Below are 144,179 nucleotides of genomic sequence, written 5' to 3'. Positions count from 1 at the left end.
ATCATGGACTCATATAGACATTGGATTTATGACACATTACAACCTACCTGACATCTGATTGACCAGGAACCTGCCTGACCTTACCATTTCCACTCTTCTCCCCCCTACCACCCACCCTTCCTCCCCCTGCCTCCTTTTCTACCCTGTGTCTTCCTAATTTCCAGCTATTCTACCTTGGAGAACTGAACCACAGTAGAACTCCCTTATTCACCTTTGGCATTATTTCCCCCTTGCTTCACCCCATCTCTTCCCTACCACTTGTTTTCCTAATTTCCACCTATTTACATTTTCACTGACATCCCATCACACTTTTAGTTTCTTTAATTCCTTGGAGATCTCAGAACAGCAGAGCCTCCCTATGCCTGAAGAATGGTTCTTGTGCCTGGAAGCTTTCAAAGATTTTTTTTTTCCAACTGCACAGTTGATCTAATAAAAGATATCACATCTATCCAAAGAAGCTTGCCTGCTATGTCCTTAGACGAACACAGCTACAACCAAAAACCCTGCAAATTTGTCTTCATAATTTTGGAAATCTTTGTCTAAAAAAAATTATGATGTCAACTGTCACATGTTTTTACACACTATGGGCCAGATCCTTGCCCTTACACCAATCTTTGTGTATCACTGGAAAAAAACAGAAAGGCTATAAAATCTGCCCCAAACAGGCACAATTATGATTCCACTGGCTAAACAAACATAATGGGTATATATTGAGAGTGGAATAGAACATGATTAGAATGGAGTTCAGTCTGGTGACTGATCAACAGCCAATAAAAGAGTCCATCTTGCATTATTTTCAGAAGTGTTGTGTTACAAGATACTATAAGGGAAAAGGTGCAAATCAGCTTCTCTAAGTTAAAAAGCATCTGGTCACTTTTTCAGATCCTATCTAATACAGTGAGAAGGAAGATTTCTCATCAGCAGTGTATGTCCAAGAAGTGGTATTGAATGAGATGGAAGGAAATTTCTGGGTGACATAACCTCTGCACTTCCTAGTACCTTCCTCCTGTTCATGACAGTCCTGGTTTTTCTTTCCTGTCATATTTTTTCTTTGCTTTCTCCATCTCTTACACCCAATGTCAATCTATGCAGGCTGATGAATTCTATGTTATATGGCTATACTTGGAAAATATACTATTCAGAGAGAAGGAGACATTAGCAACACAATAGGTGGAACAATCCAAATTTAAGGGTCTCAAAGAGTCTCATTGATATTAGTGCTGTTAAGGACTGGGGCTTAGGCAATCAGAAAAACTTTCTGGGTAACTAGAAGTCTAGAGGCTGAGTTCATGGGGAGTCAAGGGCACAAGAACAGAGTTTGGGTAAGCTGGGAGCCTAAGCTGAAGTCAAGGTAAGCCAGAAGTCAAAGCCAAAGCCAGGTCATATGTTCTTTGACTTAATAAATATAAGGGGATCCATCTTAGGCTTTTGAACCTGACAGAACTGAGTACTTGTGGGAAATCTAACTCATGAATGGTCCTCCTTGTTGCCCCAGAGTTAGTAGTAACTATAATAAACCCTGTGATATGTATACTGAGAGTCTCTAGGAATTGTCTAGGTATCCTTGATATTGTGGACTGACTGACATTTATGATCTGGAGTACAATATGTTGTATGGCTTCACACAGCAATGAGGCCCCACTGTGGCTCAGTATGTGGTCAGCACAGAATCCTTATAATGGCATTAGGCAGCAAGAATGTCTCTGTTCTCTGACCACTCTTTATAGATTCCACTTGCAAGATTATCACCCCAATCCATAGCCAGAACAACATCCCTTGCTGCCACCTTCAAAATCCCTCTTAGCTTCCTACCACTTTTTAGCTAAGTGCATCCTTTACACAAAAGGACTTATAGAAAACTTGTAGCGACTAATAAAGAAAAAACAATTTAAACAACATAATAGTGTGTCTTCAAATTATTTTTTTCATTGTTTTACTTCCAGTTCATACTTGCACTCACATAGGAATAGAAGTACTTAAGCCCAGAGTTATTGAAGTCCACCTTACAGTCTTTAAGATCTACATACTCTTTCTGCTGCAGGAAAGAAGGGACAAGAATAGTACTGTGAACTAATTCCATTATTTCAATGTTTGTAATAACCGCTAGGGAACTAAAATTTAATTTGGAGGAACACAACTTAGTTCCCTACTAAAAATTTGACCAAATTTTGGTCATTGAACAATATTTCCTTGGAATTGTTCAGAAGAATACAGATCTCTGTAACTTGATGTGCTCATTGTCTTTCTGCTACCTTTCTCAGTAAAACTGTTAGCTGGGAAAGAAATGGAGAAGGTCCCACTGGTTTGGGGTGGGGGGAGGGGCGTGCAGTGAACTGAATGTTACAGGTTTTGTTTCCTTTGAGGACATCCACAGTCCTTCTGGCTACTGTGGGATTTGTACATATATAAACAGAGTTCTTTTCCATTACTATTACTACTATAAGGACATTAAGGTTTTCCATACCAATTAAGATCTTTCCATAACACACTTAGAAATACAGCAATCTATTCTAGTAGTAAGGGCTGTAATACACAGGACACACTGAACTGTGAACTTTTCATTTCCTACCTGCCTGCCTGCCTGGCTGATTGCAAAAATATCCTGAGGTTGTTCTCTGGATATTAGCTCAGAAAACAGAAATAATATTACCACCTTAATATGTTGCCACACCCAGAGTAATAATTCGTGCTTCTTGGGAGGAGTTATACACCAAAGCATTCATAAGGTTTCAAGTTCTTAAGCTATGTGAAATAGAGCTAGCACAGGGAAATATTGCATGACACTGCCTGCCCCATACAGTCACATTTTGCAAAAAAATCAAGCTCTAGTCTTGGTTTGCCATTGACTTGTTGGATGGCTCTGGAAAAAATACTTTACTTCATAGATTTCATAGACATTTCAGCTGGAAAGGACCTCATGAGATGATCAGGTCCAACCCCTGATGCACACCCCTGAGATACTTACAGGCTGCCACCAAGTCTCTCCTAAGCCTACACTTTTCTAAGCTGAAGAGTTCCATGCCTCTCAGCCTCTCCACATAAGCCTGCTCTCTTGACTTCTGATCATGCACATGGCTCTGTTCTGGACTCTCAAGCTTTTTCACGTCCTTCCTAAAGTGTGGATCCCAGAACTGGACACAGTACTCCAGCTGCAGCCTCACCAAGGTTGAATAAAATGGGAGGTTGATATCTTGGGTCTTGCTTGAGAAGCATGGGTTTTATTTGCTTTTCCAGTTGGTGGCTTGTAATCATCTTGTGGTCAGTCATGACCCCCAAGTCTCCTAGTGCTAGTGAGTGTAGTAATGCCAAGTATGTAAGTATGATGAGGATTCTTTCTCCCAAGGTGAAGCATCTCACATTTCACTGTGTTGAAGGTCATCAGATTTTGATTCACCCATTTTGTGAGCCTATCCAAGTCAGCCTGAATCCCCAACCTATCCTCTAACGTGACCACGCTTCCCCATAATTTGGTGTCATCTAAAATCTTAGCCACTCTGTTTCTGACACCCAAATCCAGGTTGTTTATGAATATGTTAAAAAGTACTGTTCTAAGCAATAAACCCCGAGGAATGCCACCAGTCACCATGCACCATGTTAACTCAGTTCCATCAACTATCAGTCTCTGGATCTGAACATGGAGCCAGTTCCCCAGCCAGTGGACCATAAGGTTGTTAAGGCTGCAGTTCTCTAATTTTGTCATGAGGACATCATGGGAGACCAAATCAAAAGCTTTTCTGAAATCCAAATAAATGACATCAGCATCTCCTCCCCTGCCCAAATGATGTGTCACTTGGTCATAGAAGGAGATGAAGTTGGTCAGGCACAACCTACCCATGAAGTAGCCATTTGGCCATCTCTCAGAATGGTGCCTTCTGTTAGCCTATTGCTGATGGATTCTTTAATATTTTTTTCCATGATCTTTCCACAGATTGACATAAACTAATTGGCCCATAGTTCTCTGAATCTTCTGTCCTTCCTTCCTTGTAGATAGGCACCACACTGGCCCTCTTCTAATCTTCAGGAACCTCTCCAGAGCACCATGAGTTCTCAAATATCCTCGCCATTGGTAGTGCTATTGGTTAGCACTCTTGGGTACATTTCACCAGGGCCCACTGGCTTATGGATGTCCAGCCTCTCAAGGTGTTCCCTCACAAGGTCTTCACTGAATGTAGGCATGTGGTCACCTATATCCTCATAATCCTGTGTCCTGTCAGGTAGGGTGATCCCCTTGGGCTGGTGAAAAAACAATGCAAATGAATTATTAAGGAGATTAGCTTTCTCCTGGGTGTCAGATGTCAGCTGCCCCATTGGTTCAGAGGGTCCAATGTTGCTCTTATTTCTTTTTCAACTTCCCATGCATCTGAAGAAGGACTTTTAATTGTCCTTGATTTCTGTAGCCAGTTTGAGCTTGATTTCAGTCTTGGCTTTTCTGGTCTACTCCCTACTTCTGCACTGCCTCTCTTTTCCCTATGTGTAAAATGGATAATTATACTAATTTATTTCATATTAATATTATACAGAATGCATTATTATCATTATGATTATTATTATAAACAAATGTTAACTATATAAATATCTTTACCTTTTCAATTAAAAAGTTAAAGTGTGTGGGTGTAATTCATTAGTGGAGTAACTGTTCCTCAGCATACCTATAGAATACAATCCAGCTTACTGTCATAGGATTTTAGAAAACAGGTAAAAAAAAAGAAGTACTGAGCACTAAGTTACCATGTTCACTGTCGTGGGGCACTCCCGCCCACTGCTCCTGGAGACGCCACCCCGGGAAGGGGAGAGGTGTAGCAGGGCACCAGGGTGCCTGCTACTAGCAGGAGGAATAGGGCTGCTGAAGTGCCCTGGAGCAACACAGATGGGGGTTGCTAGGGCAACGAGGCAGGTCATGTGGCCAGGAGGGGGCAGGGCCAGGTCCTTATAAACAGTGAGGCCAAAGCCTAGCTAGCAGTTCCCTTCTGGCAGCTGCAGGAGCAGGAGCTCTGTGGCTGAGCGGAGCTGAGCTGAGCGGCGCGGAGCGGCCATAGTTGGTGGTTGCAGCCATACCTTGCTGACTGGCCGCAATGATATGAAGGAGGAGTGAACCCTGAAGAGAGGTGGGGTTGGGAGCCCTAGAGGGGGCTCAGAGTTTGTATTATGAGCGGGTAGGCTCTTTGTTGGTTTTGTTACAGCCGTTTGGGCTTGGCTTGTGTTACAGTTACACCGGAGGACCGGGTGAGGCTGTATGGGTGAGAGGAGGCCTCATGGGAGCTCCCTAGCAACCTGGGGGTTCCCGGTGCCCAGCAGGGGCACAGTGCCAGTGGGGCACAACTGTTAGCACTGGAGTGGCACGGTGTACGGGGTTTGGACCCCAGCCCATGAGGGCGGCAGTTTGCCCAGTGGGGCAAACGACCCAAGAAAGGGTCAAGGGGCCAGGCACGGCTACGGCCACCTGAGCCCCAGGCGCGGAAAACGAGAGGCGTGGGATAGGCCCCAGAGTGGGCGAGAGGGGCGGCGAGCGCGGCCAAAGAGCCCGAGAGGGGTGGAAAAGCCTAGAGGTGGGCAAAAGGCCCTGAGGGGGTGAGGTGTGGAAAGAGTACCTGGGCAAGGCAAGCCCAGGGGCGCCAGGCTAGGGGCGCTGGTGGGGAGACAGGCTCAGAGGCGCCAGGCAGGGCGCTGGGAGGCACAAGAACCAGATATCGTCCACAAACAGCTGCGAGTCTTGGGGCGTGCTAAAGGGGAGGTTTGGAGGCACACATTGGTCCATAAGGCTGGGGTGAGAGTACCCCACTTTGGAACGGAGGTGATCCCAGCAAGGTGTCATGGGGGAAAATAGGCAGCCTCCCATTCTGAACCTTAACATCAAAGATGTGGCGGGTGAGTAGAGGGTGCCGGATCACCCTAATTGGCACGGCAAAGGGGCACTAGCGAGCTCACGGCTGCTCACAGGCCCAACCCCATGACATTCACACACTGGCATTTTTACCTTGATCACACGGCAAATTATTTCAAATAGCTAAAGTAGCTTAATACTTCTCTAAGGTCTATATACAAATAAATATTAGGGTTGGCAAGCCAGTCAATTGACTGGTCAAATATTGTCAATTGACTGAATATTTTTTGACTGGTCAAAGATTAAAGCAATTTTATGGGCAGTGATTTTTTTTTTTTTTTTTTTTTTTTTTTGCAGATCTATCTATCTATAGTCTGTAGAGCAGATTGACATTACTGCACCATAAGTTGCCTGACACCAGCTAGAGATAATCCTTCCCTGAAGAGGTGTAACTTTCAGATGCTCAGAGGTTAGCTCATCTTTTCCTGCATTAATGCATGAATATTTCTGTCCTAAGAACACTCAACATGGGAAAGGTAACATCTACCAGCCTTAGAGTCCTGCCACTGCTGGGACACAAAACTGAAACTGTGCCTATTGTAACTAGAAGAGCTGGTTTGTTTGTTTTTTAAAGTAAACATTACAATTTACCACTGGCATATGTAATTATATCAAAATCAAAACATACCAAAAAAATAAATGTGATTAAATTCACAATATAAAAAGGTTAAATAATGTTTTCTCCTTTTTGTAGAACAATTGCATTTCAATAAACAATGAATTATTGTTTCAATTATTTCATTTTATTATCCTTTACCATTATATATCATAATTTTGAAGTTATTTCATATTATAAATACACAAAATAAATGCTACAGGTTGTTTTTTTCCTGTTAAATGACAAATTTTGAAATGACTTCCAACTTCAGTTTAGTTTGAAACAAAAGAATATCTTGTAACAGGATGTCCATTTTCTAATAAGTTTCTATTCCATTTTCTTGGAATAGAAGTTACATGTTAGAAGGCTGTTAACAGCAGTCTTTGACTCCACTGATTACTAACCTATTTATGATGTTGGTTAACAAGTGTTTTAACAATAAGCTTTTCTATTGTAAATAAACCCTAAAGGAAACTGCTGCCCTTTAAATTGTTGTATAATTTCTCGGGAATACAACTTTCCATACACTTTGAGATGACTTTGATCAAAAGTCCTATTGTAAATGAAATATACTTATTCCTCTATATAAACAAGATAACTCATTCAGACTCGTGCACATCTGAAGAAGGGAAACAGGGATAAAGAAGAGAGGGAAAACCATGCTGAGAATATCAACAGCATGACATATGAGTATGGCATGAGAGGGCAATCTCAAAAGACTAATATTTTGTCCAGTCAGCTGGAGAACACATCAGGTGAAAATATAGTTTTGTTCAAACCAGCATTTCCTTCTTGAAATGATGGATGATGTGAATGGGAAAAATTGGATGATCCTATCTTCTTTCTAACTTAATTTGTGGATCATGTATATGTACTTTTCACTATTTCATAATTAGTTCTCTGGTGCAAGGAATCTAGCTTGCCTTCTGATACTAAGTACTGATATGTTTTTATCACAAATGTATTTTTTTTCACTGCTATAGGAATGGGAGTGAGGGGACTTGAATTCCATTTCCAATGTTATTTTTATTTTTTTCCCTTGGAGAATTATACTATTTTGTCACCATTGTGCTTCAGTCACAACTAGGAGCTCATTGTATCATGCGCATATTTTGATAATAAGAACATTTTTTCCTCCAAAAATCTTATAGTACAGTTAAATGCATTATATCAATATTTAATTAAAAATGAAGTTATTAGTAAATGTTATAGAATTTCACCAATCCAAGAAGAAATGAATGCCACACAAGTACATTTTTTACTTCATATTCTGAGATTTTATTGTTTAAAAACAAAATTTCTTAAGTGATTTCCTGTGACCAAAGTGTGCTACAGCCCTGGAAATATACCTCCTGGCCTTTCTTAGACCTTCATCACTTAGATTTTCTTCTTCATCTCCTGTTTTTAGACTTTTTTGACTGAGCTAGAAACACTCTTATATAACCCAATCAGGCTGCCAGATGCTTTAGTCTCCTGACTGCTTCATAGCTGTATCCAAAAAAATCTTCCACCAACTCCAGATAATTGACCAGACTTGCTAATCCCAACACTCCTCTGAACAATGTAGGAAACAGACAAGTCAGAGATATCATAACATAAAATATAACGTTATGAAATCCACTTTGCTGGCATTTGATTGAACATCAAATATTCTTTGAGTACAATGAATAAAAGGGCTAGTGACTATGTGATACTGTAATCAATACAGAGAAGAAGAATAAAGGACTTTTCAACATCTTGGCATTTTAGAACATAATACTATTGGCAACATTACAATCTGAAAAGAAAATAATGTTGCAATACAAGTGGCTCTGACAAGTCCTGCACCATGCTTTGGCACTTCCTTTTGGAAGTAGTATAATGGAGGAGCATGCCACTATGGTGAAGTAGCTGCTGGTCAAGTGTAGACACCGTGGATGCTATATCACTATGGTGACATGTAGATGTGCCCCAAGATAAGAAAACACACCATATAAATCCAGCATAAAGGAAACTTTACACCCAAACACAGATTTTAGAGGACTTGGTTCACCTTGGTGTTGAGAAGTATTATAGGGAGTAGTAGTTATATAAACAGTCTTTAAGTTCCTCCAGCTCTTATCCACAATATTAGATTCTCTGAAGTTCTGAAACTGGTACTGCTTATAGAAAGAAAAAAATATGTAATTTATCTTTCTTTCAAAACCCAAAGATATTCCAATTCAGGCATCAATTATTGGAGAACTTCAGAAGCCGGCACATAAACCACAATAAAATGTGTCATAGAAGTTACCTTTTATATACTCTAGGGAATAGTCTTTGTATATTTCATAGTTTCATAGTTTCATAGTAGCTAGAGTCGGAAGGGACCTAGGTAGATCATCCAGTCCGACCCCCTGCCTTAGCAGGAAAGAGCACCGGAGTCAGATGACCCCGGCAAGGTGCTCATCTAACTTCCTTTTAAAAATCCCCAGGCTAGGAGCCTGCACCACTTCCCCTGGAAGCTGGTTCCAGGCCCTAGCCGCCCTGACTGTGAAGTAGCGCCTCCTAATATCTAATCTAAACTTACCCTCCGCCAGTTTGTGACCGTTATTCCTGGTCACTCCTGGCAGCGCACGGGGGAACAGGGACTCCCCCAATACCTGCTGATCCCCCCTGACCAGTTTGTAGCAGGCCACAAGGTCCCCCCTTAACCTTCTCTTGTGGAGGCTAAACAGGTTCAGGTCCCGTAGCCTCTCCTCATAAGGCCTGCCCTGCTGACCCCTGATCATACGAGTGGCCCTCCTCTGAACTCTTTCCATATTGTCCACGTCCCTCTTGAAGTGTGGCGCCCAGAACTGGACGCAGTACTCCAGCTGCGGCCTGACCAGTGCCGCATAGAGGGGGAGGATCACCTCCCTGGACCTGCTCGAGATGCATCTGTGGATGCATGACAGGGTACGATTGGCCTTCTTGACTGCCTCCCCACACTGCCGGCCCATGTTCATCGTGGAGTCAATGACGACTCCAAGATCCTTTTCCGTCTCCGTGCTGGCAAGAGGGGAGTTCCCCAACCTGTAAGTGTGGTGCCGGTTCTTCCTCCCCATGTGCAACACCTTGCACTTATCAGTGTTAAACCCCATCCTATTCTCATCCGCCCACTGTTGCAACCTGTCAAGGTCAGCTTGTAGCCTATTGCACCCTTCTAGTGCGCCCACATCCCCCCACATCTTAGTGTCATCAGCAAACTTGAACAGGGTGCTTTCTACCCCCTCATCCAAGTCACTGATGAAGATGTTGAACAGTGCGGGCCCGAGGACCGAGCCCTGCGGAACCCCACTGCCCACATCCTTCCAGGTCGAGAAGAACCCATCCACTACCACCCTCTGGGTGCGGCCCTCCAACCAGTTAGCGACCCATTTGACTGTGTGGGCATCGACACCACAGTCTCCCAGCTTTTTGATGAGGACAGGGTGAGAGACAGTGTCGAAAGCCTTCCGGAAGTCCAAAAAGACTACATCCACAGCAACCCCTGCGTCTAATGATTTGGTGACCTGATCGTAAAAGGCCACCAGGTTGGTCTGACAAGACCTGCCACTGATGAACCCATGTTGGTTGCCCCTGAGCATGCATTCCCCCGCAAGGCCCTCCTGGATGTGTGCCAGGATAATTTTTTCAAAGAGCTTACCCGGGATTGAGGTCAGACTAACTGGCCTGTAATTTCCCGGGTCCTCTTTTTTTCCCTTTTTGAAGATAGGGACCACATTGGCCCTCTTCCAGTCCTCCGGCACCTCGCCAGAGCACCACGAGTGCTCATAGAGCCGCGCCAGGGGTCCCGCAATGACCTCGGCCAGTTCCTGTAGAACCCTAGGGTGAAGATCGTCCGGACCAGCGGACTTGAACACGTCCAGCCTCTCCAGAAGTACCCTAACTATCTCCTCGCTAACCCTTGGCCCAGGCGTGTCTCTCTCGGGGCCCGAGGGGGGCCCAGCAGGGAGGTGGCTGAACTGGTCCCTACTTAGGAAGACAGAGGCAAAGAAATCGTTAAATATGTTAGCTTTGTCATCTGGCGTGATGACTAAGTTGCCCATCGTGTCCTGCAGGGGCCCCACATTACCCGGGACCCTCTTTTTACCCCCTATGTATTTGAAGAAGGACTTCTTATTGTCCTTAATCCGGGAAGCTAGTCCTATCTCCAACTCTGCCTTGGCCCTCCTGACTGCCCCCCTACATCCTCGGGCGACTGTAACATAGTCCTTCTTGGTGATGACCCCATCTCTCCATTGGGTATATGCCTCCCTTTTAGCAAGGAGACATTCCCGGATGCTCCTAGTGAGCCATGGGGGTTTATGTGCCCTCCTGCTCCCTTTGACCCTTGTTGGGATTACCTCCCTTTGGGCATGGAGGATCGTCTCCTTAAGGAGCAACCACTCACCTTTGACATCCGATTCCCTTCCCCTCTGGGTCCTCAGCGCTTCCTCAACGATCCTCCTTAGCTTGGTGAAGTCAGCCCTCCTAAAGTCTAGGGCTGTTGCCTTGCTGCAGCCCTTTGCCACCTTACGCTGGATGGTGAATTCCAGCAAGCGATGATCGCTGTCTCCCAGGTGGCCCATCACCCGCAGCCCCCTCACCAGGTCATCACCCGTGGCCAGCACCAGGTCCAACAAGGCGTCTCCCCTGGTGGGACTGTGCACCTCCTGGGTTAGATGGAGGTCCTGCACTCTGGCTAAGAACCGACGTGAGCGATCAGACTTGGCTGACTGCTCCTCCCAGCAGATGTCTGGGAAGTTCAGGTCCCCCATGATGACCACATCCTTAGCCCTCACTGCCTCTGTAAGCTGACCTAAGAATTCCTGGTCGAGCTCTTCTCCCTGGTTGGGGGGTCTATAGTAGACTCCCACCGTTAAGTCTCTCTCCCCTGGACTGCCTTTTACTCTAACCCAGAGCACCTCAGAGTGCCCCCCCTCTACCCCCTTGCTAATTAACGAGGAAGTATATTCCTCCTTGATGTAGAGTGCTACTCCTCCACCTTTCCTTCCTATCCTGTCCTTCCTGTATAGCCTATAGCCCTTGACACTCACCGCCCAGTCATGCGATGAGTCCCACCACGTTTCTGTGATCCCTACTATGTCAGGGCTGGTGACAGCTAGGAGGAGGGCGAGTTCCTCCTGCTTCTTCCCCATACTTCGAGCATTCGTGTAGAGGCATTTGAGGCCTTCAACGGTTGTGCCCACTGACCCCCTAGTCTCAGCAATGCCCCGTCCCCCATCGCTTACCTGTTTCTCCCTTTTGACCATTGGTCTGGGCTCGCTGGCTGTTGCTGGGCCTGGTAGTTCATCGTCTCCTCCGCCCTCATCTTCCCCCTCCCCCGATGAGCCTAGTTTAAAGCCCGCCGAAGGAGGTTCACCAACCTGGAAGAGAACACACGCTTACCTTTAGGGGAAAGGTGGAGCCCATCCCATCCCAGCATGTCTCTCATCACGATGTGCCGGTCATGGCTGAGGAAGCCAAAGCCCGCCTCGAAGCACCATTCCTGTAGCCTCCAGTTGGTCTCCGCAATGCACATCTCGTGACGTCTGCCGCGTCCGCTCACTGGCAGGATGGAAGAGAAGACCGCCTGTGCGCCCATCTCCCTCAGCACGCCTCCCAGAGCATGGTAGTCCTCCATCAGGCGATCAGGGGCTCTCCTGGCCGCATCGTTAGTACCCACATGGACAAGGACCATGGGGTAATAATCGGTGGGCTGGATGATGGACTGGAGCATCCCCTTCACATCCTGAATCTTCGCTCCGGGCAGGCAGTAGACCTCACGTGCTGAGGGATCCTGGCGACAGATGGGGCCCTCCGTACCTCTCAGGATGGAGTTAATTAATTAACTAAATAAGAAAAAAACAAAATACATGTAAACAAAGCAAATTAAAAGCAAGTAAAAAGTGGATTAATATCAATGCATTAAATTGATCTAATTATTAGGCTAATTAAATCACAATAAAAACCACCAGTCTTATAAGCTCCAGAAATAATATGAAAAGACAAAATTCTTGTAAAGCTATCACACCTCCAAAAAATAAAACTTATCAGTATCAATACTAAACAATATGTTTATTTTCCAACTAAGTAGCTGACACAAAGAAAAAAAACCCATCAAAATGAAATTAACAGTAATGCAAATTAAGGCGGCCTCCCTACTGAAGCCAATCTTTCTTCACTGTCCCTCCAATTAGTGTTACAATTATATAATACTTCTCATGATAAATATATATCAACAAATGAGGTACTTATGTCATCTTTGAGGTATTGTGGTTATTTATGCAATGACTTTCACATTATTGATGAACTATTCTAGAGGTGTGTTTTCAAATAACATATATAGGTTTTAACTGTTACCCGCAGGCAAACAACCATCTGCTAGAATTAAAAAAAAAAAAAAAAGTGCAAAAATATTGATGTAGAAGCATCCTGTATTAATAAAAAATGTAAAACAAGAATTTTTTGGTTAATGTTGGTTTTTATATACAAGGTTTGTTATAACTCTCATGATTTGAATACAGCTTCCAGAAATAAGTTCAAGCTGAATCTTATTTCTACAAAAATGTTGCATGATGTTGAATATTGCTGGACTCCTAACTCTATGCCTAGATGGAAGAGTTGAGAAGGATTTTTTCAAACATCATCACGTGGCTTCATGAGAGGCCAAGGATCTACAACCTCAGTAGCAGACAGTGCAATCGAGGAAGTCCAAAGTTAGCAATCCAGTATCAGCCGTTACTTTCTTCTTGCTGACCTGTCAGTTTCTCTTCCTCTTAGAAATCCTTTTCTTCTTAGAAGTCCTCAGAAATTTCTTGGCAAATCAGCAGGTAGCTGTGTTTTTTTAAAGCAAATATGGTGTATAATTGAGTTGCCTTCATACAAATAAAGAACTTACCTTGTCACTTACAAAGTTCATATAACCAATAGAAATGAATTCTGATTTGAGCCTAATTAGATGCTTATATATTGATTCCACCTTCAGTTGCTTTAGAAAAGCAACTGAAGACAATTCTCCAAAACAGAAAAGAGAAATGATGGAAACTGGAGAGAGAAAGGGAAAAAATATAGAGCACATGACCTTGCTGCTTAGTTCTTAGAATTTCTACAAGGATTTTGCATGGTGGAAGGACTGTATCCTTTGGTTTCTCTGTGGCTTCTCTGTATGAACCCCAAATACTAATTTCTGGGCTGAACACAACAACCATGAGCATGTTTGCCCCCTAAATTTTGCTACTAGAACTTCTGGTAGTGCACAGCAGCTGCTACTAAGCAAGCAGAGTGAGCTCACCCCATATGATCTAACATGACTTAGTCCTTCTTTTTCATAATGCATACCATTCTTATGTGTTTGAGGAATGAGAAGCACTGGTGCTAAAGAGATATAGAGGAAAAATTGCTAAGGGCTGAAGTATAGACCACACAGTTGAGCTCCATTTCTAAGCACAGGAGATTAATGCTGACCAGTGGAGTCATAGATAGATATGGGAGATATTGGATGATCAAAACTTTTGAAAGCCCAAGAGTGCTTTTCCTGATCTGTCTTCTACGGTTACCCTGTGCTGTAAGATCTGAAATGGAGAAAGAGATCACCCTGGCTAAACGGCAAACTCTTGAATGAATTTAATTTAAAAAAGGGAATATTAGGTCCTTGGCACACATTTATTTAATGGTGTCAAGGGACACCATCCCTGCTCCCAATAATCATGCCTCCTGCCATGCCATGTGTGAATGTCAGGAGGTGCAATTTTGGGGATAGGGATCAAATCCCAGTCCTGCCATAGGTGGAGCCCAGGATTAGAATTATAATCCTGGATTATTGTCCTGGGTTTCCCCTGCACTGGTTAATTCAAAGCCCTACACATGGAGCCAATGATCTGCTAACTGTCATCCCTAGCCACATAGTCCTGGGTCTGGTTTGAGACCTAGGGCTGTCTGAGGACTGGGGCAGATAATAAACTGGTTTTTGGCCCCAACATTAGACAGCCTCAGGTCCAGACTGTTGGGTATGGGATTTAAAGACCCTGGTTGGAGAAGCCCTTTGACTTCCCTCACTCAGGAGCCTATGGGGTTTAAAGCCCCTAGCGCAGGGAGCCCTTCAGCTGCCTCTACTCCCACCAGTTGGCCAGGGATGAAAATCAGCTCATTGTTGGCCCCAGCCACACATTCAATTTTAAGGTGACATACAAAACAGTCATAAAAATGTTCTTCATTTAATGTGTAACTTTTTTGGGCTCATTTCCCATTTTATAGCACCTTGAATTGGCTGTATGTGTAAACTCCTCTCCATTTATGAAGTGATTAATGTGTTAATTACAGCACAAATACAACACATCCTTAGAAAAAATAGACACTTGGCCAAATTACTAAGGAGAAGTAAAAGAGGTAATGTGGGTATGCAAGGAAAAACTTGGGAAAGCTAAGGCACAAATTGAACTACAAAGATATGAAAGGAAAGAAAAGGATTCTACATGGGAGTGAGGGTTATTAACATTCTTCAAAATGTAAAAGGTGATTGCAAAGAGGATGTTGATAAACCATTGTCTGTAGGCTCACGGGACAGGAAAAGTAGTAATAATTTAAATTTCAACAAGGGGAATTTAATTTTCCAACTACTAAGGCAATTAAGCATTTGAATAAATTACCTAGAGAGGTAGTGACATGTCCATCCTCAGAAGTTTTTACACCCAAGTGAGATAAACATTTCTCTGGAAATGATTCAGACATGCTGATCCTATGTGGAGCAGACAGTTGGACTAGATAACCATCCAACCCTAATTTTTCTATCATTGTTCAATACTGGGCTTACAACCTTCTGTTGCCAAAGACAGTTTTCCTGAGAAAACCTTGACGTTTTGATGAAGGTACATATGACTTAACCAGTAAGTTTCTGTCAACCAGGCCTTTTTTTCCCTATTGGAAGAAAGAGGACAATATATTGTGACTGAAGTTAGGGGTTTTGCTTTTTGATATCTGCTTGTTAAGTTACATAAATGCCCTTGAGAAGAAAGTACTCTTTTGGTGGCAGTGAATGTTTAACTTCCTTCATATCTTGAAAGCTCCAACTCTCTCCATCTCCCTTACACACAAAAGACCACTTCAGAAAGACCCTTATATGTATTCTTGTCATATATTGGAAAGAACAAAAGATACTTAATTGCTGGTGCTTTTTGGAAACATCAAGATTAAGGTAATTTATGTGTTTATAGTGCTTCTCACTTAAAAATAAATTAATTCTCAGAGTGAGAAAGATGTGAAATAAAGATGTCAGAAAGTAAAAGTGAGAACTAAACAGTGAATGAAACAGTGGAGGGATAACTAAAATGTAATAAGATTGCAAATATGCATATTTTAAAAAGTATTGAAAGTTGAAACACAAAAGAATCTTTAAAAAAGTCTTTCTTCTGCTTCTCCTCCACACCTCTACCATATCTACTTTAAACAATAATGCAGGATTCATAAAAATGTTTTCTTCACATCTCAGTAATAAATCTTTACTGATACCATGGGAGACACTTGATAGCTAATGTATAAACAATTGATTATATGCTGACCTATGAAGGACGGTCTTGCTCCTACTGCAGCTTACCTCTAATAATAATTCACATACTACTCTTGATCACAGAGATTTCTAGAGAGTTCATAATATATTCTGCTTGACATAAAATGAGTTTATGTTAAATCAAAATTAAAGCTGTATTTTCATTTATTTTAGTAAGCTCACATCTACTAGCTTCTTCATTACGTAGGGGGGCAACACATCGAGGAAATTCTTGTGTGCATTTTAGTTTAAGCATCAAACAAAACAGTTCAAGGATTCACTAACTATTAAGAAACATATTTAAGAGCGAGGGGAAAGTGCTTTCTTCTCAGCAGAGTCTGAATCACTTAACACCAAGCCCTTGTCAAGATTACTGTCCAGTTTTTTATAGTTAAAATTATGTTCAGGGTGTCTGATGACTTCTGACTTCCAAACTGTATGCATTTTGGATTTGAGTTCATATCAATGATGGAAAAGATGTGAAAAGTACTTTATATTACAGAGGGAGAGTGTGTCAGGGCTGGCATTGAGTAGCACTGTAGCACTCTCAGGGGGACGCAGGACTCTTGCCGTCTCCGGTCCCTTAAGACATTCCCACCTACTTGCCTCTCAGCCCAGATGTTGTTTCAGACAAGAAAAGGTTGCGAGGTTACCTGACTGTGAGAGGGAAGCCAGTCCACTGCCCAGCTGCTCTCTGTCCAATCTGCCATGGCCCTTTCTGGCTTTCTTTGTGTGCTTTTGAACACCAGGTGCCTTAAGGGCTGTATTCATGGCCTCCAAATACCCCTTAGAGCTACACCCACGTCTTGCAGATGTTACCAATTATCACCTCGGCATGGCCACTGCTTGCATTCCTGGGCAAGCATGGAGGTGGGGGTGCCCCCCTGATCTGTGCATGGGGTTGAGGGAGGGCTGCCACTGCGGGCTTTGCTCTGGGCATCAAACTTCATTGTTACAGCACTGGGCTTTAGTCCTCTTGGCTTCCATCTGCTTGCCTTGTGCCCAGCTCTGGCAGGGCTCAATAGAGTGCCTCGCAGGCACCCTGTGGCCTCCTCCTTACAGCTATACCTGGTCCACCAGTGTAAACTGGAACATAAAGTGTCACTTTGACAAAACATCCCTGTGCTGGGTAAACACATATTGGAGCAGCTGTCATCTCCTGGGTTCTCACCACTTTGCTGGAGTTCTTCAGTGCCTGCAAGGGGTTTTTGGGCAGCCACTCTCTGGAGAGCTTGGCTCCCTGGGAGACACTCCCTTGCCTCCAAAGCCTATGCACTTAGTATGCTGCTTCATCTGAGTCAGGTAACTCACTAGCCTGCACAAGTGTGCACCTTTAAGGCTGATGGTCAGCTTGATATTCCTGCTGCAGCTTAGATCTGGTGCCTGCAACTCTTGTCTCTGCTGCTTATCTGCCTACCCAGCAGGCTAGCAGACTGTCTTCCCCTTTTTGAGAAACAGGAGCCTCTGGCTGCCTGTTTCAGTAAGAATCCCTTTTCTCCCTGTATTTTAATATCGCCAATACTATTTATTCATAACACAGTTGAGAGTTAAGAAGACTTACAAAAAAGAAGGATTTAGGTGAAATGTGATGAACAAAGCTTTAATTTTATTTGCAAAATAGAAATTAGATCATTCAGGAAAAGCTAAATGAATAGAAGGTAGATAAAATACAATAATCCTGATTAACATGGATTCAAGTTTTCAAATTACAGTGACTTTATTGAACCACAGCCATTATTGGCAACAATGATAGACATCTTTTTTCATATGATAACTAAATAACGTCAAACAGAAAAAAAACATGTTCAAGAAAGAAAACCTACAAAAGGAAAAGTTACATAGATTAAAATATTATTGATACTAATTTTCTATGATTATCCAACTGGTTTGAAAAAATAATGCAACTTTTGTACTGGTTCTAATGACCAAGGGCATTAGAAAGACAGTTATTTAGTTACTGAAAATAACTGTTCTGTTCTTAGTTTTCTGCTATTCTTATTTGACTGGCTCTGGTGTTTTTGATTTTTTTATAACTACTTGTGTAACTGAAAGCAGGATCAGATTAATTTTGTTCAGTTAAAGAACACGCTGCATATAAACATATTTTTCCTTCCCTCAAAAACTAAAAGTCATTAAATGAAGGAAAATATGAATACTAAAAGAATAGGTATTCTGTTCTTTAAGATTTCCTTCTGACAGCCATTACAGATGTAATTGTCAGCAATGAATATAATTAAATTTGCCTAACTCTTTCCACTATAAGGCACACTTTCTAATGCATTTTTCAGTCATTTGAGCTGAACTTCTCCATTATGGGTATCTTTCTCAGTTTGATTCCTCTTCCGCCTGCCTCCACCAAAGCCTCAACAACAGTTTTGTTAAGATATTCTGTCACCCTGGTATAAGCATCATACTCTTTACACATATTAATAAAGTTTTTCAGCAAAGTTTTGAACCTTCTGTGGTTCCAGGCCTGTTCCATCCCATGTCAAATTCAGTGAGCACGATGAAATCTTGCAGTATATTCACTGAGCCTGATCTAACCCAAAGAGGAACAAAACAATTCCTGTATTTGCTCTTCCTGGCATAAGAGGAGAGATGCTGGCAACAAAACTGAAAGGTGAGAGACTTGGCAAAGCCCAGGACCATCCCTGAGAAACAAGCCCATCCTTTTTGCTTCTTCTTTACCTGCACCCAACCCCAGAAACTGGATAGAAGGGTTCTGAACACTCTCTCAGAAGGGCCTGATAGATACTTTCAGCTCAATACTGCTTGAAGACCTTTGCTCTGCTTCATTATCAGCAGGGCCCCTGGTTTTCTCTGATTTTAAAAAAATCCCCATTTTTTGCTTAAAAAACAGTAATCCCAAATCTACATTTTTCTGCGATTTAAATGAAACACTTCTATATCTATATCTATATCTATACCTACTTCCAGATCCCCATATATCCCCCCATATCTTCTCCCAGTTCAGTGATTGGCCCTGGGGAGACCCTGGGTGCCCACCCAGACACAGGAGGCACTAGTCACCAAGCCTGGGGGGGGTGGGGGGGAGCAGTGCACTCCCTGGTGGACCTGCAAGTGGACCAGAAGTGCTTCTTGTTAAAGTAGATTTATCCAGGCCCCTCTAACTTGACTATAAATTTATCCAGGCCTCTATCCGACTATAGATCAATCCAGGCCTCTAACTTAACTAAGAAAAAAGAGTGAAGAAAAAAAGATGGTCTTGCTTCGTATTTTAAATTTTTTAAAAAAAAGAAAAACTCTTCTGCTTATTATGACTCCATGCACAGTTCTTTTGGAACAAGTGTTCTTCCTTTCCTAAAAACAAAAAAGGTGATAGTTTTCAGATACATGTGCATGTGTGTGTGCGCGTGCGTGTGTGTGTGTGTATGGCTCAGAATGTTTATAGATTATTAATGGTGTTTACTGTATCTTTTCTCTTTTTGCCCAATAAACAGTTTATCTACAAACATAATACAATTATAATGATTGGGAAAATTGTGGGGGTTCACTTCATAAAGAAACAAATCAGCAATGGATATTTTTTTTCTTCAAAATATTTTTATTGATTAGGATTTGGAAATTGAAGAACTAATTTTAAGTTATTTTATTCATGTGTAGGCACCTGAACAAATGCTGTGGTTTACAAAAGTGCTGCACTGCCAGTAATTTTGAATTATTTACTGCCCCAAAATGTATTTTTAGTGGCTAAAATATTTTTATAATCTCATCATTAAGCAGTATATATAAACAATTTGTTTCAAAATACTCTTCTTTGTTTCAAATTTCATTGAGCTTTCCATAGGTTGATATAATGATATTTTAGAATTTTTGTTAAATGTATTATAAATTATAGAGAAATTGGATTTTTTATTAGCATACCTAAATTTAAATGAAGTTTAACTTATCTAATTGACTATTTCCATTTTCATATGCAGTAATGTACTCCATTAGTTGTTATAAAGATTTCATCTATCCACCTATCTATCCCTTCATTCTTTTGATTCTTGGTCCAGGCACGTCTTTCCTTTGAACTCAACACCACAACACAAATGAATGTGTGTTGTGCTGGGTCATCGGATGAAATATAGCCAGGTAGTCCAAGGAGTGTGACATGAAGGGCACTGGGAGAAGGATGAAGAATTTCAAACTCTAGTTATGATTTATATTTGATTGATGAATATTTTCACACCCAGGCATTGTGGGGCCAGGTATACAATCATAGAATCATAGAAAATTAGGGTTGGAATGGACCTTAAGAAGTCATCTAGTCCAACCCCCTCCTTAAAGCAGGACCACTCCCAACTAGATCATTCCATCTGGGGCTTTGTCAAGCCAGGCCTTAAAAACCTCCAAGGATGGAGATTCCACAATCTCTCTAGGTAACCTGTTCCAGTGTTTCACCACCCTCCTAGTGAGAAAGCTTTCCTAATATTCAACCTAAACCCCACCTTGCTGCAACTTGAGACCATTGTTCCTTATTCTGTCAATTTTCACTATTGAGAACAGCCTAGCTCCATCCTCTTTGGAACCACCCTTCAAGTAGTCAAAGGCTGCTGTCAAATCCTGCCTCAGTCTTCTCATTTCCAAACTAAATAAACCCAGTTCCCTCAACCTCTCCTCATAAGTCATGTGCCCCAGCCCCCAAACCATCTTTGTTACTTACTGCAGGACTCTCTCCAACTTGTCTATATCTTTCTTATAGTAGTGTGTGTGGGAGGGGGGGGGAGGGAGCAAAACTGGACCTAGTACTCCAGATGTGGCCTCACCAGTACTGAATAGAGGGGATTAATGACTTCCCACAATCTGCAGGCAATGCTTTTACAAGTGCAGCCCAATATTCTGCCAACCTTCTTGGCAACAAGGGCACACTGCTGACTCATATTCATCTTATTGTCCACTGTAACTCCAGGTCCTTTTTTGCAGACCTGCTGCTTAGCCAGTCAGTCACCGGGCTGTAGCAGTGCATGGAAGCCTTCCATCCTAAGGGCAGGGCATTGTCCTTCTTGAACCTTATGAGATTTCTTTTGGTCCAATTTATCTAGGTCACTCTGAATCCTAGCCCTATCCTCCAGTATATCTACCACACCCTCCAGCTTGGTGTCATCCTCAAACTTGCTGAGGGTGCAGTCTATCTCATCTTCCAGATCATTCATGAAGATATTGAACAAAATTGGTCCCAGGACTGACCTCTGGGGCACTCCACTTGATACTAGCTACCAGCAAGAAATTAAGCCATTGGTAACTACCAACTAAGCCCAACAATCCAGCCAGCATTCTGTCTACCTTACAGTCCATATCCTTTTTATCCTTTTTGTTTTGAACACTATTTGTATAAAAAGGTCTAAAAAAGTCTCTCTGTATGTCTGTCTCTCTGCCTAATAAGCATAATAATGGATAGTCATTAATACAGGAGGCATAGGGAGAGATTACAGAAGCACAATTATTATCTTGCAATCTGTTATTTGCTGCTTTTGATAGTACACCCCTTCCTTCACTTCATATGCAAGTTACACATATTTTGCATGATCACTGTACACCAAATTAATGCAAGTTACATAACATGGCCACTTGAACTAATACACCAACTTTCTGTCCAATTTCTACCTGATTCATATATTGCATCAGGTTTCTCATATTTTTCAGAAAAATTCCCAGGGCAGTTGCATTTGCTTCCTCTGAGCAGCAGCCTTTGGATAAGTACAAGTGCAAATATGCTTTGCAAATGATGAGACCCATTTTATGAGACAATAGGGGAAAAAGATCATAACAAAGCTGTATACAGAGAGATAAGTCTGCTAATGTAGGTGTACATTTGCTGTGCTAATACCGTACAGTGATTTAAGTGTCTAAAACAAATTCTCATATTCAGGGTTTTTTCTAGCTAGCTAATAGCAAAATTGTTTAGAGCAGTTCTGTAGCTATCAGGATGTAATGGTTGCTGGGACAAGTCTTTTATTTCCTTTTCTAGCTGAAGAATCCCAAGATGGAGCTTAGTTTTTGGATTTATTATTCAAGGCCTTTTTTGAGAATTTACTCAGCCCTGAGAGGAATCTTGCCATGTCAGATTTAATCTAAATGCTGCACTACAGCAAGATGTATTTTTGTTCTCATAATACTCATGGAAACATTACATTATACAAACATGGTTATCTTAGCAGCCAAGTTATATAATATATCTATATATTTTGAATGACTTTTAACTATATACTGAGGCAACGTCTACCATATTTCCCTTGATTTTTTCTTATGTTTGTTAAATAAATACATATATGAATAAGATGTTAAATAATAAAAAATTGTTTAGGGAAGCCTGATCAATAATTATATAATTTAAGCATAAAATAAAGACTAGAGCCTCATATCCTGGTTCACAGTGGTGATCAAAGATGGTCAGGAATATGAAATCACATTTCTCTATCAGCACATTGCCATATGGGATTTAGAGTTTAGCCTACTACTCCACAGCATATACTCTTCTATGGGCAAAACTCTATGGAGAGTTATATGATTCATAATGCAATGTGTTCTAAATATCTGACCAAACTTGCCTTGGAGTGTTATGGGAGCCAGACCACAGGGAAGAAAGTGGGCATTAGAAACTAGAACTGTATTTCTCATGAGGCAGTGCACCAAAATGAAATTAATTTAATGCTGGAAAGACTCAAAATGAAGCTTTCTAGGTCATTTCAACAAAGCAAAATTCAACATTTCAACATTTCCAGAACAACAACTTTTCCTGATTTGGGATAAAAAGAAATTTTGAACTATCAGAATTTTCTGGGTGGTAATAAATCAGATTATGCTCAGCTATAATAGTAATAAATGAACCTCAACAGTTATGAGTCAATTGCTTTGATTCCAAAATGCATTTAAGCCGTTTTCTAAATCATACTAAAGATTATAACAAGACACTCATTGACTTCAGTGGCTTTATGCTGGACACTTTATTTTAAAGGATTACACATTATACAAATAGATAAATGTATTTGATGTAATATAATGTAATATGAAGGATTAATAATGACTAATAGTTAAAACCATTTTGTCTTTGTGGTATGTGTATAGTATGCCATAAGCAGGAACTATGGCTAGGTACAGAAGTTATGCCTACTATGCTTTAATCACACAGAAAGCACTCTAAACAGGGGTGATGCATAGGGGTTGCATGCAGGTGCATGTGCACCCCCTGAGCATGGCGGTGCACCCCTTACAAAAAGGCGCTGCCGACACTATAAGCAGCACCTGCGGGCAGTCGCTGCTCACCACCCCAACAGTACCAGAAACATCTGTGGGTGCTCCACAATCCCTGCTGGCTGCCGCCGATGCTGCTGGCAGTGTCTGCGGGTGGTCGCTGACCCCGGTCAGTGCCTGCCACCCCCCCACCACCGACAGCGCCAGCAGCATCTGTGGGAGCTGCCCTGTTTACTGTTGGCACTACCACTGCTCTCCCATCACTGCTGTGCCCCTCCCAGCCACCAGTGATGGGGCATTCATCATTCATGCCCAGTGATGGGGCATTCATCATTCATGACTCTAAAGCTGTAAGTAAATAGACATTCATGGCTCTTAAAGCACTTTTAAAATGGCAGATCATACAATAAGTTAACCCTCGATGGATGTGGTATTAGATTAAAGTGTATTATGTTACAGAGCTTTATGAAATGTCTCTGCCAGATCCCATCGGGGTTTTACCTAGATCACACTTGCTGCCATTCCAGGCAAAATTGTGCAGAGGTGTGCTCTAGCCCTGGGGAGAGGTCATTTGCACTTCCAGAGAAGTCCTACCCCCTTGCCTATCACTGACCTGAGTCAGTGACAGTCCCTGATGCCACCCCACCTCTTCCCTCTGGCCAGCTGTGAGCTGGAACCTGGAGGGGTAAAGGCGGGTTTTGTCCCTGCAGCCCTCATGGCCCTGCAGCATGCTGCACCCTGGATGTGGGGTACCACAGAGGAAGGGGTCCACAGTCTTTCTCCCAGCAGCTGCTCCAGCCCTGTGGCATGTTACTGCCTGGCCAGGACTGCTTTGGGGACACAGAGTTGAGACCCTTTCCCCTATGACTCCCCTAACCAGGCAGCAGCATACTCTGGGGCCAGTGCTGCTGCAGAGACACACAGTCCAGATCCTTTTTTTCCCCCGAGGCTAGACAGAAGGACAGCCCAGCTTGGGAGGCCAAAAGGTAAAAAGTGGGGGCATGGGGATGGGGAGAAGGGGGAGGGCCTCCAGTGGCCAGTGCAGGCAGGCTCAAAGTTCTCAGTTCCTCTCCACCCCATCACTGAACAGCAATTGTCTGTTTGGTTTGCTTGTGCTCTAACTTATAGCACTTTAAGTAAAGTGTGATAGAAAGCTTCTGTCAGGGGCTTTTTGAATGTCTGTACTTAGCCATAATGATTAGATTGATTCTATATAACAACTGATTAGGCCTGTGTGAAATTTCACTGGCTGTTCTGTTTTGCTGCTGGTTTGACTCGTTTTGAGCTCGAAACAGAAAAATCAAACTGAAACAAAAGGCTTCAAAACAGACTTGAAATGAAATGAGGGCAGCTGAAATATTTCAAACATTTTGAAATGTTTCAAGTTTTGAAGTTGGGCTTGCCTGCAGGGAAGCAGAAAGTAAGGAGAGGGAGGGGGAAGAAGGGGAAGGACTGCTCTTACAGTGACTGTGTAGCTGGCCAGTGACTGTGTTCCTTCCCTGAGGTCCCTTCCAATCCCAGTGCTCGGGAGGAGGAATGGAAAAACAGCATAAAAAGCAGCATTGTTTAAACTGAGCTACTTTCTGCCTTGGGGTCAGTTATTGAGTTGTATCTTCCAGCAGTTCAGCAGCATCAGACAACAAAAGCTATAATTTCCTACTTGCTAGTCTGTTCGTAGCAAGTAGGATTCATCAATACATTTTGCATTTGAGACCCCTTTGTTTTATTATTCTATTCATTCATTCCTTTCAATTTATTTCACCCCCAAAATCTTCTTTTTGTGTTTGTTAGTTTATTTTGATTCTTTTCCTCCAGGAAAAAAAAAAAAATCTGTGCCTTCTCAGACAGTATGCATTCCATTCACTATGCAGGGGTACACCGTGTATATTACATATTGTAATATAGAATTTATTCAGAAACACATGCTACATACATTTATACATTTTATTTATTATGTAAATACATACATACATTACATAAATACACATACATATACAATTATCTACATATATTACATAAATCAGATTATATTACAGAAGAACACACAGATTTTCTAGCACACCAAGGCAAAGACACCATGAAACACACTATAAAGCATGCTGGAATGGCCACTGGCAAGCCTTCAGAGAGAGGTGGAAGAGGGGGTAGAGGGAGATCTATAAGTCCCCCTCCGCCTCGCCCCAAACTGAGACACCGCCTCTTCTTAACAACAAGCAGCCATGAGGATTCCAGTTCTACAGGCAGCAAGGAAAGGGAGGCAGTGCCATTGCCTATGCCTGAGTCTGCATCCCCTCCAGTTGTACCTGCCATAACACCCTCCACCATCACCATGACAATAAGTAGCAGCTCCAGCATGACCCCCATTTCACTTCCCAGGCTGAGCCTTCCAGTGCCAGAGGAAGAGTGGAGCTGGATCTGGAACTGAGTGGCATAGGGAAATTCTCGGGAAGGAGGGGAAATCATCTGAGCTTGTGCTCCACACCCTCAAGTTTCCCCTAGAGCCAGGTCTCTATCCCCAGAAAGCACTTTGGAGGAGATTGAGGTAGAGGATTTGGAGGCAAGTGGCTCAGGTGAGTCTGCTCCTTCTGTTGCTCTGCCTCTGAGGAGGAGGAAAATGCAGCATCCACACATAAACTCTCACCCCGTAAGTGAGTAGATAGTGTAGTCTGGGATCATTTTGAGTTGGCACATGACCCCACATATGCTATCTGTCTGCACTGCCAAGCCAAAACCAGCTGGGGCAAGGGAACAAAACAAAAGAGCACCATGGGGATGCTGATGCATCTCTGCAGGCACCACTCCCTTGCCCTTGCTCCTCCTCAGCCATGCACCAGTGGCAGGATGAGTTCCCCTCTTGTTCCAAAGCCCCCATCCCCTGAAGCAGAGGCAGGCAACCCTGGAACAGTGGGGGAAAGGTAGATAGAAAGTGAGGTGCATTGCAAAGGTGAGCAAGATCACCCAGACCATTGGGGAAATGCTTGCTGTGAACGCCTAGCTCTTCTCCATAGTTGAGTGGCCAAGGTTCAGGCAGCTTATGGCACTCATGGCCCATCATACCATGTGCCCACACGCACCACCTTCAGCACGACAGTGGTGCCCTCCCTGTATGAGGCATGCAGGGAGTACTCAAGGTAGAAGCTGCATAAGGCAGGTCCCCAGGTGGCCTTACACTTCACCTCCAACATCTAGAGTAGCCAAGGTGGAGATAATGCATACCTCTCCCACACAGGGCACTGGTGCAAGCAGTCAGGCCATTGATGGTGCACTCTCCTACATGCCAAGGTGATGGATGAGTCCCATACAACAACTGAGATTATGGGGGCCATGAACAGCATGGTGCAGGGGTGGTTAATTGAGCAAGGGAAGCTCACCTACAGGTTCATGGCCAATTTGCTCAAGGCAGTCAGTGATGCCAGCTTTGTTAGCATCCACTGTGTGGCACACAAGTTGCACCTCATTGCCAGAGACACCTCAGAGGGGGGCAGGGCTCCTGGTGATGGTGCAAGCAAAACCAGCAAGCTTATTTTCAAATACAGGATGGTGGTAGGCTACTTCCACCACAGCATCGGGGGGGGGGGCAATAAGCTGCTGGACAAACAGGCAGAGCTGAATATCCCACAGTACAAAATCAGGAAGGAAGTGGAGACTCAGTGGAATTCTACATACCTGATGCTCAAGAGGCTGGTGGAGCAACAGAAGGCTATCCATGAGATGGCCTTGCTCAGGGAGATTGAGATCAGTGGACCCCTTAATACAGCTGAGTGGAATACCATCTCCTAGATCACAGTGATCCTCAAGCTCTTCCTGAGACCCTCAGCTCTGGCAATGCCCTTCTTAGCCGGGTGATCCCTGTAGTGACGGAACATCGGAACCAAATGGAGAAGTTCCAGGGGATCAGTGTTCCTGTCTGGGGTAAGATGCTGTCACCAGACATGCAGGCACTGGTGAGGCGGCTGAAAGAGGGCATCAGGAACCAGCTTGGTCTCTTGCATTCCAGTACAGTCCACATGCTGGCTTCCATGTGTAACCCAAGGGTGAAGGGGAGTGTATGAAGCAACCAATGCCTGGATCAGTGGATGGAGGTCCTGGTGAACAGAGTCAGGGAGGCAGAATAGTAGAGGCAGGGGGACGTGGAAGAGGGGGATCCAATGTCTTGTGCCAACACATCATCCACCAAGCAGTCTCCACCTCCACCACAGGTGCTGCCAATGTTGGCCAAGGACGTGGTCCAGAGGCATCAGATTCCACCATCAGACAGGTAGTACTCACACCTATCTCACTGAGGACGTGGAGCTGCATGACTCATTGGCTTACTGGGCAATCTGCAGCCGGATCTGGCCACAGTTGCCCGGGAACACCTGTCTTGTCAGCTTACCAGTGTTCCAAGTGAGAGGGTGTTCAGCATTGTTGGTAATGTAGTGACACCCCACCAGACCTTCTTGGATCCTGGTTTGGTAGAGAAGCTGCTGTTCCTGAAGGGGAACGTCCCACTGCTGGGGTTCCCCAAGCTCCAGGTGCAGAAGAAGGGAGTGCCACCCTCCTCACTCTGTCCTCACCTACTTCCTTTTTAATGTTTTCAAAATTATTTAATGCCCCACTCTCAGAGCTGACCAGAAGGAGGCAGGGCCCTGGGTACATCTAAGCCCTAGGGCTGTGGCTGGCAGGGAGAGTTCTCTGGCAGCTGCTGGAGAAAAACCTCCTGTGTGAAAGGAAAAAAAGGCTCTGACAGTTTGGCTCCGTGAGATGTTAGTTCTACTGTGCTGCTTACTTACTAAGTTATTACTTGTTGTTATTTAAAGTGGTGGACTGGTCTGAGGCTGTAGGGCAGGAGGAGGCCTCGCTGGGGTACACTACAGTGTTGTGTAGAGGCCCCAGCACCAGTAAGGATGTATCTTCACACGCACACAGTCACATGTCATGAGTTTTGCTAGTCAGCAGCTTAAGGTGCAGTTTCCCAGAAACCCCTGCACCTATCTCCTTGAAACTTGGCAGGCATCATGGCTTCCAAAGGGGCTATCATCCTTGCTGTTTTTATCCAAATCTACCTTAACACATACACAGCACAAGTTTTGCTTTGAACAGTTTGAGATGCAGTGTCCCAGAAACCCTTAAACCTATCTCCTTGAAACTTGGCAGACTTCATGACTGTAGAAGGGGCTACAATGCTTGCTGTTTTCACCCCCCTGTGCCACTTCCATACAAGTGGCATGAGTTTTACTTTCAAGACTTTGAGATACAATTTCCTAGAAAACCCCTGCACCTATCTCCTTGAAACTTGACAGGGTTTGTGGCCTCAGGAGAGGGTACCATATCTACTGTTTTCATTCAAATCAAACAAGAAATGACAAAGCTATAGGCAGTTTCATGATTCCCCATTATAGCTTATGGGCGAAACGTCGAAACCCATCGAAACAGCAAAATAGTTGTGAGAAAATTAAACAGAACAGACAGTGCTTCAAAATGAAATGAAACTTCAAAACAAAACACCGTCCTTTTTAAATGGTGACACGGAAGTCAAAACAAAAAGGTTCTGTTTCACACAGCCCTACAAATAATTAAGCATTAATTTAAACATTAAAATATTAAAACCATATTTTCAGGATTAATTTAGAAGCAGAACAGAAATTAGCATTGCTTCAGAATTAAACTTCTATTTATGGATGAGGCCTCTTCAGTTCTTTATCAGAACATGAACCATTCAAAAAGATGGAAACAGTAGCAAATACAAAGAAATTACAGATAAAGATATGAAGAGGTAATGTATGAGATGAGAATCAGGGAGAACAGAGGTCACAATAGCTGAGGCAACCATCTGATCTAGACATGAAGTAGTTTACTAAAAGGAAGGGAAGCACTGTGTTTGGGGAAGTATTGTAATTTTTATTTTAGAAATTAGTCTTAATGCGCTAAAGTCTCTGATATTAATAAAAAAAGCATGTATCTTTAATTATGTCTTGAATTAATGTTCTAAACAGCAGGAAAAAAGTTCTTGATTTATAAGCTTTCAAAGCAATGCTTTCTACAGTCAGTGCATTGAACAGTTACGAAATCAAGAAGCTCCTAGATGCTTGGCTTGTTTCAAGGTAGACATGGATCTTTTCTAGCATATACTTTTTTTTTCAGTTGTTTCTTAATGGATCTTTCCAAAGCAATCTGGAAAAGTCCTTCCTCCTTTTTCCCCATAAAATGGTAGAGAATGCTGCTATTATATCAGATTCAGGTTTCTATTCTTCTTTCTTAATGGTAAGGATTACTTTAAGTGGAGATTTTCCCCATTTTTTAAACCACTGTACACATGGAATAGTTTTTCACATTTACGCTCAAAAGATTGGATCTTCTTGTGAATGACTGTTTGCTTCAGAACATGAACTGCCATTTGAACAAAAGGACTCTTTACCATGACAGATTTGTCTCTGACATGTCATTTAACCTCTTTGAAATGGCAGTTGTTACATACCCCTTCATATAGCAATGATTGCAAAGCCCTTTATTTGAAATCACAGTTAGATTTTATTTTATTCATAGTCTCTGACACTATTTCTGTTTTTTGTGACTGCTGGTCATCTCCCTCAACAATGCTGATGCCCAAAAGAAATCTCAAAACACTGGCAGATAGGCTTTTGATACATATAACTATACACATTAAATGGTTTTGTGACTAATGCCAAATGCAGAATTATTTGAGAATGTTTCATATAAATAGTCACTAAATTTACAGAAGATTAGCTATGTCCAGGTACTTCAGACCATGCCTATTTTTAAGAATGTTGATGAAACCTTAAACTGTATGATATAATGAAAGTTTCAATGTGTTTGAATGAATACAATGTTATTATTGAAGGTTTTTCTGGTTGTATCTATAATAACGTAATAGTGGACACAGAGCAAACTAGCTTTTGTTTTGATGCTGTTTTCAGTACATTTCACAGTTCATACTATTCAATCTGCCTGTTGTATTTTCTATTCTATTTAATTATGAACAATTTTTATCTAATTATTTTTGAGCGGAAAAAACTACAACCAGAATTTTAACCATTATTAGATAACAGCTTTTTTAAAACTGTTAGGAACTCTCCAGTTTTAGTAGAAGCTCTGATGCACTAGCAAGCTGCTACTCAAATAGTTACAAATAGCAACTCTCAAAAGTTGTCTCTGGGAGAAATAGGAATTGGACCAGCAAAAGGGAAGAAGAGATGCATAGGAAAACAATAGAAAGGCCTTGTTCAGAAAAGCTTTTGAGTACTTGCCTCATTTTAATCACGTACGTCACTCACTATAGAATTTGAATATATGATAAAAAGTTCCATACATGTGTAAGTGACATTCTTGGATTGAAATGATTTCTGTGTTGATACCAGTGTAAGAGGCATAGAAGTCTAAGAAATGATGAGTGCTACTTCATAGTAGCATTCAAGAAGCTGCTTGGGGTGTGGACAATGCTACTATTACCAGGAAAAAATAGAAGAGAAGAGTTTAATTTTCATTAAAGTTTATTACATATCTCCATGCCTATGAAGAATCAGAGAGAGGTAGCTAGCCATATTAGTCTGAAGTCAGTCAGAAGGTGAGGTATATATACACCTTTATAAACTAACTAGATAAGATACATACAAGACATATCTACATGTGCTAGGGGTGTACTTGGTAGCCATGTTGGTCTGAGACAAAAAAATACAAAAAACAGGAACTCTTGGTTCCAAAATGATATCTTTTAGTAGACCAACTGGAAAAAGGCAAGAAAATTGTCTTTTTCTGCAAGTTTTCGAGATCAAAGTCCCTTTGTGAGGCTCTGGGGAAAGTGTAGATGGTACAAGATGGTACAAAGGTTCTTCAGATCCCTCTGCGCAAAAATGAAGTTTATGTCCTACCTATGGAGACTTATTACCATCTTGTACCATCTACACTTTCCCCAGAGCCTGAAGAAGGGACTTTGATCTCGAAAGCTTGCAGAAAAGGATACATTTCTTGCCATTTTCCAGTTTTTCTAATAAAAGGTATCATTTTGGAACCGAGAGTTCCTGTTTTTTGTATGTCTACCTGTGCTATTAATTTGACTGAATAAACTCCAGTGCAGTTTGTACTGGAGTTTATTTCTCCTGGGTTCTGTATGTGTACTTGGGACCTCAGCACATTGAGCCAGGTTAGAGCAGCCCTGGCTGGCAGCACACCTGGGGGGCCAACCTGCCAGCCCAGGCCAGGTCCAACGTGGTTCAGTGTACTACAGGAGAGCCAGCAGGCAGCTCCTGCATTGAAGCATCCTCATGCCCCAGCCACCCCCATCATCATCTACATGTGCATTGTGGAAGAGTAAATAATGTTGTCGCAGAATAATACTTGTGTAGAAAAGTACTATTCTATGGCAGCATTTATTAGTTCATTGTGGCCTAGTAGGTCTGCATGCATTGTTGACACCTAAGAGGTACACACAGGTGCATGTGCATGCCCTGAGATTGGTGGTGTACCCCCTGGAAAAGTGCTGCCAATACAACCAGAGGTGCCTGCAGGCAGTTCCTGTTCACCAACCCCCTCCCCTGCCAGTCATGTTGGCGGGTGGTCGCTGATCACCAGTCAGCACTCATGCCTCCTCCCCTGCTGCCAACACTGCTGCAGCTGCCTGTAGGATCTCACCACTGCCATGCCCCTACCACCACCACTACCGCCTGTGGGCAGTCACTATGCTCCCCCCAGCCTCTGGGAACACACATCATTTATGGCTGTATGTGTAGATGCTGAGACATTACTAAGGAGCTAATTAGGCAACTTGCAGTAAATGTCTCATGCAAATGTGCCCAATGACAGCATAAGGTTTCATGGGCTGAAGCTCACTTTATCAGATGCCTTGAAGAATGTGCAGAAAGCACAGTATAAAAAGAAGAGAGAAATTAGAATACAAAAGACAAGGAAGCAAGGGAAGAGAGAAATGTGGGAGAGGGGAGAGAAGGGCAATGCTAGGAGAGACAAACAAACAAACATTAAACTCATAGGAACTAAAGGGGCACAAAAGCTAATCCAGGTAATGAGATAAGAATCAATAGTCCCTTTTAAAAACATATTTAACATAGTTCAATCTGTGAATCATTTCTTGTTCTGGTTTTTAATTTTTTTCTGCCTGCAAACAGCAACCCTGAGGTTAGTGACAGAGTGTCCAAGGAAGTTGAAGTGTTCTGCCACATTCATTTGTGTCTTTCTTCAGTTAATGTCAGATCAATGTTCATTTATTCTTACACAGAATTTGCCCAGCCTGTCCAATGTAGACAGAAAAGAGTCCCCCACACCTTTTTTTTTTTTTTGTAAGCAGGCAATGGCAAATATGCTGTTGATACAGTTGCAAATGAATAAATGTTTAATGTTATTATTAGATCTACCAATGATGTGCTCTGTATTGATATGGGTATACAGCAGGTGTCTGTGTCCATTGGAAGTCCTAGTGCCTCAGGGAAGTTGAGAGTTCATTAATCAGTTGTTTGAGAGACACTGAGGTTGGAGGACTATCTGTAAACCGGGGCAGGTTTGCTAGTTTGAGATGGTTATCCTTTTCTAAGAGAAGCTGAAGATCATTAATGAAGTGTCTTAGTGGTTCAAGCTTGGGACTGTAGATGGGATCCTAGAGGTATTCCATTGTCCTTATCCCTGGGTTGGTATTACAGCAGGTCAGAGCAAAGTCTGAGTCTGACTTTGTTGATTTAAGTAGCTACAGTTTTCATTTTGAGACTCATTCAAAATGCAAGAGAAGGATGTTTATCCTTGTACCTAATCACCTTCTGGCTACAGCCTTCATCCAAGATGTGCACAGCACTCAAATTCACTAATAAATTTTGGGCCTGTACTCCTCCATACTGTTAATTTTATATATTTATTAGTGTATTTAATGAACAATACATCCACTTAAAGAGAAAATTCAGAAAATTTCCAAGAAATATACATGCCTGTATGATATATTTTTTATGAATGGAGAAATAAATAATATCAAAATAAAACTTTGGTCAGATTCACCTCTTGTTCAGATTATGCAATTTCTGTGATACATAAATGTATCTTATCATTTTTATTAAATTGTATGGAATAAACTGAAGTTCTAGCAAAAAATTAAACAAAACTACATTTCAGCACTAAATATTAATTTTATACACTCTGTGGTACTGTATAAGAAACAGTAATATAAGTATGCCTTAAACATAGTAAGGATACTACAGGGATCCTTTCTTTAGGGACCCCTGAAGAAAATCACGGCTGTAATAAGTTTAGTTTATTTGGCTTAAACTAGAAAATTCAGTAGGAACTTTAAAATAATATTCTAAAATAATATTGAGTGTTCATTGTTTTAATCTCCTACTAAATTAACAATTATTTCAGTAGATGGAAGAAGGAAATGGGAAAATACTTTGCTCATAGAAAATATAAGCTACAGTTTGCCATGTTTTGGGAAGCTCATTGTTACTTTCAATTGAGAGGAACCAGTGTTGATACAAAATAAGTGCAAATATTTGGGATAGGCACGACTTTGCCACATTTGGATACTTGCTAAGGTATTTTAGGAAATGGCCCTTTCTCCTCAGTTGGAGGGATAGGCCTTCTCATAGTGTGGAGTATCTAAACTGGCATTACTTAAATGCCACCCTTTGCAGACATTGTAGAAGCATCAGGCCTTCACTTCAGGAAACTAAGATGTCAGTCCCAATATGGGATCGGTGAGTTGAAAGGAAAGAATGATAGATAACTTAGCCTGAGTAGGTTGAGAACTCCTTTCTACAGTCAACTCAGTTTTTCTCCTCATATTGCTATAGCCATCCATTCTGATAGAGGAAGTTATATTATCTGGCAGAAGAAGAAGCATAAGTCTAGTTGTTATTTTTGTGAGAAGGCATCTTTTTTCCTCTGAAGATACCTCATACAGTCTTTTCCCCTATCTCCTTCCCACTAAAAGGAGAATGAAAAAGAGACCTATAAGACTCTTCGCTTGCTAACTGATTTTTTCTGTCTCTGCTCTGATGAGTATGATTATTTTTTTCTGATAATTTCTCTTAATTTGTCTCAATAGGCTGAGGACAGAAATTCTGACTCTAACATATTGACTTTAACATAAATGTTCCTACATTTAAAACGTCACTTCTCCTGTGCACAACTGATATGTATGAGCATTAGGCATGACTTTTTCCATTGTGATTAAGATAGGCAGGCAGGAGAGGTAAAAGTAAGACAACAAGCACTAAGCGCTTTCAAAAGCGTATCAATGAGTGTTTGCCTCTGGAACTAATAATGAGTTGCATTACCAGAACTTGCTAAGAGCTGTGCATTATTTTACTCCAAACAACTATGTTTCCAAATATGGAGCAAACAACTAATCGTGATCATTGCAAATTTCCTTAGGTGCACTGGGAGAAAAGCTGTAAATAAGTTGCTGGTAACAAGGGATAACAGAACATTGTGGGAATTGTCTTGTTGTTGTGCATCTTGTTGAGCAACTCCATATAAGTTTTTCAGCCTAATTATTTTCCCAGGCATTCTATAAGCTAACTGATTATCCACCAATAAACAAATAGTTAAATGATAAAATTAGGTCTCTGTGAAGTTTTTGGCTTTCAAATTTTTATAAACTTCACTTTATATTGGGCTTAAATAAATTAACATCCCTGAGATTTTAGGTAAACTAAAATGCACTGAATCTTTTCTTTGTTCTTTATTCCTTCGTTTAAATTCTAGCCAGAAAGAATTTGCTACAAACTTGCTATATCTGCAATTTTAGGTGTAAATATTAATGCAACTGAAAATGAAACACATTGTTTATGAATAATCCTACAAGTGTAGGCAACATTAACATAAAATGATTTAGACTAAAAAATTGTCATCTAATTGGTATTCCTAATAATAAAGATAGATTCTAAAATAGTCAAAGATCAAACAATAAGAAATAATTATCTACAACCTACATAAAAATAATTAGATAAGAGAGCATAAACCACAGTCAATAAACAGAAGTTGAGTATTTTTCTTTACTATGTGACTATCTAAGCAAGTAAGGTCCTCCATTTACAGCAAGATTTGGTGTATTAGCAAAATCAATATATATTTTTCACACTAAACACAGTAAGTGGAATTTGATTATTCTTTGTGTGCTTAAGTGACAGTTTTCCAGATGTGTAACTAGCATTTTTGACACTTACACAGAGGTTACCCCTGTACTGTTGGGCCAAGTACTGACATTACACTTGTACCAGTATAAGTGATCAAAAACCAGTTTACACACCCGTAACTGAACACACTGTTCAATACACACTGACTACTTTAAAAATGGCAGAACCTGGTATAAGATAGACCTAGATTGATGTGGTATCAGAGGTAAGAGATTTAGAATAGACTGGTCTATCAAACTTCTCTACCAGATCCCCTTGGCTCGCTCTCGGCTGCTCTGGCCAAGTGCCTAGCCAGTCTCACCCTAGGCCCGCACAAAGACAAGTCAGAAAAGCCTCTATCCCCAGTGCCTCCTTCCTCCAGGTAGGAGGTGGGGAGAGTGGGGATTCTGGCATCTGTATCCCTGCACAAATCCTAAACTGGTCATGGATGAGCCTCCCCCCACTCTTCCTGTTGCTCTGTTAGGCAGGGACACAGATGCCAGCAATCCCCCTAATCTGGCTGCAGCTGACAGATTCCTGTGGCTGACAGAGAAGAAGGGCAAGGACTAGTCCCCATGCCCAGCAGCCAATCAGGGTGGCCTGACAGTTTGATTGAGCTTGGGAGTCTCCTTCAGCCTGGGGAGCCAGTGGGGCACACTGTGGGGTGTGCAAAAGTGCCCCCAACCTGCTGACCTTGGCCAGCACAGGCAGCATGACCAAAGAGTGAATGTGTGCTCTGTTTACTCCTGAACTAACCTAGGGCACTTAAATCACACAGATCATTTCTGCTTTAGGCTTTTTAAACATCGGTACCTGGCCTTGATGTATAAGTGTGGTCAAAGAGACTGAATATGCACAGTAGGCTCTGCTTCTACACAGCCACATTCATGCACAAGTCCTGAAAAATACACAGGAGGTCAACATTTGGCCAGCCTTGCCCAGAAGTGGTTTGAATATGTGTGTGTCTAGCATCTTTCACAATATTCAAGACATCTTTCTACAAGGTAGGCATTAGACAATGCTCTTTCCTTTTGAAGCAGAGCTACTGCATCGTACTTTTTACAAAACCTGGATAAAGTAGATGAGGAGGTTTGCTACTTCCAGTCTACAAGGCTTTCTCTTCCTTTCTCCTAACACAGGCTTGTAACTTCTTCCTGTTCAGCATTCAGGTCATGTTTTCCTATAAGTTTTTTGAATGAAGAACTACTGTAACAACAATTACCACATATTGGCTTTTCAGGTGTAGTCTGGGTATCAATTCCAGTTTCACAGGGACTTGAGGCAGTTCCAAGGAGATGAAGTACAATACAAAGAAGACCGTTCTCTTTCCCCAGTGCTGTTAATTTAGTATTATAAATTATTCTGTAGGGTAAAATGCAGAAGTAATATTGAAAGCAAAGGTTTATTCCATCCCTGCCAAGAGAGCATTCACCTCCCTTAGCCACAGAGTAAATGTATCTTTTGCTTATTTTCTTTCTGTCTCCAGAATGCTTTTGGCTTTTGTCTCATGGCTGCCCAGTAATCTAGCTTCAACAGGAATGTTTTTTCAGTCCTTTCTGGCCTGTGACCTAATGATTTGGTTACCTTCTTATAATCTGGCAAGTCAGGTTTCATAAGGGGAGGGGCCCATATCTTGGACTTACCACATTCTGCCCAGATGACTTAACCATCAAGCAACTGTGCAAATGGTAGTCATCACCAGGAATCTGAGTATTCTGTTTCCAATGAAAAAACAGAGAAAAGAAGTGGATTTCCTCTCTTACATGAGAAAATCATGGATTTCTTATTTTAATGGAGAAATACATGGATTTTGCACTTTGCAAAAAGCTCTCTTCAAGCTGGCAGAATTCCAGCCTACAAGGGGCTGGGGGAAGTGGAAGAAGCAAGGTCAAGCAGGGTGTGCCATGTGCATGTATGTGCACATGGCCACCCGGCAGCCCGGAGAGAGAGGAGATTGAGGCCCCCATAGGGAGGGAGGCAGGGACTTGGGTAGGACTGGGGCTGGGGCTGGGACTGTGGCTGGCACTGGGGTTGCTGCCTAGCTGGGAGGTGCATGGGACATGGGGCCCAGAGCTGGAATGCGCAGCCACAGGGCCCCGGTGAGGAGTGGGATGGAGCCCTGGGTGGTTCATCCAGGGACTGGGTCAGTGAGACTGGCTTTCTTCCACCGCGTACAGTTTTGTACACAAAGTGGGGGTGGAGGCAGGTGTGGGCTGCCCACTGTGGATTGCCTATTGTGGGCTCAGACTCCCCATCCTGCTGCCCTCCCCCAGGGCCTCATAGCCCAGCAGGTGGGACCCAGTGCGGCAGAACAGAGTGGGGCCAAGCAGGGAAGCTCCTTGCCCTGCAAGCCTCATGGCATCCTGGCTAGGCATCCTCTGCCTACTCAGCAGTAGTGGGAGCATGGCATGGGGTTGTGTCCATCGCTGCTGTGGGCTGAACAAGGGACTCATTGCCAGGGCAGCAGAGCTCACAGCGATGAGGAACTTCCCTACCCGGACCCACTTTGTCCTGCCACACCAAGACCCACCTGCTTGGCTGCAGAATCCCTGGGGGAAGGCAGCAGGTTGGGGAGACTGAGCTGACAGCAGGCAACCTGCATTTTGTGAGGTAAGGGGGCAGGGGAAGCTCTGATTTTCCATAATAAAAAATCCAAAATCAAATACCAAAATGTATAGGTATTTAGAATTTATTTTATTATAGCAGGTAGGAGGCTTCCAATTTCCTTAAAATTTGTAAGTATATCAATAAAATTTTGTGTTCAGTTGATACCTATATATATAATGATGTTCCATTTTAATTACAGATTTTGTTTTTTTATCAAAGAATCTGTGTTTAATTTATGAGATAAAAATCAGGATCCCTGTGCACCTACACTTAGTACCACCCTAAAGAGTTGCTGTTTCAGGGAATTACACAGTATTTGTGAATCCATGGCAAAACTTAATCATAACAGAGCCTAAATAGAGTTGGGTGCCTATAGGGCACTACTGAAATTGCTTCTGAGCTTGTACAGTAGCGACAAACTTAGGCACTCCATAACATGCGAGCTGTGAAATGAAAGAGAATACCATTGGGTGACTAATATGCCTAAAACTGTATGTTACTTGCAGCGTCTTAGCGGTGAAATATATATATTTTTCTTTATGAGTATTTCCCAGCCCCAACTACACAAAAAATAGGGATTGAATGACTAGGTCTCTTTATCCTATTCTTGCTGCACATGAAGGGCAAAGAATATCTTGCTTATTCACTAATGCCAAAAAATAGCTTTCATGGGAGTTAGCGTCCCATACTGGACGGCCTCCTAAAGGTTCTGCTACTTTGGAAGCATCAACCAGTAATGAGTGAAGACTATATTGAGGGCTTGCAGCATTGGTGTTTAAGCTGGAACAGAAAGGAGCCAGCAGGCTGATTGATTGTTTCCATTGCAAACCAGAAAATTCCATGCAGACCATATTCTGATGTCCTTACTATTTTATTTTATTGTTTTGGGTTTTTTTACCTTTGATGCATTTAACGAGTGCATAAACAGAGTAGAAAATGAGTGCAGGCATCAAAATATGGTTTTACATGTATATTAAAGAAAATAATACTTTCCAGCTTTGTTTGCTACCAAGTTTGCACTTTTAAATGGTGCATTGTCCATTGCATCTTCATTACTGCAATTCAAGCAGTTAATAAATGAGATAACCTTTCCTGTTGTGAAGAATACTAGAGCACTCAGTTAAGAACTCTGTGACACAAATACACTTCCCTGATAAAAAAGGATGTTGACTACAAAAAGAACTAACTATCAAAGGACCCTGGTAATTCACACATCTAAAGCATTAATTTATGTGTGCTTGCATGGTTTATTTAAAGCCTCAGGGACAGTTCACAAAATACTTTAGTTTTTGCTAAACTATTCTTTCTGCTTTCCTTATTTAGTAGTTTTGTAACACATTTCTACTTTGTAATTTAGAGCTTAAGGAAAAAGTGTTTATCAGGTCAGCAATGAATCCTGATTTTTTCAAATGCTCATTTTGCTGGTTTTTAATCGCATTGTTTATATCCTATAACAGCCTGCTAATAAATTTTGTTTTAATATGAAAATAAATAGAAGACATTGTGGTTGTTTAATACTGTGGAAAATTGACTGAATTTATATTTACTTTATGTAATGTGCATTTCCTTCTAACTTAGTAGGAGAGAACAACATTTCAATGCCAAAGTGGTGCAAATGATCACTTTATGGAAACTCCAGCTCCTATTTACTACATATAAACAAACTAATTTACTATGGCATGCAATATTGCACACTGCATTGTAACAGCAAAAGCAACGAATTATCTTTTCACCATATCATATTTCTGGATTTTATATTTACACTTCAAAATGAAACAGTCTTTTTATTAACATTCACCAATCATTGTATAAGTTTTGCAGCTTATGAATATGTGTGGCATGAGCTTCTCATTTCTGCAAAATGCCATGAGGTCACATTTCACCTCCCTAAAACCAGTATTTGAATCAACAAACAGTTTCCAAGAAAATAGTGAGAATTTAAATGAATAATGAACTTAAACTGATGTACAGCAATCCAGTCTCTGTTTGTAAACTATTGCTATATAATAATTAAGCATTAGAAAACAACAAAGTAAAAAGTGTAGAAATAACACAAGTGTTTTTTTAAAATATTTGTTAGAATGCCTAAAGTGACAGCTTCTTAAAAGTCAGGGGGGTTTTCCCCCTCTAAGTCCTATCTAGTTATTTCTCTTGATGAAATACCTTGGGAAAAAAACACAGATATACAGTCAGTTGTATCTAAATCCTACGGTTATTTCCTTGCTATGAAAGTGGCTAGGATATTTCAAGGATAATTTATGTGAATTAGGAAAGATTCTAAGGCAGAGTAAACCGGCAGATATTTCCAGATTTTATCATGCTTCTCTATTTTTTCCTGGCCTGAGCAGTTCCATACATTCATTACTTGTAGAAATGTGTTTTTATCTTTGCCAAGTTCCACTTGACAGTTTTAAAAGATATCTAAAATTTTACAAGTGTTTGTATAACACACCAAAGCATATACAGCTGTAAGCACAAAGGGAAAAGAAGGCTGAGTTAAGAAAATGTTTAAGTTGTAAATTCAAACACTGTTTTGGAGCACGTTGGAATTAAAACTGCTTGTGGAACTATAATGTGGTCCCTGTGTTTCTGCATTTTAATGCATTTTGATTATATAACGATACACTGCTTGGTTCCCCTCCCCTGCCCCCTTCTCCACATGGAATCCCTGTTTCATTCAGGGACTAAGTCAGCTGGTGTTCACTGAATGGCTATTTGATAGCTTGTTCTGTCTTCACCATTCAATATATGGCCTAAAATTTATTTAAGTCATGCTGTTTAAAGTCTGAACTGAAAAGAACATTATTCATGTCCTTGTGAGCTCTTCTATTGTGCTCTTTACTATGTTGCCAGAATGTTTTACACACATTAATTTATTTTCACAGCATCCTTTTGGGATGTAGGTACAATGTTTGCATGTTATAAATAAAAAGATGAGGCACCTAAATGACAAATTTGAGAGAAGAATTTAAGATTCCTAGGACTCCATAGAACTATTACATAGTGTATAACATGCAGATGCTTACTGTGCAGTAATTTGTTCTAATCATGAGTAAATTTGCTACCTGTAAATACAAGTAGCAAGTTTACTCTTGAGTAATTACTGCACAGTATGGCATGTGTAGATGGGCAACTAGGAGCAAATTTTCTCCCAGTCAGTCAAGCAGCAAGGGGCAGGAGATTGCTCCCTGCCCCTGGGAGCTCCCTGCTGTCGGGACAGGGGGACATTGTCCAGTAGCAGAGCCCACCCTGGCAGCAGGGAACTCTCAGGGGCAGGGAGCACCTCCCTGGCCCCACCAGGAGTCAGCTGTCTCCTGGCCTCATGCTCCCTGCCAGCCCAAGTGCAGGGACAGAGGGCGTGGGAGAAGACTTCTGCCAGGACCAGCAAAAATGCTTCTGAATTCTTGCATACATAGATGCCTGCCTGGGGTACAGCATTTGCATGTGTAAACAAGCCCATCATCTTGTAGTTCCCCACATGTCTTCCAGAGCCTTTTTTAAAATATGGGAGTCTCATCCTCCATCCCTCTGGTACCAAGGCTGTTTCTAGGGTTGCATACTGTACTTGGGAGTTTGGTAATTTCCAATTTGGGCACCTTTAGGACTCTAGGGTGAATGCCATCAGATCCTGGTGATTTGCTACTGTTTAGCTTATCAATATTTTACCGCATCTATTGAAACCTCATTTTGTGCTAGTTCCACTGACTAAATTCTAGAAAAGAATGGATCTGATGAGGTAATCTCCCTAACATCTTCCACCATGAAGAATGCATTTAGTTCCTCAGCAAGGGTCCTGTTATCTTTCAGTGCCTCTTTTACACCATCATCATCCAAAGGCCCAACTGACTCCCAGGAAAGTCTTTGGCTTCTAAGATACTTAAAGATGTATTTATTGTTACATTTTATGTCTCTAGCAAGTTATTCCTCAAATTCCTTTTTACCTTGTCTAATTTTGATTTTACATTTTATTTGCCAGAGAGAGAGAGGTGGGGTTTTTTTTATTATTTTGTTTATTAGGATTTGTCTTCCAACTTTTGAAATAAGCCTTTTTGTCTGCTGATTGTCTGTGCAACTCTGTTGCTAAACCATGCTGGCTTTCTTTTTTTTTCTTTTTGATTTGCAGTATATGTTTTTTTCGGTGCCACCAACATGATGTTATTAAACAGTTCCCATGCTGCTTGCAAATTCTTCACCCCCATTTGGGAGGGGATCAGGAACACACAAAGCCAATGAGGTAAGTCTCAATTCAAGTCAGGGGAAAGAGCAGGTGGTTCAGGAGGCTTGTGGCCACACTTATCAACACACCACCATGAGCCCTGCACCAGCTGAACCCTCATAGTGAGTCACCCCCTGACCACCACCACAGTTGGGGGGCACAAGCTACCCCCCCTACAGCAGCAAGTGGAGGGTATCTCACTTTGGTGGCCATGGAGCTGGTGAGGGCTTTATGGCAGTAGTGGTAGCAGCAGCGAGTTTTGCCACCCTGCTCTGCCCCCCATTCTTGGTCCTGCACACTGGGCCATGGAGGCAGCTTCTGTCTGGTGCTTGTCCACCCAGGCTACAGCCCTGTGCCCCTGTGGGCACAGAAATCTGAGAAGGCACGGATCCCACCTCCCCAGTGCATCTTCGAGCACCTCACCCCTCTCTAGAATTGGGGAGCTGCCCCCCTCTGCCAGGTGAGATGCCCATGGCTCCATCAGACTCCCCAGAGGACACCACAGCCATACATTTCCACCCTGGCCCCAGCTCCAGTCTGCCAACCCTTCTGCCAAACCCTGCCACACTCCCTCCCTCACCATGCAGGCTTGTCATGAGCTGCCACCTCAGTCTCTCCACAAATTATCCCCACATCCCTCCACTCATTGCCTATGCCTCCTTCATAGACTTACCTAAAGACAACTGTGGGAACTGCTCTCCACTACGCAGTCTGGGGCTGCATAGCCAGCCACATGCCTCTGATCATCCTCTTCCTGCTCCCCTCAGCCCCCATACAGCCCCTTGCTGTGTACTTGAAGCTATTTGCTTCCCTGGACACCAACAATGGGCTCTCTTCTCCATTTTAGCCACTTTTGTGCCTTGCAGCTAACCCATACACAAAGAACCAAAACATAAAAGATTTATAACTGCATGAGACTCTTGCTCTAGTGCAGAGATCCTTCTTGAGCTCTGCAAAAAACCTTCTTGAGGTTCTCATTGACTTTATCAACAGACTTATTGCTCTGTAGCCTGATTCCCTACAGGCTAACCTATGTACTTTCTTGAATCTACTTAACTATTTTGTTTCTGCTAACCCCTTAATAGGGGGTAAGGGGCTCCTGTTACAACATGGTAGTGGTGGCAGCCAAGGAAAAAATGGTACAACTCTGCCTTTGCAACACATGTTTAATGGTATAACTCCTGCCAGCCCAGACCATTCAGGCCAGGCCATCTAAGGTCAGGAGGGAAACCAACATAACCAAGTCCTTGTGAAAGCTATGGAGAAGTATGGGATCCATTTTTGACTAACAAATCACCTAAAATGGGATGCAATCCTGATCAGATGAATGTTATACTAGTATACTCTATACCAACATGAACTTAGCTCTGATTCAACCTGAAGTAAACTTGCAACTCTCTGGATAGTGTTACACCAATTTCAAATTGGGCAGCATCTGTCCATAGCTTTTTCTTGACTGTTATAAGGGCACTTAAAATGGTTTGTTTGTCCATAATCTTAGTGGTAAATCAAATTTTTTTTTTCTTTCTTTTCTTCTTTTTTTATGAATAGGAAAATCTTATGACATGGTAAATGCACTGAATTTGAGAAGGAAGTTCATAGTAGCCCTGGGCCATGCCTAGAGGCTATGGTATGATGGGCATACCTGTAGAACATTGACAAAAATTTTCTAGCCATTATGTTTGCAAAGAAAATCTTCAAAACGTTAATTGACTGCAAAGCAATGCTATGCTGGGTCAGCTGCAGACAGACAGCCTGAGGCTTGGTCTTCACTACAAAGTTCTGCTGGCATATCCATGTCAGCTAGGAATATGAAAAAAGATCACACCCTCTTGCTGACATAGCTATGCCTACAAAACCCCTGGTGTAGGCAAAGGTATGTCAATAGAAGAGTGCTTTTACTGTCTTAGCAATGCTGTTTAAGAACATATTATAGCTATGCCAGCAGAAAAAAAATTCCAATGAATGGTGAAAATAAAATATAGAAACAATTCTGAGAGCAGCAACTGGAAAAAAAAAGAACTCTAGCTAGGAAGTTATGATACAGTCAGGTTCTCTCTTGTGCTCTTTTCAGTTCTTTTCAGTACAGGGTAAAAAATGATCCTGCCAAGAACAGTTCAGTGAGGTGGTTAAAAAATTCTCCAGGGAAGTGGATGATATGAGTTTAAATCACCTTAGGTAGAAATACACTCATCTTGCACCCCCACATCCCAGGTAAGTGTTCCAGCCAGTAGGCTATTCTACAAAAGTATGGAAGATTGGCATCATCATCCTCCATCTTCTAGTAGAAAGGATTTAACATAAAATAGTGATGGTTGGTCTTAAGAAAAGGGGGCAGGTGCCTTCCTGTAGCTCTTAGAAAGGATTCAAGATTCATCGCTGACCTCTGACTGGCTCACTCTTGGCAGCTCTTAACAGAACATGCTACCTTTATGCAGCTTCTTGTTCAGTGTCTTTGTCATTCTGGAGTTGCTTCTGAGGTACCTGAGTTTACCAATGTACTGGGTAGTGAGCCTATGTGACCCATTTAGAGTTTTGAATTCTATTATGGGTCGTAGGTACCTAAAAGTTAGAAGGTGTTGTACCTAACATTTAGACAACTATATAATGTCTATACAGTAGCAGCCATTTCACCTGGGACAGCTTCAATTACACCCTGTTCATCCTTTCCACAAAAGCATACCAGTGAGGCCATTCTTGATTTGTTCTTAGCAACTGTACTCAAGCAGGACACTGAACTCTCTAAAGTGACTACAGAGGAATACTCAATCAGCCACAGGGGTTTCTCATTACAATATTAACACTGATAGGTTAGCAGTGATCTCAACCTTTCTAGACTCAAGATACCTTCTGAAAGTGCTAGCTCTTAATGTTCACTGAAGAAGAAAAAATCTTAGAGGAATTCTTCTTTTGCAAAGAACTAAGACCACAAAACATTATGCTTTTGATATTATGAATTTCTGTTTGAAATTTCTGGGTTTATCTTGTGAATCAAGGGGTGCAGACAAAAGTGCAGCACCAGGAAGCACTCTGAGTTACAACCTCTGGAACAAACAGAAGTTCTCTGTTGGTTCCAGGGAGGAGGGGAATCTAGCTGCTGGCTGGGAGCCTTCAGCCAGTTTCCTCTAGCCCCTCCTGCCTACCAGCCTGTTTCTGTTTCAGAATGGGAGTGTGGGAAAGGGAGCACAGGGAGTTCATTCTAGGGATTCCCCAGCCATCTCTGGAAGGTGAAGTGGGTGAATCGGAGTGCCCCTCCCACATCCGACCTCAGGGGGCTCCAATACACCCACCTCACCTTCCACCTTCCAACAGGGACTACATCCCACCCTCCAACAGGGGCTAAAAATACCCATATTGAGCTCCTTCCACTCCTCTTTCCCTCTCTCATTTTGAAAATAGTGACAGGCTGGCAGGCAGCACAGACAAAAGTTACAGAAGATGCTGTTTTGAAGCTTCTCCATCTGGCCCCTCACCAGATTAGCCATTTTTGAAGCGGTCTGCAGCCATAAACTTGTGTTTGGTCATGGCTATAAACTGCTTCCTGTGGCCAGATCAGGTGAAAACTGCCACTTCTGTTTGTGCTCCAAATGTAGGTATTTGCACCCAAATGGAGGTGTCTGTACACCTAACAGTGTTAATATTGCATGGCACACCATAGCACCCTTAAATGGATCTCATTGCACCCCAAAGAGCCATGGCACCCTGGTTGAGAATCCCTTCTCAAAAATGACCTCGCTGTTATATTTCCAGGTTTGGAACATGTAAATTGAAGCACGGGGTAAGGACATGCTTGGCACCATCATGAATGAGGGAAATGTTACCATGGTATAGACATTATTTGGACTCTTTTGGTTCTGGCTCTATCTATTTGAAAAAACAAAACAAGCCATTCACTGTGACATTCTTGCAAGTTCTGAAGATGCAAAAGTCTTAAATGATCTAAAGAAGCATCTAAAACGTTGCAGTTTATCCCTCCCTGTTTTTGATATGCATGTATGGTCTGATGGTTCAGTATTCATAACTGGACACCATTGCTATCAGCTACATCCACATATTTTCCTCCCTTGGAAACTATTCTCCCCTGGAGTTGAGGACCTATCCTCCTTTTCTAAATTAGAATATGTCAATCTCCCCCAACAGCTCCTATTTCAAATGCTTTTTGAATGAAATCTCTGATAGACTTTTAGAATCCTTGCTAGGTCTATTAGGACATGATTATAGATGAGAAAGTATAGTTTTATTTATTTTTGTGAGTTTTTCAATACACCCTTTACTTGATTATATACTTCATCTTAGCAGTTTTGTCATAATTATCGCTATAGGCTACACAAAGATGGTTTGATACTTTGATTACTTCTCTCTAGAAAATATTAAAATATTTCAGGAGCAGCTTAAAGTTTCACAATAAAGGAAGTGAATAAAAGAAAGAAAAAATCATCTAGAGATATGTAGGTAACAAACTGTCATTATTTCACCTATTTATGAACTTCAGCTTCCTCTGATTCTTAATACCAGACATTATTATCATATAGAATATGTTGGATGTTCCCTAGAGCTAAAAGAATTTAGGAAGTTACTATAGTTAATTTGGCACACACAATTAAATGCAAAGGGAGAGGGCAAAATGTAAAAGCACAATGATGTAATAAGTACACTAACAAAGAAACCACTCTTAAAGGATCTATTATTCAATTGCATTTTTCTACATTTTCCACAACTACTGTTTAGAATAAATGTGTGTATATTAAGTATTTGCTTGTTAATAACAGGAATGAACAAATGATGTTACTACGGAATCCATAAAAACAGTCCTTTTCTCTACTGAATTCATAGCAAAAGGATGTTTATAATAAATATTGGTCAGAACCTTCGCTGTTGTATACTCACCTTGCTCTAATTAAGTAAATTGGTAACACAATATCTATCAAAACCAAATGATGTTGAAAAATACTAGCTAAGGGTCTGACCATATGATTCATATTCATATGTCTCCATCTATGAATTGTAATTTACAGAAATACGGTCTGAGATTCAAACTACTAGGCAGTATACATAATAGTATATTAATAACGAAAAATAAATACACCATTGCAGTCCCCTTTTCTGGAATTCTTGAGGACACATGACATAATTTTTTGTTTAGCTGCCTCAGGAAATTCTCCAGACCATAACAGTTTTCTGATTAAATTCATTTTCATAAGAATTTAATTTTAGCAACACTTCTAGGCATTTGCCAAATGTGCCTACTATTTTATAGCTTGCAATTGCAATGTTATCCTTCAGTCATACTTTTTCATGACTAAACAAATGCCAATAAGGATTGTAAACAGTATGTTTCTTTTTTATATGGGCTTGTAAATACTTTGTTGCAGCTTAACCCTTACATGCCAACAATAGTAAAATCAATTACTTTCTATAACAGGGGGGAAAGAGTGTTACAGATTCTTGCTAATTACTGTCAGTTGCACTTTGACCATAATTCTTTGAAGGGTAACACAAAGTAAAACAAAAACCAATTGTGCCTTTGGAATATGATTTTGGATTGTAGCTCTATCATTGGATAATGTAGTTTGGATGTATTTAGAGACTCAAATGCAAATGAAGAATGGGTGTTTTCCCACTTTTATTACCATATATGTTTCATTCCAGTTGCATGGAACTATTTGGCCCAAATGTAAACTCTAAGAAACAAATCATACAATGTTAGTGTGACAGGGGGCCATCTTCGACTGCATTTTTTTTTTTTATGCTGGTAAATGTGCCCCTATCAAGTCTTGCTGGATTTTTCTTCTCTTGGGATCAGCTTCCCACCACCACCCCTTTACTTGTCTGCCATGACTTGCTGTTACTTGGTACTAAAGAAAGAGGGAGGCTGACCCACAGGTTCCCGGACAGGCTCTAGGCTCACTACCCATAGGACAATGAGGTGTTGCCTTAAGGGCAAAAATGAATGCTCCTACCTCCCCTTGACATAACCCGTGCCTTGCAGATGTTTCTTATAAATTTCTCTTTATGTTGGGGGGGTCTCAACCACTGTGGGCCTACCCTCTCTCTCTCTCTCTCTAGCTAGGCCTGTCAGTCAAAACCCACTAACTGGAGCCTGACTCTGAGGTTCTAGCTCTCTAACTACCTTGGACTCAAGGCCCTCTGTTCCATGCTGCCCGATACCAGGACTACTGGCTCATCTACACTGTGTGCCCCTGTGGTGCCAGAATGATGGGGCCTCAGCCCCCTTTGGCTTTGCCCCTCTTTCTGTAGGTAGGGCCTTTCACTTAAGTCCACCCTCTAGGACATGGCTTCAAGGCTCCTATCTCCCCTTCAAGTGACTTTCACCTCATGGCCCTAGTACGGCACTCCTAGTGCAGCAGGGATTCTCGAGCCCTCTATCACAGTGGCCCTTGGTGATAATGAGGTCTCCTTCACCCCTACAGCCTCATCCACAAACCACCAGCATTTTTCACATCAAACATAAACCATAGGCTCCTATGGCCATATAATGGAAATAATAATAAAGAAATAAGAGGGGCAAAGTGCCTGCTTACTTTATGTGATCATGCTTCTGTCTCACAGCATTTCAGCACCATAATGACTCATTAGAATAGATAGACATCGGAATGGTCACTCCATGCAGGTAGGGGAAAACATGATCTGATGGCAAAAAATTAATTCCAGGCATTGGCATCTTTCACATAATATTATAACCTGAGATTAAAATATTTGTTAAAAAAAGAAGAAGCATAAAAAGAAGCACCAGTTAAAACCAGTCCAGGAACTCATGCCTGTTTTTTAACCCATAGGAATATATAACACAGCAACTTAAAGACTGGATATGCTTCAGCCACCCACTGATTATTCTGCTCCTTCATTCTACTCTTCCATCTTCCAAGAACATATACACCTTAAAAGTTAATAACATAACTCCCTAGTTTTGGTAGCTATGAAGTATGAACTGGGTTCTAACCAAGATGTCAAGCACGGTAGCTAAAATGGCAGTATTGTCACATATTTCATTGTTCATCAAAACATACACATAAGAAGAGGGTTTTTCAAAGTGGGAAGACATGGTAGCTATATTAATTAACATGTACAGAACTTTAATGATGCATAGGTATGTTTTCTGTTTGTTGGTTTGTTTGTTTTTGTTTTGTTTTTTTAAGGGTGGGAGGTCATTTTTCAGAAGTTTGGGAAACACTGGCACAGACCTGCTGACACAATATAGCTATTTGTCCACCTCTAATAGGCAACCCATATGTCAATATTTATAAATCTACTACTGCCTCTGAATCAATGACTTTTGGGTGGTACATGAATTCAGATCAGATGCAAAAGTACAGTATTTATAAATGATTCAAGGTCATCATTATCAGTGGTATCCCGTACTGTCCTATCTGAGATCGCCAAACAAAAGTGAAATAAGAGAACAAAGGTATGGTTATTGGTCATAGAAGATGAGATTAATTAGTAAATTAATGCTAGTAGTAGGCAACCATTAATCATCTGAATCATGGTGCATAAGAGGTCTAGTCAGATACCTGATGAATCCATTTGTGGCTGACAACCCCAATTCAAGAGCTTGTTTACCAGTTTCACAGATCCACATGTTATCTAAGTTGGAGTCCAAATTTATAGCATACTGCTTTCATAGATTTCACAGATTTTTAGGGTCAGAAGGGATCATTGAGTAGATCATCAAGTCTGACCCTCTGCTCTGGGCAGGAAAGAGCACTGGGGTCAGATGACCTCAACCAGGTGCTTGTTCAGTCTCCTCTTAAAGCCATCCACGTAAAAGACAGCACCACCTCCCTTGGACGCCCATTCCAGATTTTGTTAACCTTTACTATAAAGAAGTTCTTCCTGAAGTCCAATCTAAATCTGGTCTCTGTCAGTTTGTGGTCATTATTTCTAGTTACCCCAAGGGGTGCCCTAGTAAACACAGTATTTCTTATTCCTTGCTGCCCTGCCTTCCTCTGATGAATTTGTAGACACCTTCACAAAATCACCTCAGCAGAGGCTGAAGAGATCCAGGTCCCTCAATCTTTCCTTGTAGGGCCTTACCTGCAGACCCCAAACCATGTGAGTAGCCCTCCTCTGGACCCTGTCAAGGTTATCCACATTCTTCTTGAAGTATGGCACCCAAAACTGGATGCAATATTCCAGCTGCAGCCTTACCAATGCAGCATAGAGGGGAAGTAACACCTATTTACACCTGTTTGTGATGCACCTGCTAATGAATGATAGAGTGTGGTTAGCTTTACTTCCCACTTCATCACATTGATGAATCCTGTTTGTCTTGGAGTCTACTATGACTCTGAGATCCCTTTCTGCCACCATGCTACTTAGAAAGTCATCCCCCAATCTGTTCTTGTGTAGATAATTCTATCTCCCTAAGTGCAGCATTTTGCAATTATCCTTGTTAAACTGCATCCTATTCTGTTCTATCCACTTTTCCAGCCTGTCCAAATCTGCCTGAATCCATTCCCTGCCCACCAGTGTGTTTACCTTGCCCCATAATTTGGAGTCTACCTTGCCCCATAATTTGGAGTCATCCACAAATTTGGACAGAGTGTCCTCCACACCCTTATCCAAGTCACTGATGAAAATATTGAACAGCACTGGTCCAAGGTGAGCCCCCTTGGTGGGCTCCACTGCCCACATCTTTCCAGGTCAATATTGACCCATCCGCCACCACTGTCTGGGTACATCCTATAAGCCAATTTGCAACCCACTTGTCTGTGTAATCATCTATGTCACAACCACTTAGTTTATTTATAAGAATGGGATGAGACACTGTATTGAAGGCCTTTTCTAAAATCCAAGTAAATGACATCTATCTTGACTTGTGCATCTAAGCACTTTGTGACCTGGTCATAAAAAGAAACAAGGTTAGTCAGTCAGGAGCTTCCTGCTATGAATCCATGCTGGTGTGGTGTTTCAGCATTATTTTTCCTTTTGGACTCCCACAAATGTGATCCTTAATAAGTTTTTCAAAGGTTTCCCCAAGGATAGAGATGAGACTAATCAACCTATAGTTACCTGGATCCTCCTTCCTCCCCCTTCCCTTCTTGAAAATAGGGACAATGCTGGCCCTTTTCCAGTCATCTGGGACCTGTCCTGAGTGCCACAGGTGCTCAAACAGTCTTGCCAATGGTTCTGCTATGACACCAGCTAATTTCCTCAGCACTCTTGGATAAAGATTGTCTGGGCCTGCTGACTTAAACACATCCAGCACCTTCAAGTGTCCCTTCACTAGGTTGGCACTAACTGTTGGTGAGCTGGTGTCCCTTTTGTGCCTGTCTGTAAACCAACTGGGAGATACACCTTTATCCATGTTCAGGAATACAAATGCAAAAACCTCATTGAAGGGCTCAGCCTTGTCCCTTCTATCTGCCATCAAGTGCCCTAGTCTGTCCTGTAGGGGTCTTATGTTGCCATGTACCTGCATTTTGCTCCCTATATACCTAAGGAAGGACTTTTTGTTGTCTTTAATTTTTGCTGCCTGCCTGAGTTCCATTGCTGCTTTTGCCTTTCTAACTCACTCCCTGCAAGTGTGTACTCCTCCTTGGTGGCTACCCACTTCCTCCACAATCTGTATGCTTCTTTGTTTGCCCCTAAGCTTTCCTGTATTTCCCTGTTCAGACAAGAGGGTTTCTTGGTACCTCCCCCTGCTTTATGTGCAATGGGATTGTTCCCTTCTGTGCCCAAAGGATCATTCCCTTGAGGAACAACCACCCTTCCTAGATTCCCATTCCACCAAGGCTCTTCAGTGCCTCTTTTACAAAAATCTCCTGAGCTCATTAAAGCTAGCCTTTCTGAAGTCTTGCACTTCTTCCCTACTGGTTATCTTTCCCACCTTTCACCGGATAGTGAATTCCAACAATTGGTGGTCGCTATCCCCTAGGTTACCGTGTATCTACAGATCTCCCACCAGATCATCCCCTGTAGCAAACACCAAATTCAGTAAGGCATTTCCCTAAGTGGGACCGTATACTTCCTGCTTTAGGTGAAGGTCCTGTATGCAGGTTAAGAACCTACATGAAAGATCAGAACTAGATTTCTGCTCCCAGCAGATGTCAGGGTAGTTTAGGTCACCCATGACAACCATGTCCCTTGAGTGTACTCTGAGAGATGCCTTGAGAATTCCAGGTCTAGCTCATCCTTCTGATGTGGTGGTCTATAATAGACCCCCACTACCAAGTCCCTTTCACCCAGCCCCCTTGTATTCTGACCCACAGTACCTCCATTTGCCCATCTTATGATCCTATATTGATTATGGAAGACATGTATTGCTCCTTAACACAGAGAGCAACATCCCCCACCCTATCTCAAGCCACGCCCCCCCACAAACCCCATACCTCCCCACAATATACAAGCATAAGACTTCATTTTAAGCTATTGTGCAATCACTTCTGTGTACACTACACAAACACATGTAAACCAGGGCAATTTTTTTTTAAATCAAAATAATGAATATTTTAGATGTTTGCTTTTTAAAATATAATTTGTTATTTTTCTGGTTCCAAAATGATAAAACCCCTTGTTGAAAGAAGTACTTCTGGGGGCAAAAGGAGGGACTTCTGGTGGCAAAGGTCAGGAGTTGGGGTGGGAGTTCTGATCCCAATATGACAACCAGGGGGTGGGCACCTTTCAAGGGGCAGGGCTACCCATGCAGCCCTCAACAGTTTGCCAAAACTTGGGAAGTGGCCCACTGCCCAAATTGCCCACCCATGCTCTAGCACCTCTGTGTTTGTTATTCTGTCTTCCCATTTAATTTTCAGGATCTTAGGCAGACATCTCATGTGGAAATTGTTCAGTCTCTTGATATGCCTAGCATATGTTGTCCATGTTTCTGAACCATAAAGCAGGGATGACAGCATACAAGTCTCATGGATTCATATCTTCATCCTAGCTTGTGGTTTGTTGTTATTCCATGCACATTTCTGTAATAGCCCCAAATTCTTAGCTGCTTTTCTGATTCTGTTCATCAGTTCAGTCTGAAGGTCAAATTTCCTGCTGATCTTAGAACCCAAGTATTAAAATCTATCAATGATGACAAGAGGTTTATCTTTCAGAGTGATGTCAGGTATTGGTTCTTTCACCCTTGGTACATGATCACAGTCATCTAGAGACTAATTGCCACCACAAAACTCTTGCATGATTCAGAAAATCTGCCCAAGAGATTTTACAAGGAAGATTCACTGTGGGTAACCAAGGCCACATCATCTGCAAATAGGAACTCTCTCATAACCATTTTTTTTCAAGGCTAATAAAGTTAGTATAAACCAAAAATGCAGCTAAACCTTGCATAACTTCCCTGATCTTTTTTCCATGTGCTCTGAGGATGGCAATTTGGAGGTAGTGTAATTTAACCTTGCTGAAAAAAAATCCATCCCCCATGTGATAGAATAAATTGTTAAACATTTCATAAGTACTAAGACAATAAGATGACAAAAATATCCAGAATAGATCTCCCAAGAACAAATCTCCTCAAGCCAGTCTAATTCCCTTTTTGAGAGGATAATGGGAATAAAGGAAAAAGAGAAAGCAGATGTAGATGTGATATATCTTGACTTCAACTTATGGAACTGTACTGCATGACAGTCTTGTAATAAATGGGGAAATATGGTTAGATTAAACTGAAGTTAGTGGAACCTGAACATTATTTTAATCCCAAGAACTGAAAAAAAAGACATTTAAATAGAACTCACTAATGGTTCTCTGAAATTGGGATGACATTTCAAGCTGGGGACTAGATTTAGTTCTACACAATAATTGCCTTAATAATAATGGTATATTATTGTTGATTACACTAGTCTGGGAAGGTTTGTATGTACTTTTGGGGACAGGAACACAATTCAGTATGTTCTTGTTAAACTGAAAATTTATTGATGAAATATCAATATCAAGAAGCAGTAAAAATGCACAAATATGAAATGGGATATAATCAGTTAGGAAGCATTATTGCAGGAAGGATTGGGTGGATTATAAATTTATATGAAATAACAAACCCATGTTGGTGCAAAAAAGTAAATCTAATTCTGAGGTGTATAGCACAAATTGTATATATAAGATAAAACATACTTATTCCACTTGGTTCAGTATCAGTGGGGCCTTAACTAGAATACCTGGTTTGGGATGCCATGCTTTAAGGAAATAGAAGACAAACTATGAAGAAATCAAAAGAGAAAAATAATTTAGAAGACAAAACGTTCAAAGAAGAATGGAAGGGATTACATTTTTCACCTATAAAAGAGAAAGGAGGTAGAGGTCCATTAAAACAGTCTTACGAGATGGTTAAAAGAACCCAAATACATTTCAATAAATAACTTTCTATTTTCATTAATATATGACAAGAAGAACATGCCAGAAAGATTTAATTTAGAAAGTAAGGAAAACTATAATTACTACATTTCTTTGCATGCAATGGGCCCTGAAATAAGATATGTACCTTGTTTTAGAAAAGCAGAATGAAAGTGGGGTGGCAAAGGTGGGGGGAGATCTTTCCTTCTATTAGGTAAAGGAGTGGCAGCAGCTAGAGAGATAAGATTGCTCATTGCTCTCCTCCTCATAGATCATGTGCATTCTTTATTTTAGGTTTTTCACAGGAAGTGGCAGAAACTGCTATTACCATATTTCCTGTACATGCCAGCATCCAGCAGGGTCAAATCCATAGCGTTAGAATCTAAAACAAAGCCAAGATGACTGGCAGAGGCAGTGGGTGAAGTTCAAGCAGGGTCAGCAATGAGAAGTCAGATCTAGGATCAGGATACAGAAGCAAGGAAAGAGAGTCATTGTTATTGTTGTTGTTTTTAAAATATATATATAAAAACAAAGCATTTCCCTTCTTTTAACAGAAACTTTCCACTAAAAAAAAATAAGCTATCAGTTTTAACATTCAGACATCTCTCAAACTTCAGCAAAACATACCAAAAAAACAAAAAAACAAAAACAAAAAATAAAAAAAAATCACCCATTCCCCACCCCCACAACTAAATTTAACACAATGTATTATTCAAACATAGGGACTGAGACAAAAAACCAAACATGTGACAGTGTCAGCCAATAATGTGCAAAAAATATAGCCTGACACTGGTACATTCCATATTTTGCGCAAGATTCTTAGCAACAGAACTGTTTACTTAGCCCTGCCACCTCTGTTTGTTCCCTTATATGATTATTGACCAGTCCTTGACTTTCTATGTGTCTGAATGCCACCTTTTAATCCATTCTTAGAATGTGGGAGGGAAGCCCATCCTTTCCAGAGCGGCCAGAATAAGTTATGTGGTGTACAATCAGACCTTTCAGACTGTTTTCATTTAAAATTTGTTTCAACAGTCTGAAGATTTTGTCCCCTTCCTCCTTGTCTTCCCCCCAGTTCTTATCTCTCACATATATAAGAAAGTTGAAACCTCTCAGCCATATATTGGATTTGGATCCTGATAAGGTCTCTGCTGGCTTACTCAATACAACATAGCAGGCTTCCTTCTCTACTAAGGCATATACATTTATTAACACAAACACCATCTCATCTGCTTCATTTTCACCTGCAAAATCCTCCCTCTCTTTTTGAATTTTAATCCATTGGTTCTGTACCAGAACTGCCACACCAGATATTCTGTTTTCATTAGTGCCAAATAATTGGGAAAATCCCCATGTCCACTTGTCCCCAAAGTCTATATTATCCTTTTCCTTGGTATACCGCACTCCTGCTGGCATATGATGTCAGCTCCTACTTGATCCAGGAAAGTCTTTACTCCTGCCTACTTTCTGGGCTTGTCTACATGTGTTGTTGTGTGCCTAAGCCTAATGTGTATTAAGGTAATTCAGGAACACATTCATACAATTGACATGGGTGTGCAGAGCAATTTGGGACTAAAGTTAGTTCAGAGTCAATGGGAACACACTGCATTCATGCACATTAGCATGTCTACACATTTGCTAATGTGATTTAACTAGTTGCTTATAAATTTGATACCTACTTTATGTGAGTATCAAATTTAGGCTTGAATAGGCTTCAATCACCATTTTAAAGGCTCATTAAGGGTGCACATGTGTAGACATGTGCTCTTAATGTTCCTTAAATCAGGCTAAAGCACATTAAATGCAGACATGTAGACATGCCCACTCATGCTCAAAGTACTCCTGACATTGATTGTGACAGGGTGGCTGAAACACCCTGCCACATGAACATGAGCATTAAAATAGGGGAAATAAACTTACCAAGGGATGCCAAGAAAACTGCTGTGAACCAGGGCGGGAAAGATGCCACTCCCTGACTAATTAAAGGAACCAGCTGGGACCACAGGATCTCAAAGGCTGCCATGGCAAACCCAGATGCTGTGGTTTGAGCCTGGGATAGGGAAAATGGCATGGCTAAAAGAAAAGAAAAAAGTGCCGTGCTGGAAAATTAAGAGGGAGACAGCTGAGTTGCAGAGAGAGTGAATCACATGCTGCCACAACAAGCCCAGCCAGCCAAGGGGGGAATTTTAATGGGACGCCAAGGTAGTGTCTGGGTTGGAATGAAGAGGAGGGGAACAAAGAGAAGACAAAGAAGGCAGCAAGAGCCAAGAAGAGGAGGAACCAACTCCGAGGCTTGGACAAAAGCCCATCCCACCATCATGTGTCTGGTGAGAGCCAATGAAGAGATGGAGGATACTGCATCAGTGGTGAGTTCAGTCCCAAGGGGTGAAGATAACTTTGGGATCCTAAAGGAAAAAGGAGACATGGATGAGATTACACCCCAGGGAGGGGTAAATTCATCCTGACCCTGAAGGTTAAGGGCAGGATCAGAACTAAAGAGTGTCTAACTTGGGACCCATTCAGGGAAGAACGGAACAAGCAGCCAGTTTAGAGGACAGCCCCTCAGCAGAGGACTCCACAAGACTGAGATCAGAGCTCTCAGTATCAGATGTGAGTAATAACCTGCCCAAAATATCTGGTGTTGTTAGGGCAGGGAATGAGGATGGTGGAGACCTGAGAAGATAAGCTAATAACTGATTTTTCTGTCTCCCAAAAGTGTTTTGGCACCTCTCTATCATCAAGGCATGGCGGGTGATTTCCTAGGGACAGAACACAACCAATTCCAGCAGAAAGACACCTTGGCTCCAGGCAGCACGGTACTGACCTCTGACTGATTAAAGGACCAATGCTACCATTTTACCATTTTTCAAATGGTGCTTTTTCATTTTTATTTGCCTTGCATTTTACCTTTCCCCTCCTTAGTACTTTGTCTTATTGGGTAGGGTCCACTCTAAAAACTTTGGTCTGAACTTTCTTGTTGTGGGGCCTCTACAGGGGAAAGTTCCCTCTCCTCCTGCCATATCTCTGAGGAGGAGGAGGCCTTTTCCCATATTCCCCTCCTTCTCCATGCCTCCTGTGTTTGCTAGTCCTCCATTTTCTTTTTACATTTTCATCAAGGGCCATTCTCTCTTTCTTTTTTTTCTATTTTTGGGGGTAATAGTCACTGTGGCAGGCCAGTAGGGGGTGCTCCTCCGTTGAGCCACCCACCTCACTGTGCACGACCACCTTCCAGGCTCTGAGTGCCTCCCTAAGGGTGTCTCACATCCAGCTGACCCCCTTCCTGGAGCATACTCACTAGCCTGGGAGTAACATAAGGTGCCACCACCCTGAGAAGGGACTGTCTCAGCCCTGTGTCCTCAGGGAAACACAGGCCTAATAGTCCTATGGGTACTCAACCCAGTACGGGCACTTAGGGCACTTCCCCAAATTGGTGGCAAAAAAGGAATGTCTCCCTTAGTCTGCAGACCTAAGGGGCCTCTTAGGCATAATTTAGACCCACTCCTCAATAAGTCTCCTACACCGGTCACAAACATTATTGATTACAGGGGTAGGGTGAGAATAGGGTACAAGATAGAGCAATATCATAGAAATCCCACAGAGCAAAACAATCTGGCTGAGGTAGCCTTTTGAACATGCATCTGAGTTACTGCCAGCTATATATCTAATCAGATCTTGAGTAGCTTACTCACAAGCATCATCCAGAGGCTGTTGGATGATTAGGGGCTGCCTCTGGAGGCAGGCCATTTCTAGCTCATGAGCTATAGGGGAGAGAGCCAGTTTCAGATGGTAAAGCTCCTCTCTAAGTCTGAGCCCCTGCATGGCTGCTGCCCCTCCTCCTGGGCAGCCTTAACTTATATAGACCCTGTGACCTCCTTCACCTGGTCCAATGGAGGCCAGCACCTGTTGGGTGTTGGCCAACCAATTTGAAATACAGCACTAGTTGCCGAGCAGACTCTAGCCCACCAAGTAGATGCCCCTCACCCAGGTAGCTGATACCAGTCACGTAGGCAGAGGGAGCAGGTTTCCCCTTTCCCCCAGGAATGTATCCAGCTCAGGTTACCTAAAGAGATAGGGTAAAGGTGTGTCTCCTGTGCTGGGCCCATCCTAATCAAATTGTCACAGCACAGAGATTTTGGGGAGAAACAAAGGTGGCTTCCTGCCACAGTCACCCCTTGTTCCTCTTCCTCCTTCCCAGAGCTGTTCCTCAAAAATCTCTTCCTGGGTCTCGACCACCTTCACCACTGTTTTCCCCTGGATCTTCTCTTTTTCCTTATGCCTCTTTTCTTCCTGTTTTTCCCATTGTTCTTCTTGTTTGCTCTCTCTTTACTCTCCCCCTATGTGTCCTCTGCACTGGCTATTCTCTTCTTTCTTAAGATGTTCACAAAAGTTTTGGGACAAAATCAAAACATGTGGCCACTCTCCCTGCATAGGTTATATACACACCCTTGGTGACAGTCTTTTGCCATGGAACCTTTCTTTCTACACAGGAAATACACAGTCTGTGTGAAAACTGAGATGAGATAGCCATGCTCCCCACACTTATGACAAAGTTTAGGCTGTCCCTGGTAAAAAAAATAATTTCTTAAGGTATTCCCAGAGTGGAGGTGCCTCACACCCCCATATCCCATGGGGTCAATCCACAGTAACATTTAGGAACCCTGAGCCCCAGTCAAACATAGTCTGCATGTCACACGTTGTTGCTGTAACCTATTTTTTCATAATACCGTTTCAACAATTTTCTCACATCCTTTTTCATAATGAGGTCTGGAAACATTTTACTATCACTACCTGCTCCTGAGAGTCTGAAACTGCTCCACAAAAATAAAATAAAAAAGAAAGCTTAGGATCCTCTCCAACTTTTCAGTATGTTTTCCCCAAACTAGTGTAGGACCTATGGTCTTGAAAGCTAAGGTCCTAGTCTGAGTCCATAGGCAGAGCTATTAAGTTTGACCTCCAGCAATTTCTGAAGGCAGGTACATATAGAATCTAGGCACCTTGATAGAATTTTTTCTTCCATTGAGACGAATAGGAACACAGTTAGTGGTTTAGGTGTAAGTGCATCTTAGATCTTACTTGCCACTTAGACATCTTAAAGCTGAAAGACAATCAGAGGTCTTGACTTTTAGTTAATCCATGGTATGCAGGAATGTTTTTAAAACATTGTAACTGCCCATAGGATATTTTTTCAATCAGATTCTTACAGAAGATACTATTTTGCTCAAATAATGCTTATACAGTAGGTGTTGTTCAGATTTAAAACAAAAAAGCTTGACGCTACTGATATAGATTTTCTAGTTGTTCCTGGTGGCACTGCTGGATGCTTGTCAACTGACACTGTTTAAATAGTTTCTCTTTACTTCTGGCAGTTTTTGACAAAGTGGAAACCCCAGTGGAGCCTGAAGTGGCAGCGGCTGTTCTGTGTTTGCTTTACATTTCACTTTTCTGCATTTTTGCTTGTTCAATAAGGTGTGAGGGTAGAGTGGGGGAGGGCAGGCCTGTCAAGTGGAAAAACAAAATGGAAATAAAAATAGTAGAAGCCTTTCTTTTCCTATGTGGAGGGTTTGATGCAGATGCTGAATGTCTGGCAAAACTTGTGGCCTGAAGCTGTTGAGATATTTCAAAAGAGATCAAGGCATCCAGGAATAACACTGTCATTTAAATAGGAAGACTGAGAGGACCCTAGCACTCAGCTTCCTTTATACTATTACTCTGTTGGCCTGAACAAAGATACTATGAAATGACTTATGATCATTACTTCATCTACAATCTTATGGGCCTGATCATGTAACCAGTGAAGATATTTGAAAGAATAGAGATTAATGAGTTGAATAAGTTTCTGTCCCCAGCCTTTTTGAGTTTTTCAGAGTGTTAAATGAAAATGAGCTACCTTTTTGTTCACCCATAAGTTTTAAAGGTCAGAGCACAAAACAGGTAGCCATTACAGAATAGCTATGCTTCCAATCGTATTCCAAACCTTAAGAAAATTATTCAAGTATTCCAACATATTTTATGTTAAATTGTTTGCCCTTTTTTCCTCATGTTATTTGTCAGCCAGATTCCAGATACGCTAACTGCTTTTTGGCCTTGCCTGCTCCCCAAGTGCCACTCTGTTCCTCTTCCTCTGACCGGTCTATTGCACTGCTTTCTCCTCCCTGCCTTGCCTGCCACTGTTCTCTCTTCCTCCTGCTGTTTTCATCACTTGTTGTGCATCCTGACAACAAAGTGAAACATATAGGCTGCTTACAGATATAAAAAAGTCATGCTGCTTTATATTATTAAACTCAGTGCACACCTGTGCTGAACTCAGTACATGGCTAGAAGAGGCATCGTGTTAGTTTGACCTGGCTTGCCCAAGATTGGGCACTTCAGTGGGGCCTTTTCAGTACTTTTACCATGCTTGATTGAATCAGATATTAGATAAAAGCACCAAAAAGCCCTGCTAAAGTACATGATCTAGACAGACCTTGCAGAGCTGGGTTGAACTAACATGCTGATTCTTCCAGCATATTATTTTTTTAGCAAACTTACCATTTAAGCTCCAGGCTCAATATTCTGCAACTTTGATTGGTGAAACCCATTCACCAATCAGAAGTAAGCCAGGGTAAGCAAGGCATTGCCCTTTCCCTGAAAGGAGGGGGCAAGAAGCAGTTTGGACTTGATTTGACACTGCACCCAGCCAGGTCTAGAGAACTGTCTTCAAAAGGAGGCTAGATAATCACCACCAGGGGTCATTTGACCCCAGCATTCTTTCCTGCCATGGCAGGGGGTTGGACTCGATGATCTGCTCAGGTCCCTTCCAACCCTATTAACTATGAAACTATGAAACTTTGGGGGTGGAGCCCCTGAGGTATATAAAATGAAAGCAAGCTCAGCACACTGAGAGAAGAGAGATGCAGTGAGGGACAGTGAGGACAGAGGAGATCCAGAGAGGACCGTCCTCGGTACCCTGCCTGAGCCTCAATGGTATGCGTATCAGCACGTGGTGATTGAGGCGGTTTGAACCTACAAATCCGGCAGGTGGCTGGGCAGGTGGTGTATGGATTGGTGCACAGAGGACTGGCCCCAGGAGCAACTTGAGGCTGCTCAAGTTAGCCCCAGCTCTAGGCCGAGTAACCAGAGCCCTGCAGTGTGGCTCCATATTAAACTAAAAGAGCCCCAGTGCCCAGAGCAGGGCCCAGGAAAGGGAAGGATCCCATCTGTGAGGCTGGGAAACTGGAACCAGTAAGGGCTCAGCTCTTGTGGGAGTGCCCTGGATGCCTGGTGCAGGGCACCAGGCCATCTAGAGGAGCCGGAGGCACCACTGTAGAGGGGCCCTTGTGGGACTGCCCAGTAGGGGATGAGCCTTGGCTGCTTCAGAATTGGAGTGAGAGTTACTGAGGAAGCAGGTCCCACAGGGGAGGTGGGCTTGGGAAAGGAGGGTCTGCAGCCTTCACCCTCCTCCATTGTGGGAGGGGGCATGTCCACATCCCAGGGCCCCAAAGGGAAGAGGCTCCAGGGAACACCCTGTGGAGTGCTGAGTGCACCCCCATATTTTGTGATTGTTGTTCTTTAGTAATGTTGAGGTTAATATAGTTATGGGTACTCCTTAAGGGAGTTTATATGGTTTTGTCTGTCTTCATTGTCTATATGAGTTTATTGTCTATTATCAGAATTTACCTGTATCATTGCTTGTGTACATCTATGGTATTGCTCCCTCAACTTACCTGGATTTATTTAAGTTCATGCTCATATGTGTTTATTGTGTTGATGCCTTGATGTACCTGTTGTAAAGTGTTAATGCATATCCTGTGCAGGAGGGTTAATTATTACATATGCTGTGAATCAACCGGTTTATATTTTTGCAATCCCTCAAAGTGGTGCAATATGTTGATTGCAGGTTATTGTATATGGTGTTGCATAATAATTTTACTGTAAATATTTAATTTTCTTATTCATATTTATTTATGGTAGCAGTACATTTGTATATAGTTAAGCACTTTGTCTCAGCCTGGGCTCTATAGAGAAGTGAAGGAAATGCTCCCAGGTGGCAGGCCCCTCTCTCAGCACCATTGCCTGACCACCTCATCCCTTCCACTGAGGGGCAGCCACACCTCTGGGTGTACCCAAGCAGCCATAGAGCCCAAACTGTCTCTAGAGAAGTGCTCTAAGAAAGGCTTGTTCTTTTCCTTCTAGCAGGGACCATATTGGTGAATCTTGAAGTTCTTTTCAGTGCACAAGATTAATTAGCTAGCACAAATTCTGTGTTTCATGTTCTTGTAATTAGAAGGGAAACATTGACAGTAATTTTGCTTATCTATAATTACTGAAAAAACCTCTTATTTAGGATTGATCTATGTAATATAATGTGTTTGTCATTTCTATTATTGGCAACACCTTTGCATAGTAAAAGAAAAAGAAGTTTTCGCACAAAAAATCAATATTACTAATTAATCTTATAGCAAGTCTTGAACATTTTTACTATGAAAATTTTCTCAATGACAACAAGTGTTTGTTTTCTACTACATATAGTACAGTAGACAAGATAAGGCCAGACCTCCATTAAACATATGACAAGTTATGTTGTTTTAAAAACACCTCCAGGAAAAGTTTTTCACCTCAAATACTGAAAACACACTTTTGACTCACAAGCAGTCTTAGTAATGAACTCACTTGCTACACTGTCTTGGGACTAGCCCTTGCATTAATCAGTTCTTCTGGCAACAGCTATTTTCATAATAGAGATAAGATTGTGGGTACATTGCCTCTTCCCCACTTTTGGGGTAGCTAGCACCCTGGAGACTCTATAGGGTCCTAATACAAGCCTGGGACTGGTCCTAGGCTGCTATAAATCAATGTTGCTTTAGTCACTTCCCTCGAGTAACAGAAGTGTCTGGATATGTCTAAGGAGCATATGTTAACCCTGTTGACTATAATTTTGTATGGCTCTTGTTGTAGTCCTGCAAAAATGAACATATATTCTCTTCCCTTTAATTCCTACTCAAATTTCAGGTGGAATTTAGACCATGAGTTATAGGAAAAGACTATTATTATTCTTATTTGAAAATGTTCCTTGGAGAACACCACTTGAGATGAGGTATGAGAGTCTATGGCACAATTCTATGCTTACCTCAGATCAGTTTAAATCAGGATTAAGACCATAGAATGACATCCATGTAAGATGAATATGATATCAGAATTAAATACAGGTAGAGGTATCAGGATGACTTTTTCAGAAAGCAGAAAGCTTTAATTTAAATTACCATATTTATCTTCATCTAAGATGACTTTGAATTTTAGACAACCCCCAACAATAATTAGATTTGATCTAATTAGATCTATAGAATCTAATTATTGGAGGATCTTCTTAAACTCATCCCTCCTGTATATGTGTCAGGGGAAGCAGAGGCAGAGGGTGAGGAGCCAGACCTCCTTTCCACTCCTCTGCCTGTTCCTGCCCCTCTGATGCCTGAACTCCCTGCCACTTGCTCCCCACACCCCTGCTACCTGTCCCTCACCTCTTTCTCCCCATACCTTCGCCTTTCCTCCATCACCAGTGCCCCCTTGTTACCTGCTCCCCGGTGTCTGATCCCTTATCCTCCCTTGCCACTTACCTTCTGGACAGCTCTGGGTCTGGTTCCAGATGACACAGCAATGGCAGCCCTGGCTCCAGCCCAGCCTACCCAGACAAAAAACAGTGGCAGATCTGGGCCTGGTCAGGGCTGGAACTGTGATTAGAGCAAGAGCTAGAGCCACAGATAAAGCCTAAGGTAGGATGGGGGATAGGCTGTGGGTCTCCCCTGTGCTTCTACCTCCTATGTAAGTATCCCCCATACACACCTCCCCAACTGCAGATCTTCCTATGCATCCTGCACCCTCACTGTATATTCTCCCTCATCTTTCCCCTGGCCACAAGCTTCCTCCTCCAATGCATGACCCACCCTGGCTTAGGGTCAGAGCTGGTTCTTTGCCAAAGTCAGAACTGAATTACTCTCTGCCCCAGGCCAGTATTTAAATCTAAGACAAGGAATTTTTTTCCTTCATCTTTTTTGGGAATAAAACATCATCTTGGATTTGACTAACTATAGTAAATTTAAATAAATAATAGAGGAGTTGTAAGTGGTGGAGTACTAAGGAAAGTGATCTGAGTAAGGTTTAGTATTTAGACATTTATTAACTTTTTTCAGTGGGTTTAAATGCTTGTTTTCTTAACATACCTAGAATTTACCTTTCATACATTCCCATAGGGGGAATTTCCTACCCCATATTTGTGCAGTATTTTAAAGTTAATTATTTCTAAAAAAAATTTTTAGGACATTATCACTGGCGTGCACAATAGCTCTGAAGAAGATCCAGCTTATGTGAATGGTTTGCTCTCTGTGAATGAAAAGCTCCCCAGGATAACATGCTACCCCAGGTATGAATGTGTTTTTCTATATGGGGTAACAACTTACCCGAAGCCCATGTTAACACATTGGGGTAACTTGTTACCCCAGTGCAATTTCTGTATAAATAACATGCCTAGACCTGTTTGCTTGCTTTGGGAGGATGCATCTAAAAGGTCAGTATTCATTCACACCCTATTCATGTCCACTTCAGCTATCCATGGTAACTAATGGATGGCCATCCTCCAATCTGCTTTTACAGAAGATGTGGTAACCCCTTTTGATAACCACTTTGTTTACAGGCTGCAAAGCCATTAAAACATCCTGCCCTTTGCTCCTCCTCCCCCAAAAAACCCAACACTTTGTTACACCCAAATCCACCTCTGTTCTCTTTTCTCATGGTAAAACTCTGCTTCACCTTCCCCTTTCATAATGTACAAGCGAGTTTACCCTACCTTTGTTGGAAGTGAGGACAAGGAGCAAAGGAACAGCAGAGGAGAAATAGAACAGCATCATACTGCAAAACAGCATACACTATGGAGTCTGCTTCAATGGTAAGGGCTTGACATCCCCCATTCCCCCTTACTCTCAATAAGCCCCTGCACATGTTGCTTCCAAATGACATCAACCCACATCTGGATTTCATGCAAAGGTTGGATGCCGGTCTATGGCTTCTGTGCCCAGGAGGAGAGGGTGATACCTGAGCTGCCACAGGGCAGAGTGGAATTGTTTCTGTGACAGCATAGGTGGACAGACATGTCTTTGTTTGTTATTTATATGCATTCACCAGGAATCATTTTTTTTTCTTTTTTTTTCTCTGAGAAGATAGTGTACACTTAGTGCTGAAACCTGTCTTGCACAGGTAAGCAGGGATGACAGCGACACAACTACTGATGAAATATTATCCCAAGGAAGTGAGAATGCTGACTTTGTTTCATACATTTGAAATTGTTCAGAGCAAGGAAACCATGTGTCTATGGAAGCTTCCTTCAGCTCAGATGAGTTGGTACCACAGACAGAAGTGATGCCAACACTTCCAGTGGGAAAGTGAAGAGGACTAGGCCAGGAATGCTGTGGAAGACTGAGGAGAGATACAGCAGGACATAGACCAGAACCACTACTACCACCCCCAGAAAGCATTGCAGATGATGACACCTTTAAAGGAAGGAATGGCAAAGCGTGGGGAAAAAAATCCACAGCTAATACTTCATTAGACTACAGCCAAGTGCTGGGATCCCACTTAATATAGACAGTGGTGAAAATGTTCCATCTGTTTCTCTCACAAGATATCCTGACTGTTATCATAAGAGAAACAAACAGAGAAGGAGAAAGACAATTCAGGGAGTGGAATGATAGCCAACCTAAAAATAATTGGGGCCAGAAGGACATGCTCTAACAGTTCAGAGCAGACCACCACACTGGGAACATCTTCCGGGTGACAGCTGCCCAGATGGCTGAGCAGGGAGCATGTCTGGCAGTAGTGCTGCACAAAGGCCAAGTTTGCAGCCACAGCCCACTGGCAGCTGGCACAGAGGGGAAGATGCCTCTTCTGCCTGTGCAGTCCCCATCTGGGTCTGGCTAGTGTACAGCAGATAACAGCCAGGTAGGAGCCCCCACTGCCAGACTGCTGCAGTGGGTAGAGGGTGCAGGGAACTCTCAAGGATGCTTCAGCAGTCCAGCTGGCACAAGGTGTAGTGTCCCCAGGTACCAATTGACTGGGCCCCAGAAGATCCTGAGAGTGAGTAGTCCTGAGCTACTTGACAGGTCAGCTTTTTGTACTGATGGGGCCAGAACAGGGCAGCTTCTTATACATGTGCCGGCTCCAGGCTCTAGCTCTTCATGGCTACACAACCAGGAGGAGGCAGGCAGGGTTATTTTGCCCCAAATGGCACAATTTGCCCCACACCAAAGTGCATGCCTGGGCATGTGCACTGAGGCAAAAAACCCTGGCTCAAATTTGCACTGCTTCTATTTGAGCTGCTGTAAGCACACATGCTTGTATGTGTTGATGCACCCAGTGGGCACACCCAGACGAGCGCGCATGTGCATCTTGCCCCACCTCAAAACCATTTGAGGCAGGGCAACAGGCATGTGTGGGATTGACAAAATATGCCCTGCACTGCAAACTTCCAGCTCAGGGAGAAAATTAGACCCCTGGATATCCAGGGGTCTAAAAAAATTGAAGTTTAAAAAAGCAGGGCAGAGCACAGTCCTGGACCATGCCCTGAGGCAACTGGAGGCTGAAGCCACATGTTTCAGCACCAGAGCTCCAGTGCTGGTGTGTAAGGGGTTGGGGGGCTTGAGGAGGGGGAAGGGGACCATGGTGTGAACCCCTGATGGCCCCACCCACTCCCCCAACCACCCAGCCTCCTATCCTGGCTGGCTCCACCCCCCACCAACCCCCCCTCCAAGGCCCCCAACCCCTGCTGTGGCTGGCCCCTCCCCCCTGCCAGGCCCCCCAAGACCCTCAACTCCAGCCCTGGCTGGCCCCATCCCCACACCCCCCAATCCCTGCCTGCCTCACCGCATAGTTTAAAAAAAACCCAGCATTTACATACAGTCTGGCTGCCATCTGATTGACTGGGGCCGCGCCTGCACATTGCAGGGCAAGATGACAGCCCTAGTGGCCCCAAACTTGGCCCTGCTGTCCTGTACTGCCTGGGGGGGCTCTGCCAGGATGCACTGGAGCGCTCCCACCCTTGCTTCTAAGGTAAGCAAAGGTGCTTTTTTTCCCATTTTTTCCTGTTTTGTTCTTGGTTTTTTGTTTTTTTTTTTTAAGTGATGGTGCCGGGGGTTGTGGGGGTACCCATGGGGGCCTGAGGGTGCAAGTTGAGGGGTGAGGCTTGGTGGGGCAGCTATTGGGGGTCTGGGGGAGTGGGGGCTGGGGCTGAAGCAGCCATTGGGGTGGCTGCAGCAGCTGATGCAGTATGGAGCCAGGTGGGACAGCAATTGGGGGGCTAAGATGAGGTATGTGGGCCTAGCAGAGGGGGTGGTAGCCCCTGCAAGGTCCATTTGGCCCCTGCTGGGTGGCCAAACACCTTGTGTAGGGGCTGAATCCCTGTTGGGGAGCTGAACCCCTTGTGTGGGGGCCAAACCAACTGTTGGGGGGCCAAACACCTTGTGTGGGGGAAGAACCCACTGTTGAGGGGCTGAAACCCCAGTGTGGGGGCCAAATCCCCTTCTGGGGGGATGAACTCCCTGTTGGGGGGCTAAACTCCTTGTGTGGAGGCTGAACCCCCTGTTGGGGGGGTCAAACCCCTTGTGTAGGGACTGAATCCCCTGTTGGGAGGCTGAACCGCCTATTCAGGGTCTGAACTCCTTGTGTGGGGTCCGAATCCCCTGTTGGGGGGGCTGAACCTCTTGTGTGGGGGCTAAATCCCTTGGTGGGGGGGGCTGTACCTCTTGTTTAGGGGCCAAATCTGCTGTTAGGGGTCTGAGTCCCCTGTTGGTGAGTCATAACCTCTGTGTGGGGGCCCAACCCCCTCGTGGGAGGGCAGCAAAATATGTATATATGAATTCAAGAAACATGTATTTAGAATTCACTTTATTATGATAAGAGACTTGCTTTAACACTGCAGTTATATCAATAAAACATTATCCAACTGATTGTTGTCTCTGTCTCTGTCTCTCTCTTCATAGTGGTCTTTTGTTTTACTTGTGAAGGAACATGGATTTGAGGGTATTTTATAGAATGACTTTGGGATTTTTTTTATCAGGGATTTTTCAGTATTCCAATAGGGAACACCAGAATTCCTGCTAGGGAGGCCAGTGGCAGGACCCTGCTTGATCAAAGCTGACACCTTGGACCCATCTGGCTGTGGCTGTCCTCCTGGCAAAATGGGGCTAGGAAGGCATGCTCTGACAGTTCAAAGAAGGCCACCATGCCCGGAACATCTTCCAGGTGATAGCTGCCCAGGTGGCCGGGCAGGGGGCAAATATGGCAGCAGTGCTGCCCAGAGGCCACCCCTGCAACCACAGTTCACTGGTAGGTGGCCCAGAGGAGCAGATGCCTCTACTGGCTCTGCAGTCCCCATCCAGATCTGGCAGGTGCACAGCAGCTTACAGCCAGGCAGCAGCCCCCACTGCCAGACTGCTGCAGTGGGTAGAGGGTTCAGGGAACTCTCAGGGCTGCTTCAGCAGTCTAGCTACCACAGGGGGTAGTGTCCCCAGGTACCATTTAGCTGGGCCCCAGAAGCTCCTGAGACCTAGTAGCCATGAACTACTTGCCAGGGCAGCTTTTTATACTGCTTGGGACAGCACAGGTTCTGGCCCCGGGCTCTAGCTTCCCCTGGCTGCAGATCCGGGAGGAGCCAGGCAGGGTTATTTTGCCCCAAGTGCCACAATTTGCTCCCCACCAAAGTGCATGTCTGAGCAAGTGAACTGAAGCAAAAAGCACTGGCTCAAATTTGTACCACTTCTATTTGAGCTGCTGCAAGTGCATGTGCTTGCATGTGTGGACGTGCCCAATCTGTCTTGCTTGTGCACACCACAGTGCATCACTACTTCTTTAGTTAGGAAATGTTTTTGGAAGTAATTTGTAGTTTGAAAGCAGTGTGAACTGCAGACTTAGCAAATTGTTCATTCACATATTGAAACTCTAAAAAAATTTTCAATTTTGTTCATAGTTCTAGTTTAAATCATAATAAGTACTCTTTCAAACAATCTGTATGTTTAATAAATAGTTTCTGGTACATTTATACTTGTGTCACCGGTTCCATTTTGTTCATGAGGGTAGAGTAACAAGTTACCCCATGAGACCAACAATGTTGAATGCAGGGTAAGATCCAGGAGAACAACAACAGTTATGGTTTCATGAGAACAGATGAGGGTTAAACATCTTTTCATCTTGTAACCATACAAATGGTCAGATACACAGCATGCTATGCTGTTTTTCTATTCCAAGTTTGTTTATCATATATTTTTGAGTTCATCCATTGACACTTGGAGAATCATAATATCATATTATTGGGTTTTGTGGGGTAGTAGGTTCCTGTTATGCTGACAAAGGCCCTTATTTTGCAGTAGAGACCAATTTCCAAGAAGTCAGAATGCCAATAGGTTTCACCTCTTCACTCTTACGTGCCAATAATTAAGAACTCATTTATTTAGAAAAGTAAAAATATTAATCATTTGTTCCATTCCATTGAGTTTACAAAGAATTTACCACGTCCATGAAGCTCTTAGTTTCAGTTAATCTCTCTCTCTGATATATTGTGTTGTGCATTCCTTTCTGATGACATTGATTAGTAATTGAAGAAATTTGAACCAGCACTCAAATACGCAAATGAATGACTGAGCATTGGTTTAGTCAGAGGTCTGAGTATGTAATTTATTTATGAACTATGAATTAACTCATGAGAATCAGGAGGTGGTTAAGGGATTAGGCCTTTTTACTATACAATATTTGGTTGGGAAACATATAGTTTAGTTATAGCTAGCTGGTGATTAAAACACTCAGCCTGAAGCCATATCAGTTTGCTTTTTTGCTCATATGCATCTCTAAGTCAAATGTTATATATTTTTTCATCCTGCCGTAATGTATATTTCTGACGATTTATGTAGTCCTTTTAAATTCTCTCAAATTTACTTCATCAAATTTACTCATCAAAATAAAGGTCAGCTGCTTATTTTACCTTCATTTAATAAATAATAGAAAATGAAAACATGGCCAAAAGAATTACTAGAAAAAAAACTAATATGCAATTAAATATACAATGTGCATCTAGGGAAGGAAGCAATTATTGTAACTGAATATAATTTATATACTACAAAAGTGTCACTGATTAAAAAGAGAGAGACAGAGACACAGAGAGGGAGACACTTTTGTTGTCCTTTGGACTTGTTATTCTTGCATCTCTAATGTCTTAGGATTCTTTTAATATAGAACACTCCAGGGTAATGTAGATGTAATTCTATCAACACATGGGGCATCCTGTAACAAAATCATAAAGTGTACAATGAGTTGCTCAAACTGAAAGTTTCCCATAGGATTATATATTTTTGCGTCCTTTTTAATATTCTGCTTAAAACAAAAGTAAATTAAAACATAATGAGACAAGGAAAAAATTGAGATTTTTTTTTAGAAAAATGTTGGAGCTCTCCTGCTTCCTTATTTCTTTTCTCTTTTCCACCTCTACCAGATAAAAGAGGTGGAAACTACTTGGTAGATTGATCAAGGAAGAGTTAACTGGAGGAAAGCAGAAATAAATTCATTAGTCAAAAAAGAAAAAAACAAAAAAGCGAAGAAAAATCTTCTAAAATGAGATTGAGGGGAAAAAATAACACATCCCTAAGTCTGGAGTCTGTGTTGTGTAAGATCTCAAAGAGAGGACTGATCACCTGTGAGCAAATTAAACCAACCAGCTACTCTTAATCTTAAAGTTGTACTGTAATTTATATAAAAGTAAAAGTGAGCTTCAGAGGAAGGCCTCTGTCTATTGTGAGGGATGTGCCTGGAGAAAAGAAAATTGTCTTTTCTCTTTGTCTTCAGCATTAAGTTGCAAAAGTTAATTGAAACAGAAAGCCTATTCCTCCTCCCAGTAAAATCCAACAAATACCTCTCTTGGACTTTATAGGAACACAATGGAAAAAGTAGGAAATAAGAAACTAGGAATTAATTTATTGCCAAAAAGGGTAGTGGGGGGGAGGGAATTAAGCATGAGAGTGTTCAAGAAAGTCTTGAAAGAGAAGAAAATCTTTTGACCAAAGAAAGAGACCTATGTCAGTGCACTCAAATTAATGAAAAGTATGTACTATTTTGTGTTATGATGTATTTAGTACATAAGAATCTGTCCTATAATATGAGAACTGGTCAACTGACCAGTTACTCTTTTGTTGATATCGACTTTTGCTGCTTATCCATTTGCCTTTGTAGTCATGGCAGAGACGTGCACCTGGTCAAGCTCCTTATGAAGGTGATATACAGAGAGTATACACCATTCCAGACATACCATTTCTATCCTTGATTTTTCAGCACAGAGGGTCTTCAGGTGTTTGTCTACCCACTACAGTATTCAGATGGTTGCCCATGTCCAAGATTACCTTTTGATTTACATGTACACTTAGATTGTTCTGTTCCTGCTGAGCATAGAGGTCATGCTAGGTAGAAGCATACTAGAATGAAGGCATCTTTAGAAGCATGTACTAGAAGGAATTTTATAAAATAGAAAATACATAACAGCACACACCTGGTATTTGAGGAGTGAAAAATAGTATAGGCAGGGGTTTGAGCACAGCATCAGGACCAGGTGCCAACTATGGGGGTGCCAGAATTTCCTCCTTCCCTGGGACTCTGTGCCATGATAGAGACAGCCCCATGCTGCCCTGCATAGGAGGTGGACAGAGACAGTTTTGCACCCAACAGTGTATCTGGGGAGCAGGAATGGTGCTCCCATGCAGGAAAGTTTTTGCTATAGCAAGGACAGTTCTGTGCCCAACAATATATTTAGGTGGAAAGAGGGGAATGAACAGGTCCCCAGGGGAAGCTCCCACAGAGGCTACACTATGGGGTTGTTGATGCCCTTGCCAACTTTGCTACAGCATCAGCACAAGCAGCAGTAACATCCACCTTCACTGTGCTGTGCAGAGAGCTAAAGCAGGTAAAACTTCTCTTCCCCCTCCATCTACAGTGGTCAGTATATCCTCTCTTCTCTTTCCCAATCCTAGCTGAGGTGCTGAAGGCATTTTCTATGCCTTTGAAAGTGGGTATGTGGAACAAGGAATAGTGGAAAATGTAGTGGAAGTCTGTTACTATTATCATATTGCAATATGAGTCTATAGGTGGCAGATCGTACCTCAAAATATAATCTTATACCCCAAGACAGGGGCACCACTTCACGTTCAGGACAACTTTAGATCCATGTTTAGTAGTTTTTGCTATGGAATATGCATGGCTTTTGGAGACAATGTGCATCACACTTCACAGCAAATCACCAATGCAGATGTCTCTTCTAAATTTTCAGGCCTGGAATCAGATCAGATAGTAAAAAAGGAGGAGTCCTTTAGCTTGATAATGATCTTGGGCATCCTTAGTATCCTGAAATATGACACTGTTTTCTATTAAATATTACTATTAAGATATAAAGACATTTAAAGAAAAGGACAAAAAATATTACACTTTTTATTAAAAGAAAATAAAATTAAGTATGTGAATACTAAAAAATCTGATAGAAGAAATTATTAATCATTCGGACAAAAACAATTCTGATATATTTACTTTCCTAAAGCATTTGCACTAGGTCTACAATTACTGAAATTAGACATTTTCATGTGTAAAAGACACACATTGCTTATAGTTCACAAGGAACATAAATTAATTTGCTAATTTTTCCTGGTCAATTACTTTAGAAAAATCTGGTCCCTGGAACAAAAGAGGCCAACTAATTAAAAATTGAGTTATGGCTATTCTACTCCAATATACTTGTACCAAAAAGAAGGAAAGATATTTTTTACCTCACATGAATTGGACATAATAATGTGTGTAGGAGTGTAAACTATAAAACTTGACCCACTGAATTCCAAACATACAGCCCATTTTTCGATCATAAAGTCACCTCAACTGATAAATTCATCCCCTTTGTGATGGATGCCTTAACTACATAATAACAACTTTTAATGATACAGTAACAGAGATTTTCAGTATAATGTATGTATAAATTATATATTGAATAATTACTTTTAAATAAAAATACCACTTTGACTTATGTAAAATCCATGTCAACAAAACTATAACAGTAGTTGAGGATATTGCTCAGTGCCTTGTACTGTATACCTTTGAGTGCTTACACAAGAAGACATTTTTTACAGGCTTAGCAATAAAAGCTGCCAAGTCAAAAAGTGCAGGTTGCTCCTAAATTAATAGTTACATGTGTACCCTAAATTAATTGTTACATTAATAGTTAAATGTCCCAAGTGCAGCCAGTCAGGATGCTGTCCATGTAACAAAGTTTGGCACAAGTTTGCTATGTAAGAGCTAATGTAAGAAGCATGTCTTGCCCATTGCTGCACAATATAAGTTGTTTTACTTTCCCCCCGCTACAAAATATACATAATTGGGGAAATTCCTTCTCCATTTATTGTAATGAGCAGATGTTGAGCATACTTTCTGTTAAAAAGTATATTTTGATATATTTGATTTAATACAATTAATTATGATTCATATACAAAGGTATAGAAAATACTTCATAGTTTCATAGTTGTTAAGGTCAGAAGGGACCTGAGCAGATCATCAAGTCCAACCCCCTGCCATGGGCAGGAGTGAATACTGGATCATATGACCCAAGCTAGTTGATTATCTAGCCCCCTTTTGAAGACCCCCAAGGTAGGAGCAAGTACCACTTCCCTTGTAAGTTGGTTCCAGATCCTAGCCACCCTGACTGTGAAATAGTACCTTCTGATATCTAGCCTGAATCTACTCTCATCAACTTATGGTTGTTATCCCTTGTTACACCTGGTAGTGCTTCAAACTCATGTTCTCTGAAATAATTGCTCCTATGTACTGTTGTATAAATACATTAATTCATTAGTCAATGCTCAGTATCTCTGGTAGGTATTATAGGGTTTGAGGCCTTTTGTGCCTAGTGTCTTAACCTCTTGTGACATTAGGGTGAGATCTAAAGAATAGTATTACTTATGTTTGTTGTTATTTGTTCCCTCCTTCCTGCTACATCTTGATGTTCTTCCTGGAAGACAGTGCTTCAGGTATCCTGTGAGATCTCACTTGTTTGGTTTCTTTGCGGGGCTCCAACTTCTTCTTTGCCCCACCCTCTCAGAGTTCCCTTTGCCTGAGTAATAGTTTCTCACCTGCGCTGCCCGTTGCTCATGGAAGAGTTGCTCCCCAGCTGTTGGTTTGTCCTCAGTTGCTCCCTGTTTTGGGCTAACATCCCCACAACTGAATTCATCATGGCTTGGTGTAGTACATCTCTGTAAACAATATCTTAGGAAAATTAAAAGTTCAGTTGACCAGCCTCCACTCACCATATCTACTGTTATGGCTACTGGATTCTCACCACAAACTGAATTTTGGGGCTCTTCAGCATCTCCAATTGTCCCCTGTCCTGATTGGGCCCTCCTTTGGTTCCCGTCCTGTTGACTGTCGCTCCTGGCTTTGATGCTGTCCAGGGTATCATGCCTCACCCTGTTTCTAGGGCCTCAGTCCTCCACAGGGACTGCTCTCACCTTGGCATCTCCCTTCCAGGATCAGACCCACCACAGGGTGAGATGGGGCTTCCCTAGCCTTCTGGCTCCCATCCCCACTCGGTACCTCTGGGCTCCAATGCTGCCTGTCCTGTTGGGGCTCTGGGCCCTCTTCCAACCCTCTCTTCACTGGGGTGCACAGCTGGCTCAGTTCTCATGGCAAGCCATGTGAGGCTTCCCAGCCATTCTTCACTGGGACAGACAACAGGCTCTGCTCCCTAAGTGAGCCATGTGTGGCTTCCCAGCTCCACCCCACACCAGCAGACTGCTCTTCCACCAGCAGTGACTCTCACTGGCTGCCTTCCAGCTCCCTTCCTCCACTTCCTCACTTTGGAGTTTCTCCGCTGCCCTGTCCTTCCACTGAGACACTCTGAGGCTCTCTTCCCCAGCTCTCTCCTCTCTTCTGCAGCTTCTCACTGCTTCTCCAGTCTTCTTCCTCCAATTCACCTCATGTCCCTCTCCTTCTGGCCACTTATTGCTCAGGCACCACCCTCTTTGCTGTCTGATCTTCAGGCTCAGGCTGCTGTGATGTTGCCATGCCAGAGCCTCTGTCACTCTCCCTGCCATGCAGGAAGAAGGAAGTGGGGAAAGATGGTTACGCTGTGGTTGGGAACTGAGCCCAGCTGGGCTGAGTTCATTTCTCCAGTGCATGGTCATGCTGGAGTTGGGAATTCAGCCCAGCTGGACTAAGTTGCCTTCCCTAGCTTGATTGTAGGACTGGGGAGGGAAAATGAGTGATTCAGCTCAGTTCCCTTCCTCTGCGCTGGAGCAGCTTCCCCCATGGAAGGCGGGGAGAGCCAGGGCTGCACTCCCTGCCTGGCTGAGCCTGGAGTCACTGGGAGAACAGCCCAAGATGGTTTTGAAGCCCCTCATTTCATTTTGATTTTGCTATTTTGAGCTTGAAATGAGTTAAAGCACTGTCTAAATGAAACAGTGAAATTTTGCACGACCCTAGTGATTATCATGTTAATTTAATTGTGTTAAAAAAGTCTATGCAAAGGAGCTTTATTACCTCCGTTGCTTGAACCAGATTTTAGATTTGGCAGGCAGGTCAGTCTAGTAAGAAGGAAGTTCTTTTTATTCTGTCTCTGTAAGTAAAAACAAAGCACACTCAGTTTTAGCTAAATATGAACCTATGAAAACGTTAGCTTTAACTTCTGGGTAGAGACTTGTTAGAGCTTGTCTACTAAATTTTCCAAATATATCATTTGCCCTGGGCCCATCCCATCATTTCACACTGTTGTAACTGGAATACTTGTGTATTAGCTCACATTACATATAAGGAATTCTTTAGGGACACAAAAAATCATCTGTTTATGTTGTTAAACACTAAATGATATGCTCATATCTAACAAGGGCACCCTGAACCTGGGAAACATTCTTGAAATTTTTTATCAAAAATGTTGTGTTTCCATTAAAAGTTTTAATGTTGATGTATTGGGGGGGAATCCTGACCAGCTTGCAAATAATTGATACATTATCAGTTGTTGGAATCAGTGGTAACATCTGGTAGAAACATCATCCTTAGACTATACATTACACAAAACTAAAAATAAATTAGAGCAGATACTTTGAAAGGACAAAATATTATTTTTCTTTAAGATAAGTTATTTTGAATGTTTATGAAAGTGCAGTGAATTTATGTGACTAGAAAAGACTTGAAAGTGTATATAAATACACTTTTCTAAACAAGCTAATATTTAGGTATTAAAATAGCTACCCATGAATAGCTAAAATAGCTACTCATGTTCTAACACATTATAACATTAAGCAAACGCTGTACTACTTGTTAATTTAATCCTTGAAAATGTTAACACCAGTTTAAGTGTCAGCAAACCATGAACATAGCTAATTAAAATCTTAGAAGAATTCCTTTCATGTAACTTTTTCCATGAAAATGTTATTTGTTCTAACATTATAGAAGAAATTAATATCCAAGAAAAGGTCAGTTTTAATGACAAAACTATGTAGAATACCAGAGTTCTTCAATACAAGCATGCACACAGACACAATTTCTGTTGTAATGAATATTTCCTTCAGTCATTAAAGAGATTTTGTCTGAACCCAAAGAGAAATGAAACACTTGGAACTTTAAAAATACCTTTTCACCCAAAACTGCATAGAAAAAATGTTTCAAAGAAAAAAAATAAATGTTATGTACACTTCCTTATTCTATTTGTCATTAGCGTGAGATCTTCTCTCCTGTTACTGGCATGTTATATCTTAAATAAATAAAATATTATAAAATATAATTTAAATGCCTTTAAATATATAGGGAGAATGAAGAAGGGACTGAGTAATGTGGAGCCCCTGCAGGATATGCTTGGCGTGTGGAAGGAGGAAGGGAGAAAGCCGCACTCTCAACCAACAAGCCGGCATCCCTACCTCCAGAGCATCATCCAGTGACCCAGAGGAAGAGATGTCAGGTCATCGTCATAGGGGACTCCCTCCTCAGAGGAATGGAGGGACCCATCTGCCTCACGGACCCCAATGTCAGGGAAGTGTACTGTCTCCCAGGAGCCAAGATTGGGGATGTCACAAAGAAGATGGCTGACCTCATCCAGCCTTCTGACTGCTATCCTATGGTCCTCCTCCACATGGGAGCCAATGATGCGGTCTGGAGTAATCCGGTCCAGATCATGGATAACTACATGGTTCTGGGGGCCAAGCTTAAAGAGTTGGGGGCCCAGGTGGTCTTTTTGTCCCTCCTCCCGGTTAGTGGAGGCCATCAGTGGCAGAATGCCTGTATCTGTGAGGTGAACTGGTGCCTCTGAAGTTGGTGTCATGCTGGATTTGGCTTCCTGGACCATGACCGGCATTTCAGAGCAGACGGTGTCCTGGGGCGTGATGGTCTCCATCTTTCCCCCAAAGGTAAGAGTTTGTTTTCTTACAGGCTAGTTGACCTCCTCTGGTGGGCTTTAAACTAAGTTTGTCAGGGGATGGGGAGCAAGAGATAACTCAGCCAGGTGTAGGACCTGCCCAGGTAAGAGCTCAGGTATATACCAAGGGACCAGTTGTCTCTCAGGAAGGGGGGGTGCCCAGGGCTCCCACAGGGGCATTAAGGTGTCTTTTCACTAATGCAAGAAGCATGGGGAACAAGCAGGAGGAGCTTGATCTCCTGCTTGCAAGTAATAAAATCGATCTGGTTGGCCTAGTGGAGACATAGTGGGATGAAACTTTTGACAGGGCAGTAGACATAGAGGGCTATAGGTTGTTTAGAAGAGATAGGAAGGGGAAAAAAGGTGTATGTGGGAGGTTGTGCTCTATGTTAGGGAACAGTATACCAGTTCTACCTTCCAAATGGGACCAGAGGAAGGCTCAACTGAGACCCTGTGGGTCAAGCTCAAAGGAGGGTGGGGGGAGAGGGATCTGGTGGTAGGGGTTTACTACCTCATCACATGAGGAGGAAAAGCTGGATCTGGAATTCTCCAGGTAGTTGGGGGAGGCCATGCATGTAAAGGATGTTGTGGTCGTGGGTGATATGAATTACCCTGACATCAACTGGAAGGAGCACTCGGCCAGGTCTAGCTACTCACAAAGGTTCCTGACAGGACCTACACCTCATGCAGGAGGTACACGTCCCCAATAGGGGAAACACCAGATCCAATATGGCGTTAGCCTCTGAGGATGACCTGGTGGGGGAGGTGCTAGTATAAGGGAGGCTAGGGGACAGTGATCATGAAATGATTCAGTTTGCTATTCAGAGAAAGGTGGGGAGGGTAACTAGCACAGCGCAAATGCTTGACTTTAGGAAAGCCAACTTCGATGTGCTCAGGGCACTAGTCAGGGAGGCACTCAGAGCCCAGGGGGTCCAGAAAAGGTGGTCTTTCCTCAAGGAGGCTATACTTGGGGTGCAGTAGGACACAATTCGTCTGCACAGGAAGGCAGAAAAAGGGTTCAAGAAACCTTCATGGCTGAGTATGGATATCCAGGCTAGCCTGAGGTAAAAGAAAAAAGTGTACTGGTGGTGGAAGCAGGGGGCAGGGACAAAGGAGGAGTACACCTCCCTGACCTGAGCTTGTAGGGCTTTGATAAAGGAGGCGAAAGCAGCACTCGAGCTTAGATTAGCTTCTGGGATTAAGGATTACAAAAAGTCCTTCTTTTTGTAGCAAGAAGAAGTCTCGGGGTAACATTGGACCCCTACGGGACACTGCAGGGCAGTTGGTGATGGATCTGCGAGAGAAGGCAGAACTCTTCAACAAGTTCTTTGCCTCCGTGTTCCTGTCTGCTGACAATGGGATGCTCTCGGGTGATAGCGTAGAGAGGCCCAGGAAGGATGCGAGTCCCGCGACTGTTAGTTCAGACCTAGTTAAGGATTACCTGGAGGGCTGAGATGTGTCCAAGTCAGCTGGCCCAGATGACCTTTATCCGCGGGTGCTGAGGGAATTGACTGGTGTCATTGCGGAGCCATTGGCACAACTGTTCGAGGACTCCTGGTGCTTGGTCCAAGTCCCTGAGGACTGGAAAAGGGCCAGTGTGGTCCCTATTTTCAAGAAGGGGAGGAAGGAAGAGTCTGGCAACTACAGGCCATTCAGCATCACTTCTATCCTGGGAAAGGTCTTTGAAAAAATTATCAAGGGCTACATTTGTGAGAGCCCTAAAGGGGAAGTGATGTTGAGGGGAAACCAGCATGGGTTCATGCAAAGCCGATCCTGCCTGACTAACCTGGTCTCTTTCTATGACCAGGTAACAAAAAGCTTAGATGTGAAGGAGGAAGTCAATGTCATCTTCTTGGACTTCCAGAAGGCCTTCGACACAGTGTCCCACCCAATTCTGGTGGGCAAGCTCAGGGACTGCGGCACTGATGAATGCATGGTCACATGGGTGGCAAACTGGCTCCAGGGGCACACCCAGAGGATGGTGGTGGATGGGTCAATGTTGCCCTAGGAGGGTGTGGGCAGCAGAGTCCCCCAGGGCTTGAACCTTGGGCCGGTGCTGTTCAACATCATCATTAGTGACCCGGAGGGGTGTGTGGAGAGCACCCTGTTCAAGTTCACTGATGACACCAAGCTATGGGGTAAAGTGAATACACCAGCAGGCAGGGACCGTATCCAGGCAGACCTGGGTAGGTTAGAGAAGTGGGTGGATCTAAACAGGATGTGGTTCAACAAGGACAAGTGCAGAGTGCTGCACCAGGGGAGAGGGAACCAGCATTATGGTTATAGGTTAGAGGCTGAACCTCTCAGCAACACAGAGGCAGAGAGGGCTCTTGGAGTCAGGATTGACTTCAGGATGAATATGTGACGAAGCAATAGGCAGAGCCAACCGCACCCTGTCATGCATCAACAGGGGCATCACTAACTGGTCCAGAGAGGTCTTGCTCCCCCTCTATGCAACGCTGGTCAGGCCACAGCTGGAGTACTGTGTCCAGTTCTGGGCACCACACTTCAAGAAGGATATGGAGAACCTGGAGAGGGTCCAGAGGGGGTTGACGGCTTCCGGGGTCAACCCTATAAGGAGAGGCTGAGAGACCTGAATCTCTTCAGTCTCCGCAAGAGGAGACTGAGGGGGGATCTTGTAGCTGCCTACAACTTTATCAGGGGCCAGCAGGAGGGACTCAGGGAAAGTCTGTTCATCAGGGCCCCCTTGGAGTCACCAGGAACAATGGCCACAAGCTGAGGGAGGATAGGTTTAGGTTAGATATTAGGAAGAACTACTTCACTGTAAGGGTGGCCAGAGCCTGGAACAGGCTTCTCAGAGAGGTGGTGCTCTCTTCAAGAGGAGACTGGATAGGCACCTGGCTGGGGTCTTATGACCCCTACCACCTCCAGTGCTCATTCCTGCCCATGGCAGGGGGTCGGACTAGATGATCTGTCTAGGTCCCCTCGAACTCATTGATTCTATGATTCTATGATTCAATCTGGTGGTTGCACCAGAGGAGAATGCAGAGCTCTTTAACAAATACTTCACCTCCATTTTCTTATGCAGGGACCAGGACTCCCTGACCAAGATTCCAGATGGACTCAGGAGAAATGTTGCCAGGCCTAAGGTCAGGGAGGACCAGGTTAGAGAGCTTCTGGAGGGGCTGGATGTTTTCAAATCTGGACGTCCTGATGCTCTCCACCCCAGGGTGTTAAGGGAATTGGCAGGGGTTATTGGGGGGCCCCTGGCATGGCTTTATGAGTACTCATCATGTTCTGGCCAGGTACCAGATGACAGGAAGAACGCCAACATGGTCCCCATCTTTAAAAAAGGGAAGAGGGAGAACCCAGGCAACTATAGGCCCATTAGTCTTACTTTAATCCTTGGGAAACTCTTTGAGAAGATTATCAAGGAGTACTTCTGTGATGGGCCAGCAGCAGGGTTGATGGTCAAGGACAACCAGTATGGTTTCATTAAGGGCAGGTCCTGTCGGACCAACCTGATTACCTTCTATGATCAGGTCACAAAATCATTGGATATAGGTGTCACGGTGGATGTAGTCTTTCTGGACTTCAGCAAGGCCTTTGACACTTTCTCCCACTCCATTCTCATTAAAAAAATAGGTGACTGTGGCATTGATGCCTACACAGTCAGATGGATTGCAAATTGGCTGAAGGGTCTTACTCAGAGGGTAGTGATGGACGGGTCTTTTTTGACCTAGAGGGAAGTGGGCAGCAGAGTCCCCCAGGGTTCGGTTCTTGGGCCCACATGATTCAATTTCTTTATTAGTGACTTGGATGAAGGGGTGAAAAGCAGCCTGTTTAAATTTCTGAAGATACCAAGATTTGGGGTGAGGTGAGCACACTAGAAGGGAAGGACAGATTACAGCAGGACCTGGACAGGTTACAGGGGTGGGTTAACGAAAACAGGATGGGTTTCAATACTGACAAGTGCAGGGTGCTGCACTTGGGCAGTAGGAACCAGCAGCACACTTATGAGCTGGGGAACTCCCTTCTCAAAAGCACGGTGGCAGAAAGACATCTTGGAATCATTATTGACTCCAAGGTGAACATGGGCTGACAATGTGAGGTCATGGTCAGTAGGTCTAACTGTACCTTGTCGTGCATCCACAGATGCATCTCAAGCAGGGCCAAGGAGGTGATCCTCCCCCTCTATGCAACACTGGTCAGGCTGCAGCTGGAGTACTACATTCAGTTCTAGGCACCTCACTTCAGGAAGAATGAGGACAGCATTGAGAGGGACCAGAGGAGGGCCAGCTGCATGATCTGGGGACAGCTGGGCAGACACTATAGAGAGAGGCTACAGGACCTTAACCTGTTCAGCCTTCTCAAGAGAAGGTTGATGGGGGATCTTGTGGCTGCCTATAAATTCACTAGGAGGGACCAGCAGGGTTTAGGAGAGACCTTGTTCCCCCTAGTGCCTCCCAGGGTAACAAGGAATAATGGCCACAAGCTGTTAGAGAGTAGATTTAGACTAGATATCTGAAGACACTACTTCACAGTCAAGGTGGCTAGTATCTGGAAACAACTTCTAAGGGAAGTGGTGATGGCTCCTAGCCTGGAGGTCTTTAAAAGGAGGCTTGACATCTACTTGGCTGGGGTCATTTGAGCCCATTTTTTCTCTCCTGCCCAGGGCAGTGGGTCGGACCTGATGATCTACAAAGTCTATTCCAACCCTACTTAAATGAATGTATACATGCACATTTTAATGTGGTCCAATCAATCCTATGTATTGCATAAGACAGTGATGTCACCAGGCCAAATTTCCCAACCATTTTGTCAAAAGTAAGGAAGCTAATGAAATTGATAAATGTTTTTAAAAAGAATCCCAATAACATGGGAAAGGTGCAATCTGGACAGGAATTGAGTCCTATTTGAAAGATAGTTTTTATTTCTAAAAAATAGAGAGAGAATTAGTTGTTAGGAACTTCCCACATGTGAAAGAAATAGATTGATGTATGAGATATTTCTACTAAAATTAATTAATAAGAAAGTTCATTCCGACAAATAGATAAGATATACTATGTTAACATATTTAGATGGCATATTAATCATGTTTCAACATGTTTAAAGACATGTGGGTCCTGTTTCTCTTGTCAATGAAGACACAGGTAACTTTTCTGATGAATCCAGGTTTCCAGGATTAGTCCTATAAAAAAATCTGCCTACTTAAGTCATTTTCTAGGAAACAAGGGTATTAAAATGTTTTCAATTCTCAGCTGCTAATTGCATAAGCACTTTTGGGAAATAAGGGACATTGTTTTGGTTATCTGGGAAAACCTATGTATTTTTTTAAGCTGAGAATCAAGGGAAATAAGTTCATAATAGTCCTGCTTCTTGTATTGCCTGGGACTAGTGGTTCAGTTGACTTGGCTTACACTCCTACCCCACTGCTCTTTCCTTTGCAATTATCCTTTTGCTTAAATGTGTAACCTCTTTGTTGTAGAAAATCAATAGGATGACTGCTAATATTGTTCTAAGCAATATGGCACAATAAAACATCGTAATGTAACAGATCTGTAGACCACAGAAACTGTGGTCATCAGCATCAAAAAAATCCAGCCTCTGATTGTCGCCCCACATACTCTGGAGAAAGTGGGGTTTCTGTCCTTTGAGGGATGGGGGGGAGGTTCTGTCTCCACAGCCACTCCAGGTCTATGGTGCTCTGCATCTCATCTGGGAGGGCTGCTGAGGAAGGAGTCTGGGGTCTCTCTCCTGGAAGCCACATGGGCCAGGTCCATGTGACAGAGAGGCTCCATTTCCCCAGCTATAGCCAGGAGCCTGGGAAAACAGAGCATCCCTGTCATGCAGACCCCCACCCCCAAGCTTGTGGGCTCAGGTCTTGGTTAGAGGCTGGGCTGGGGAGCGGGTCCTTACCTCCCCAGTCACCAGTGCTGAAAGCAACCAGCTGGTGGGGTGTGTGTGTGGGGGGGGGAGTGCTGGGGAGAGGGTACTTGCTGGCCACCAGGAGGTAGGCAACTGCTCAGCCTGCTCCCACAGCCTCCTGGGTGGCATGTGGAAGTGCCTCCACTCCCTCCCAGCCCCCAATAGCACAAGTGTGTTCAATTCTGTCCCAACTTAATCTTGAGCATGTTGAGTAAAGCACTTTACTTGGAGTGCTTCCGCTTCAGGCTTCTTGAACATCTGTACGTAGTCTAAATGTCTACTGTAGGTAATAATGTACTAGCATTCATTTTCCCTGCAAACTGTTTTCTCAGCCATTAACTGTCAAACAAAGAATATGAGCAGGGACACCTTCCAACTGTTTCAATCCAAAAATATCATTAGACACACACACTTCTGCTGACTTGTAGCAGTCATGGATATAACACTGACACATATGTGTTGCAAGCATTTAATTATAATTAAATAATCACTAGACCAAGCAACATTCAGTTGCATTATAATGTGATTAAAGGCTTGCAGTAAGAAATAGTCAGACTCTGCCTTGCAATTTTTTCTTTCTAATCTTTTAAGAAAGGATTAACATTCTTTAACATTCTTTTAAAAATATAGTCTTATCATTATTTCTCTATTTGAAGACCCAAATACTACTTAAAAGTGATAAAGGTTATTTTGTTGTCTATTGTAGCATAGGGAAATGTAATCTTTACATATAAGATTTTTGTCATGATAGCATGTTCCACTTAGTCTTGATTACTCCTATTAATAGTATACATGATATTTTGCTCTATACTAAATATATGTTTTCATAACTCTTCTGGACAGTAAGATTGACTGGAATCTGCTGTTTTCCATAATGCTTACATTCTCTATCATAATTTTTTTTTTTACCCATCACTAAAGTACATTCTGGTTGCTTTTTTCACAGACATTACATAGCACATTTATGCACAAGGGCATAGGGCATTTAATGCAATTCCCTCCACAATTTTAAATGAAGTCTTTACAGAACAATGACTGTTTCCCTCACATGCCTATCTATGGGTTCTGAGAAGTCTAATTTATGGACCAATATTTCTCAAAACAAGCTTAATGATTTTGCATTTTGAGCATTTATAGATTTTGGCTATCTTTTCTACTCTTGGAAAAAGCCCAGTCACAATTTTTGGTCTTTACATTTAAAGCTGAGATTCTCAAAGCTTCTAATTCCAAGCTATAATTCATTCTATATTCATGAGAATGAATTATAATTGGGAATTGTGTGTCTGATAATTGAAGCAGATTAATAAGTCTCAATTTAGAAGCATAGGGACAATCCTGTCACCACTGAAAACAGGAAACAAAAATACGTTTGTATATTTCTTTTGAGAAGCTGTGCTTAGGAAAATTTATAGGTCCAAATCTATGAATTTTCTTCATAGGAGTTTAGTCTGTGTAAGGACTATCAGACTAGAAACCTATTGTAGAAGAACATAATTTGCTCTTATATATAGATTAGGCTGCCCTGACATGCTGTAATTACAGTGCTTCAGAGCAGACTCAATTAATCAAGTCTGCTGATATATGGTAATGTGCTCCAGCAGATTCCAGTGTCACATGTATCAGCATCCCCACACTGAAAAATGGTGGCAGGGGCACTTTAACTGTATCTCATTCAATAAGCTTTAGTTATAGAACCCCTACCACCATTGTTCAGCATGGGAATACTGATACACATGGCACTCCAAGCACTTTAATTAGAGCTGCTGCCCCTCCCCCTCAGGAGCATGTGTATAAACACCCAAAGTTTCTCATGAAGACTTCAAGGTTTTTTTAATTCAAAAAGTTTAATTGAGGAAAATTTCTAATTGGTTGATCTTATACTTTGATACCATTTTAAAAAAAATAGTCACATACTCTCAAAATCAATACTTTTTTTGTAATTACGAGAAGAAAAATACTTAATAATAATTGTAAGTACTTGTAAAGGATCCTGATGTGAAACACACTGACTTAAAATGTATTTTGATTTTGCACTGTTATTTCTGATGTAGCCCTACTCTGGAATTATGGTGAGGCAAAGTTTCTGAACAGTCCTAGCTTTCTGCATGTGATTACAGAGACCAAAATTATCCTTCTCTTGGCACATCTGCAAGAGACAGCACTTAAAAAGTAAACTCTCTCTGCAGGCTATTGAAATTAAGCACAGTGATCACATACAAAGCACAGTGCAGCTGGTACCATGGGATGAAGACAGTCAAATCCTTTCTAATGGAAAAATGAAGTCAAACCAAGCTTGCCTCCTTTCTTTCACAAAATGTAATTATGTAAACTACAAAGCTCCATTATAGACAATGTTTATAATTAGCAACTATTTTTCTTTAATTTTAAATAAAGCATGTTAGCTGTTGATGTCATGCCAACATATTTTCTACAGATGTCACACACAATGAACAATCAGAAATCTGTTTCTGTTGTTTCTGTTGTAATTATTCCAAATTGTGAGAACCCATAATAAAAATCAGTGTAATGAACAAACATCATTACATGTTGATAAACATCATACTCTTTCAATTTCAGGCAAAACTACTGAATATTAACAAGTATGGAAAAGATTTTTCCTGTGTACTTGGAACATAGGATTTTATTTGTGGTTTTCTGTACCTTCAAGTGCACTTGTGGCTTAAAGTATTTTCCAGTTTTGTTCTGTTTGAGTCTGCAGATTTATTTAAAGAATGTTCAAAGAGTATGTAAATCTCCTATATTATACATACACATACATCGGCCCACCCACCCCAAAATGCACACCATGACATATATATTAATAGTTTAAAAGGAATGTTATTTCAATAATTTGAACAATATCTTGTCTTGGGACTATGTATTATTCCACCTATTAGGTATTTGGATGATAGTTAGACTTTGTGTTCCTGGCTCTAGGGTTAAAAACACTACTCCTGATTCAAAATGAAGAGGAAATAGCTCTTATCATTGGTTTGATGTGGCTCCTCATTGAGAAAGGAATTTTTTATCAAAGCAACAGAAAACATTGAAGCAGCTAACTTATCCCAAGATCTGAAACTCTGGACATGAGCCAGATCCTTCATGTGGATTGCCCCATCTGTGGTGGGTGTCACTCACCGATCCCCCTCCATGGGGATGGGATAGGGCAGTGTTTCCCCCTGGCAGCTGACTTAGAACTGGTGAAGACCAGGGGAATCTGACTTTTTAATTAAAACGAAGAATCACAAAGGACCACATTAGGTGTTGACACAATGTGATTTCTACTCAGTGTTTTCTATGTCAACATGAAGAAATTCAGTGAAGTGCGAATATGTGGTAGGAGTAACTATGACTCTTTTAAGACAGAGGCTGCTCCTTAAGAGGTGGTGGTCTGGTTACATGGCCACAGCAGGATTGGCACCTGTACCTGCCCATGGTTCCCACCACAAACCAACACAAGTCTCTGAATCTGGTGCTCAGTGTTGTTAGCTGAGGAGAGGTTCCCAAGCCCTTGAGGCACCTCAAAAACACTTGGCAGTATTCATAGTGCAAATCTTTTTTTTTTTCCCCATCAGCCTTGGTTGTTGGCCATAATGACTGCCACATGGTATAGGAATGGTATATGCTCAGGGCAAAAGGTATATGTCCTCACATTCTAAATAAGTGCATCTGCAGGTACCTTCTTCTTTCCAGGCAACTAATGAGCATCATCCATGTGATACAGCATTGGTGAATTCTGACTGGAACTGGGACTGGCTGACAGAAAAGGTCTGTCAAGCCCCTCCTGGGCTGGAGGTGCTGCTGACAACCCATATGAGGTGTTAAAAATGGATGGTCTTTTGGACTGGCTGTGCATCAACACTGAGGAGCCTCTATGGCTTTTCATTCAGTCTGTCCAGAAGCCCCAAGCTGAGGGGTGGTGCCGTCCAGTTTATATAGTTGTTAAGCTCTTTTGAGACAGGTGATGGTCAAGGCCACTAGATCTCTGTTTTCTTCCCATAAAGCCTGCAATCTGAAGCTTGGATTTGAAGGACTCCTGAGCCAAGAGTGGTGCTGTCCAGTTCATCTTGAGTATAAGCACTATGGTCATTTGAAGGGAGTACACTCCCTTCTTAAGTCTATCTATTTAGTGTCCTTGCGTGCCCAAGTCTCAAGTTGCTGCCCCAGATCATTGCATGGGATCATCAAATTGGCCATTCAAGGGATTCATGGTCTGCATAGACCCAAGTGAAGCTGAGCTAGAAGTGGCACTGACTGGTTTGATGTACTTACAATTGTTAAGCACCCTGCCATGCACTTCTCAGCAACAGGTTTCATGTTCAATTCTCACTGTCCTTGCTGTGCTGTTTTTTTCTCCTATCATTTAATTTCCAAGTTGCCCCCTCCTGCTGCTCTATTTTTCTCTACAGCTAGGTGGTCTTGTAATGATTAAAACAATCATGCAGTCAGTAAATGTTTGATAATGGATTCATGGTAATCATCACTTAAGTTCTGTCTCAGGGTGGATGTTCACAAAGCATGGGAACATTCTACTGCAAAATACCCTGAAACTTATCTTGATCCCTAACTATTAAATCAGTGCTTTCTTTGGTTTCTCTCTGAAACAGAAAATTGCCTGGTTCCCATGTAAATACATTGCAAATCATATAGAAAAATTTAGTGAATTCTTACCAAATTCTTGCCTGTGAATTTTATCAAGTGAAACATTGTTAAATGCAAGCTCCAAAATTAGCTTATGCTGCAAGATAACAATTCTATCTACAGGTATCCCTTTGTACATTTAGGTATATTTTTAGATGTCTAATATATAATATCAAAACAGAATGGAGGACTAACAAATTGTTTTCTTATGAAAAAAGTCTTATGCATGTCAAGTAATTCGACAAAGCGGCTGTCTAAGCAAGACCATCAATGCCCATCATATTTTGTAGACTTTGCTTAAGAGAACAATTCTAGGAAGGCATTTAAAGGAAGATAATGGAATGGCTTTGTGGATGTCTCTGAAGAGCTCCTCCCATTCTTGAGGGTTAGCATAGGAGAAAATAGAAAGACTTGTTAAAGAAAATAGTGGAATATAAAAGCTGTATCACTGTTACAGAGTGGAGATGGGATTTGATATTTCATATCTTATAAGTGATGACAAGTATGCCATAATTAGGTATAATATTTTGTATTCACTGAGGCAGACAAAGAGGAGTCAGTACAAGGATGCAAACAAAGGAGAAGGCCATGGGGGAGATGCACAGAAAATGCAGAATCAATATGTCTATGTATGTGTATATAGTTCAGTACTCTATATACCCCCTACCCCCGCCCCCCACAGACATAAGCATATATAATTATAAACATTATCACCCATATTTAGGCTTCCAGCCTGCAAAAAGCCAACAATAGTAGTAAATGTAAGATATATGCTCCTCTGACAAAGCTGCTAATATTTTATCCACTACAATAAGATGCAGGAAATACTTCCAGAAAAAGGTGCATACTTTTCTATACACAGAGAATATACCTAATGTAAGGATGATCTACAGCTAGCAGATTGTAGCTTTCAAGCCTGTGCAAGTTCCATCAAATCTCTGTTTCTAACATCTATCATGGTTGGAAAAAATATTTTTAATGACAGATGTTTGTTGACAAGCAGCACATAATTTTGCATTTGGGAAATGTCTAATTAACAGAAACTCCATCCTCATGAAGTCAAACCATGTTGTTGTTTTTTAAATCTTTGTATATTTTCATATTTCCTAGCCTCTGTTTTACCACACAGCCACAAAACACTTTATTATTATTGTGCTTGTGACACTTGGCCTGACCCCTGTAACAAAGATGGGTAAATAATTTTCCTATATGCTTAAAGGTCAGAGCTAAAGATGTTGTTGTGTAGGTAGGTGATTAAAATGAAATAAACAGCTTGTTCATAGAGTTGTTTTTAAATAAAAAAATGTTTGACAAAAGGCTTGAGTTCATAAGCCAGTCTGACTGTTCTACTTAATTTGTCAAGAGAAATGGAAGTTTCTGTTCAAATCAACAGTTTTGTTTCATTTCAGAACAGAACATAGGCCCTTGAAGTAAAATATTCAGTGAGGTTGCTTAGGGAACCTAAGCAAAGAAAGCAAAGAAATTAAAATTCTGCCAGTTTGAATTTTTTTCAGTGAAAATTGGAGCAATTGAGTTTGGCTCCAGAGTGGCGCGAGATGTGCGGGTGAAAGCCCGCTGCACCCCTGCTCCCCTGAAGCTCCCCAGAGACCTCCCAGCAGCCACGGAGCCCCCCACCAACCCCCAGCACAGCCAGAGATAAGGGGGGCCCGTGGTGGGAGGGGGTTATCCCCTTAGTGAGTGGGAGGAGGCAGCTGAATGGAGCCAAGTCTCAGCCCAGGCCCCTACTTAGTCCAGCCCCCCAGGGAGAGAGAGAAGTAGTGGGGATACTCACCAGTTCCCCTCCAGTAGGGCAAGGCCCCCCAAATCCTGACCAGGGCCCCCTCCCTTGCCCGAGAGCAGCTTCCCTGATGGTGGCCCCACTACACATACCCTATTGTCTGTGAAATCTATGAAATCTATTTACTTTGGCAGAGGGACTTATTAAGAGCAACAATATTTCAGATTTTATTCTAATTGTTCAGTAGTTGACATTGCTGGGGAGAAAAACAGAAATGAATTTAAGATTTGTAGACAATCCTAAAATGGGATATATCATCAGAACTTCCTAGTAGAGCTTTCAATTAATTGGCCTTAACTTGCATGATTAACATGTTAATTAGTTCTTGCATTAATTTTTTTAATGCATTAATTTCACAAGTGGTTTTGTAGTTCATGCCCGGGGTCTGCTCCATCACTGTCATCACCGCTTCCAGGCCACCCTGCGGGGCAGTGGTGGCAGTGCAGAGGACCACAGGACAGCCCAGGCATGGGTTTCAAGATACTGCAGCAGGAAGGCAGGGGTGGAGGCACACATGCACACAGACACAGGCATAAACACACAAGCAGACATAGCATGTGCATGGCCTGGAACATAGCCCGGTGGCTTGTAGAGCAGCTCCCAGCAGGTAAGTCTGCAGAGGAGAAGGGGTGAGGGGAGAGAGAAGAGGGAAGGGGCAGGGGGAAGATTAAGCTTCCCACAGTGAGGGAAGGGGTGGGGAAGGGGCAGGAGTAGGAGCAGAGGCCTTGGGGTCAGGGTGGGTCATGGGACGGAGCCGTGGGTAGCTCATTCAGGGGCATAGGGGGGCATGCACCCTTGGGGGAGGCATGGGAGGCATGTGCCCCCCCAGATTTGTGTGCAGGATGGAGTCAGGTTGCCTGCTATAGGCTGGGATTCTGCATCCTGCTACTTTTGCTCCGGGAGCTGCGCAACACCATGTTGTGCCTCCCACTGCTGGGTGGGCAGGGGACATGCAGAGCGGTCAGTGCATGGTTCCTGGGCCAAAGGCAGCAGGGTGCAGATCCCCAGCCTACAGTGTGCAGTCTGCTCTGTGCATAAATCCAGGGGGCACATGCCCCCCATGCCTCCTCCAGGTGTGCGCCAGTGGCAGACAGCCATGTTCAGCCTTGCACCACTGGATGAGCTTCCTGTTGCTCCATACAAAGAACAACCCTGGTCCTGGGGCCGCGTTCACCCCAGCCCCTTTGACTACCCCTGCCCCTGCCCCACTCCCTCCCCGACCACAGAGGCCTCGTTCTGCCTCCTTACCCCTTCCTTATCTGCCCCCACCCCTTCCCCACCACAGACTTACCTGCTGAGTACTGCTGTAAACATAGCTGTGCTATACCTGTAGGGTTATCATACTTCTTTTTTTTTTTTTTAAGGACATCTATGGGGGGGGCAGGGGTAATATGCTTTTTGGGGGGTGGGACAGTGATATAGATTCATAGATGTTAGGGTTGGAAGGGACCTCAATAGATCATCGAGTCCGACCCCCTGCATAGACAGGAAAGATTGCTGGGTTCAGATGACCCCAGCCAGATGCCTATCATACCACCTCTTGAAGACCACCAGGGTAGGGGAGAGCACCACCTCCCTTGGGAGCCCATTCCAGACCTTGGCCACTCTAACTGTGAAGAAGTGCCTCCTAATGTCCAGTCTAAATCTGCTCTCTTCTAGCTTATGGCTATTATTTCTTGTGACCCCCAGGGGCACCTTGGTGAGTAGAGCCTCACCAATTCCCTTTTGCACCCCCATGATGAATTTATAGGCAGCCACAAAGTCGCCTCTCAACCTTCTGTTGTGGAGGCTGAAGAGGTCCAGGTGCCCTAGTCTCTCCTCGTAGGGCTTGGCCTGCAAGCCTTTAACCATATGAGTGGCCCTTCTCTGGACCCTCTCCAGGTTATCCACATCCCTCTTGAAGTGTTGCAACCAAAACTGGATGCAATATTCCAACTGTGGTCTGACCAGTGTCCAATAGAGGGGAAGTATCACCTCCTTGGTTCTGTTTGTCATGCATCTGCTGATGCATGATAAGGTGCGGTTAGCTTTGCTGATGACTTCATCACACTGATGACTCATGTTCATCTTGGAGTCCACCAGGACTCTGAGATCCCTTTCCAGTTCCGTGCTGCTGAGCAGGTAATTTCCTAGGAAGTAGCTGTGCTGGACATTTTTCCTCCCTAGGTGCAGCACTTTGCATTTCCCCTTGTTAAATCGCATTCTATTGTTTTCTGCCCATTTGTCCAACCTGTCCAGGTCTGCCTGTAATTGTTCTCTGCCCTCTGGTACATCCACTTCTCCTCACAGCTTTGTATCATCCAAAAACTTGGACAAAGTACACTTCACTCCCTCGTCCAGGTCATTGATGAAGACATTGAAGACTATCGGTCCAAGGACCGAGCCCTGCAGGACTCCACTGCCCATGTCTTTCCAGGTCGATACCAACTGGTTCACCACCACTCTTTGGGTATGACCCTCTAGCCAATTTGCCACCCACTGGACTGTGTAATCATCCAAGTCACAGCCTCTTAATTTGTTCACCAGTATGGGGTGGGATACTGTACTGAAGGCCTTCCTGAAGTCTAGGTAAATGATATCTATCCCTACTCCTGCATCCAGCTGTTTTGTAACCTGGTCATAAAAAGAGACTCGATTAGTCAGGCATGATCTACCCGCTACAAACCCGTGCTGGTTTCCCCTCAGCATAATTTTTCCTGCTGGGCTGTCACATATATTAGCCTTAATAATCTTTTCAAAGACTTTGCCAAGGATGGAGGTGAGACTGACTGGCCTATAGTTGCCTGGATCCTCCTTTCTCCCCTTCTTGAAAATAGGGACCACATTGGCCCTTTTCCAGTCCTCCGGGACCTGTCCTGTGTGCCAAAGTGTGCAAATATTTTTGCCAGTGGCTGTGCAATGACATCAGCCAGTGCCTTCAGTACCCTTGGATGGAGCTCATCCAGGCCTGTTGACTTAAACACAATGCTTCCAAGTGACTCTGCAACACTTCAGAGTCAACACTTGGTAGTCTGGCACCCATCTGGTGCCCTTCTACCACGTGAGACTTGTCTTGCGCCTCGTTTAGGAAAACTGAGGCAAAGAACTCATTGAGGAGTTTGGCCTTGTCTTCCTTGTATGTTACCAATTGCTTTTGCCCATTCAGTAGTGGTCTTTTTCCACCCTGGGCCTTCCTTTTACTCCCCATATATTTGAAAAACAATTTTTAGTTATCCTTAACTTGGTATGCCAGCTCCATGGTAGCTGTGGCCTTTCTAACTGCCTCCCTACAACTGTGGGCTAAGGAGGTATACTCCCTAGAACTGTGAGCTGAGGAGGTATACTCCTCTTTAGTAATCTCTCCCTGTTTCTACTGCTTATATGCCCCCCTTTTTGCCTTTAGGCTACTCTGGATTTCTCTGTTCAGCCAAGGAAGCCTCTTGGCCCCTTTCCCCCTTTTCCCCCACATCAGAATCGTCTCTCTCTGTGCCTGAAGGATCATTTCCTTAAGGCACAGCCACCCTTCCTGGGCTCCCATCTCACCAAATCTCTTACTCTGCAGTGTGTCATTGACTAAATGCCTGAATTTACTGGAGTCAGTCAGACTTCCTAAAGTCTAGCACTTCCACCCTACTAGTTACCTTACCCATTCTATGCCCTATGATGAATTCTATTATTTGGTGGTCACTGTCCCCCAGGTGACCACTGATCTGTAGGTCCCCTACCATGTCATCCCCTGTTGCCAATACCAGGTCCAGTAAGGCATTCGCCCTAGTGGAACCATGGACCACGTCCATGCCCTCCCCCTGCCCCTCTCTCCCAACCCCAGCACTGCTACTTCCCCTTACTCCTGGCCCACAGTATCACTGCATCCTTCCAGGGATGAGAACTCCTTCCCCAAGCTCCAAGCCTCATAATATACCTACAGCGTCCCACACCTTCACACATTCCCCCCACACACACCCAACACCCATATAAAGTACCTGCATAATTTTACATAGTGTAGAGTTTTTCTGCATATAATTTTGAGCTTTTAGATGTGTGATTAAAACTGCAACTATTTTTTTTAACTGCACAATGAATCACGATAATTTTTTTAATAGATTGACAGCCACATTTCCTAGATACCAGTAGTTTTACATCAGCTCAGATTCTGAACCATCGTAACAAATTGATGAAAAAAGAGAGGAACTTCATAAAAAAAAGTGATCAACACAAAAATGTATACATGTATTTTTAAACTATTATATTATATATTATATACATAGGGGTTCTGAATTTTCATACAATATTAAATCTCATTTTTGAAAACTCTTCTCATTTTTGGTATATAAATCAATTGCAGCTATTGAAAACAGTGGAGTTACACTGACATGTCATTGGCATAAGTGAGATCAGAATCAGGGCCATAAATTCACATATGGGAATTCTCATATATGAGTGATTGAGGTAAACCACATCTAGGCAGATTGTGTGTATGCGTGCATTTGTGTGTGTGCATGTGTGTACTGAGAGGGAAGAAAGAGATTTTTTTGTATGCAGTATGTGTACATATAGAGAGATTGTATATATAATTTCTCTGCAACTATCAGAAAAAAAAAAAGTTGTGGGTGAGTAGGCTGGTAATTTGTGACATTTTCCACTATTAATTCTGCATTCCTCAGTACTCTTCAATGCTATCCCCTCAGGCTAGAGTCCCCATATGAGGCCTGTCACAATCTGTATCTGTCAGCTCAGGCAAATGAAAAACCTCCCAATATGTTCCAGACAGCAGGATTTTAACAGAGTGGGTGGATCAGTAAACAGCACCTAGATTGGCACTTCAAATATCTATCATATGCTCTATGGATGTCTCATTAATTCTTTTGGCTGAACTCATGTGTTCAAAGACAACAGCTGTGTCTACATGAGATGCTGACTGTGCAGTAGCTTGACACTACTACGCAGTAGTATTAGGCTACTGCACAGTAGTGTCATAAAAAAGATGTTGGTTGGTAACTCAGGTTACTGCACAGCTATTTAGTACTTGTACAAACAACAGCCATATAACTGCATATAAACTTGTTTATATAAGTACTATATGACTGTGCAGTAACGATTGCACAGTCAGTGTCTCATGAAGATTTGGCCAGTGTGTATTAACCATTTCTTTGGTAAGCATTAGTAAAACAATATTCCCTATCCCCCAACTCTCAGCATTATTTTCTGCAGTGTATTTTCTTAGCTTCCTTTGAAATTTCAAGGTATTCATCTCGCATTTACCTGAGCTTTCTCTATTTTAGGAAGTGTGCATATGACTACTGTGAATGGAAACTTGACAACCTACTTCCTTTTTAATGTTAACTTTTGAACATCGATATTTTAAGGAGGGAGTGCAGGATCTACTATTACATCCTGGGGTGGATTAAGGCAGAATCCTTTAGATCTTGGACTGAGGTGAAGAAAAGTCCTAGAGAACAATCGAGACAGGAAAGCATGAATAAACCAGTACTGTATTCCTGATTCTTACCCTCAGTCAGCTGTTTGAATGAGCTGTAGGTGGTCCCAATTCCTGCTGTGTTGGGAGGATAATTAAGATTTTAAAATGGAATATATATAAATAGGGAAGATAAAGAGGGTGGTGATAAACTATCCTCTGTGGCCACAAGGGACTTGACAAGGAGTAAGATTCTTAAATTGAAGCAAAAGAAACGTAGCTTGTATAATAGAAAGAACTTTCCTATAATGCATTTAAACACTGGAGTAGACTACCTGAGAGGCTAGTCTGAATCTGTATCATTGGAGCTTTTAGAGCTACTTAGACAAGCACTTATTTGGAATGAGTTAGGGATGATCCTGCTGGAGCAAGGAGCTGACTAGAATTACCTTCCAGACCTACTTTTCAATGAGTTTTTGATAATTCTGCATTCCTCAATTCTGGGATATATTGGTATTGATAGAGTTAGGAAAAGGATATCAGAGTCCGAGGTCTTAATAATACCACTGTGAATCCAAAGTACCTCTATAGAAATGTATTAGTAACATCATTATTATCATTAGTGTCTGACAGTACATGTAGTATAAAGTGAGACATGTTCCCTGCCCTGATTATTTTAGATTTTAAACATGGGGCTCCTGGGATAATCTTTGACAATTAAGAGAGGAAAGAGAAAAAGAAACAAGCAAACAAACAAAAAAACTTCAGAGCAGAATCTGTTCTTTAGCATTAAAAATTTCTTACATAATAGATAAGTTTATTCTACAACCTTATTCACCTCAGGTATTGTGGCATTTCAGTATTCTCCCCTCATACAGGGTGCATCTACACAAGATGATAACTGCACAGTAGACAACACGTACTGCACAGTGGCACATCATAGCATGGACAATGCTAATATGTTACTGCACAGTATTATTAGACTATTGCACAGAAGCACCATCTAAAAGATGTCTGCCAGTACTACTGCGCAGTAACCCCAGTTACTGCACATTTATTTAGTACTTGCTAAATCGATACTTGCTAATACAAACATTTAATATATGTACAGTAAAAACTGCAGTAGCATCTCATGTAGACGCACCCACAGAATACTATCCCTAAGAAATCGTATTAATGGAAATATATGTATTAATGAAACAATACTTCCTTCATTTCTTAAGCTTTTATTATCCTAAGAAAAGTATAGTCACAAATTATTATATTCATTATGAAAATTATAGCCACTGATGCAAACCTGTTATGCATCATTTTGAGATCAAGGTCAGGCTGTAACTATCTGGTGTAATATGGTCATAAGTAGATACTTATATTAGTTAGTAGAGGCCTCCACTGTGTACACCCAGAACTACCTGTTTATTCGTGATTTTTATTGTTATTGGCAGTAAGGACACATGCTGTTCTTTTATATAAAGTTATATGAGTGCCCCCTTGGATGAGATTTCTTATCTCCTCAGGTATTAAGTATGAACACAAAGGATTTCACTATCTTTTATATGTCACATCAACAGCCTGCCTTAAACTCTGCCATAAAATTCATTTTAATACACAGCAACATTCTGAAGCAGTGAAAGAAAAATAACCTGAAGGTATATTTCTCTCTGATTTAAAACATTACCTTTAAACATGCCTAACTTAATAGAATACTGTTCTCAAGCAAAAAGACTAGACTTTCATGGATACATTTTAATATAGGAAATATTTCTAACATTAACTTAGAATAAATATTTCCATCCTAATTGTGTGAGTGGCAAGGATTTTGGGGGGGTGATATCTTTTATTGGGAAAACTTATAGTTGGAATAAATTTAGAAAAGCTTCCAATGCAAAGTATTTTTCTTCAGTTTTCCACTGTAAATGGAAGATCTTAGTATTTTCCATGTTATGGTAACGTTAGAGTGATGTTGTAGCTGTGACTGCATAATTGCTGGATCATCACAGCTATATCACTCTAAAGTTTCCACCCTAATTAAAATACTGGCAGATCAGTACTGGTAGCTCATGATGTATATATTTAAACGATTCATGAACACAAACACCTGGTGTGATGCTCCACACATGGTAAGATGAGTAAGCACTCTAAGAGCCACATTTATTGGGTAATATTTACAAAAAGAGAGCAATTGCTGACACCATATTATAAGTCCCCAGAATAACGTATATGAGAATCTTTATGGAATCAACAGCTTTTGTCCATTTGTTACTGCTTCTGTAGCAAAGACAAAGGATCTTCAAATAGCTTATTCTCCAAAATAACCTTCTTTTTGTCCTTTACTTGTCCAACAGGATTATCTGTTTTCTTTCATCAAGGTTTTGGTGCAAACTTCATGAAATGATTCCTTGATCACTTAACTGATTTCACTGAGTGCAAAATCAGGCCTTCATTTTCTAAATTATTGATTCAGACAGTAACAAGAAATATTGTTAATGTTCACAGGGACTATGGGTTTTAGTAAATATTTCAGTTTTGAATGTGTTCGTGTTGTTAGAATGTTGTGTTCCCTAGTTTACCTCATATTCACAGAGACTGAAGGCTTAAGTCCCAAAAATGCCTACCTGCAGACAAGACTGGAGGGGTCTTCAGTATCAACAGGACTTGAATAGCCCTACTAATGTTTCAGATGGCTTAGGACTCATCACCTCAGGATGTCCTGGAGGTGTCATAGAGAAGAAACTGAGATAATCGCAAGAGAGGGTGAAGAAGAGGAGCTGGTAGTAGCTGGTGAAGACAGAGTCTGAAGGAGACCAACTGAGCAGCTTTGAGGCTTGGGAGCTGCACATTGGAAAGCGAACTGCTATCTTTGGGTGTGCTCAGGGATGCAGAGGCTGAGCTGGGGACGGAGAAACTGTTTAAAACTTTGGAGAGGATACAGAACTTCTGCCTTGCTGGTCTTTGCCCCAAAAGGAACCAAAAGGCCAGGGTCTCTGAGAGGGAAAAGCGAGGGCTCCTCATCTGCTCCAGCAGCCACAAATGGCTTCAAGGGGCCTTCTGCAGGGACCAGACAAGGTTGCAGTGGTCCTGAGCAAGGACACCTTGGTGGGTGTCCTGTCCCACTCAGTGGGGTGAAGGGAGAGGTGCTTTTGCAATCCTCTGTGCGGCGTGGTTAGGCAACACTCTCAAAGTAAACAATTTACTGTTTTATTTTGGTTAACTCAATAACAACATTAAAACCCTTGGTCAAGATTCATTACTAGAAACATTCACATAAGGCAAGGAGAAGGAAGGAGAACTTGAGAGAAAAAGAGAAAAGAAGAGAGAGAGAGAAAAAGAGAGAGAGAGAGATATCACCACCCCTGGATCCTGCGTTGTCGGCGCGTGTCTCTGTCGCTGGCGCTTCTTTCTTGATCCGTGGGTGATGGGTCGACGAGCGCGCGTTTTTCCTGTCCGCCTTTTATCTTCTTCCCTCATGTGGCTCCGCCTCTGGCTGTCACTCACTCGGACTTGCACAATTCAGAGTTCTAGAAGCTTCCCCATTTGAGTCAGTGGGCTCATTGGGGGTTTCTGGTGGTAGCTGAGTTGACCAAAATGTGACCTTTGTTTTGCACATGCTCAGATTAGCAAACAACCAACTTGACACAAGCTGCAGCTTAAGGAGGCTGTTACAGTGCACTGATCTGCATTGCTTCCCACTTTCCCCAGCACTTGTTACCACAGAGTCAACATTTGCGGCAATGTGCTTGCTTACAATATTTGAGACAAACCTTTTAACTTCAGGCTGTCCCCAGGTTATTTCAAATGTTTAGGCAACTTTTAAAACAATTCAGCTCCGGGTTATCACAGTGGGGTGGGTATATAGTCCTGTCCAAGTACTCAATGCAATTATATGTTTCAGCTTAACTAAAGGATTTTAAAGAAAGCAGAACTTTATCTGTTTTCCCTCATTGTAATAAGCCTTTTCTTTTTTACTATCTCCATCAGTACTAATGCCACCTCAGTGCTAGGTATACATGGGAACTTCATTGAGACAGACCAGGGTAAAAACTTTTAGGACAATGAGGGTGTGTCTACACATGCCACTGACTGCATGGCAAATAACTGTGCAGCACCTCCTGGTACTGCATAATCTTGAAGGTGCATGGGTATTTTTAGACACTACAATGATATAGCTTGCTGCTATGGCAACCTAGTGTTGCCACCATGGTTTGTGCAATGAGCTATGTAGTGTCTAATGTAGATACACCCTGAAAGACATGATGAGAATGTCTCTGGGTAGCATCTGGTATGAGTCATTTGAGATCATAACATCTAGCTAGACCTGGGCACTGACAGAAGAAAAAAACCCAGCCCAAAAACAGTGCTTTACTGGAAAGGGCAGCATGTTAGACCCGGCTCTGCAGCATCTGTATAGATCAGGATCTTCAGCATGGCTTTTTGGTGTTTTTATCTAAAGCTGATTCAATCACTTATTAGATAAAAGCACCAAAAAGCCCCACTAAAGTGCCCAATCAGTACAGACAGTGGGCAAGCTGGGTGCAACTAAAGTGATGGCTCTTCTCGGCATGAGCTGCACTCAGCATGGGAGAGCGTCAAGTTTAAAGTAAAGCACCATTTTTTTCCCCATATGTAAGCAGCCTGAGAAAGTAAGTGAGATAAAGAGTGAGATTACTCAGATCTCCAAAAAAGCCTGGGATATTTTAGAAGCAATTCCTCAAAAAAGAGGCCTTTAGATGCCTTTAAACACTTTGATAGGAACTGGGAGAAAAAATATATATATATTCCAAATACTCTACATAGAAGATGAAGATTAGTGATTTTGCTTTCTAGCTGGTAAAGAAAGAATAATGGGGTAAAGGAAAGACAATCTCCTGAAATTTATCATTGTTTTATTTGAATAAAAGATATTCCCAAATCAAGTATAAAAATAATTGAATATCCATTACTATATCCTTTAAGTCAATATGCAGCTGATGAGATCCTCACATTGGGTTCTTGTGACTGTTAATCTTACTTACCTTTGTTGAAAAAATGATATTACTTTGGAAGTGTATGGGTGATTTTCGTATTTTTTTTCTTAACCTTTTGGTCAGTAGTAGTGGGGAAGGCACTCGTCTTTTCTTTTAGCCAATAACAAGATCACCAGAGTCCCACTGCATACAGAAGAAACAGGCAATTCAAAGAAAATGAGTCAAAGCATTTTACAGGCCTATTTTCTTTACTATTTTGTGGGGGAGTCATAAAGAAGCATGACAGATAAAAAAATAGATAAATCTCTAGTAAATAGTCTTCAATTCACTGCAAAATGTCAGGTTTGTTGTGACTCACTGTCCTCTTGCCTCTTTTTCAGTTGCTGGAAAAAAATTAACTCTTGAAGTATATTATTTTGTGTTCGTTCCTGGGTTAAACGTTTTGCAATGTGTTCTGTATTTATTAACCTCCTGAATGATACCATCACTTGCAATAGATACATTTTTATCACAGTATTTACCAATTAAATGAAGCACATCACAAAAATCACCCTGCAATTATCTACTTTTAAAAATGCTAATACCCACTTGGCAACAAATACATGACTGTCAAAAAAAATGGATGACCAGGAAGAAAATATTAATTGACTGTATAAAGTGCTTGTATTAGAGTAACTGTGGAAACTTTCTTGCCTGGATGGACTTTATTTCTGAAGTAGTTCTATTGATTTCAGTACAGCTGCTTCCCAAGTCAATGTTCACCAATGCATGTGAAGGTTTCCAAAATTGTACCTCTAAATAATCAGTTGCATTTTTTTTTCTGAAAAGACAGAAGACATCACTAACTGTCAGACTGAAATGGTAAATTTGTTTCTCATTTATGTAAAAAAAAAATTTTAACTGTATTAGAAGGGATTTATTTGAATAGATTTTGAAGATGCATTCCACCTTTGTATTTATAAACACATTGATTACAAATTCCCAGTCAGCTTGCCTCAAGGAATTATCTTTATTTACATCATGTACATAGATGACAAGACTATGATTTCCTGTACACTAGAATACTGGATACTGAGAGTAACTCCAGTGACTTCAGTTGAATTATTCCATGTTGATCTAGAATACAAAATGAATGTATCTTTGGGTTACGGGAAGGCTTATAATTTGATAGGTAGATTTCAAATCCTTTACTTTTGGGAGCTGTATGGTTGTTTAATTTGATTTACAATTTCAAAATTATCAAATTCTTATTACCTATGGGGATATGTTTGTTAGCTGTAATAGCTCATATTGTATTTGTCCTCCAGAATTTAGGAGGGTTTGGGGAATCTTCATTAACATTCACAATATCTAATAGCCTCACAGAGTCACCAGTCATACAAAAAACTTAAGGAAGGTCAGCTAGAGAAGTAAATCATAGAAACAACATTTTCTTTAAATAAAAAGGAAGAAAGAATCTTTGCTTAATCCAGGTTACAAAACACCTACCTTTGCTTTAAACAAATGGGTTTCTCACTGCTTTATAAAACAGTAACAAAGTACAAAAGGGACAAATTGAACACTGTATAGCAGAAATACAGTTTATGGAGGTATTAGGCAAGCAATACAAAACTAAAAGACAGATGACAGAAAAACAATGAAATAGGAACCCCATGAAAGTCTTATAAACACTGCTTATAAATCTCCCCTCTCCCATTTGCACCCGTCAGTCTATTATGCATATATGCGCAGTTGTCATTTAATGAATTCAAGTTCTTGAAAGAGATTGACAGCCCTAAAGAAAGAAGTCCAATTCTTAAAATAGATATAAATGGACAGTAGTAGTGTAAGTTTCTTCACCTTGTCCCACCTCATCTCAGCCATGTGAAGCTCCAAGAACTATCTAAAGTAAGTTCATTTTTCATGCCCATTAAGTGATAGTCTCACCGGCTTGTACTGGAATTTAAGTAGTACAATAGTTCCAGGTAAAAGGATGTTGTTGTGACATAGACCCCAAACTGGAAATGTCCATTCTGGCAGGTTTCTAGCCCATCTATCCATAAAATAATTGAATGAAGAATTTATAGATGGGCAATTTTATAAGAAGAGTGTCATGCTATAGGTTATAAGTGCAGTATAGTAGATGCCATAGAGAAAATTAAGGTTAATGTGTTTGGCAGCATTTGAAACAAATGGCATTTAAAACAAAATTAATTGTGACTACCTATTTTCCCTTTCATGAATCCAGCCATCACTGTCTATATATAATGTGTCATCAATGTCTTTAGCTACGTAAAAAGAAGAAACAAGGCAGAAAGAAACACACTGTATGAAAATTTCTGATCCATTATTCTACTAAATCATAAAGCCAAAAGGCCAAATCTCCATGCTGTAACGCACATTTACACCAGCACAGCTACACTGGCTTAAACTTTTGGCAAAACGAGTAGGACAACAATCCCTTGATTTCTATTAATTTTAACTCATTTGTGTTGATTCATTAAGGAATTAATCTAAAGTCCTACGGAGTAAATGTAAAGACTACAATTGCTTTCATTATGCTTTGAATCTCTGAAGCATATTATTATAACATAAGTTACTCGTTTATGACCTAGTCTGGAATAAAACACCCTGCCTTCATGGTCAGATGTGGAGTTCTCAGATCATCAGCGATAAACCAGAAAGGCCAGAAGAAAGTTTCTTTATATATGTACAGAATTATAATAATTTGCCACTTCCAAGAACATGCCTTTGCCAGCTTAAATTCTGTTTTCCTTTACTTCAAAGTGAACAAGACTTCTAAAAAAATCACTGTGAATGAGAAAAGGATTTCCTTAGTCTGTATAGTCATAGTGAAAAGTGCATGTTTTGTTGTCTTTCTCTCTGTTCATCTTTGTAAGATTCTTTTTATTCTACATTTTCACTGCACCATTTTAATATGGATAGTTTCCTTCACAGATAGATTAAGATAAAATGTCTATTTTTATCTTCACTAAATGTTTGCTAGGAAAGTAACTTACTATTTTTATAAACCTCTATGGAATTTTCAGCACTGTAGTGCTAAGTTTGCAAAGCTGTTCACATTTCCAAACACAAGCAGAGCTTGGAGAAGGAACATCCTGTGTTACTGTAGAGTAGCAGAACAAATAGGTGCAACCTCTGTTACTAATGAATGTCAGATTTAAAGACCTGGGCAATGATCAAGTTTCCACTGGGAGAAATGCTTCAATTGGCTGAAACAAAGAACTACATTATAACGATATACAGAAAAATGTCTTGCAAATCAGTGAGTCCTTTACAAATTTTAATTTATCAAAACAATTATTTCATTTGAAAACTTGTCCTAGGACCCAGGAACCAATATCCCGTACTTGCTATGCATACTGCATAGATATATCCAAGGTATGTCTAGAATAGTGATTCCCAACCACAGGAGTGCCACAGAATGCCTATGTCATTATTAGGTGTACAAACATGAATCACAAGATAGACCCAGAGATTTCAAATAGGAACCCATAATGTTAAAAGCATTCTGATCTATGGTGGTCTTTCTGAATTATTTGCATCAGAAGAATTGTCCTGTTATATTTCTGTAGTCAAAAACTGAATGAAAACAAAAAACTTACAATTTTCAAGGGGTGCCTTGATTTTAACAATAGGTGCCTTGAGTCTAAAATGGTTGAGTCTAAAAAGGTCTAGATTATTTCCTCTGTAATTGTGAGTCTGAGGCAGAAAAATAATTTTTTCTGTAACCACCTAGGCCCATAAATTAGCAGAGCAGAGAACAGTCCTAATCCTACCCCCAAATCCCATTTATGCTCTCTTTCTGGAAAGCCAGAGCATGGTGGTATGCCATGCAACCACAGCTAATTCTACCTGCTGTGAAGCCATCCACCATGTCTAATTTGTAGGTATGAGTGTGTGTGGAGCAAACACAAGTAGATGAAGGGGATCACTCAAGAGGCACTTTGGATATAACCCAAACACTCAGCAGCAGGATGTCATGGTAGTTCCCTATATTACATCTGAAACACACACATATTCTGAAGTAAACTTCATAGATTGCAAGATGTTTAAGTGCTTCAGGATTCAGTATCCTAGTTAAAAGCAAAGGTCCCTTTCCAGTTTCCCAGAAGTAATAATTTCTAAATGTAATTTGAGATAAAATAAGCAAATAATGAGCAAGACAAGGAAGTTGAAATCTGAATATGGCATCAGAAAAGGCTGAAGTCATATATTTTTTTCAAATTTCAGTTTAGACATTTTCCCCTTACCAACCTGAAATTTTGCATTTCCCTACAATCTCATGTTAACAAGTTCACACATACACACAGGCAGAGAGACAGACACACACATACACCCACACATGGTGAATCTAAACATGCAGTTCATTTTTTCATAGATTTCACAGACATTTGGGCTGGAAGGGACCCTGGAGGATCATCAAGTCCAGCCTTCTACCCCAGGGGCAGGAAGTCAGCAGGGATCATAGAATCCCAGCAAGATAAGCATCCAAATGTGTCTTGAAGGCGTTCAAAGTGGGTGCTTAAATCGCCTGCGGTGGCAGTCTATTCCAAACCTTGGGGGCTCGGACAGTAAAGAAGGTCTTTCTTATTTCCAGTCTGAATCAGTGGAGTTTGTAACCATTCAATCTTGTCATCCCTTGGGGTGCTCTGGTGAACAGCCGTTCCCCCAGATCCTGATGAGCACACCTGATAAACTTATAAGTGGCCATCAGATCACCCCTGAGCCTATGCTTTTCTAGGCTAAAGAGTCCCATGGCTCTCAGCCTATCATCATCCTTTTTGAATTGTGGAGTCCAAAACTGGACGCAGTACTCCAGCTGTGGCCTCACCAAGGCTGAATACAACAGGAGAATGACATCCCGGCATTTACTTGAGAAGCATCTATGGATGCAAGCTAGCATTTTGCTTGCTTTACTAGCCAAGCATCACACTGAAGGCTCATGTTCATCTTGTGGTCAACCATGACCCCCAAGTCCCTTTCATCTGTAGTGCTATCCAGCATAGCACTACAGAGTCTATAAGCATGCTGCAGGTTTATTTTCCCAAGGTGGAGAACCTTGCATTTTTTGGCGTTGAACACCATCAGGTTCTTGTCCACCCATTTCATGAGCCTGTCAAGATCTGCCTGGATCACCCGCCTGTCTTCAGGTGTGGATGCTTTGACGACACAAGATGAACATGAGCCTTCAGTATGATGCTGCAGCTAGTAAAGCAAGCAAAACGCTGGCTTGTATCCATAGATGCTTCTCAAGCAAATTTGAAACAATACACCTCAGAGCAGTTTGAGCTGGAGTAAACTACTCCTGGGCATCTATACATTCACCTGGGACAGGGTGAGTGAAACATGCTGGTGTTGTGTCCTCTGTGTATTGTGGCCTCAGGTTCCCTTCTTGGGGACGCTTTGCTGCTCTGAAATCCCTCCTTTTGTATTTTTTCTCCCCCTTTGATGACACTTCATTTCCAAGCCCCATTGATTGGGCTCCCTGTGGTTATCATACTGTCCATGTTCTGTTCTGTTACCATATTCCTCTGTTCCAACAAACACATCACATGCACACATCTTAATTTGGTTATTTACCACTGTCTTAATTTAGTCTGTTCACCAAAACCAGAAAATCCAGGGACTCTGCAGTTCAGCACTGCGACCTGGCTCTAAAGCTGCAAAGACCCTTATCTCTGTTTGGATCCACTGTTTATGTATGGAACAGTGTGGCACACATCTTCAATTTGCCAGCCTGTGTGTCTGCTGGATTTAGACACAGTGGGCCTTGAAGGAAACTTTGTCACAAACAGGCTATTGAAACCACTAAATGCTTGCCATCCTCCTGAACCATTGCTCTAATGCATATCTACTTTACCTATAAGCCAATTCCTGAAATCAAACTTCTAAATATCATTTTCTAGCCATCACCAGCCACACACACACACACAGAGCAATCTTTCACAAGAAACACAGAAACAAAACATTGTGCTCGGGTATCTTAGTAAATACAATATGGCATTTCCTAGAAATGTTTCTTTGTGAGAATTAAGTGAATAGCAGAAAAACAACAGAGAAATGTAATATGGAAACATATTGACCAACTGAGGGTTGAGTACATTAGGGGTCTTTTCTCCTTATTAGGTTGTTTAACAATTCTTATGATGATAGGATTAGAGTTTACTGTTAACTGTCTAAGTTCCAGAATTCTGAAGCTGATCCAGTCATCCTAATCACTTTGCTGGTCCATTCATCTCTTGATGCCCTGAGGGGTCAGGCCAATGCACTGTTAGACAGGAGGGCATGGTGTACAATTGCACATGCACACATAAAAATCAATTAAGCACACATACACTCACTAGGTGCATATATACATACACTACTAGGCATACACACTCACACTAGCAACTCAGATGAACGCACGTTCAAAATAACCAGTCTAGGTTCATGCACACCTATCACCAGTTTAAGCCCATACACACTACACACACCAAATTTAGACAGAAACAGTTACCAACATCTGCACATCCAATGCATATATGTGGATTACTAATCCATGTACCACACACAATGATATCTATATATATATGTGTGTATTTACTAATTCACACACATACCACCCACCTACACATATACACAGGTGAGTTCCTAAGTTGGGTGTTGCGATGTGTATGTATGTATGTGCTTGGTGTACTTGGGATACTTGGGGAAAGGTTAAGGTAAGAAAGTAGAAGAGTAGGGAGTGAAAGATGCTGGGAGTGAAAGTTACTGGGACTGGGATTAGAACCGGTCGACTAGAGGGGTTTGGGCTGAAGAACTGAGGCTTGGGGGTAACTTTAGGTTAATTGATCTTAACTGATTAAAAGACAATGCCCAAAGCCTGCAGAACAGGGGAGTGATGCCAGCACAAAGGCTGGGACTGGAGCCAGAGCTACGGGGAAGCTGAAAAGGCAGGTAGGGAGAGGGAAAATGGGACTATGGGAAAGTGTGGGTGTTAAAGAGGGGCTCTGGGTGTGAGGAGCCAGAGAATGGCTCCAGGGCAGCTAGGGAAGCTGCAGGGAGTGGCAATAGGTGCTGGGAGCTGGAGAAAGGTTCTAGCTGCTGGATAAAACTGCAGGACAGCCACAAGAAGCTGGCAAGCTGCAGAGGGGGAGGACTACAGAAGGTACAAGGGAAGCCTGAAAACAGAGAGATGGATAGCAGAAAATCACCGGAAAAGTGGCAGGAGAGACTGAAAGTCAGCAGGGCAGTGGGGAAGCAGAGAAAGGCAGCAGAAAGTCACAGGGAAAAGGCAGTAGGAGTGTGGGGTGCAGGGGGACAGCAGAAAATCACAGGAGAAGTGGCAGGAGAGACTGAAAGGTGGCAGGGGCAGCAGAAAAGCAGGGAGAGGCAGCAAAAAGTTACAGGGAAAAGGCTGTAGATGGCATGGGAGGCTCAAAGGCAGCAGGGACAGCAAGAAAGCAAGGAGAGGCTGAGAGGTGGCAGAAACGGGGATACAGAATTGGGACCAGATCAGAACACTAGTGGAGGGTGAGGGCTGGAGCTGAGAGAGAGAATGAGGATGGAATTTACCATAAGGAAGGGAATGGGATTCAGTAAAACATGATCCAACTTGGGGTTGAAGTGGTTTTATTGAACAGGGGAGATAGTGACACAGTGTCTTATTGGTTCCCTTGCACCCACACCCACACACACACACACACACACAATGGCAGTAGGGGTTAGAGAGGCTTGGTGCAGGGACTGAAGTCTATTGAAGTCCAGGAGGAGAGAGAGAGTGCTAATTGTAGGAGAAGGTGTTCAGGTAATATCTACCTATCCCAGGCCAGATCCTCGATGGCCAGTCGGGGTCTCCTTCAGCTCAGTGTTGTCCAGAGGGGGCTGCCAGCAGGGCCTCTGAGCTGGATGGGTGATGTGAAGCTGGTCTGGTTTGGTTTGGTCTGGATGGAAATGGCATTCCCACTGGGTCTGTCTTCACTGCCCTTTTTTTAGGGGCAGACTTTGTGTGACCCTAGTGACAGGAGGCATGCCCAGGCAAGGGTACGCCCCCAGCATACTGAGCATGTGTGCTCCATGCAGTGATGTGCAGTTTTGGGTCTCTGTAATGGTGAGGTACAATGGTAGAGTTGTTGGTTCTGAAGGGTCTTTTGTCTTTCAACTGTTTGGTTTTTGTCTCTGTTCCTGGGTGAGGTCCCTGGTTCAATTAATGTGAGGTGATGGCCCAGTCATTACAGGCCATTCAGTAGAGGCCTGCTACCAATGTATTTCAATCATTCCCAATCACTCTCATTTTTCCAGGAACCAATTTACATGGGAGGGGTACGTGAATCATGCAGTTGCAACACAAGGGATACCCAGCCAGGAGACACAAGATAGAGGCTTGAGATACAAAATGGAAACTTGACAGGACTTTGGTTCACTTACAAACACAGGTCTAAACCATACAATATCCATATGAAACAATAAAAACCAATACAAAAATGATAATAATACAATATACAGCAGTCAAAACCAACACAAACCTAACAAAACATTATTACAATATTTAAAAAAGGGGACTTGTCATAAGGGAATATAAGAACTTAGCTTACCTATTACTACTAATAACTACCTGTAAGGGATAGATAGGTCAGAAAGAAAGTTAGAAATGGTTAGGGAAGGGGAGGGAATGCATTTTTAAAAAAAAGAAAAACTGGGGGGTGGGGCGGTTGCTACATATTCATTTATCCAGGTAAGCATTTCTCATATACACAGAGCATGTGGAAAGATCATTTTCATAAACTGCACAAAGTAAAACCAGCTAAAGTTTAAGCTAGATCTGGTGCCTATTGCAATGCCAGCCAATTTCTTCATCCCTTTTTCTCCAGGTTTCTTTGGAGTAAAAATTACCAGTATGTATTGTTCCCCATATTCAGCACTAAGTGCAGGCATTGCAAAGTTGTTCCCGTTCAGGCACGAGTTGTCTCCTAAACACATACTGACTATAATAAAGTTACTGCAACATTTTTGCAGATACTGAGGTGATGTAACAACTAATTCTTGTCGTTTTGAACAAGAGCCATGTATACTGTGTTATAATCCTATCCTTCCTAAGGAAAGCACATAATTCCATGTAAGTCTCCAAAATGTTAGTCAGAGAACAGTACAAGCAAGTGTTTGATGAAAAGGAAGAATGTATATATACCTTTTAGTCTAATGGTTAGGAGGGAACCCCCTCCCCCCCCAACAAAAACAGTGTATACAGGAGCTAGAACTCTTATATCTAGAGGTACTTTGAATCCACACATCCCACTTCCTGTAAAATGGTCCTAAGTAAGTACCAGGCTTTATGTCAAGACCACTCTCCAGTTGAAGCTGGCCTACCTGGCAGGCAAAGAGGCAAGCTGTGTGGGCCAGAAGGAAGAGCTTTATTCTATAGCTCAGGGGCTGCTAACCTGCAGCTCTGGAGCCACATGCGGCTCTTCAGAAGTTAACATGCGTCTCCTTAAATCTTTTCACAAGCACACAGTGAAATGGAAGATGGTCACTGTGTGCTTGTGCAAAGATTCAAGGAGATGCATATTAACTAAAGGACATCCATATTAACTTCTATTTGGAAGCTGGTCACCATGTGCTTGTGCAAAGATTCAAGGAGACATATTAACTTCTGAAAAGCTGCATGTGGCTCTGGAGCTGCATGTTGGCCACCGCTGCTGTAGCTCAAGCCTCAGCTACTCTGCTACGTACTCTTTAGAAGGGAAAGCACCATCATTTCTAGCAAGCAATGCTGTATTTGTTTATTTATTTGGCATTAAGTTGCCATTGGAGTAATCTACATTATTGGGTTTCTCTCCCATCAAAGAGTCCCTAGTTTTGTTTTGTTTTTTGTTTTTTGGTGGGGGGGGGTTGTATTTTCTTCCCTACAGCTAATGTTTTGGTAACTTGCATGGAATTATACATTTTTCCAGGCAGAATAAGATATATCAGATTATGCTCAGGACAAGTCTAGTCTCATAGATGGAACAAGGATCTAATATTGTGTAAGTACAAAGGTGTTTCAGAAAGTAATGACAATTTCAAAATAAATAATTTTGCATGCAATGACCATTTACTGGACCACATCACTTCTCTACATAGTCACATGATAAGCTTGTGTTTGAGGCTGTGCATATGATGAGGTCCATGTGGCTGTGTTGCTCCTACTTGTACAAAAATTGGTTATGGGGGTATCAACATAATATTTCTCTCAAAGTCATGAATGTGGAAATTTGTTTGTTTTTTCTCTTATCTCTGACTTAGGATTTGAGCATTGTCATAGACCCCCCAGGGTCTAAAACTCTAAGTTTTACCCTGATTTCCCTGATTGTCCCAAGGAATAGGCCAAGGTTTGACAGAACTCATCCTAGCAAGCCTCAGCTATACTGCAGTTATACCAGATGTCATGGCTGAAGCAGGGAAATCTCTGCCAGTTTTAGGTAGATTCCTTTTGGGTTGTGAAAGACTCTTAGGTCCACCTTGCCACAGAATGGGCTAGCCTGGAATATTACTTTGACTGGTAAGAAAACAAAGTAAAAAAGGGATCTATTATGTAGAAGAAAAAAATGATAGAAGAAAAACTGATAATACAGGTTGAAAACAGAATGAAAGAGAGGTAAGTTTTCTTACCCTCTTATGTGGCTACAATCTGGCCTCTCAGAGAGCCCTGGCAGTATTTCCAGAGATTAGCCTTCCTGCTGATCCTGCCAGCCCTGGCCAATGGGCACTTACCCCAAAGCCTGGGATTATCCAGACTGTTTACATATGTAAAAAAAAAAGCACTTTACTTTAAACTCACTGTGCTCCCATGCTGAGCCCAGTGCCTGCCCAGGAGAGACATCACATCAGTTGGACACAGCTCACCCAATCTTTGTATAAATTGGGCACTTTAGTGGGGCTTTTTCAGTATTTTTATCTAGTAAGTGATTGAATCAGCCTTGGATAAAAACACCAAAAGTTCCTGCTGAAAAGCCTGTTCTATCCAGATGCTGTGGAGCCAAGTTAAATTAATGCACTTCTTTTGGTAAAGCATATCTATCTATCTATCTCAACATCTGTAAGCAGCTCCTAAGACCAGGACTATCTCATAGATGGCCCCTAAACACCTCCAAGCCAGCCTTCCACCTCCCATTATCGTTGTTCCAGTTCCTGAATAGTCTAAGAATCCTCCAGAAATTTTGGTCCTTCCTAGGACATCTAAAATTCTTCTAGTTAATGGTCCATTTCTCTGAGATGCCATGACTATTGTGACATTGGTTTTCCCATTACAGGCAGGCAATGCCTTGGGAGTCCATCCCAAAAACAACCCCTTAAATCTGTGTTTGGGAATGGCAATTGTTCTTGCCTCAGTAACACAATGACAAGAGATACTTAGTGGTTTTGCCTCCCCACTTTTCCTTATGCATTCCTCAGTTCCTTTGACTAAGCCATCTCCAAAATCATAAAGATACACAGAGAGCATAGCATAATACATAGTGATAAAAGCGGCATAAATGAATATAGCATAACATAACATTATCATAATATTAGCTTTCTAATGAGACCACACACACCACATCAGCAAAAAAACCACAAGAAAACATGCATCCCATGAATATCTCAAAATATGACAGGATTCGGATTCATGACAAGAACTTTATTGACTTTTATATTCAATATTTCCATAGATCTGGTATGCTTCCTTATCTTTCTGTAATTAGTTTGTGGGTAGAGTGAGGGGGAAGGAAACTTTCCTCTTTATCCTTATGATCCTGCCAGTGCTTCCCTTTCTTTTTTCCTTGATGCAGAGACTACATGAGTTTAATAAGAATAATTGCATATATTTCACCTAGAAGCATGCATGTAACCAGTCTCATTATTGTGTGCATATTAAGAAAATGGCTTGTAGCTGGTTGGTAAAAGAAGTTAGTTAAAATTTAAAAATGTTTCCTGATGTTTTTAGTGATAAAGAAGCCAGTGCTCCAGAAACACTACAAGTGTTTTCATAGATGTATTTGAAATAGCACCGTTCTGGAATCCTGAGACATTTATTTATTACTGGTAATGTTATTCACTAGTTCTATAACAGTAGTTTCCACAGGCCCTGGATGAGACTGGTACCCATTCTGCAAGGCATTCATACAGTACCTAGACATAGTAGGAAACACAATATTACATGCTGAATAGAAAAGTCAGTTGATTGCACTCAGACATCTTTCAGACAAAAATCTGTGGGTCAAACATGGTCCACATTACTGAAATGGTAAAAGAAATGATTATGTGAACAAAGTGATGGAAAATAAGTAGTTGGGCAAATTTTGTTGTGAATCAGTGACTCCTTTATTCAAACTAACATTTTCACCTGTAGTTGTGATAATGGGGATGTCCTTGTTCCTCATCATTTGGCCCTTGCTGTTTCTGAAGGGATCAAGAGCCATAGCCATCTGTAGGAAAGAATGACAAAATAGTGGATTTCTTCTATTGATTAATAAGATAATATCTTGTATAAAAGAAAGTGCAATCCCATCTTAATGATAAGCTTGCAGAAAATGTTATAATACATGCTCTAGAGGCCCTAGATCGCCTCTTGGAGCTTAACAAAAATTTCAACATTCTTTTATAAGGCTTATAAAAGCTTAATATTATAGTGACATCATGCCATACAGAAAGATCCTCATGGGCTGGCTTTAACAGTTTAAGACTGATTTGGAGTTAAATAAGTGTATTGGAAGACATATATCCCCCACACAGAAATGACTATTTATTGACAATTCAGTCATCAACACCTAATAAAGCACTGGACTTACTGAATATAATCTGAGGCAACAATTGTATACTAGCATAAGAAATAACATAACAAACATGATCAAAGCCTTGGCCATAGCCTTCATTGCCCAAACAGAGCTACTGAGTACCTGGCAGAGCCATCCAGGACAACTTGAATCCATCAACAAATGAATCTCTTCTGCATGTAACTTTTGTACAAGTGTTTTTTTGGTTTTTTTTACAGTTTATGCAAGATCAATGTTTGGCTCTTATTCTGTCTCTAACTGGGGAATAAACTTGAAGTTAAACAGAAACAGGTACCACAACGTTTGTTACCTCTACAAATAATGCCAAGTATTTCCTCTTCTTCTCTGTACTCTTACCTTACATTAGGTTTTGTACTCTCTTGGAATTTTGTAACTATTTTCTAAGTAGTCTATCTATTCTAACATGTTCATTCTTTAATATATTCTAAGGGGCACAGATGGGAGTAAATTTATCACATTTATTATTTTGTGGCCTTGAATTGATTCACGACTGGGTATCTGCATACTTTGCACTGGAATGTGTTTCCTTTGTTTGTAGTGTTATGGCATGTAGATGGATTTTTAGGCCTGCATTCTTTTCTGTTTCGGCATGCTGTTGCAAATAGACCTTAGTACAGAGCTGGTTAGGTCAGCTGTTACCACTGATATCAGGAAAGCAGTTGATTTATTTTATGACATGCTAGTATTAATAAAAAGCCCTCTGAACATTACTGGCATATAGCAATCCCCTCCCCCCTCTTCCCCCACAAACCTCCTAGGCCCTCTGAGGAGTATGAAGAAATGAAAGCAGAAAGAGTATGGCTCAGCACTATTTAGAAGGCATTTTAAATTTATAACTGGAAATAAATTATTGGCTCTGGCTTTTTTGTTTTTTGTTTTCTTAATATTTTTCCCCAGCAGCCACAGCTTACATTTTGAACCTCTGTAAAATATTCAAACTATAATTTAATTATTTAATGCCATTCATTTTGCTATGAATTTAAAAGCTAATGATAAGCCTGTAGCTTCTACATTCAAGGATCTCTGTCAGCATTTTTTAGACTTCTGTGTCAGAAAGACAGATGGTATCAGGGCATATTCTCCCTAAGGCACATTTCCCTTCCATACTTTTCTCTCTCATATAGGGGGCTAATAAATATAGAGAGAGATTTAGCACAAACTGATTTAATCAGGTTGTTGTATCTACTTTACTGTAGTGTCTGCTAATTATATTGTGAAGATAATTATGTACATAATGGATGAGGATTTTTCCTTAAAATAGTTGGTTTTATTTACTTATTTATTTGGGTTAGGAAGATGATGATTCATGAAAACCAAAATGTTATGCAGAAAGGGCTTGTTATCTGCAAATTGCCAAATGTAATGTAGAGAACTGCCAACATTTCTAAGGTCCACAGCTTTAGGGCAGTGCCAAGATGATGGTTGTCTTGACCTTCCCTGGAATGAAACTCGGAGAAGCAAGAGGCCTGACTCTAACAGACAGTCTTGGGAGCTTGTTTCCTGGGTTTACATCGGGGCGTCTGAGAATCCAAGCTTAAGATGGGGCTTTCAGAAATGCCATGCTTCCTGTCAGGAGCCTGAAAACACTGACTAGACCTGAGCTAATAAATTGCCTACACACATGGTGGGGTTGGCATTTTAATTACAGAAATCTTCACTGTCACATGTATTAAGCCCCCACAGGTTTTAAAATGGTCACAAGATGCTTTATCTAAACCGCATTCAACCAGGTTTATGTGAACTGCTCCTGTGGCCATTTTTAAATGCATGGAGGCTTATCCACAGGATGGTGAGGCCGCACTGGAGCATTTTAATTAACATTAACATTTCTTAGATTAATCAAGCTGCTCTGATACATTCTAAGTAGGCAGCCATAGGTTCTATGCTATATGATGAGGAGCACTCCCAAGTCCATAAGTCCTCCAAAAATGCCCTTGATTGCATGGTGTGGTGGGGCGCTTTTGGTGCCTGCCACTTTAAGGAGCTTGAGCAGGTTGTGGAACAGCCAACAGGTGAAGTTAGGGCCAATTAGGCAGTCACATGACAGCAAGGGGTCACCAGATTGGATAACAGCTGGGCAGCCAGGGTATAAGCCTAGGAGCTGAGCCAGCAATTACACCTAGGGAGCCAGTGGAGCAACATCACACTGCCTGAGGAGAGCAGCTTCCAGAACATCTGGAGGTTAGGGTAGGAACTATGGGGATGAAGGAGATTCCTGTTGGCCCTGGGTAAAACCTGAAACTACACCCTGCTGGGGTTGTATGATGTGGTGGGGCAGTCTCCAGGAAATGCTACATCTCTGTCTCCCCAGGGAAAGGTGCTGTGAAACTTCAGGGCCCAACGCTTAGGTGGGGGGCATCTATGCTGATTGCATAAGAGTGAATTTACCTCACATACAACTAATTATGGGTCTAAATATGCTCATTGCATAAGAATGAATTGGCATATAAAGAACACACATAAATTGAGGGAAACCTGTACACAGTTTTTGGGTTTCTTTGGCTGGAAAAAGATGTCAGAGTATGCACACAAGTGAAGTACAATTTGCTGTGACACAATAACTCATGACAGCTGGTTGCACTCCAGGGGCATCTAGAGACATCCCTGATTGCCATGCCTCCTGTGCTGGGGAATGGGGAATCCTCTGCAGGGATTTCCCTGAGTGGGTCTGCATGCAGAGAGGTGAGAATTCCTATAGAGAGTCCTCTTCTGTGCTTGTAGGGGCACATGGGGAAACCCCCTGCAGAGCGATTTCCCCTGTTTGTATCATTGCTTCACAGGGCACATGTCTGCAAGCAAGAAAGCCCCACTTGCAGACATGTACCCCAAAGCCCCAGCTTTCCCCACTTACCCAGATGCCTCCTTGGAGAGACCCATCTAAGTAAGTGGGGAAAGCAAGGAAGGTGGTTGATCCTGCCCAGGAATTCCCTGTGTGTATAGGACCAGGCCCCTCAAGCACACACAGCCTCTGCCTCAGGGCAGCTGGAGATCATGGCCAGCTTTGCACAGCTCATAAGCAAACAGATGTACACCATAATAAATACAGCCCAATTTATTACTACATTCTGCCACAGCCACAGAGTTGAGTATTTGTGGCACAACAGTAAGTATGGACATCTGTTCTCTTTTACTTCGCACTGCCATAACATTTTCCATCCTTTATCTTCCAATTAGAGCTGACCATTGCTACCTTTAGCAGACAATATGGACAAACACTGTATTATTTGGTAGCTTGATTTAATAAATCAGAGCTAAAACCCAGAAAATATAATACGATTTATTAAAAGTAACAGTAAGAACAAAACTACTAAGAAGGAATACTGCAAATTGCCTCTGAGAACATACACTCTATGTGGACTCAGCCTTTCCTTCAAATATATTTTTGAATAGTCAAATGTAACAATTTGAGAGCTCTGGCAGTTATCTGCATCTGTCCTTCCCCTGCCTCTTACAACAAACTTCAAATACCATGACCAGATTTCAAATATAAGAATTATAAAGATATGTTTCAGCTTTCACTTTGTCTTTCTGGATGCTTCATAACTCTTATAAGTTATAGTGTAGCAACTGTACATTTTTATGAGTACAAACATTGTTATGTCTTTCCTTTCCTCCTTTTGATAAGCTGCAAGTGTCTTATGTTTCTCCAGAACACCTGTCTCTTAGGAGTGACAACTTGATGCACTCTGACCTTTGTTTGCAATGATGGTGATTCCTTAGAGCCACTGTCATAGGGCCCTTATTATAGCTTCTTTTTGGACTCAGTCTTACCTCTTTTAAAAAATTCATTTAAAATACTGGTGTCAATAATATCACTTTCTGCTACATTAGGCAACTTGGTTCTGATTTTCCTATGAAACAGGATTTCTGCTGGAGATAGCCCATGTTTTATGGGTGATGACCTATAAATGGATGTCTAAATCTCTTGCTTTTTTAAACACTTTGTTAAGTATGTGTACTCCATTTTCCACCAGCCCATTGGATTGTGAATCCTTGGGGCTCTAAATATTGTGTTTTTAAAACCATATTTATGTATAAACTTTTAAAAATCAAAGCACCTACATTGAGGATCATTAACTATTTTCATTATGTCAGGAAAACCCTGTCTGGCAAAAACCAGATAATTTTACTTGAGTAATGACATGGCTTGCTGTTGTGTTTTCCAGCAATATAATGAAATTTCCCAGTAGTGGGAATAGTAATTTAACAGTAATAAGTAAATTTTAACATTATGTACAAGTAGGTCAATGCCTACTTCATATCATGGAGCTAAAGTCTCCTTTCTAGCTACCATGCTGTTATGCAACTGTAGTGGTAAAGGACTGCTAAAACATAATCAGCGTACTATGGTGGTAAAGGACAGAATACACAACACAACCATGCCATTTAACTAAAAATCTTACTTTTATTAATACATTAAATGTATTATATGTATTATTATGATTACATTAAATATATCATTATGTATTAAATGTATGAGAGAGATGTAATCCAGTGGTTTCACCCAGTCCCAGGTGATTAAAAGATGATTAATCAACTACTGAAAGTAGAGTGTGGTCATTTATGAGATGAAGATGATCTTTTGGCTGGCCCCAATCCAGATGTTGGATAAATGATGATACACACTCAACTAACTTGTTGCCTACTTTTATGCTTTTTCTTTAACTTCACTCCACTGATGACTCTTTATTTCTGGTTACTGTTGATTGGTTTCTCTGTGAACATCATATTCACAGAATCAACGAGTCGGAAGGAACCTAGGCAGATCATCTAGTCCGACCCCCTGCCAGGGGCAGGAAGGAGCATATAGTTCCTGTTCTTATCCTGTCAACATATTCCTTTGTTCCAATAAACCCATCATATGCACACATCTTAATTTGGTATTTTACTGGTGTATTCATTGGGTCATGCCCCAGACTCCTGATTTGGTTTGCCCATCAGAACCAGAAATCCCAATGGCTCCGCAGTTGGTCACTGTCCAATCAATCCCCTCTTATCAACTTTAATATATCCAATCATTTCATCCTTCTGATTCTGTTGGTTAGTGCCAAATTTAGTTAATTTGAGCTAGTAACAAGGCTGATATCCTACACACCTATGTTGATAACACTAGAACATAAGCTCCCAGTGAAAGTAAGTTCAGGGCTATAGCTGACAGTGCAAATACAAAATGCAAAATAAAAGTTCAAATAATACTGTAATTCACCACTAAAGTGTCTGCAATTAAACCTAAATGTGATAAGCTACCCTGACAATGGGCTTTTCCGGCTGTGCTTATCCATATTTCTGACATGTTGTACAAACAGGGCCAGTGGCAGAAGAGGTACAGCAAGCACAGGGCCAAGTGGCTGCATGACAACAGTGGCAATAATGATGGGCCAAGCATTTGCAAGGTAACCAGGGCCTTATCAGCCCTTACTCCCACTCCTATGACCCACGGCTATGTCTACTGGTCACTAAGGCCCCAAATTGTGAAGTAGGGCATGCCCCAAAGCCTGTCCCACCCAACCTATGGTTAGGAGTCTCCCCAACTTGAGGAGGCAGCTAGACAATTTTGTGGGTAGGTTACAGGGTTGGCCACCATTTTCATGGGCTTATCAGGTACCCCCCACACCCCTCCAAGCCTCTGATTGGTTGAGAGCCCCTGGTGGAGAGGGCTGTCCTTCATCTGGACACTCATTACTTATTGGGCAAGAGGGCTTTCTATCATATGGTCCTACCCCTTGCTCCTGATTAGTAGAGAAGGGTGGGGCCACATGACAGGGAGCCCTCTCTGCTAATCAGCAGTGAGGGGCAGATGCAGTAACTATCTTGCCTGCTTGCCTTCCTGCTGGCAGCACTGCTGGCTTCCACTGGGGATTCAGCACACTATTTTTAGTAAGCAGTTTTTATTTTATTTTACTCTTATTTAGTAAGCACCCTCCTCCTCCCTGAATTTTTCTAAGACTGTTACGTTATGCTTCGAGTAGGTCCCTACTTATGGTAGCCTGGCAGGCTGGATAACACATCTCCACAGCCTGAATCCAGCCTGTGGGATAAATATTTGACACCCATGCCCAATATGTTAATCTCATGAGAAAACTATTCTATATTGCTGTTCACTGGCTTCTCAAGAGAGCCTATTGTTTACTTCCAAACTTTTCATGTTCTTAACCTGATAATAGATTGGTTTTTTTGCACAATTATGAACTGGACCTTTATTGTGTTTTTCTTTCTGGTTAACATTCAGTTCACACATACCTTGAGTTGGAACTATCTCTCTCTTATATGCTTTGAGCATTACCTTCTTTATCTCCAAGTACATGGGTTTAACATTCAATTGTTTAATAAAATCATGCATTGCATTGACCTCTGCCACAGTATTCAAAACCCTCCTATTTCTCACTAAGTGATGTATCATCTGTTTCTTATGCTGTCCAACCTGTTTGTGTATACACACTCTTGTAAAGCAATTAAACCTCCTCTACTTGTTGCAGCACTTTCCAAAGGCTGGATAGTGCCTGGGTTTGTGGCTATCTGCTTTCTGGTGATCTTCATGCTGAAGTTCTATGCTGCATATTGCCTGTGCATTGTCTTGGGTCTCTGTAATTTTTCTAATCCTGTCCAGTTCAGCTGGCTTGTCCTCCAGCCTCTGCAGTCTGGCATTTGTAATTACAGAATCTTGGCAAAAACTAAGTTCTTGTTCCAAAATGAGTTTGGCATTTTCTAATAGGCTTTTCCTAAGCTTGTCTCATTTTCTTTTTGCTCTCTCAAATGAAAGTTAAAACTTTCAAAAGATTTCATTTTATGTTGGTATGTAATGCTTTTCAACACTTTTTAGTAGTTTCATGGGGTTTTTTTGTAATTTGTTAAGGCAAGATGTTCAAGATATGTACACCAGTTTTCAACTCTAAAGAAAAAAAGAAAGATAATTGCTTTGACTGTGTCTTCCTTCTTCATGGTTCCAACAGCCAAAATCTAGATGCTAAAGCCATGCTTGAACTTCTTCCTAGCTTTCTGCTGCATGGTATGGCAGCTGTAATTGCAAATGCTCCATTTCTTTTTTCAATTGTGGTTTTTAATACCCCCACTCCATTGAGTTATTCAATTACTTGATCAACAGGTCAAGAGAACTAGAGTCCAGAAGTTATAATACAATTTGTTATAAAGTAACAGTAAAATACAATATTCTTCTAGAGAGAGGTACTGAAAACTGTCCCAGGGGATCAGACCTTGCCCCAGTTACCTTTTTAGAAAAGGTAAATTTAACCATTTGCAAAGTTCTGACTACTGCAACAGAGGTAGGGAATGACCTTTGTGCATACACTAGTTGTGTTCTGGCTTGCATCTCTGCAGGATTATGGCATTATGCCTCAATCCTCCTACTTCACAGATCTTTTGATCTCTGCGTACTTCTGTGGAGCTGAATGAATGTAAACTGGCACTATGATGTTGCATCTCAATATGCATGGGTAGTTCTCTGCATTGGGCATCACTGGGAAGCTGCCTTGACAGGGTCAATATGATGTGCTCAGAGTTATTGCAGATTTATCTGTGCAGTAGTACTCTTCTTGGAACCTTTGGCACGAAAAAGCTTTCTAAAATAATTGAAGATGTGTTGTTGGTATAAATACAGAAGAGCTATTAATGCTAATGTTACAAAGAGCTTAGCATTCTAGATGTCTCCAAAACATATCTTCAATTAGCACTGATTTATTTGTAACTGATCTCATATATACAGTCTTTGCATTCAGAAGCATTTGCTTATCAATTGATCCACTTTTTTAAACACGCACACAGTCATTGGCTACAGACACTGGCCATTAAAACAAAGGAAAAATACTAAGGGCAGGCAGAATGGCCATATGTAAAAGTACCTGGATTACCCATATCTCACCATTTTAAGTTACATGACTAATAAATACATAACTAAAAAAGGAGAAGGAACACAGTGGGTATTATTTTGTTTCTTCTCCTGTTTAGTATAATTTTTTTACAAAATATAGACTCTAAAAAACAGCTGCATTACTCACAAGAGTATCATGTTACTTTTTTCCTGTTTCCATTAACCTTCTTAACCTTGACATGTTTTATCATTTATTTTATAAAAGCAACAATTATGCCTGGTTTTGGGGAAAAAATAAAAGAAAAAAGGAAAAGACTGGATGATTTAATTATTTGAAGGACTTATAGATAATTTATTTACATAGATAATTTATTTACTAGGACTGCAGGCTTGATGGACTAGGACTGGAGCCATTAAAGTGCCTGGAAACAGGTCCAGGTCCAGAATCATGAATCATGAGGCTGACTGTGGACTAAACCCAAAGGCTTTATGTCCTGTCCTCCACTCCCTCCCCAGAAAACAAAACAAAACATAGAATGAACACCTGGTCATTCAGGATAGGGAATGGGGATAGGATAGGGTTAGCCACATGTAATGCTAACCCCATCACTCCCTTGTCTCCTTGATTATAGAAATTATGCTTAACTACAGTAACCTGATAAGCCACCTGTCATGGGTCTGGGTCACAGGGGTGGCTGTGATGCCCCCTGGTGACTCCACACCTGTCACAAGCTCTGCCTCTAGGGTACCTTCGTGTCTCATGTGCCACACCTTGGTGGTAAAATAATAAATAGGGGGGATGCCCATGGACTTATGTGCAGCCCCGGTCCTGCTGAACCTTCAGTGGTCCTCAGGCCCCTCACTGAGCCTCACTCCAAAACTGTGCTGCACAGGGCATCTCAAGCCTTATGGGATAATCGTGTGGTTCCAAATCTTTCCCTACATGATGCACCATGCCTCACAGTTGTTACAATGCTGTTCTTGCCTCTGTTGGGGCCTTGGCCTCCACCCCTTGGCTAGCTCTCTTAGTGTAGGCCCACTACATCAGACCTGAATCTGAGGCTCTAGCTCTTCATAGATTTCATAGACATTAGGGCTGGAAGGGACCTCAAAGATCATGAAGTCCAGCCCCCTTCCCCAGGGGCAGGAAGTCAGCTAGGGTCAAAGATTCCCAGTAAGATAAGCACAGCAAAAGGGACTTTTGTTTGTCCCTCTAGTCAATAGGCCCCTGGCTGCTATTTGCTAGGCCCAGGCCCCTGTATGACTGCAACCCTCTAGCACTGGGCCCCAGGTCCCTTTGGCTGTGCTTCTGTGGTGCTAGGCCTATGGCCCCTGTGTGGCCCTGCAGCCCTGTTGTAGCCCTGCACCCACTCTGGGCTCAACAGTCTCTCATGATTGCATCCTTCTTTGTGCCAAGCTCTTGGCCCCTTTGGGGCCTCACTCAGGCATCAGGCCCCTGGCCCCTTTATTGCTCTGCAGCCTTTCACTATGCCTCTCTCTGGACCCAACAGAAGCTCAAGCCTTGAACCTGCCTCAACAGGGCTCAAGGTGATTGTGTGCCATTTTGAGTGCTAATGGGACCTCTGTAACTGCTCCAAGCCTACACACTTGGCCCTGTAGACTTTTGGACCTTCTGGTCCCACATCAGCCCTTCCATAGGCATATGGACTACTGGTAGGCCCCTCAGACCCTCTATGGGCTAACATAAAACAAAAGCCACTAGCTTTCCCCTGACACCTGCAGGCAACCTCTTAGGCTGCTTGTCCTCTTAAAGAAGCAGGCACATCCCAGTGCCCTGCAACACCACCTAGGCTTGAACTTCTAGTATTCAAAGACTGTTGCTTTTTACTGGTTATCTATTGTGCCCTAATTTGCATGGCATCATTTCTGCTTTTTTTGCATTGATGTCTCCAAAATCAGAACCTTAAAAATGCCTGCCAAATGCTTCTAGAGCAGATACTTGTAGATGTATTTTTATTTTCCATGAATAATCATGTTAATATTCAGAAAGTAATAAAAAGAACTTGCTGTTTCTACTCAATTTTTAGTAATATTCTTGGAGATCTACTTTCAAAAAAGATATATTCACAATGTTTTGTGGCTTACATGTAGGTTTGAATTTCTGCCTGTTTTCAGGGGTTGTCAGTATAATGACACACTAACTACTGAAACCTCATCCATTTTGAATTACATAAATATTCACATGGGGCACATCCACATGAGTGCTCACATGCCTCTTGCCCCACCTCAAACCTGTTTTGAGGTGGGGCAACAGGCAGGTGCGGTAACAAAAAAAGGTTTCATTTTCAGGGAGAAAATGAGACCCCTGGATATCCAGGGGTCTAAAAAAATCAACGTTTAAAAAAGTGGCTCAACGTTTAAAAAAGCCTGAAGCAACTGAAGGCTGAGTCCTCCATGGAGATGCTCTGGCTGACAGAGCATCTCTATGGTTTGCCCTCGTCCTGGTGCTGAAACACATGGCTGGTGAGGCTGTGTGTTTCAGCACCGTGGCTCTAGTGCCAGTGAGTAAGGGGTTGGAGGTGCTGGAGGAGGGGGGAGGCCCCCAACAACCCCACCCACTCCAGTTCCCCTCCCCCACGAGGCCCCCTGAGGCTCCTCACTCTTGTCCTAGCCAGCCCCAACCCCCCTGATCCCTACCCCCCACACCCCATACTTAAAAAAACAAAAACAAAATCCCTGGCACTTACTGGCAGTTGTAGCTGCTGTCTGGCTGCCTGGGGCCTTGCCTGACAGTGCAGGACAGGCTGACAGCCCCAGCCTTAGCCCTCCTGCCCTGCCACTGTCCTGTGCTGCCTGAGGGTCTCTGCCAGGAGGCCCTGGAGCCCCCGCTCTCTGCTTCTAAGGTAAGCAGAGGATTTTTCCCCCCATTTTTCTGTTATTTTTTCCTGTTTTTTAGGTGATGGTGCATGGGGTTGTGGGGGTAGCTGTGGGGGCCTGGAAATGCAAGTTGGGGGTGGGTGAGTCTGGGGGAGCAGGGGTGGGGCAGGGTGGGGCAGCCTTTGGGGGGCTGTGGTGGGACATGTGGGTCTTGCATGGGGGGTGGTAGCCCCTCTTGGTACCCTTGTGTGGGGGTTGAACTCCCTTTTGGGGGGCTGTACCCCTTGTGAGAGGGCTGAACTCCCTGTTGGGGGAGGAAACCCTTGTATGGGGGCCATCGTCCTGTGAGAGTGCAACACACATATTCATGAAACATGTATTTAGAGTTCACTTTATTATTATGATAAGAGACTTGCTTTAACACTGTAAGATATATCAATAAAACATTGTTTAACTGATCACTGTCTCCATCTTGCTCTCTACCTTTATAGTGGTCTTTTGTTTTACAAGTGGAGGAACATGGATTTGGGGGTACTTTACAGAGTGACATTGGGATTTTTTTTATCAGGGATTTTTCAGTTTTCCAATAGCTAATACCTCAATTCCTGCTAGGGAGGCCAGTGGCAGGACCCTGCTTGTTCAGAACTGGCACCTTGGACCCATCTGGCTGTGGCTTACCTCCTGGACAAGTGGGGCCAGGAGGACATGCTTTGACATTTCAAAGCAGGCCACTACACCTGGAACATCTTCCAGGTGATAGCCGCCCAGATGACTGGGCTGGGGGCACACATGGCAATAATGCTGCAGAAAGGCCAACCCTGCAACTGCTGTCCACTGGTAGCTAGCCCAGAGGGGAAGATGCCTCTACTGGCTCTGCAGTTCCCATCCAAGTCTGGCAGGTGCACAGCAGCTTACAGCCAGGCAGCAGCCCCCACTGCCAGAATGCTGCAGTGGGTAGAGGGTACAGGGAACTCTCAGGGCTGCTTCAGCAGTCCAGCTACCACAAAGTGTAGTGCCTTGAGCTGCTGCAAGCCCATGTGCTTGCATGTGTGGATGTGTCCACTGAGCTCATCTACACATGTACTAATGTATTATTGTTACTGTGCATTAAGTTTAGTACCTATAATAACAGATACTAACTCAATGCCCATTAACCAGCACTACAATGCAATACCACCAGTGCATGGTCTTTTAGTGCTTAATTCTTTTGTGCATTAACACAGCTTTTGAATATAATGTTGTTTTTTAATGTAATATGAAAATAAATGATTTCTTTTGTAAAATAAATCTACCACTGTAATGTGTAAGATACATTCTGGAAAATAAAAGTGTTGTATTACTTAATTAGACAATTGGAAAAATAAAATTTATAATTAAAAAAAAAAGGTATGGCTCAATAATATACCGATTTAAAAAGGTAATACAGAGCCAAAATTATTTTTATAATTGAAAACAATAGTCTTTAGGTTGCTTTGGTATTTTTTGAGGAAAAATTCAACCTCTATTTTTATTAAATCATAACAATGCCTAAAGAAAAATCTTGGTGAATATTATAGAATGAAAGAAGCTCTTGTTAGTAAAATATGATTTGAATGAACAAGTATAATTCTTAAAGAAAGGATAAGCATGAATAACCATGGTCATTTACCATAGCAACAATAACATTTCATCATTCTGACTTAACAAACTTAGTTCAGCTGGTGTTACATGCACACAAAGGAAAGCTTCCTGTTTATTATAGTTGAAAGAATTTTTAAACTGACAGTAAGTGAGCAGATCAGAGGTCCTTAGAGGGAGGATACATCAATATATTGCCCTTGTAGTTATTTGTGTCTCAGTCCCTATAGTTATTAAACTTCTGTGAATGCTTGGAGTCACTGATCTGTCAAAAATTTAGAGCCCATGGCACAGTTCTATTTCCCTAGTTAGAAAACTTCATCTCAGGTCTAACCTAAAATTGTCATTCTTTTTCTTCCTAATAGAATGTGTTTTGACTTTTTAGCTGATTGATAGATGAGCAATGTCCTGAAAATTCTTCATCTTTGTTTGAAAAAATACTATGGCAAAGTAATTGATAAAGCATTGCAGAATATAAGAAGAGATTTCAAGACACACACTTAATTTTTCCTTATTGGTAAAAGGGATACTAGGATTTGAACATAGAGGCCATGTCCAGATGAACGTGGCCATGTGGTGTATGGCACCACAGCCACATTTGCAGGAGCACATACCAAATGGCCTGTTGTTCTCTGCACTGCAAGGGAGCAGCACTGAGGCTTTTTTTTTTTTTAAATTTTATGTTTTTACCTCTGGATATCCATGGGTCGAAAACACCCACACAAAGGAAAAAAAAAAGTGGAGTTGCACATGTGGGGGCAGCATGCACCACTCAAAACTAGAGACTGGTTGACTGAAGCCACTCTTCCAGCTGCCAGATGGGCCATGAGCAGCAAGATCGCCACTGCTATAGCGTCAGGAGGCCCCCAGGATCCCATGTAAGGCTGCTGGCCCCAGCTTCACCTATCTTTCCCAAAGTAACTTAGTGCGTGCCAGATTGCATGTGGCACAGGTGTTCCACTGCTAGTTGTCCCCAGGGAACCGAGTGTCCATGCACATGTGATCATGGCCAGAGGATTCAGCTACAAATGTGCTTTACTACAGAGCTGATGAATTAGCTTTGCAGTAAAGTGTCACAGTCTACATATGTGCTGGTATTAGGACACTGCAAACTAATTAACTCTGCCATAAGATAGTACTGTTTGGGACAGTACTACTGGCACTGGATTTATGACCCAGTTACCTTGTTCCAGGTGGACCCACACCCTCAGACTGACTATAACTTCCTCCATTCACTAATAGGCAAGTGTTGTTGATACACAGTGATTGCAGATAAGAATAATGTAGGCGAGACAAACAAAGTAATCCCCACACTCCTCCCCTGGATTCTATATCTATCAGTCCTAGGGTTTTTACAGAGGTAAGGTTCAGAAATACCAAGGGTTCTGCAGTTGGTCAGTGAAACCTAACACCAGTGCTGCAAGCCAGTCTTGTGTAGCGTGGTACATATCTTCAATTTTCTATCCTTTTTGTCTGCTGGCTAAAGATACAGTGGGCCTTGAAGGAAGCTGTCACAAACAGGCTTTTAGAAACCAGTTAACCTTTGCCATTTCCCTGGAACATTACTCTAATGCAATACAGGCATACCTCGTTTTATTGCGCTTCGCAGATATTGCGTTTTTTAGAAATTGAAGGTTTGTGGCAAACCTGCGTCGAGCAAGTCTATCGGCGCCATTTTTCCAACGGCATTTGCTCACTTCGTGTCTGTGTCACATTTTAGTAATTCTCGCAATATTTCAAACTTTTTCATTATTATTATATTTGTTATGGTAATCTGTGATCAGTGATCTTTGATGTTACTATTGTAATTGTTTTGGGGTGCCACGAACCACGCCCATATAAGATGGCGAACTTAATCGATAAATGTTGTGTCTGTTCAGACTGCTCCACCGACCGGCCATTCCCCCGTCTCTCTCCATCTCCTCAGGCCTCCCTATTCCCTGAGACACAACAATATTGAAATTAGGCCAATTAATAACCCTACAATGGCCTCTAAGTGTTCAAGTGAAACGAAGAGTCGCACGTCTCTTACTTTAAATCAAAAGCTAGAAATGATTAAGCTTAGTGAGGAAGGTATGTCGAAAGCTGAGATAGGCCAAAAGCTAGGCATCTTGTGCCAAGCAGTTAGCCAAGTTGTGAATGCAAAAAGATTACGACTCACTGAAGGCTCAGATGATGGTTAGCATTTTTTAAAGCAATAAAGTATTTTTTAATTAAGGTATGTACATTGTTTTTTTAGACATAATGCTATTGCACACTTAATAGACTACAGTATAGTGTAAACATAACTTTTATATGCACTGGGACACCAAAAAATTCATGTGACTCACTTTATTGCAATATTGTGGGTTCGGTTCCAGACCACCACAGTAAAGCGAATATCTCCAAGGTATGCCTGTATCTACCTTACCTATAAGCCAATTGCTAAAAGCAAACCTCTAAATATCATTTTCTTGCCATCAATTACTATCTTAATGTGGAGTCATCAAGTGTAATCAAAAGCAGGTGTAGATGGTGAGCCCCTCCACCACCAGACATCTCCACCCAGAGCCCAGGGCTTACTCCACTGCACTCTGGCAGAGCATGGCTGCTCTGTCCTGGCTCAAAGTGCTGCTGTCCTGGGTGTAGTTGAGTGGCTTGAAGTGCTCTGCAGTTTGTGTTGCATTAATAGCATGTGAAGATGCACCCAGAATCTATTACAGCTAATTATCAATAAAACATAAAGCTATTTAATGTATATGCCTACATGCTGGATGGTAAAAAAAACCAAAACAAAAAGTAATGACAATTTCTTGATACACCTATGTATAATTTTTATAATACTAATTATTAGATTCCAGTTGTGTTCAGCACTGTACACATTCAGTAAAATAATTCCTAGAAGCAAAAACTTTAGTCTAGAATCCAGATATTACAAAGTCATATATAAGTGGTTACCTTTACACACTGACCAAATGATAGAATGCACAGTGTACAAAGTTAATTATGTGTGTGGGTTGTGACAAAACTGTGGTCTAAGGTTTGATAATAGATGAGATGAACAATGAAAGTGACTTCTCAAATGAGAGAAAAGCAAGTCATGCCCATACACTCACGTGTCAAATCTTATTTCTAATTCTTCATTTCACCTGTTAATAATTGAAAACCTGTAAGCTAGTAAAGTGAAAAATATTTAGGTGAAAGATATGTCCTAGAAAAATTAAATTAATGAATAATAATAGCAATTGCTATAGTTTATATTTTTTATTTGCATCTGACAGCTTAATACTTTTAGCTTGGTATTGCAGTACTTCCTATACTTTGAGATCATATTATGTCTATGGAAATATAAATACTGATGCAATGCTTCTGATTTCATAATTAGATCCATGTAGTCAAACACTTGTACCCAGAATAACAATGACTGAATCAGCACTTATTTCAACATAATTCCTAAGAAGCTATTTGTTTTTTGTCAATTTTCATCTATCTAGTACCCTGGGGAATAAGTCGAGTAGGCAGATAAAATAAAAAATAATACTAATGATTACCAAAAACTTGAACTTTCTCAGGTCTTGTGATGCATCTTGGTTCTGTCCAGATACAGAAACAGAATGCTACTGTCCTAGCAAGGAAATAGGGAACACTGGGTTCTGCTCCCAATTCTATTAAAGTATCTTTCATTAGTCACTGCACTATTTATGCCACACACAAACAACACCAAGAAAAGAAACTACAGTTTTCTCCCTCCCAAATAGTGCTCACTTCAGTTATCAGGGGTCAACATCATTTTACCAACTCAATCTAGAGCTTGCAACATGGCTCCCTCTGCTGGTCACAATTCTCTATCACCTAGACAACTCAAGCGCCCCTACTCTGCCTGTTACTGTAGACTTGGGCCCTTTGCAGAAAGAGTAGATGCAGGCAGAAGAGAGGGTGTGGGTGAGGAGATGGGCAGCTGGGCACAGATGCATGCCACCTATTTCCCTTCCTACCCTGGGCTGGATCTCCCTGGACTGGATCCAAAATTTTAATGACCTGCATCTGGCTCAGGAACTATAATAAGATGCTGACCCCTGCACTAAATCACAGAGTCACACTCCAGTTTGCTTAGTCTCCTTCCAGACCTATGACTTTTGTGCTTCTTTTTGCCCAGAAGTATATTTTTCATCCTTTCTGGTGAAACTATGTTCAGTGATGCCTATTCCAAAACATATTAATTAAACTGTTTCCCTGGAAAATTAGTGGTGTGGTTCCAAGTCCCTTGTTTCTATAAACTGCATCTCCCAGTTTTCAGGCAAGTTCTGTTGGAAAATGTTTGGTCAGGTCATCCTTGCTAGTCATGTCTACACATGAAATTATGTCGCTGTAGCAACATGCTATGGTGACACAGGTTTGGTGGTCACAAACCTTGACACTACAGCTATATCAATATACTCCCTCATTATAGCACATTGCTACACTGATGTGGCAGCTAAAAATAAGTACAAATGGCACAGTACAGGCTGTTACTGTACCATAATTTAATACTTCCTTTTAGAATTATTAAAAGATAGCCAGGGATCTCGGTTTTCTCTGATTAAAAAAAAAAAATCCCAGTGTTTTGATTTAAAGAAAACTCCCCAAATCCACATTTTTCAGTGATTAAAATGAAACACTACTAATATACATACGTATGTATGTTAGTTATGTTTCAGTGTCCCTGCGCTGAAAAATGGCAGCAGAAGTACTTTAGCTAAAGCTCGTTGAACAAACTTTATTTAAACTGCCCCCACTGCCTGTCGTCGTAAGGTCTGTTTTCCTGACCTCTGATCATGTACGTGGCTCTTCTCTGGATGCTCTCAAGCTTCTCCACATCCTTTTTGAATTGTGGGCCCAAAACTGGATCCAGTACTCCAGCTGCAGCCTCACCAAGGCCGAGTACAAGGGGAAAATGACATCCTGGGATTTGCTTGAGAAGCATCTATGGATGCAAGCCAGCGTTTTGGTCGCTTCACTAGCCACAGCATTATATTGAAGGTTCATGTTCATCTTGTGGTCAATGATAACCCCCAAGTCTCTTTCGTCTGTAGTGCTATCCAACATAGCACTGCCGAGCCTATAAGGATGCTGCAGGTTTTTCCTCCCAAGGTGCAGAACCTGGCATTTTTTTGGTGTTAAGCATCATCAGGTTCTCGTCCCCCCTTTTGTTGAGCCTGTCTAGGTTAGCCTGGATCACCCTCCTGTCTTCTGGCGTGGATGCTTTGCCCCAAAGTTTGGTGTCATCGGCGAGCTTGGCCAGTCCACTGCTGGCTCCAATGTCCACATTATTAATGAAGCCGTTGAACAATATGGGTCCAAGGACAGAGCCTTGGGGGACCCCACTGGTCACAGGGCACCATGATGAGTGACTTCCATCAATTACTACCCTCTGGGTCTGAACGCAGCGCCAATTTCCCAGCCAGCGGATTGTGGTGGACCCAAGGCCAGAATTGGCCAGTTTCACTAAGAGGTGATCATGGGATAGCAGATTGAAGGCTTTTTTGAAGTCAAGATATATGACATCAATCTCTTCTCCCTTGTCCAGGTCACTTGGTCATAAAAGGAAATGAGATCGGTCAAGTAAGACCTACCCACAACAAACCTGTGCCAACTATCCCTCAGGATATTGGCGTCAGCCAGTCCATTAAGGATGGACTCTTTAATAAGCTTTTCTAAGATCTTCCCTGGGATAGAAGTCAGGCTGATGGGCCTATAGTTAGCTGGATCCACTTTCCTCCCTTTCTTGAAGATAGGTACAACCTTGGCCTTCTTCCAGTCTTCAGGCACTACACCAGAGTGCCACGAGTTCTCAAAGATCTGTGCCAGGGGCTGGGCTATGATGCTCATCAGCTCCTTGAGTACCCTGGGGTGTCAGGACCAGCTGACTTGAAGGTAGCCAACCTCTCAAGGTGTTCCTTTATGAGGTCAGCATTGATGGAGGGCAGGGCATCTCCCTCACCTGGACCTCCCTACCCCATAGCGGGTATGGGCATTCCATAGGACTGATGGAAGACTGATGCAAAGTACCCATTTAATAGGTTGGCTTTTTCCTGGGCATCAGTTGTCAGCTGTCCCATCTGGTTCAGCAGGGATCCAGTGTTGCCCTTGCTTTTCCTCTGACTCCCTACATATCTGAAAAAGGAGTTTTTGTTGTCCTTGATGCTCAAAGCTAGTTGGAGTTGAGTTGCAGCCTTGGCTTTCCTGGTTTGCTCCCTGCAGGACCGGACCAGTGCAGAATATTCCTCCTTGGAGGTGAATCCCATACTTTGAGGTGAATATTTCTCCTTGGATGTTTCCTGAGCCATTGCTAATGTGTGTGTATGTGTAATGTATGGAAGCAATGTTGTTAATCTGGTTAAGCAAAGTGTAGTTATGATGGCTTCACTTGCTAAATAACACAGCTATTATAGCACAACTATATGAACAAAACATAGAAAATATCACATTAGACTTCCTAAAATGTGCTAAATTATACCCAGTTACTTTCATGTACAAGAATAAAGATGTCAAGATTTTAATGACAATTCCCAGATGGAATAATCATCCAAGAAAGGTATACTATGTGAACAGCATGGGAACCTCAGTAAATAATGCATATGTGCAGCACTTCCCTAGTGTTCAGTAACAGAAATGGGTTTAAAACTTAATCAAACTTGCTGTTCAAAAAACAATAGATAGTGGCTCTGTGAGTGCTATGCCTCTATCACTGCCAATACTACAAAAAGGGACTGAATCTTGTTGATACAAAAGAATTAATATGGGAGTACAAGTAAAAAATACAGTGTGTGGTTTGGAGTATTCTCATTTTATGGTAGTGGAAGAAACCTGTTGAGGAAACTGGGAAGGATTCTTAGTATAACACACATAATCCAAATGGGGATTCACACTTTCTTGCCAACCAGCACTGCAAGCATTGTAACAGAGCATATCATTCCTTCTGACAATATAAGGGATTTTGATTATCGAGTTATTTCCCCATCACAGAATTACACTGAAACATACAAGGCCTAGTAAAATGACCTCATACAACAACAAATACAGGATGATACAGACAAGATGCAGGATGAAGTAAAGACACGTTGGTGAGTTATCCCAGAAAGTATTACCTTACACCCAATAGTCCAAACACTAAGTTTGGTACTAATGATAATACAAGGAGTAACTGTGACTATGATAATAGGAATGTAATATTATCTAACATCACCACCACCAGAATACTAAATTGTGAATCCAGATTGAAAAGGGATTAACTTTAGCTATAAATTGGGATGTAGTAACTAATAAGACTCACTTTACCTAATACTAATATTCATTAACTAGTGTTATTATGCTTGTTTTATTATGATGTATGTTACTGTGACATATACCATGTTTTTTTAATTGGTTTTTACTTGATTTGGATGGATGGATGGAAGAAAGAAAGGAACTTTTGCTTTGTTCTGAAGGCATCAGCTATGCCAAAACCAGCAAAACCAACATGTTTGCAGAAGTGGCTGTTGGGCATCTCACACCGGACTGTTAAGCCAGAACCATGGAATTATGGTGGTGGTGTTACTGTGGAGAGAAACAATCCTTGTGGAAAATTTAAAAAGGACAGATTCCATGTCGCCCACTATTCTGGTGGAATAGTTGCACTCTAATACCAGAAGAGCCTCAACATGGAGAGTTCTGCTGGAGATACTATAAACCCAAAGAAACTAATGCAGAAATCATCAATGACTAGGATGCCACCTGGAATGCATGAGGATAGATCTGAGGCAACAGCGCAACTCCTAGTCTGATGTAGGTTAAAATGTGTTAGAGCTATGCTTGTAGACAATAAATCTGGCTGAATCTTTGCCACTGAGCCTGTGGTTGTTCTTTAAGAGAAAATTGGTGTTGGGATCTCTTGGCTGTAACTTTGTCAACGCTGAAGTTTCTGAAACTTCAACGTTGACAACACAACAGTAATACCTGATAAGGACAACAGCAGCGACAACACTAATAACACTCAATGACAGTAGTTGGATGTAGATGGTAGTCAAACTGAGTGTACCAACAAAAAGAATGATATGGTAGGGAAAAGCAATGTTGTTTTGGCTTTATTTATCCTCTACAAAAACTTGATCAGAATTCAGTACAAGTTTTGGGTGAGACTGAGGATCATTCTTGAGGGAATCTATACTTTTCACTAACTCTAGAATGCAGAAGAAATAATGTTATTGCAATTAAGGAACTCAGGGGCCCTGAACTGAATTAAAAAAAAAAAGTTTCATAGATGTACTATGCAAGTATGAGCAACTCAGTCTTGCCATATTTAATTTTTTTGTTTCTGTAGGAAAGGATATCATATCCACTTGGATACTACAAACCCCCAAATAAGATACAGACAAGGAAGGGGTGGAAAAAGATTTTTCTAGAGTCTTCCTGGCCATGGCTCTGGCTTAGCCTAGGCTGAAACTTCTGGGCACATAGAGCACTGATGTTATTCCACTTTCCTCTGCTTCTTGGACAACAGCTATTGTTAACTCAGTAATGGCCGCAAGAGTGTTAAACCTTTACTTCTGTTGGGCTTATAGCAGGGAGTGAAGCTGATGATTGGACTCTGCCCTTACTTCAAGTGGTCATAGGGCTCATTCCTGCCTGAGCAAGCACAGGCCCCTATCTCCATTCCAGGGTGAAAATCAGTTTTCTTGCTTAAGACATGCACTCCAGTTTTAGATAGCTAATTTTTGGAAAAATTTGCATATGAAGTGCAAACAAATATGTTAATACTTTCTTTGTCCATTTTGTCTGCTTATCTTATAAACTACTCTTGGCAAAGACTCTCTGTTACTCTATGGCCAGGAACAGAAGTTGCATTTGTCCCAGACAAGTTATGTTTGTGTTTGACCCAGAACATCAATGCCCATCATCAAGGATTGGTGTGTACACATATCACACTTCTGATCAGGGTCTAGTGAGCAGCTGAATGCACTGCCATTTTCCTCCCACTGATTCAATGATATTCAGTTAGACAATCTATGGATAGCTATTCAGACACACTTTGCAATGCCCCAGGATAAACTATTAGTACTTCTTATCTGGTGAACCTCTTCAGGATTTCTTCAGTGACAAAGGACACGGATGTCTGAATGACTACACATTGTCCCAGAATACAATGTTTTATCCCAGGAGAAATATGACATTTGTTTGTAACTTATGTTTATGCAGTGCCTGCAAGAATAGGATCCTAGCATTTGTTAGGATCTATAGGGACCCTAACTATATAGGAAAAAAGCACACATTAATAAAACTAGAGATAAATACCATCACTGTATTAAAAATGAATGCTAAGCACATACAAGAGATAAATGCCTAACAGTCACTAGAGAATTAACTCTGGGGATTCAGAGTGCAATTATGGTACCTATAAATGGTAACAGAGATGTGCAAATGGAATGAAATAGTTAGTGTAAAAAAATTACTTTAATTCCATGTATACCTTTGAGAAAAACTGTGATGTGAAACATCAGTATCTATAAAGGCTTGAATTTAATCACTTTTTCTCAGTTGGCTGCATACTTAAAGCCCAGTATAAGCAATATGGAAAGCATTTCTTAACATAAGAGTTAAGTAAGATAATTATGAGTTCATTGCAATTCAGCTGAACTCACAATTTCCCCCTAGATAGTTAACCAAAAGTGCTTGTTTCATCAAATGTTATTTGTGTAAGTAAATTAATAATTATTATCATAATCCCCTTTTTTTTTTGTTATAGCCATTGGTGCTACCCATCACCCTGTTAATTTCTGAACCTTTGTATGGAAGGGAGCATGGAATTGAATTTGGACTCTAGTTTTATTCCATTTCTTCTAGTTAACTCTACATCCCTGCTTCAAATAGGCATTCTTGGACATGGTAGAGCACAGAGAAGATGCCACTGTGATACACTGCTCCAGCAATCTCCAGTGGCACAGCAGAGCAAATCCAGCATTTTTTCAGAGGATCAATGTATTTGGCCCTTAGCTGCTCTAAATGAAAATGAATGTGTCCTTCAGGAAAATGATAACTAGTTTCATTCTATTGTTATGCCATGTAGAATTTCTCCTTTATTGGATATCTTAGCTGGGACTAAGGCTTTTCATGTCTTGCCCTGTTAGTATTTTGACAGCACTCAGTTTTCATACAATTACTGAACAGAAATATTCCTACTTCTTCTCTCTGTATGCTATTCTTCTGCTTCTGCACTCTGCTTCTAACAGTTTGGGGTCAAACATTGACATCATTTCTGATGTTGTAGGATCTCAAGTTCTGTATATGTTAATGGAGAATAAAAGAGAAATATAGAATGACAATATGTAGCTCTTTATAAAAGTAACTGTCTTTGTGAAGGAAAAGGGTAATGCTTGAAAATTCTCCTTGCTGAGCCATCAATAGATGTTGCATTCCAAGATGTATGCATTTTATGTAAGGAAACGCATTAAATACTATTTATTGTAACTATGTAACTATACAGTTGCTGGATTTCCAAAGGCTCCAAAATAAGAGTAAAGTTATTGGCATGTTGTTTCCTTATAAAAAGGAATCTGAAGAGCTGAACTAAATTGCAATTAAGAAAAATAATTACATTTTAAATATAATTAAAACAAATGTCATCCTAAATATTGAAATTAAATAAAGTGGATTACTTTTGCAATTTTATGATTTATGTGACTGGTAGCTTAGACTGCAAATAGGCATTTTAGAAATCTGCAGCTAGAAAAGAAGTGTGTTGTCACACAACAAAGCCACTGTGTTAAAAATGGGAGAACTTTATTATATTTCAGCAGATTGGATAACATTTCAGATTATTTCCTTGAAATAATAAAACTTCTAGCATGCTTCCATGTGTATGGGCACATTTTTTCAAGAAAGATGAAGGCGTTAATGCTCTGAAAGGAAGAACACAGAAAGGAAGTATTTGAATAGACATGCTGTATGTCACCTAAAAATCATAGCCTGCAAAGATTTAATGAATGAAAAACATAAAATCTTAAATCTGAATTGTGGATTACAAATTAATATTAAACAAGGTAGATTGTATACTTTCCAGGCTGTTATTTCATTAAGAGACTACGTATGCCAAAGAAATCCCAGGGGATCAAAGTGTTTGAGTTTAATAGCGTGGACGTCAGTTCGCCTTCCAATTAGACCTTTTTTGCAACCTTTAAGAAGAGCTCTTTAAGAAAAAGAAAATAAACAAACAAGCAAAACAACTCAAAATTATATTTAAGGGACTTTTAATTATGAACACAGTAGTTCAAATGTTACTAACATGAGTAAGGTTGCAAAGTGGAGATTTTCAGAACCTAGTCACATAAGTATAGAATCTCAGGGTTGAAATGAAGTATTACAATAGCTATTCCTCCTTTCTTTGACCTGTTTAACTTACAATTTAAATTGAAGTTCAAAGCTTGTTTTCTCCTGGTGGGTTTTTCTTCTTCTTTTATTTGGTTGGTTGGATTTTTTTTTAAATGACCAGAAAACCTGACAATAATGAATGAAGTGATTTAAAAGCATTTGCATTAAATTAATAAGGTTGTTGCATCTAATTAATTTTGTTGCAAGATCTTGAATCATCTTAGATAAACAGAGGAATGTGTTATGGCATAAACCATATGGCATAAGCTAAATTAATAATAATTTTAAAAATCTTACTGTTCTGAGTTGAAGGGCTGTTCTTAATGCACAATAAAATGCTATACCTTGATTTCTGAAGGTATTCAGCAGCATTATGCAACCTAATACACTATGGCTAGGCAGACAAGTTAGAAGAAATTCAGTAGTAAGGGTTATATGACCTTATTTTGATCATTCTGTAGATTAAGTGCAGGAAAAAAAGAAGGTTCTAAAGACTTTTATTACTGTAGCAAAAAGTTCTCTTATAAATTATTCTGCTAAAGAGATAGATTAATGATGGCACATCCTCTCAACCATAGGTGTATAACCTTAGGATAGACAGATGTTTGGGCTTTCCTGACTGGGACATATGCCCTCAGCAAACACATTTGATGTTCATTCATGGTCTCTTGGCTTTCTGCACTCTCATCCATCTGTTAGAATGACATCCTAAACTGTTCCACTAGGATATAGGTGCCAAGTATATGTAGGGTAAGATGAGTATCCTTCATAAAACTTCGAGTGAGTTGCTTACATGAGAAGTCTCTCCATTATGACATAGTCATCGAATTTGTGTCAGGTCTCTTTTTTTCTAGAAACTTGCATCTTAAATATTCCATGGACATGCTATTTATCCATTACAACATCTTCAACTGAAAACAATAACCTAACTGCTGTAGCTCTTTGGATTTCAACAGAGCTCACAAAGTAGGTTGATCTGGTATCACTCTGCCTTCCTAATACAATACTCTATAAACACCATACCACAGATTAGGCACTACCCAAAGCCCTCTCTGATGGTCCTTGTGACACTGAACCATTGCATCTGACATTTATTAGGCATTGGATAAAATGGATGTGGAGGAAAACAACAGAAAAACGTTTGCTCCACTGGGATTTAGGACCCTGGCTGCCCTCTGATTTAGGGGACCAAGTGTTTCACTGAACCACAGAGTCTCTCATTTGTTCTTCCTCCTAGTTCCACATTTCTCTATCCGGTATATGGACAAGGGGATGAGCTTCAAAAGGTGCAGTGGGAAAAAGAAGCCAGAGCGCTGTACTGCAAGGTCAGTGAGATCATAGTTTCATAGCATCATAGTACCTCGGGTCAGAAGGGACCTAAACACATCATCAGGTCTGACCCCCTGCCCTGGGCAGGAACAGGTGCCGGGGTCATATCACCCCAGCCAAATATCTGTCCAGCCTCCTCTTGAAGACCCCCAAGGTAGGACAGAGCACCACCTCACTTGGGAGCCCATTCCAGAGCTTGGCAGCCCTAACTGTAAAGTAATGTCTCCTGATGTCCAGCCTGAACCGTCTCTCTAACAATTGTGGCCATTAGTCCTAGTAACTCCGGGTGGTGCCCAGGGGAACAGAGCCTCCCCCAATTCCTACTGGTCCCCCCTAGTGAGTTTGAAAACCACCACCAGATCCCCTCTCAGCTTTCTCTTGTGGAGGCTGAATAGGTTCAGGCCCTTTAGCCTCTCTTCATAGGGCCTTCCCCACTGCCCCTTGACCATGTGAGTGGCCCTCCTCTGAACCCTCTCAATGCTAGCTACATCCCTCTTGAAGTGCAGCGCCCAGAACTGGATGCAGTACTCCAACTGTGGTCTGACCAATGCCACATAGAGGGGGAGGATCACCTCCCTGGACCTGCTCGTGATGCATCTGTAGATACATGACAAGGTGCAGCTAGCCTTACTGACTGCTTCCTCACATTGGTAGCTCACGTTCATCCTGGAGTCAGCAATGACCCCAAGATCCCTTTCTGCCATGATGTTGACAAGAAGGGAGTTCCCCAGCCCATAGATGTGTTACTGGTTCCTTCTCCCTAGATACAGTACCTTGCACGTGTCCGCATTGAAGAAGTGAGGTTCAAATGTCATCTGGGCAAGGTAAATGTAGAACCCATGTTTTTTAAGTGCCCCAAGTATTCACAAACTGTGAGAAGGCCTCTTGCAGAACGAAACACTTGTTAATCCTGGATTTATGGCCAGAATTTTTTGTGATTAATACACATGCAGGCATCCAGAATAGTTGTGTGTATATATGCCTAGCCAGTAAATAGCTGACATTGCATGAACAGTCTATGCAAGAGCACATATGTATCCACTTCTGCAAATGTAATATCTCAGCTTTCACGTAGGTACCAAGATTTCATAGCCATTTCTGTTTAGGTGCATAAAAAGAAATAGAATTTCACCCTATGTTTGTTTGTTTTTTTTCTCCTTTCAACACTGCAGAGATTTTTATTTATTTTTTTTAAAACCCAAACCTGAAGTTATAACAGTCCTGACACCACTGCCTCTTATCTCTTCAGCCTTTTTCTTTTGTCACTTTATAACAAGGAATGAAACACCTCCCATCGACCTGCCACAGGTTTAGTACCCAGTGTATAAGCAAAAGCAGTTGTGTATTACCATTTATCTGGCCATTCCTTTTCCAGCTCTTCCAAATAAAGAAAGGAAATGCAAGCAACTGAAATAAAAACAAACCAAAACATACAATCTGTTTTTGACCAAATGTTAGCAAGTATGCAATACTGTTGTCTTCCAAAGTTGAGTTTTAACCATGGTGAACTATTTAGTCATGACTTCCATTCTCAAGTTCTAAAAAATCTTGCAATTTGGGCATCAAAAAAAAAAAAAAAAAAAGGACTTTAAAAGAGTGGGTTTAAAACAAAGCAACGTGTACTCTTACACAAACTCCTTTATCATCATAATATATGAGCAATAATAATAGCCATCATTTATTGATGATATCCACACACTACCTCTTTGAGGAAAGGCAATTAGAAGACATGCTACAATTGGTATGCAAAATAGATGTCATGATCTGTTTGCTTCTTTACCCTGGACTAGACAAAGATGAAACCCAGCTCTCTTGATTTACACAACAGTACATCTTTCTCATTTGAACATTAGACCTTGGCACACGTTACACTTAAGATGTTATTAACTAGTTAATTACATTGTTACCTGGCCACACATTCAATCAATTAATGCCATGATAACCCAAGAGGTAAGCCATAAAGTTATTACGAGAGAGAGAGAGAGAGAGAGAGAGAGAGAGAGAGAGAGAGAGAGAGAGAGAGAGAGAGAGAGAGAGAGAGAGAGAGAGAGAGAGAACTTTCTGCCTGGTTCCCATTACAGCATGGACTGAATGTGTGGCCAGTCTGGGATACACCCTCATGGCTTGGAGCTCTATGAGCTGATGGGGCTCCCAACCATAGGGGTGCAACATCACCTCCACGGCTGGGAGCCCAATGAGCTGATGGCTTCCAGCCACCAGGGTACATAATGTACCCCTGCAGCTGAGAGCCTGAATCAAGTGATGGGGCTTCCAGAGGTGAGGGTTCAGGGGGTGCCCCAGAGGATGGGAGCCCCATCAGCTAACAGAGCTCTCAGACATGAGGATGCACTCCAGCCTGGCCATATGTTCACCTGTTGTAGTTTAATCCTTAATCAGTTGATGGGGCTCACAGCCACAGGAGCTTGTTATGATTCTGGTCTGTCCTGCACCAGCAATAAGGTGTGATGGGATCTGAGGCTTGATCCCAGATTCACGCCTCCTCCCATGAATGTGTTGTATGGCAGTAAGTGTGATTTGGAGATTGTGCATCAGATCCCATGGTGCCTTTACTTACATGTCTGTTGGGGGTCTTAGAGATGCTTCCTTCCTTAGCAGCTTGCTACTGATCGCCCTGCCAGATTAAATATTCTAGTCCTCATCCTTATACTCATCTGTGAGTAAGACCTTCCTTTCTATCTGTACATTTCCCCCCAGAAGGAAAAACAATAGCTAAAATGCTATTTTGTGCTACTTTGTTACTTAGACCCAGAAGGAAAAAGAAAAATGGGAGATTAGGTACTCCAGTTAAGAGTGAAAGTATTGTTTTAGCTCTACTACAAATTTCAAAACTTGTTACTTGAATAATTACATTTTATGCTTTAAATTCTAAAACTCTGAGTGTTAGGCTTTCAGCGCTAATAGTCAAAATGATGATGGGTGAATCTCTCTTGTCTTTATGACAGTCCTGACAACCTCTGAGAAATAAACCTTTTTACCCTCACCCCTGGCCCCACTTGTACTGTTTGCCCCAAAATGCTGGGAAGTACCTTATGGCTTGCTCCCAGGGTTGCTGTCATGGAATGGGGTCCCCAGCAATGGCTGTGATACCCCTAGGGCTCCTTGACTGTGCCAATCCTGCCCAATGGGCACCCTCTTTCTTTCTTGCCATGTCTTGCTGGTAATTATAACATAGGGAGGCTGCCTTTGATCTTTTTGTCTGGACATGGTCCTGCTGAACCAGGTGGATTCTTGGATCCCCTTTCGGGATCCTGCTCAAAATGGAAGCCTCACAGGACACCCTCAGCCTTATGGGCTAGATGCATGGCTCCAAAACCATCCCTTTACTGCACCCCAAGCTTCGCAGACAGCATTTAAACATTGTCTCTCTTGGGCCTTGCTACAGCTCCACCTCTTGTCCTCACCAGGATCTCTGCAGCCCTGTCTCTGTGTCCCATACTGGAGCTGGGATCTGCTCACCCCCTTTGACAGTCCATCCTTCCCTGGTGCTGGGGTCAGCTTATCCCCTTTGGCAATGCACCCCTTGGCACTGGCGCCCAGGGGGCACCCCCTTTGGTGCTGCATCCTTCTCTGGCGCGGGGGTCCCCACACCATAGTGGGCTCCCAATGGGGCCTCTTCCATCCCCAATAGCCTCAGCCCAATCCACCGGTATTTATAAACAGCAAATTAAACCTGAGCCCCTAGGCTATAACTTAATATAAGAAGTTCATGGTGTGCTCTGTCTCTTAAAAACAAAAAAACAAACAAACAAACAAAAAAATATCAAACTTCCCCCCAGCACTAAGTGCTTTGTAGGCTAGGGTACCTGTTGACATCCTGGAGCTCCACTAGCCCCTTATGCAGCATATCAGGCAGTCCCTGGGCAATTCTTCCCTGGAAGCTCCTTCCTCTTAGCTGCTGCCTGAGAACTAACCCTCTAGTCCCAGTCCTGGGGTTTATATATTCCCCAGAGCTCTGCCTCTTCCTGGTCAGCTGACTAGGTACAGGTGCAGGCTAATTTGCTCATTAGCCTGTTGCCATAGTAACCTGCACCTGTGTGCTTCTGTCTGGCTCCTTGGGTTCTCTCCTTAGGCAGTTTCTGCTCTTAAAGGAGCAGGCACCTTAGTGCCCTGCAACAGTCACTTTCAGGATTATGTTCACGGTATGCCCCTGACAGCTAGACTAGGTGCACCTAGTCACATTCTAATTGAGATGATTTGATATTTTTTTCCAGCACGAGGCATATGCAGAGTAGAAGAGAGTGGATGGGGCTTGAGAATGGTATAACTTCAGAGGCAGTATGGATATGCCCAATGTTTCTTTTCACTTTTTTTCCCTTTAGAAGTCTTTCCCTCAATTTTTTAGTGGCCAAAGTGAGATAAAGTAAAAAACAAACAACCAAACAAAAAACCCAAATCAACCAACCAAAAAAACCCAGAAGGTAACATGTTCAGAGCCAAAATTGTCTTTTTATGCTTGGTAAACATGAAAGATTGGCATAAAGAAGGATCTAAAAGCTCAATGTCTTCCCTAAAAAAGCAATGTTTCGACACAGGAATTGAGAAAGACACTCACAAGTCTGACTTCTGCGGACCCCTTTGCAAACAGATTTGTAAGGTGAGCATTGGTAGCAGGGATTGGAATAGTCAGATTTTCCAGAGGTAAGGCCATAGAACAGTGCTGCAGAGATTCTGTCTAGCACCATCTAAACTATACTGGAAGTTGCAGAGTAGCCCAAATAGGAGAGTATTCAAAGGCAGCTTAGGTTACTGTATGTTCCTTATCCTTGGCTATGAGTTCCTTCCTGTATTTCACATGTACAGAAAATGAAGATTTTTTATAATGTCAATTAGCTGCCAGAACTATCTGTAATCTAGCAGGAAATACTTCACTGTGGGATAGGAACCTGAATACATAGTGAAGGCTGGTAAATACTGTGCCACTACTTCTTTACTGTTGTTACTCAAGCTTCCTAGATTAAAGCTAGCTCAGGCATGTCTATTCACTCTACAGTCTCAATTTCAGCTGACACATAAACAAATGCCAAAACAGAATGTAACCCTGAGAAAGCATGGTCATTTTCCAATAATTTTTAAATGAAGTATTTAAAAAAAAAACCCAAAATATTTCATGTTTTTCCCTGAAATACTTACAACAAAAGCAAATATATATTTTTAATGAATATTTATAAAAACAATTGCCGCCCTTATTCTTTAACAGTATTTCAAGATGTATCACAAAATAAAATATTAATATTCACATAATGCCCTCTGCTGATTTTTTTTTCTTAGTCCTTCCTGTTCTTAGCATAGAGAATTTTGAAAACACTAAGGTAATAATGTTATCTAAGGCCAGCTGGAAGAGGAGAAAATATATTTTTTTAAAAAAGGCACTATAGGACCCAGATCGTAGACCATATAATATGGCCTCAGGGGCTTGGAGTTGACTCAAGCTCCAAACCCCTGGAGTTTGAAGTTGATCCACATGCTAGTATGTGCAAGACTGACATGCTTTCTGGGCCCTGAACATATGCTGCATGAAGTGCCCATCCTAGGACTGACACTACACATGGTGCCTGCTGCAGCTGGTCTAGAATATACACTGCGCACAGAGCCCCAGCTGGTCCAAGCTGGACTTTACATGCAGTATGGGTCCCAGACTGGCCATGCACAGGTGCTGCATACAGCACAGTCCCCGACTAGCTAGGGCAGGTACCATGTACACTGCATCCAGAATACGAGAAGTGGGGGGGGCGGGAGTCCATTGGTCCTATCTGGTCTGTGGAGCTGGTTTTACATCATTCATCTAGTTCAGCTCCACACCACTTATACAACCCACAGGGTTATACAAGTCTGACCCCCATTGCC

Source organism: Crocodylus siamensis, chromosome 2 (genome assembly GCF_052110815.1).
Source record: "Crocodylus siamensis isolate JL-2025a chromosome 2, ASM5211081v1, whole genome shotgun sequence".
NCBI lineage: Eukaryota > Metazoa > Chordata > Crocodylia > Crocodylidae > Crocodylus > Crocodylus siamensis.
Note: the sequence above shows the minus strand (reverse complement) of the source record.